The sequence below is a fragment of the Mastacembelus armatus genome, chromosome 21 (genome assembly GCF_900324485.2).
Source record: "Mastacembelus armatus chromosome 21, fMasArm1.2, whole genome shotgun sequence".
NCBI lineage: Eukaryota > Metazoa > Chordata > Actinopteri > Synbranchiformes > Mastacembelidae > Mastacembelus > Mastacembelus armatus.
The window spans coordinates 21,622,952-21,763,536 of NC_046653.1; the positions used below are offsets into that span (position 1 = coordinate 21,622,952).

General features: G+C 40.9%; 12 protein-coding genes across 17 annotated transcripts in view; 4 read left to right on the top strand and 8 right to left on the bottom strand.

The window, feature by feature from the left end:
* Positions 1-899: 899 nt before the first annotated feature.
* On the bottom strand, positions 900-22,966 carry lats2 (large tumor suppressor kinase 2). The gene is made up of 9 exons (XM_026295314.2): positions 22,749-22,966; positions 17,590-18,314; positions 9,640-9,772; positions 7,939-9,542; positions 6,807-7,034; positions 6,274-6,628; positions 5,910-6,092; positions 5,151-5,257; positions 900-4,951 (listed from the first exon to the last, which is right to left on the bottom strand). Exons 2-9 carry the CDS (start codon positions 17,953-17,955, stop codon positions 4,400-4,402), a joined length of 3,528 nt encoding a protein of 1,175 aa, XP_026151099.1. The 5' UTR covers positions 17,956-18,314; positions 22,749-22,966; the 3' UTR covers positions 900-4,399.
* Positions 22,967-24,331: 1,365 nt separating this feature from the next.
* On the bottom strand, positions 24,332-29,410 carry LOC113123952 (uncharacterized). Of its 2 annotated transcripts, none has more exons than XM_026296357.1 (2): positions 29,164-29,410; positions 24,332-27,786 (listed from the first exon to the last, which is right to left on the bottom strand). In XM_026296357.1, the coding sequence occupies exons 1-2, from the start codon at positions 29,339-29,341 to the stop codon at positions 26,474-26,476; spliced, it is 1,491 nt and encodes a 496-aa protein (XP_026152142.1). In that variant the 5' UTR covers positions 29,342-29,410; the 3' UTR covers positions 24,332-26,473. The 2 variants fall into 2 exon arrangements, with proteins under 2 accessions (XP_026152142.1, XP_026152141.1); XM_026296356.1 differs by having other exon boundaries at positions 24,332-27,858.
* A 427-nt stretch (positions 29,411-29,837) lies between these two features.
* ska3 (spindle and kinetochore associated complex subunit 3) lies at positions 29,838-35,072 on the bottom strand. 2 transcript variants are annotated; one of them, XM_026295725.1, is made up of 11 exons: positions 34,841-35,072; positions 34,677-34,738; positions 34,062-34,233; positions 33,371-33,815; positions 33,202-33,263; positions 32,702-32,895; positions 32,409-32,606; positions 32,056-32,244; positions 31,508-31,587; positions 31,122-31,249; positions 29,838-30,728 (listed from the first exon to the last, which is right to left on the bottom strand). In XM_026295725.1, exons 1-11 carry the CDS (start codon positions 34,953-34,955, stop codon positions 30,580-30,582), a joined length of 1,794 nt encoding a protein of 597 aa, XP_026151510.1. In that variant the 5' UTR covers positions 34,956-35,072; the 3' UTR covers positions 29,838-30,579. The 2 variants fall into 2 exon arrangements, with proteins under 2 accessions (XP_026151510.1, XP_026151509.1); XM_026295724.1 differs by having other exon boundaries at positions 32,702-32,898.
* A 1,814-nt stretch (positions 35,073-36,886) lies between these two features.
* LOC113123547 (uncharacterized) lies at positions 36,887-40,730 on the top strand. The gene is made up of 2 exons (XM_026295723.2): positions 36,887-37,396; positions 40,011-40,730. Exons 1-2 carry the CDS (start codon positions 37,295-37,297, stop codon positions 40,728-40,730), a joined length of 822 nt encoding a protein of 273 aa, XP_026151508.1. The 5' UTR covers positions 36,887-37,294.
* Positions 40,336-49,492, bottom strand: hcn5 (hyperpolarization activated cyclic nucleotide-gated potassium channel 5). The gene is made up of 11 exons (XM_026294955.2): positions 49,197-49,492; positions 47,456-47,807; positions 46,274-46,460; positions 45,551-45,655; positions 45,219-45,356; positions 44,450-44,611; positions 44,058-44,151; positions 43,803-43,930; positions 43,281-43,427; positions 42,461-42,698; positions 40,336-41,382 (listed from the first exon to the last, which is right to left on the bottom strand). The coding sequence occupies exons 2-11, from the start codon at positions 47,638-47,640 to the stop codon at positions 41,210-41,212; spliced, it is 1,557 nt and encodes a 518-aa protein (XP_026150740.1). The 5' UTR covers positions 47,641-47,807; positions 49,197-49,492; the 3' UTR covers positions 40,336-41,209.
* Positions 49,493-50,670: 1,178 nt separating this feature from the next.
* cox17 (cytochrome c oxidase copper chaperone COX17) lies at positions 50,671-51,967 on the top strand. Its single transcript, XM_026294632.1, has 4 exons — positions 50,671-50,763; positions 51,137-51,262; positions 51,349-51,464; positions 51,765-51,967. Exons 2-3 carry the CDS (start codon positions 51,144-51,146, stop codon positions 51,431-51,433), a joined length of 204 nt encoding a protein of 67 aa, XP_026150417.1. The 5' UTR covers positions 50,671-50,763; positions 51,137-51,143; the 3' UTR covers positions 51,434-51,464; positions 51,765-51,967.
* A 1,319-nt stretch (positions 51,968-53,286) lies between these two features.
* Positions 53,287-61,124, top strand: popdc2 (popeye domain cAMP effector 2). The gene is made up of 4 exons (XM_026296447.1): positions 53,287-54,180; positions 56,295-56,403; positions 56,690-57,284; positions 59,986-61,124. Exons 1-3 carry the CDS (start codon positions 53,687-53,689, stop codon positions 57,233-57,235), a joined length of 1,149 nt encoding a protein of 382 aa, XP_026152232.1. The 5' UTR covers positions 53,287-53,686; the 3' UTR covers positions 57,236-57,284; positions 59,986-61,124.
* Positions 61,125-61,599: 475 nt separating this feature from the next.
* pla1a (phospholipase A1 member A) lies at positions 61,600-68,562 on the bottom strand. Of its 2 annotated transcripts, none has more exons than XM_026296440.1 (11): positions 68,243-68,562; positions 67,300-67,513; positions 66,546-66,723; positions 66,133-66,241; positions 65,334-65,435; positions 64,918-65,010; positions 64,534-64,716; positions 63,660-63,749; positions 63,111-63,216; positions 62,234-62,389; positions 61,600-62,093 (listed from the first exon to the last, which is right to left on the bottom strand). In XM_026296440.1, exons 1-11 carry the CDS (start codon positions 68,307-68,309, stop codon positions 62,003-62,005), a joined length of 1,389 nt encoding a protein of 462 aa, XP_026152225.1. In that variant the 5' UTR covers positions 68,310-68,562; the 3' UTR covers positions 61,600-62,002. The 2 variants fall into 2 exon arrangements, with proteins under 2 accessions (XP_026152225.1, XP_026152226.1); XM_026296441.1 differs by having other exon boundaries at positions 64,534-64,698; positions 68,243-68,561.
* Positions 68,563-69,036: 474 nt separating this feature from the next.
* Positions 69,037-71,843, bottom strand: hsd3b1 (hydroxy-delta-5-steroid dehydrogenase, 3 beta- and steroid delta-isomerase 1). The gene is made up of 3 exons (XM_026295714.2): positions 71,353-71,843; positions 70,974-71,138; positions 69,037-70,255 (listed from the first exon to the last, which is right to left on the bottom strand). The coding sequence occupies exons 1-3, from the start codon at positions 71,501-71,503 to the stop codon at positions 69,435-69,437; spliced, it is 1,137 nt and encodes a 378-aa protein (XP_026151499.1). The 5' UTR covers positions 71,504-71,843; the 3' UTR covers positions 69,037-69,434.
* Positions 71,844-73,527: 1,684 nt separating this feature from the next.
* On the bottom strand, positions 73,528-84,539 carry LOC113123321 (kelch-like protein 9). Its single transcript, XM_026295259.2, has 11 exons — positions 84,367-84,539; positions 83,018-83,065; positions 82,175-82,308; positions 81,498-81,688; positions 81,082-81,214; positions 80,270-80,466; positions 79,919-79,994; positions 79,177-79,734; positions 78,685-78,864; positions 78,308-78,421; positions 73,528-75,412 (listed from the first exon to the last, which is right to left on the bottom strand). The coding sequence occupies exons 2-11, from the start codon at positions 83,020-83,022 to the stop codon at positions 74,916-74,918; spliced, it is 2,085 nt and encodes a 694-aa protein (XP_026151044.1). The 5' UTR covers positions 83,023-83,065; positions 84,367-84,539; the 3' UTR covers positions 73,528-74,915.
* Positions 84,540-85,093: 554 nt separating this feature from the next.
* Positions 85,094-93,535, bottom strand: hao2 (hydroxyacid oxidase 2 (long chain)). 3 transcript variants are annotated; one of them, XM_026295261.1, is made up of 9 exons: positions 93,449-93,535; positions 91,965-92,020; positions 89,715-89,867; positions 88,163-88,314; positions 87,678-87,961; positions 87,263-87,481; positions 86,327-86,485; positions 85,648-85,717; positions 85,094-85,532 (listed from the first exon to the last, which is right to left on the bottom strand). In XM_026295261.1, exons 2-9 carry the CDS (start codon positions 91,979-91,981, stop codon positions 85,477-85,479), a joined length of 1,110 nt encoding a protein of 369 aa, XP_026151046.1. In that variant the 5' UTR covers positions 91,982-92,020; positions 93,449-93,535; the 3' UTR covers positions 85,094-85,476. The 3 variants fall into 3 exon arrangements, with proteins under 3 accessions (XP_026151046.1, XP_026151045.1, XP_026151047.1); XM_026295260.1 differs by having other exon boundaries at positions 87,263-87,484; XM_026295262.1 differs by lacking the exons at positions 91,965-92,020; positions 93,449-93,535 and adding an exon at positions 90,288-90,390 and having other exon boundaries at positions 87,263-87,484.
* Positions 93,536-122,181: 28,646 nt separating this feature from the next.
* The window catches only part of wars2 (tryptophanyl tRNA synthetase 2, mitochondrial), a 19,839-nt gene continuing 1,435 nt past the window's right edge, over positions 122,182-140,585 (top strand). The window contains exons 1-5 of the mRNA XM_026296516.1: positions 122,182-122,304; positions 133,592-133,852; positions 136,269-136,349; positions 137,200-137,282; positions 138,760-138,878. Of these exons, the coding sequence (XP_026152301.1) occupies positions 122,182-122,304; positions 133,592-133,852; positions 136,269-136,349; positions 137,200-137,282; positions 138,760-138,878 (667 nt within the window). The remainder of the gene's footprint in view (positions 122,305-133,591; positions 133,853-136,268; positions 136,350-137,199; positions 137,283-138,759; positions 138,879-140,585) is intronic.

Below are 140,585 nucleotides of genomic sequence, written 5' to 3' on the forward strand. Positions count from 1 at the left end.
GTTTAAAGGCAGAAGACCACAACGGGATGCAAAGATGCACAAAGATGCACAAACAAACACAAAGAGATGCAAAGATGCACAAAATAACCACAAGGAGATGCAAACATACACAAAACAACCAGAGATGCAAAGATGCACAAAACAACTGCAGCAAGACACAAAACTACAAAGAGACAGATCCTTTTATATGGAGGCTTGTTTACATAATGCATTGGTGTATTGGTAATCCAAAAATGTTGCTTACATGTTAATGATTCTGTAATAATAAATATTTTTTATATTGATGATTGTCTGAAAGTGACCAAAGTGTATTTTTACTGCCAAAAGTACATTTTGCAAATAGCTCTTCAGTACTTTTACTCAAAACTCTTGATTGCAAGACTTAATTTTCCCTTTTTTCTAATTTTGTAATTATTTAAAAGAACAAACTCTGAATGTACCTTTTTCAGATAACTAAGAACAATCAACCCTTAAAGAAGTTATGTTCAGGCTCACAGTTAAAGTTCATAGCCTGACATTCAGTTTTTAAAGTTATATATTCATTTATGTTTAAAAAATAAATACAATAGAATAATAAATCCTTACTCAGATCATTACACATCACAGCATATCACTGCTTATCATTCCCCCTTCCCTGATTATCCATTTTACCTGATTTCGGTTTATTTTTTAAAGGCAGATTAAGATTTTTGGAATAAAAGGGTAAGTAACCTGGACTTAGAGGTCAAGGATGGCAGCCAACAGAAATGTAATTCTTCTTGTATGTTGCTTTTAATTTAAATGCTATACAACTGCTAATACACCCAATGTTTCCAGACTTAATCACCCTCTAATTCACTATCTAACTCTCATGATAAATGTGAAAAGCTCAAACCAAATGTGATGAAATAAAGCAGGAGTCCAAGTTGGTTAATTTAATTTATACAGTACATATATTTTACACACAACTGTGAAAGCATTTGTACAAATTCTCCATTCATACATAAATGTAAAAAAGAGATAGTTGTCCACATTACATAATATAATACTGCGTAGACATGGATGTTTCAAAATTAGCACAAGGGAAATTGAAAAGGGGGGGAAAGATACAAAAAAATATGTATATCTGTATAAATATAAATTTAAGAGTAACAGAAATGTATCATACATTAAGAAGACAAGCACAGGAAATCAGCTCGGAAAATAACAAGTCAGTCAAAGATTGTCAGTCATCACTCTCTAAACTTAAAAACAGAAAAGAAAAACACATCCAAAAAAAACACCTCACACACTCTGCAGAGAGTCGCAGCTCTCGTCATAAAGCTATTTCTCACTGAGCAGTCCTTCCTGGTCGATCACAGTCAACAGGAGGGTTAGTAAAAGCTTGTCTGGTCAGATGTCTGGACTGGCTGAAAGAAAAATTGGACAGGGAATAATGAAAGAGCAAGACCTGTTTAACAACCTCAGCGACAATGCTCTTCAGCAGGGCACTGCATCCGAAATGAATCCAGTGGTCCAGCTCCACAGTGTTTACATGCACGATACTGGCTAAAGACTAGTTTTTTAAAAAACATTCATGATCTCTGTTTTCTGTTTAATTGATTTTTTTTAACAATCTGCCTCCCAAATAAAACCAGAATCTTTAAGTTTCAACATAACCTCAGCTGCAACACCGTACAGTGGTGAAATCCATTTCCTTTTTTAAACAATATGCTGCAACCAGAAACACACCGAGCTAAGGAAAAGTCATTTAAACGATGCGTTTCCATTTTAAGGGAACAAACAAAGAGCTTATATATGTCATCTGGGGTTGTAATTAATTGTTGTGTCTACCTTCCCTCCACCTCTGCTCTAATTCTATAGACTGAGTTACTGACATGATTGTTGGAGCATGTGAACAAAGCCAGTGTGAATTTTCCCCCATATCAAGAGGAATAACAGGCAAAAGACTGAAAGAGAGATGATAGTAAGAAGGGAACCTTCTAATATTGTGCTGCTCACTTTAAAAAACAAGGCACATTTACAGAAAACCAAACTTTCAACACATTATTGAGCAAATAAAACAAAATCTTCAGTAACAAAATCTTCCATCATTCTGCCAGCTCTGTGTCAGAGAATCACCCCTTTAGCATTCCCAGTCATTAAATCCAACTCACAACACTGTTGACAACAGTCTGATATTAATTAAAGAGCTCAGTTTGACACAAAGAGCACAATTACTGTTTTCTGATTGTCTATAAGCAACAACATACTGGATGACAGTGTTGTTTGCAGGGCAGCAGAGCTCCAGCAATGCACAGGTCTATCACAGACGTTCAAAGGTAAAAAAAATAAACAAAAGAGGAAAAAAAACAACAACAAAAAAAACACTCAAAATTGTGTTCATATCAGATAAATAAAAAAAAATGTACCAAACACTCACTTTTTGTTGGAGTTTAACTGTTTGCATTTTGTAAAACAGAAAACTTTTTGATCGTTTTTTTTTCCACCCCCCAATTTAATTTCCTCCAGCCAACCTGCCTCACCTCTCTTCTTCTAATTTGTATCTACTGTGCTCCATCTCTTTCTCTATCACAAACCTTTACTCCCTCCTCCTGCAGGCAGGACCAGCCTGTCTGCAGAGTCTTCCACTGATTTCCTGCAAACACTGATCATCATCATCATCATCATCATCATCATCCTGGTCATCAAACGGCAACACACACTCCAACATTCGAAAAGAAAGGCACAAAGCTCATTACTTTCAAAACCAAGCACATCTGGCAACAAAGCCAATACTTCTTTAAGCCACAACAAAAGAAAACAGGTATTAACAATCAGAATATTCATGTAAATAATATTAACCACAATAAGCAGCATGTTGTAATTGAAAAGAGAAAAATATATATATAAACCAATATATTTGTACATTTCAGTACTAAACGTTCAAAAGGATATTAAGTGTTTAGAAAACTATATATAATGCGTTTTTTATTGCACGTAGTCATACTATTACGTTTGGCTGCTGTAAGAATGTGCTGCTTCGTGTTTTCATGGCTGCCTCCAGAGGAAAGAGGAGGTTGGTTAAGTTACAAAGCAGCTGTGGGACTGTTCTTTGCAAAACTGTTGTAAAACTGTGCATCATGGTGAACATGGGTGGTGTGTGTGTGTGTGTGTGTATACTCAACCCAGTCCCACCTGATCCAACACATTCAGCCCTGTCCAGGTCAGGATTTCATTCCTCCTCACTTTCTTGAATCAGGTTTTGTTTCATTCATTAGTTCCTTTTCTAAAACAAAGCAACGCTAAGAACTTTGACCCCTAATAACAAGAAATATCATTTGAACACAAGAATTTCATCTGATCCAAGTCTGCATGTGGGGCTCACAGGGACACTTCTGGTTTTAATAAGGCTTGGGCTCAACAACAACAACAACAACAGTGGTTAAGCCTTGGATTGAGCTTAAACAGAACTGAAACTGATTTTTAGAGCTGAAACCAAATTCTAAACACACCCTTTGCAGATCTGAAGGTTCAGGATTGTGAGCTTTGAGTTGGTCAACAGAGATTCAGCAACGGGGAGTTTGTTTCTACAAACAAGTATATTTGTATCTAGCAACCTCTGATCAAGCTCCATCTTACTGACAGAACATCTGATGTGATGCAGATACACAGAAGTATTTACATTTTGAAAACTGAACGCTGTCATAAGAGTAACATCTTCTCTGCGGGTGAGTGAGAGGAACCATGGGTGAATTTGTTCAAACATGACTTCTTGAAACATCTGTATAGACATGCACATCTTCCTGCAGAGACGAACACTTTCACCCTCTATTACTGAATAAGTGAGTGTGTGCGTGTGCATGTGCATACATGTGTCTTTGTAGCTTATTTTGCAGCAGCTGTGAAAGAAGCATCTTGCTTATCCAGCCCCCCCCCCTCGAGATCGAGTAAACTGGTGCCACTCTTCACATTGCTGGTGTCCAACATTAGTGTGTCAAGCAGCTCAGGAAGTAGTAGCCCCTCTGTCAGAAAATCACCGTGTTTCAGTCGTCCGTAAGACCGAGGGTGGAAGGAATGGGTCAAGAACACTGCTGGAAGAACCAGAAGCAACACTCGAGTTAGAACCGTTAGATCCAGAAATCCTTACATTCACAAGGATGTTAACTATTTCCTCTCATTGTGGACAGTTTTGAGTCTTGCCCTCCTAACCACTTCACCCTTGATGCATTCAGTCACATACAGAATATTGTTTCTTGGTCCCGAGTCAGGGGAGTTTTGTGTTTGAAGTCAGTGACGCACGGTAAAATCCACAAAGTGAAGATGTTCATCTGTCCTGCTCCTGCAACTCAGCAATCACACTAGCCAGATATGCATGCACACACACACACACACACACACACAAGATGCATAACAGACATGCACCACTCAGTCTGCAGCTCTAGACATACACTGGCTCACACCCCTCCCCCTGCTCTCCCTCCTCTTCATCTTCCTCTCCTTCCTCTTCTTGCTCCTCCTCCTCTTCCTCGGGGCCCAAGCTGGTGGCACCAGTGATGCTTGGCAGCATTTCGCTGGCCTCAAGGGGTTTAGGGTAGCGGAAAGGGCAGCCATTGTCATCAAAGAACCTGCGGAAGGTGAACTCGTAGAAGGCGTGTTCTGGGTGTTTCCCGTGTGGGGAGCAGAGTGTGTCCAAAGCCCGAGTGCTGTCCCCACTGTCACTCCACGCCCCGGGGCCACCCTCCTCCTCTACGGGGTCAAAATTGGATGTGTCCATTGGGTGAGCTATCTTGGGTCGATAGGGAGCTGGCTGCTGACGCAGATTACTGGAGAAGTCTACCTGTGCAAAGAATGGGTGAGCCTTGATCTCACCGGCACCGTTGGCACCCAGCCGGTCTTCTGCGGAGCAGCAGAGACGGCCGATGATATCGACCGCCTCTGGGCTCAGTTTGACCTGAGCAGGCACCTGCAGTGTGCTCTCCCAGTTAATAACCTGTGTGGGGAAGGATGCGACACCCGGTTACAACAGCTGCAGTAATCTCAGATGCAGATATTCTTAATTCAATCTGTTGAGTTCACACATACAATTCTGACCAGGAATCATCAGTTAACTAACACTGTACAACTTCCACTATAAACCCACTGATCAGTTATTCAAAATCAAAGCAGGGTCATTTTTCTTCTTCACTGACCTTAATCTGAGTCTCTGTGGGAGTGGGGGCCAGGAAGGGAGGCTGTCCCACCAGCATCTCAAACAGGATCACTCCAACGCTCCACCAGTCACACAGCTGGGTGTAACCTGCAAACAAGACTCAGATGTCAAAGAAATCTATAAGTGCTCTCACTTCGAATAAAAACGTATAAATCCACAGTATAATTATATTCTGTTGGCTTTATATGTCATCATATTCATCTGAAACCTTTTACAGATCATTTCTCAACAGTAGGACCAGAGGGCTAAAGTTTCTACTGTAATCAGCCAAAATACATTCAAAATCAAAGCACAGTAATTGCACTGATTTCCTGTAGACAGTCAGCACAACCAAAACATGTCCAAATACACACACAAATAAAAGGCTGCACGTCTGAGAACAGCTTTCAGTAACTACCAAGTTTATATTCCTTAGGATGGTAATTTTTGTAACGCAGCAATTAAAATGTATTTTGATACAGGATACTAGAAAAGTAAACCCAGTGCTAAAATATAATCATTTGATTCACAATGAAAGGAAAAAGAATTTAAAATTGTTTTCTATACAGTCAAACTTCAAAATAAGTTAATTCAGCCAGATTAAAGCAATAACTTTGCACATGCAGTTTTGACATATGACATGGAACTACACAATCAGCAGCATCTAAACTTTTATGTCTGCTTTAGTTAAAGTAAGTTCGTGTCAAACACACACCGTCCTGCAGGATCTGCAGAAACTCTCCATCCTACTCTCACCCACCTTTACGCAGCAGCACCTCAGGAGCGATGTAGTTTGGTGTTCCCACCAGGGAGTGAGCTAAGCAGCGCTGGTGCTGCCGGTTGGCGCGTTGCTCCAGTGTCATCAGCCGGTCACCGCAGCGACAGTTAGACACGTCATCCCAGAAGTCACTGGGCTCCATGCTGTCCTGTCTGACGTGGCTTCCTAGAGACAGAAGAAGTGATGTTTTAAAGTGCACACAGCAAACACACAGCAGCAGTATTATACAGTCTATTGCCGAATGTTAGATGCATGTTTACAACAAAAATCCACTGAATCCTCCCAGAGTCTCTGTATAACATGGTGTGTGGATTTTAAGATATTGTGGCCATCATCATAAACTGACCTTTCTGGTAGTACTTAGAGTTGTGCGTCCAGCGGAAGCCTGTGCACAGACCAAAATCTGTCAATTTGATGTGTCCATCCAGATCAATGAGGATGTTGTCGGGCTTGATGTCACGGTGGATGAAGCCCATCTTATGGACGCTCTCAATGGCCAGTGTCAGCTCTGCCACGTAGAAGCGTGCCAGAGGTTCGGGGAAGACGCCCATTCGTATGAGCAGGCTCATCATGTCTCCCCCGGGAATGTAGTCCATAACGAAGTAGAGGCTGTCGCGGTCCTGGAAGGAGTAGTAGAGACGCACTACCCACTCGTTGTCTGCCTCTGCCAGGATGTCACGCTCTGCTTTCACATGAGCCACCTGCACCACAAAAGCTCTCATTTAAACTGATGTTGACAAGGTGTTAAACAGCTTGATCAAATAAGAGCAATAATATGCACAAAGACTCAGACTGACTCTGTCTTGTTGGTCATAGATCAATAAGAGAGTATAGGGTAACACTGCACACTGTTTGTAGAAAAATGTGTAAATAAATCACCTGGTTGCGGTTGAGGACATCTTTCTTACGCAGTGTTTTCATGGCATAAAGTGCACCGGTGTCCACCTTACGTGTTAGACACACTTCACCAAAGGCACCGATGCCCAATGTCTTGATTTTAACAAACATGCACTTGTCCATCTTGGCACGGCGCAGCCTGTTGTAGTTGGACTCTTTCTGGTTCAGCATCTTCCTCATCTGCTCCTGCTCTGCTTCTGACAGACCAGCCTGGAGAAAGATGGTGAGAGAAACAAAGAAACCATCTGAAAAGCAGTTTAAACAACAACTTCCAAACAAGTAAATTTGTTTTATGGTTATTAATGACCTAGGAATGTGGCGTGAGCTAAGAATGTCTTTTAATCCCCTTAAAGTAGGTCAAAAGAACAGAGGCCAAAGTCATGAGTCAAGAGAAACTCATGCTAACAAGTGTGAGCTCAGTGACTCATACCAAGACAAAGGTCTTGTTGTCTAAAACAAAGTCCTGAGGGAGAATTTTCTGAATGACAACGTCTTGAACATCACTGTCCTGTAGAAACATGTTAATCATCTGGTCAGTCAATCACTCTGCTCTTTCTCAGACTCAATGGCTTTTTATGTTTTAGCCCATTAGTTTCAAACTGCCTATAGACTGTGTCTTTCCCAAAGCATGCTAATGAGATTCATTATTGATTTTTAATCTGGAGACAATAATCCCTTTAATTTTCTTTCAATGCTCTATGAAAGCCACCTCCCAACATGAGACAGGACAGGTGTCACAGGAAACAATTTGTTGCTCTTATTTATTTGTTGACATTTTACTCCAGTCCAGGATGTCGGCCTGCTGGAAACTTGGCTGGTTCATTGAAATCAAATATGTTATCGGTTGTGTAATCTGAGTTTGACACAAGAAACTTCATCTTTTCTACTAAAATGGATCTTAAGCACATTATAAGCACCTTGAAGTTTATTTTTACACTTTTCTGACATGTACTAAACCTCACAGCTGCCAGGAATTTATAAAATCTGTCTGAACACTGCTGGTATCCTCTGGAAAACTGCACTAACATAAATTATACACACTGCAGTCAGCTAAATGCTGGAATTTGAAACAGGAAGCAAAGTAAATGAATAGAAAACAGCTGTAAAGTGTTACCTTGGACATCTCTTGCTCCAGCTGAAGCCTGCGGTTAAGTTTCTGCTGGTAGGTCTTCATCACATTCTCTATGTGCTGCTCCATGTAGAACTTGAAGGCAAAAGGTGAGTAGGTTTTGATGCGGGACTCCCTCTTCTCCTCATCCCTTCCATTCTTCCTCACAGGAACTGGTGAGGTCTGGATCTGCTTCTTGTCTTTCACTGTTTTTTCGCCCTTAACCATCTTTGTCTTGTCTTTCACCGGCTGGCTCTCCTCAGCCTTCCCGCTCCCTCCGCTGCCACTGTGTGTGCTCCTGCCTGTGGAGTTGTTGACATCCTGCGCTCCACACATGGCTCCAGCTCCTTCCAGGGTCCCTGGATCGCCAGCGGCCCCAGACATGAGCAGGTTTTTGGGGTAAGGTGGTGGTGGGCAGCGGGGCTCCTGAGCAGGCTCGAGGGAGTAGGTCTCCTCTGGCATGTAGGGCAGAGGCTCTGATGTGTCCTGGGCCTGAGCAGTCATCCAGCCAGGATGACATGGCCCCACAGCTGTCTTGGGCTCTGGCCTCATAACACGGATACTCTTAACCGGCTGCTGAATGGGTGGGGATGTTACAGCTGTGATGGTGTTTGGTGGTCCCAAGGTGGACTCCTGTTTTCCAGCTGTGGGGGGTGCAGCCATCGTAGACCGGACACCACTGGGCCCTGCAGCTCGACTGTTGAAGGAGTTGGTTCTACTGGGGACACGGACCTCCCCCCTAAAAGGGCCCTGGGGCTGGGGTTGTCTTGCTGGGGGAGCTCCTTCAGGGCCTGGAGGCCCTGCCCAGTGGTGCTCATATAGGTCCAGGTTGAGGCTGGCCCTGGATGGTGTTATCAAGCCCTGGGGCAGATCTGAGAAGTCTGGGCCAATGCCTGCCACCCCACCTGGGGAACGGGACATCATATGGACCTGGTGAGAGGTGGGGCTGGCCTGTCGGGGGTGGGAGTGTGGGGGCAGGTACAGGTTAGCAGGGTACCCTCCCCCTCCTCCTCCCCCGGGACCATTCTGACCCATGGCTCCTTTCCCTTGCATGTTGACGTAGTTATCTGGGGGTGCAATGGGTGGTGGTGCCATCTTGTTTTGGAAGGAAGGGGTCCTCTTCACTCCATAGCCTGCAGGCTCCATCATGTGTGGCCTGGCATGGCCGTAGTCATAATGGGGTCCTGGGACAGGGCCCCCTGGTGGCTGTGGCTGGAGTTGGAGAGGCTGGCCAGGGACATTGTAGCTCATTATGGGCCCGTGCTGCTCCATGTTGCCAGGGTAGCCCTTCTGCTGGGCCCCTGGAGGGTACATGGTGTTGGCTGGGTTGCCTTGGGTGGACATCACTGGTGGATAGGTGCCCATACTAGGAGGTCGAGCCATCGGGTTTCCCATAGCAGGGCCCTGTGCTGCACCAGATGGAGGTATCATGTAGGTCATAACAGGTGGGGGGCTCATGTAGGGCATGGGCATGTCACCCTCTGGGCCATATCCTGCTGCCCCCTCATACATGGGAGGCCCCATCTGATGATACGGAGACATGGCAGCTGCCTCACCCGACGCCTCTAACGCAGGCCGGTGGTCCAGTCCATTTGGCATGCCAGCTTTTCCTAAAAGGACAAAGAAAAAAGTAATAACAGAAATTTCATGCGTTGCTGGAAGCTCGAAGAGCACCACATATATTCAGTGAAGAGCATTTGTTTGTACCTGGTGAGGTTTCCTTGATGACACGGACGATGAGCTCATTGCGTGGATCAAGATAACCCATTTTACTGATGTACTCCAGAGCTGCTTCAATGTTCCTGCTCCCTGTCTGCTTCAGCGCTCGCACCGCCATCTCCTGTGAGGCGCACACACAAACAAGAAGAGAAACATTAACTTTCACTCACACTTTTCTATAACCCACTTTTTCCATTTAGCAACAAAAAACAAAGGTTTTGACATATAAAAATTAGTGAGAGTCTAAACTTGTCCTAATTAAGAAATAATCCAGCAACTGTTTAAGAAATTATCAAACAAGATTTTAATTTTAAAACAATCTGCCCGATTATTAGTTTTATTAAGAGAAACACACGGGGACATGTCTGCAACACACATGAACACATAATGAGAATAATCTGCTTTGATGGGGTCCACCCAACACAAAAACACACATGGGCTCAGTAGGTGCTCAAGCACCTGCATCCTCTCTATTTGGGGGTCACATACCAGTGACTTCCTGTGCCTGCCACAACCAAATACCACCAAACCCAGTCAAATCTCTACTGGAAATTCATTTCTAGAAAGAATAGGGGTCGAAGGAGGTAGGGGGTGGAAACTTTTTTTTTTTTTTTTTACAAAGTTTTAATTCATTCCTGCTTTATAGTGACATAGATAATTTGTCATTAAAACACATCTGAAAAAAACATTAACGGACGGAAAACCTGATGAGCAAACATTGCCTTAGTCTGCATTCAAGGAAAAGTCTGAGCCAAGCCAATTATTACTCCATGACATGAGGTTTTGTAATTATTTCATGTGAATGATTCAGTCTTTGTAGCCTGACAGCAGGGTGTGGTTCTGTGTGTACTGGAAATGACCAGCAAATACTCCCTTTAACAGTTTTTGCTCATGTAGCACTAAACTGCCTGAAATTTATATAACTATCCTGCAGTTTCCAAAGTGTGCTGTAAAACCTGACATTTCTGAATGCATACTGTGGATTTCACTATAGTTTAAGAATCAACTACTTGCATAAATGACTAAAAACACAAAAATATGAGAGTGCAAGCTGGAAATTGTATTTGACTGGTGTGGCCAAGTAACTTCCATAACTTTTGAGGAGCTATGAATCACACTGCTAGGATTCTCTCTCCTCTTCATGTAAAATTGCATTTTATAACTTTGCGCCCTCTTTATTCCTGCACAGAGGTGGGGCCTGTGGAGCTCATCCCTGGCCTGGAGACTTGTGCTCCAACAGGTGGGTCACTGTAAAAGCCCAGAGGTATGTAGGTCACCTATGAGAAAAATGTTGGTTAACCTCTTTGGCATTTTCTGTTCATGTGTTGTGTAATTTATGATTGAGACACAGCAGACACAAAAATGTGAAGGAGGAAACATGCAGAGCAATCCTTTATAGTTTCTGGCCTTTGCCAACCATTCCTTTGGTATTTGTGTTAATTTGAAGCAGGACATCTTTTCAGCTCATGAGTCCAATGAGAATTCAAGCAAAGACATTTTTCATCAGCAAAACGCAGTAACATAAACTCAGGCACAATAACCAGATGTGGTTTGAATTTATAGGAACACTGGGATTTATGTAAAGATAATAAAAACAGAAATAAAAGACAAACTGACAGTTTCATAGACTGTTTGTCAGCAGCACCATTATGACAGAACGGTGACTCGAGACTCAAACAGGTCATTGCAGTCAAACAGCCAAGACAGTTACCTACTGTGTTACACTGACCTGTATATGGCACTATACTACATACACCACCCATGATTTCTGTCACTGTACCTCATTAATACCTTATTTTATCTTGGGGTTGGATTTTATGGAATTTACATTTAATAGGAGAAATCCTAATAATAATAACTTTCACTGAACTCCCTTTAGTAAGAGATGAACACAGTCAGTCCTGTAATATACTGGGCAAGCTGCTGTGCCTGCAAATTAAAACTCATGTTGTAGTGATTAGACAACAGCAGAGAGAGACAAACATGACATTAAAACTGTCCCTCTTTCTCTGTCGGAGCGACCCACACCTACATGAGGAAATCCCCCCCAATGGCATATGACCTCAGTGCAAAGACATGTCAACTCGGACCTCGGCCCAACTGGTCTGACAGAGCGCTCATCCAGCCCCCGCTGGACACACACAGTAACAGCAGCCCCAAATCAAAGTCTTTGGTCTTTTACAGATAATTGCAAGTGTATGTCTTAATTCAAACATTGGTATTATTATTAAAGAGTCTCGCTTCAACAACAGGGCAATGATCCACCATAAAGTACTTTAGGAAACACCAGCTGAGGCTTTTGGAGGGACCCTCACCTCTCAAACATGCTGTGTGTGCAGCATAGGCTAGAAAATATATCTGAGAACTTAAAGTGACCTGGACAATGAGTGGGTAAAAATTCCTCTAGCTACTAAAAGTGTTTTTGTTTCTTTTCAACAAAATCTCCTAATTGCTCAGGGATGTCCAAACCTCGTTAGATAAACTATAACCTGAGTGCTTTTCATTTGGTTTTTAAGCATTAGAGTAATTTCGCATTAGGTGAACAGTGTGATTATAGTGAGTAACTGAATGCTCAGTATCTTAAGCATGCGCCACATAATATAAAACACCTGGAGCTCTACCAGTATTAGCTGCACAATTATTGCCTCTCGCAGTGGTCTCTCCATTAAACCTGCACATTCACACTGCGGCTGCCAAATTTCTAACAAGAACCAGGAAAACCAAGCACATCGATCCCACTCTTAAATCCTCACAATGGCTATGAGATCATTTTAGAAGATTTTAAAGTGCGGCTGCTAGTTTATAAATCACTCAGCCGTCAGCGTGAAGTCTCTCACAACACAAGGCAAACAGTAAAGCTGCGTCAAACTGTGCACAAATGGAAGAAACTCCTGAGAGTCTTCAATCTGCAACAACTTAAAATGCTTTTAAACCAAACTGGAAACAATTTTCTGGCTTTAATCAAGTTTCTCTGGTGTACTTTGTTCCTTCAGTGAGTGAGCTGTACCTGCATATTTCATTGTATTACACTGTCATTGTATTTAATGCTATTCTATTTTTATAGCTCTGTCTTTTAATTCGATCTTTTCTCATTCTCATTTAAAAGTGTAGGTATACACTGTTTTTCAAATCTACTTACAAACCGCCTCAGTAAGAACCTAAAGCTTTCTGTTGACGTATAAGAAACCTGGTATAGAGCCATTACAAAAAGCCAAAAGGACAAAAACGTGTGCGAGGGAATTAAAGTACAGTTCAGGAGGTTGGTTGTGTCCCTGTGCGGCCATTTTGTGCCCCTCATTTCTGTGGTTTCTCAGTGGTTGCCTTAATGTGTCTGGGAAGACTAAATGAAACAGAAATGGTTTAAAAGTAAGACCATGCAGGGCACAGTCAGCTCTCAAAGCCAGGAAATGCCAAGGCCACACATTTCCACGCCTTCTGTGTGTGTGTGTGTGTGTCCATCACAGTGTGTCGACATGGGCGTAAATGTATTTCACCCCCTCCCATTGCATCTGCATGTTCATACACAAATAAATACCTACGTCCCTGAGCACAAGACAAACCATCCATATACATACACACACACACACACACCACTGTTTATACTCCGTTTCCTGTGTGTACATGTGTGTGTGTGTCGGCTGCATTCCTGTGTAGCCAGCAGAGAGTGTTTGCTGCCAGAGCCGCCCAGTAATGTCACATTTTGTCCTCTCGCTCAGCCGTTCTACCTCATTTGTTTTCCTCCTACCTCACATATAGACCTCTCTTTCTTTCAACGTCTAGTTTGCTCTATAATTACATACAGGAATACCAAGGGGTACACAGTTTACAACGTGTGACTGTAGCAATTCTGAATATTTTGAGGAAATTCTATTTGCAACCTTTAAAATGTAATACGTGTAAAATGAACATTTCTGGGGTTTGGATAGTTATGATATAAGATGCCTATTGATGTGGCTGTGGCTTCACTTTTAACAGAAAGTCTTGTTATGATGACAGGACAAATGTTACAGTTGTTCCTATCAGCTGCTGGAAAATAGGATCTGGCTTATAATCAGCATTCTCCTATATTCCTGCCAATACGTTAGTAGTGTCATGATACTGTCTGGATATTAAGACTGTTGGTTTCAGAAAGGTACAAAAGAGCGCTCCAAAGTTTCATCACGCCAGCTGTCTCCTGTCGAGCACGCCAACGTACAAGGAGATATGATGCTCATGACCAATAGTCGCAACTGAAATCCTTCATGTGCTTTTACAGCTATAGCTAAAGGCTCCATAAGTAAAACAAATAAACTCTCTTGTATTGTGTGTGTTGCATTTTGTGTGTGTGTGTGTGTGTGTGTGTGTGGAGACGGGCCTGCTGACCCCAGCTGTCATGGCGACAGATGTTTCTTGCTCACATTCCTCGGCCCAGGAAGCAGGAATTCAAGCTATTTGCAATCTGCACAGTCTCTCCCCCATCGTTCTTTCTCTTTCTCCTCTCGGGCAAAAATATCCAGGCCACATTTGCACCCTTGTCATAATGGTTGCAAGCCACAAGCCGCTGGGTTATCCCAAACGCATAATCACCAGCATACAAACACTACACAGGAATACACTGCTTGACAGACTGACATAAGCACAAACACACTGAGTTTTTCACACACACACACACACACACACAATGTTTTTCCTCTTTTGTTTGTTGTGTTGACTGACAACAAAATTCTAATATTAGTTGTCTCAACCCTGGCCCAGTCCTGAAACACATGGCCTGCAGATCAAAGGAGGAGATGAGGAGCAGAGTGCAAATGGACAGGGGGTCGTCCATGCATCCCTTCCACACAGAGCGCCGTCTTCCTCCCTCAAACTCCTCCTCATTGGCAGCACTGTGAAAAAACCTGCTCTGTTTAAAGGAGCTGCATCTTATTTGCAAGTTAGGCTCAGCAAACTGAGGTGAGGAAATCCACAATATAACCCATCAACACTGACACATACACTGCTTCCAAGTCACGGTGGTTTTCGCCTTTACAGAAACCGCAGTGTTTGCTTGTTCACGCATCAGTCTCAGTTTGACATGCTGAGTGTCTAGCGGGTACCTTCCCAGCTGTTTGTCCCATACGTGCAGTAGAAGGCCTATGGGGCTGGCTGAGAAGCTTAGGAAGGAAAACACTAAACGCATCCGCCTTCCCTTTGCTTCCTTTCTTTCCCTGTCATCTCAATGCGTGGCATGCCACCACCCCCACCCTCGTCCCCCCTCCAAAACATTTCCTCCTTTAAAAAAAAGTGATTATGTAACGAGCCACATTGCTCTGTAATTGCAGCTGGAGAAGACTGGAGAGACGAAGAGGAGGAGGAGGAGGAGGCCGCCTGATAAGAATTTGGCTGGGGAAAAAAGGGGGTTGCCTCAAGACGAGCCTGGGAAGAAATTAGGTGATGGGTGTTCAAGGACACGAATGCTGATCTATAGCAGCCATGACAGCTCTGAAAGACGCACGACAACAAAAAAATAGAAAGTCAGAGGTGAAGTGCATCACAGTAGAAGCATCTAGAGCACCAAAGATAATGTGCGAGCAGTCGATCAATCAGACTTTGTTGGTGCTTCTGGTAACACACAAGTAATACTTGGGTTTTCACACACACTGTTACTGGCACGACATTCAGCAGGTGAAATTCAGACCAAAGCAAAAGGCTTTCAAAGATCTAATACATACAATCTCTTCTCAGACTAACTCTCATGCCGTGATGCTGTGTTTTCATCATTTCATTCAAAACAATTAGTGAGAATGTGCATCCAGCACAAATGAAAGCCACAGATCTACAGAGACACAGGGGTAAAGGCTGCAGACAGATCACAGACAGAGGCGGAGGAGGAGCGGCGACATGGGTTGGGTGGAGACTCGACAACTGCAGAAGGAACTGTTCCACCCTGCCGCCATTGAATGTTCACTTCCTGTTTGTATTGACTTGGCCCACACTGCTCTGGATCATTCACAATGGTGGCAGCAAAGGAAGTCAACAAGACGGCACCAAAGCCGAGGAAATGGCTGCCGCTGTCGCCCACAGGCCTTTCACAGTTTCAACCATAATTAACTCAGCAAAGAGTTTTCTTTCTACAACAGATGAAGTATTTTTCCACATTGCAGGAAGGTTTTTATGACAAATGTATCTGCTGTGAAGGAAAGGCAAACACGTTATAAAAGAACGTGTAAACTCCACAGCTTCATCAGGTTTGACTTGGCTGGTGTTTAATGCAACATTTCTAAATATGGGACAGGACACAAGAGCATCAGCTGCTGCTGAACCTGAACTGAAACAGCACTGGTGGTTTGAAGGTACAGACAGAGCCACACTACCAGTATCACAACCATGCACTGAAAAACAGATGAGTGCTTCTGACTTGGCACAAAGACCTTATGAAGATTTGTGTTTCAGTTTGCAGAACATCCCATGAATTCAATGTCTACGTACACCATCCAAGAAGAAAAGAACATGGAGGGAAGCTTGATGACTATTGGCAGCGTATTGTTGAGTTTGATGAAACCAGGACCAGGACCAGGACCAGGACCAGGACCAGGACCAGGACCAGGACCAGGACCAGGACCAGGACCAGGACCAGGACCAGGACAATGACTGTGTAGACCAGAGTGTTAAACACGGACGTCATGGTGCCTACATGATGCTGCATGAGTGTATGAGAAGGCACTATGAATCCACGTTTTATACCAACACGAATGAAGAGATGATCCCAGTCTGTAAAAGGTTGGCAGGAGAGAAATGGTCCCTAAAGAAGAAACATTAAAGATCTGACAAAACTGTCACAGCACAGTTAAACACAAACAGATGAAGTTTCAGGTGAAATGTTGACAATGTTGGCATGTAAGGCAAGAAACCAAGACACAGACCTGCTACCAGCAAACACCCAACAAATAGCAGTTCTAATGGGGCTGTAATTGATTTGGTCTGGCCCCACAGCCTCTCCCTGCAGGGGCAGCCTCATAACTCTACTGTAGCGCGGGTGGATTTCGTCTCAGAGCTGTGTATGGGCTTGAGCGCAACATTCTTCACATGCCGAGCTCCATCTCAGGGCCCGTTAACCACTGATGTACCAAATCTCAACTGGACCAGGTGCATTTGTCATGACATGCTGTTATTTGGACACTTAAAACAATCTTCTAAAAAGACCTCTCATCAGTTTCCACAGAGAAGGAGAGTATGCATGCAGTAACTTGTGCAGTGTTTATCCCAAATACAAAACCAATGTGCAGCATGGGTAATTTCTACAGAACCGCATTGTTTTCATTTGTTTTTAATTTTCAGTGTTTGTTTAACAGCATCCAAATGACTCATGTACTCAGGCCCACACTTCCCTTGGATACACTCCCTTCAGTCTTCTCTGGAGACATCTGACAGTTTGCATTCCTCAAGTGGGACAAACAGAGTTAACACCAAAAGGTCCATTGAGAAATCCACCTGATATTTCAACATTTAACTGCTTGGGCCAGCATTACGTAACCGCAGCACTGTACACTTGGCAGGGAAGGTCAGTATTGTATTGCATCTAAGAGTGTATGACGGCTTTCATTAAAAATTCCCCACTGAAGTAGGCAGAGCGACTGAAAATATCTGAGAAGAGCAACAGTCTCTTCTCAATAATAAATCAGTGACTAAGGTATCTTATTTCCGATTCGGACATGTTAAAAATTTCCGTTTGCATACAAGATGCAGTAAAGGCCATCCATCAACACTGACAACTACATCTTTTCACTACTGACACACTTGTAGCTGTAAAAGATAAAATATCACTCTAGACTGATATGTTTCTTCAAGAACCTTTATAAAACCAAGTTAAGACATAAATATTCTCATTCATTTAAAAGTTTAACCCTTCATAATTAAACGAACTGCACCCACTGAAGCACATGCCCAGGACAAGACCATAGACCAACAACCAAGTCTCACCTGGTCACACCCAGCGTTGACCAGCTCCTGCAGCATCTGCCGGTTCACCTCCCCAGCACCTGCAGGATGCCCTGACCCGGAGGACGGACCTGACTCATTGGCAAAGGGCATGAGCGACTTGCGAATTTCCCGCAGTGCATTCTGGTAGTTGTTGAACTTCTGTGGGGGTCGGAGCTGCTGCTGTCGGCTGGCTGTGTCTTTCCCGCTCTTGCAGTCGGCCCCTCTGCCACCCTCGGTGCGGGAGCTGCCTCCATGCAGGGCCTGGCTCACCAGCTTGGCTGGCTGCTTCAGGCCCTCCTTGATCTCCTGAAGCCTCTGGCGTGTGTTGCCCACATATGGGGCAGCTGGGAAAGTCTTTGGCCTCATGGCCTCAGTGCCCAGGGCAGGCACCGACACTAAAAGGGAAACACACACTTGCACACCAAACTGGTACTCACTCACTCCAAAAGATCCCCTTTAATCTGTCTGACCTAAATAGATAAAGAGTCTCCAGCAGCAGATCGAAGGCACAGATCTGGGAGTCCTCCTCTGTGTCCCCTATTTGTCTGTTTCTCTCTTTGTGTTCCTGATTCCTGTGGATGGTGGTGGGGCGGGTGAAGGTGATGTGGGGATACTACAGGCATTCCATGGTGTCGCATTCAAGGCTCAGGTTCCAGCTTATTCCAGGAAATGCAGTCTGTCACGAGGGCACCGCTGAGCCAAACCATGATGCTGCCAATCTGCGCCTGTGGAGGAAGGGATGAAGTTAGAGAGACTGTGGTCATGCATAGTGTTCATGGTATTTTCTAAAATTAAAGCAAGCACTGAACATCTTACATCATAAGCACAGGAAAGTTGTGCTTTTAATTGAGAAGAGTAAATATGTAGAAGTAGAAGAGAAATGTTAACAGAAAGAAAACAGAATAAATAAGAACATAAATAAGTCATTTGGACTCAATTATTAATTATCAAAACAGCTGCTGATTAATTTTCAGTCGATGGACTAATCGACTAAATTGTTGCGCCTATTTTTACATCAAAAAATTTAAAACAAATTGACGAGATCCCCAGTTATGGTGACCAGCGAAAGCCTGGTATAACCTGAAAGTCAGATTCAGTATCAGTTGTCCACAAGCAGTACTGGTGCATACCAAATGCATAAACCAGGAATTCTAGGGGGCAGAAAACACCACTTGCCCCCCTTTGAACCCCATCAATGCATAGCTGTGGTTGCACAAGTCAGCCCCTGTCACTGCATACTTCTGCTACATGGTCATCTGTAAACACCCCTGTGAGAGCATAAAGCCCCAGTGTGGGGTCAGAACAAGGCGCAGCCCTCCCTGCATCTGCCCCTCTGTGATCAGACATCCAACACCATCTGACTGTCTTATCTGGAGGGACATACTCCACATTCTGCCACAGCAGCGTTACTCCTCCAGATGGGATGACATGTGGAAGAAATGCACGTCCCTGTGTGAAGGTTCACGTGGTGGCTTTTAATCCAGAGTTAAAACACCTACATCTGGGGTGACATGATGAGATGGGGGTGTTTGGGAGGTTTTTGGTGCACTGAGAATGAGGAGATAGCAACAGACAGACTGTGGGCACTGTAGCTTCTGCTGATGGTGCATTGTTCTCACCTCCACAGTTGAACATTTTCACATTTAAAAATGATAATGATGTGACTTTACTCCCGTCTGGACAGGAAGGTCTTTGAAAAAGGCTGCAGACCATTCTGGGACAACGAATCTCCTCTGGTCATAAACCAAAGTATTAGTAACATTTTTAGCTGATTGCAGTTGATAAAAAGCTAATGAATGAGGAAAGTTACTACAGTTGATCTCAAAGGACTTTTGCACCAAATTTCATGACAATCAATCCAAAAACTGTGAAAATGTTTCACCAAATACCAAAAAAAAAAGAAAGTCAGACGGTCACTAGAGTCACGAGCTGGCCTTGGTGACCTGTGTCACAATCGCAGTCTGTACGGCGGCACAGCAATCCATTGAATAAGAAACTACAGCAATGCTGACAGTATGGCTAAACATAAACATGGGGAGATTAAATGTTTCTCTATTAAGTACTTTTTACATTTATTGTTTCTTTTTTCATTTTTGAGGTTGGTTTCTACTTAAAATCTCACTTTTCTTGGCCAAGAGGAGCCTGAAAGTGACAGGCAGGTTGGTTTCCTGTCCAGCTGAGTGACTCACAAGCTTCAAACATCTTTTGAGGTTATTTCCGTTTGGCTGGCGACATGGAAAAACTGCCAGGCATAACCCCATCCTGGCTGGTTTCAACAGGGCTTTAACATCTTGTCTGCTACTCCATCAGCTTTATTATGTAATCAACCTTCAAAACAACGAAATGTTTTAGATTTGCTCTGGTTTCATTGTAGAAATGAGTGAGCTTCACCTTTCCAAAAAAACATGTTTTCTCAGAAACTACAATACTTAACACAGAACAGTGGTATTACATTATCCAGTAGACTCGTGTCCGTGTTGAGGAACACTGAAGATCCCATTAATAAGAACTTTAAACTGGGGAAAAAAACCACTAGAGAATAACCACAATATTTATGTTCTATACATTTACTATGTGGTTATATTTTGTATGCAGATAAACAGTAGGTTCTCATGGATATTATGAAAATAGTTCCAATCACATTGCCCAGAGCTACTTTCCAGTAAAGGGACAGGAAGACTGGGCTCCTGGCATTCACAGCACAGCAGCCAAACATAAGAAGCTGCTGCTCTACAGGCCCACCCACCTCCTCCCGCTGTCTCCATCCCTTTGGGCCATGTCTCAGAAGAACACAGCACTCACTGTTTGTACAGATAAAACTTTGTACAGCCAAAAGCATGTTCTTTTTTAAATATTGGTGGGAGGTAGGGGAAGGGGGAGCCGCATTCATGTTGCCCCATCGCAGGGATCTCTTGCCTCCATTCCTGTGATGCTTTTGGCGCCACGTCTCTGCCATTCCACAAGCACCTACAAGTAAATTCACACCATGGCTGAATGCTGGGTCAGTGTATGCCGACCAAAATAAAAGATCTGACCTCTGTCTGCAAATAGGCTTCAGGAGCGTGTTGAAGCAGGTCCCATCTTTAACACATGTCAGGGGAAAAAAAATATTTCACTGCTGAAAATTCACACAGTGAATCTCACCTTCACTGTCATCAGCTGGTCCGTACACGGACCTCACTCTAAACCTGCCGACCACATTCAACGCGAGAATGAACATAGAGCTCAGTTTGGCCAAAACTACTCACACTGCTGTAAAAAGTGCACCACCCTCCTGTGTCCTTTAGTCTGATACGAACTTCTCAAAACTGGATTCAAATCCTTAACCTGCATTTCCTCTAATGGCCACTGGATGTTGACTCTGAAGTGGAATAAAAAAAAAAATCTCTTTGGAAACAGCTTATTTTCCACAAGATGTTTGGCTCTTAATAGTAAAAACAATCCACAGCACTTTTCATAGTGTGTGTCTTGCTGATGGATTCTTATTTACAGAATTTTTAAAGGGATGCATGTTTAGGTCTTTGCTGACAAGTCTCTGAGTCCGTCACACTGTGCAGGCTTCCTGCCCTTTGCCAAAATGTGCTGTACCTTCTCCAAAACTATCACATTTGTCCCCTCTGACAACATAATGGGGAAGAAATATGTTCTGAGATTTCTTATTTCTCATTCAGCACAGAATATTTGGTAAATTATGCAGTTCACTGACCCGGCTCAGCTGCTGCCAGACTTTATCAGTGCTGCCCAGATAATATCTAAGCTGATAGATTTCAGAGAAGCCAATGTCCGTGCTCTGCTTGGAAAAGTTATGCAGAAGAGAAAGGACAAAGCTCCCTAAATGGTGACTGTAAACTGGTATAGTAGAGGGAAACTCATGGCAGCAGAAAGAGTGCCCACGTCTGTATTGGTCTGTCTGTGAATATCAGAAAGCTGGAGTGGTCTGTACTGCCCCTGGAAAGACGTGGTTGAGTACGTCTGTAACTCTCCAGTGTATACATTTACATTTCTGCTGATCAATAAAACACACATCACTGCGTAAAGGGCCACGGCCAACATCTGCCAGCATCTGTTTACAGTCCAGTTGTGATTTCCCACTTTACTCATCCCTGTGGCTCTTCCCCCAACAGATGCCTCCGCACCGCCTGACAGAACGAAATCCAGCTGTGGTCCGATACCTGACGGCACACTGTCACACCACCACAGCCAACTATAAAAGGCCCATTTGTTTAAGAAAATGTGACTTTTTGCCTTGGGAAACAGACAGAAACATAAAAAAAGCTTGGGTGTTATGATCAGATTTAAGTCAGGCCTGTTGCTCAGTACTGGACTCAGTCTGCTTGACAAAAAACAAAATAACAAAACACCTGCAGTGACCAGGAACTGCAGGCAATTAAACGTAGGGAAGGTGTGTCAACCAGAAAGAGAGGTGTGTGTGTGTGTGTGTACATGTGTGTGTGAGCGTAGTATCAGCACACCTGAATGAAACACATGGTTGCGTCAGTGCCAAAGTATTCGGGCCTTTAGGCTCCTATCATAGAGTGAAAACAGCACATTCAAAGCAAAGGCACATCCTGGACAACAGACTCATAACATTTCTCCCATTGTGTTAAAATATGATGCAATAATTTCAGGGTTAATTTGGAGAAACTTTAACCACATGTCACAGCTGTTACAGAGTTATGCATGCAGTCTTACTCCACTAAAACACTGAAATGACTGCAGGATGTTCCGACACACAATATTTTAGCAGTAAAGCTATATCTGGATGCCTCTGGGCCCCTTTGCTGCAGCTCAGTGGCCCCAAATATAAGTTAAAGCTGCTTAAACTTGGCAATTTCGGAATAAGTGCAGGGAATAAAAGTAGAAAACAGACTATTCTGCTTAGAGGTCCACTCTCCACATTTGTACCAAAGCTTTAATACCGTTACAAAATGGTGTCTGTGTGGTCTTAGCTTTGGGGCCCCTGGATATGAAAGTGTTTGTGTGAGGGCACCGACACCAACAAAGCTCCTGCGCAGAAACAGCTTCAAACATTGAGTTTTCTCATCCCTCACTTTAACACACCCAGAGCAGAACTTTCGTCTTTTCTACCCTCAGCACCGAGTCGTGGAAAGAAGTCACACCACCACTCCCCTCCCCAAAAAAAGTACCTCTCAACTTACCATGTGATAGAAGTAGCGAGAATATCTCAGCCCGGAGAGTAAATCTCACCAAACGGCAACTTTTCAAAGCTGTTTCCAGGCCGTGGGAGTTCGACGGAGGGTCGAGCAGCTCAGTAGAGACGGAGGAGCTGGGGAAAAGTGATGAAATGTGCCTCCATTTTCTCCGCGGACTCCAGCAGGAGCAGAAATGCAGCACAAAGTTGGACAGTCGCTGCATTGTTAACATTCCTCAGGTCACGTGACGGACCGACGCACGTCAGCACGGAGCCGAAGATCTTTTATTACAAACGTGATTCACTCCGCTCGTTTTTTTTTTGTCAGTTTATACACCAAGTCAGTGCTGCAAAACTAAAATTAAACTTAAAATACCACAGTGTAATAATCCTCTTTCATTACATCATTAAATCAGAATTATTGTATTTGATCACTACCTTTATTTTGGAGTATTTCACATGCTGTTAGGTAGATTGTGAAGGTTTGACTCCACTGTATCTGTAAGCAAAGTTATCCGGTAAATGCAGTAGTAAAAAGTACAATATTTGCCTCTAAAATGCAGTGAAGTCAAAGAATGAAGTAACTGAAGTAATTAAAAAGTACAAATACCTAAAAATAGTACTTAAGCACAGTCCTTGAATGCATCTACTCCTCCAAACACTGTACTTAAGTGCCATTTAGAGGTTTTTCTACTTTGAATATTTCCATTTCCATTTCATTTTGATTGTTTTGTGGTAGTTATGTGTATTTGTGTAAAGATTTGATAAGTTGTTTGACTTTCCAAACAGTCACTTCACAGCCATCAACACGGTGTATATCTCTTTTTGTCTCATCTATAAAGTGACAGGTAAAGATGTCAGTCCAAAACAAAACTATTCAGAAAAGCATCAACCATTAGAAACTGGAAATGTGACAAATTAAATAGTTGCAGATTTTTTTCTAATGACTAATTGTTGCAACACTATTATGAATAAACCTCAGAAATACCAGATCTAATCCAGGAGGCCTCAAAAAAATTGATGAGCATTGGTGATCTGGCACATATTTTAAAACCTTACTAAGAGAAAAATCATTAGGTCATGTCATAAGAGTTGGCCTCATAAAGATTTTTAAAAGAATCCCAGAGTAATAACGACAGTATATGTGGCAAATTCAAGGCCATGATGTGTAAATTTGTAAAGCTTTTTTTGTAAAGCTTCTTTAAAATGATTTTTTGTTTGTAGGAAAAAAAAAGACAAGTGAAAATCCTGGTCTTTGCTGAAACTGCCAAATTCCAGTGCTTTTAAAAAGCAGTAGAGTGAGTGGTCGTATTTTTTCCTTCTCTTTGACCGCACATATTCTAGGCAGGGCTTCCTCCAAAGCATTTCTCTGTTTGATAAATAAAAAAAATATCACCACATTACTCAGTCACTCCTCTCTGGCCTTGGATGAAATCTTTACCAATGAGCCAAAAGTCATCAATCAATGTGAAAGCAAAGAAAAGCCTACACTCTACTGTCTTTATCACACCTGTCAAACACATGAACTAGACAGGGGGACAGCACATCACAGACCTTAAATACCTGCACCCAAAACACAGATAAACATCCTCAGTTGCATTTCCCAAGCTTTATTTTTCAGTCACAGAGGCATTAATGCAAAAAAGTCAATAAATCATCTAGAGGCTACACATCAATGGAAGCACATGCAGCCAGAACGATAAAGGCAAACAGAGCCGTAGTGTGAGATAAACACCAACCGTGAAACTCTGTTGATTTTAGAGTAGGAGTTAATGAAAAGTCAACCATCAACCAGTGGCTGCTTTGTGGAAGTGTCGTCATAATGATAAAGGATGTTTTCCACTTCAGTGCTGACTGTTTAAACATGATTAAGTTAGGAACTAAACCAGAAGTAGCTGTAGAAAACTTTTCTAACAGCAGTACCAGCTTTATAAACTAAGGCACCAGCAATGCAGGACAACAGAAGACACATTTAAATAAGCAACACCTTGATTTATGCAGGTAGCTGTGCAAGATATAGTGTCTATCAAAACATACATACACACATATCGTATTAGAAACATCAAAAATGCATTTCGTCGACTGGTAACCCTTCAAAAACAGCTTCCAGGCATGTACTCTAACAGAAAGGTTTCTGTTGTATGTGCTCATGCTTCAAAGCAGCTATAATCAGAACAGAACATACTGAACAAAGCTGATGAGAATGAATCTGTCACAATTTAACAATACATTCTCCAAGTGCTGGAGCTGACATGCTCAGATGAACAAAGCGTGAAACCTCATCAACAACACTTCAGTGTCTGCTTGCCTCTGGGAAAAATCTCCTTTCATAAAGCATTTCTTTAGATCCCTTGAGATGATGCTCGGATTCAGCATGACTGTAAAGAATTGCAGAAGCAAGAGAAAATGGCACAAAATTTCAGGACACATGAGGTGTTTCTTTGTGAGCTGTCAGTGGTTTGTCCCGCTCCCCATCAGCGATGTTAGAACAGAGTGGGAAATGAAAGTAGAAACATGGGAAACACTTATCTTTCCTTCCTCACCAGCACAAAGCACATATTTTAGCAACCACAAACTGTATTAAATATTTCTGGGAAAACACTGTACTTACAAAAACTGTTTTTAAAAACTGTTACCAGCACACTGGTGTGTTAAATATTGACATCATTGTTAATTATACAGCCCTGGCTGAGTACTATATTACAGATAAAAGACCTGGGGAAACAGCATTTTTTTTTTGGTCTATTACAGTTGTTTTACCACCTTAAAATGTAAGTATCTGCTGTAGAAATCATCAACACCAGTGAAGTCCTGTAAAGAGGACATCTGCCACCCATGCACCAGCAGAACATATTGTCTAAAACCTCTGGAAATGAGGTATTGAAGCCAGAGAGCACAGTATATGCTGTTAATTAACACTGGACTCTGGCCATTTGGTTGCAAAGTGGTCTGTGGGTGGTACGAATATCTGTGCCAACAGGTAACTGTCACGTAGTGATTGTACTCTGTTATTGTAAGAGCTAACTGGCAGGCAACAACAAGTGAAAATGCCAAAAACAGGTTACACCCTCATTAACATATGACGCTTCTATCCCTGCATGGTGAGAAGGCAGGAAAAACTCATTTCAAACAGCTGCATTGCTATGCACGCTATTCTTATTTTTTGACCTGTTTAATTGCTCTTTCTATTGTATATACTGTTGATTTATAAGCAGAGAGGCATCAAAATAGCTGGTTTAACCAGCAAACTCTGTTCTGCAACAGAGGGAGGAAGTAAATCAGTGAAGTCATAAACCTCAATAGACTCTCACCCCCCTACTGCCTGCAGCAAACTGCAGGTTATGTACCTCAATATTTACAAATGGCTAATGAAGATGAAAGTAAAGGTAGCTTACTCACACAGTTATCACTCAAAGCCTAAATAAAAAAATAACATCCTTTGCAAGTCTGCAATTCTTTACCAGTTACGTTGCATAACTTCATGACATCAGTTCTTAGCAATGTGGTTTGTGGCTACGGGAGATGTGCTTAAATTCCTAAGTATAAACTAACAAAGATAACAGGCAGTCACATACTCTAAAATAAAGTGAAGACGTGTAAATCAGTCTTTTGTAGTAGTCATGTAGTGCTGACACAGGGATATAGAGGGAGAACATGAAATAAGGTCCAAAGCATTAAAGGGAATTTAAGTGCCTTCCTAACATTAAGGAGCACTAGGCATTTCAGTTCGAATCACTCTAGTGGAGCAGCAGAGATACACAGGTTGTTCAAGGCACAGGCAACTTGCACAATCTTATCAAAGGTTGAGAGGCTCGACGTGCGCTCCGAGGCTGTGGTGAAGGGGCTCTCGACGGGGCCAGTGAGCATGGCGTACCTCTGCTTCACCATGGAGATCACTCTCTCCACGTGCCTCTGCACACTCACTGTCTCAGGGGAAGTATCAGCCAGTGGTGAGCCCTCTGAGCTCCCGTAAGCTTCTCCTTGGTAGCTGCCAGCAATTTTAAACAGGGCTCCGCGGGCCGCCACAGACTCGCCAATGTCGAGATCACGACTCGCCAGTACAACATCGCCTGGGAGAAGCTTGCACAGAAATCCACATCCCTCAGCCAGGCTCTTGTCAGTAACGTTTCCCAGCACGCCTCTGGAGACAAACGTGACAACGCCTTGAGGAGCTACACCAATCAGATACTTTAAGACGTTATAACTTGTCCCCACCCCCTGACAGCTTGGCACCACCCTCTGCTGTTGTTCCTGCTGGTTGCCCCGGGAAACTGGCTCCTCAAAAGGCACCGTGAAACAGTCTATGATGACAGCGCAGTCAGGGTAGGAGGTACGCAGAGCTGCCGGCAGGTTTTTCCGGAGCTCGGCTCTAGAGGGCCAGAAGACGGCTGTCGGCACCAGGGTGGAAGACATGATGTTGACCATCCGGTGCACTGTTCTGGTTACTGTGCCGACTTTCACACCAAAGCGGTAGGCCAGGTCTTGATTTCTGAGGTCCAGACGGAGCCGCATCAGTGACAGCAGCAACTGCTGAAACTTGGAGAGCTTTACGTTCTTCATCCCATCCATGTGAGGTGCCAGAAGCCACATGACTGTCTCTAAGACAAAGTAGTTGGGTAAACCAGTGTAAAACTTTACTTTCTCTGCATCGTTCCTGAGGGAATTCTCAGAGAGGGACATTTTCTCCACAGACTCCCTGAGGGCCTGGTTCTCCTTCTTCAGGGCTTTCAGGATGTTGTCAAAGTTAACTGGCACATCAGACATCTGAGCAAACTTTCCCTTCTTGCTGTCACTCACAGATTCATCATCATCATCATCATCATCATCATCATCGTCGTCGTCGTCAAAGTCTTCGTCTGTGCTGAGGGAAGAAGATGCACTTTCCTCCACAGTGGCCTCCTGCTCTCTCTCCTCAGGATGCTCTTCCTGGCCCAGCTCTCCCACCACAGACCTGCCCTGGCCCTGCAGGAACAGCAAGGCATTGGCTGCCTCGACACGTGCTTCTTGCTTGTCCAGGATCTCTAAGGCACCGGTCTCCTTCATCTCTGGGGATAAGGGAACTGTTGTGAACACAGACGGAACATAATCTGGCGAGCGCGGATTCTTGACCTGCTTACCTGCATGGGGAAAGAGTGGAGGTAGTAACTAATAATGTGATGAAAAATACAAAAAAATGTAGAAAATGGAAGTGTCTCCTTACGGCAGATAAGACTCTACTGTTTAGAGTAGAGTTTGAGGACAAACTGTCGTGGGTAAGCAGTCATGTCTTTCCCTGCCTGAACTGTTGTCTTGCCTCAAACAAAAAACGCAAAGCAAGTAGTTTGAGAAGAGCTGAAAAAGCAATCAATTTTTAGGGTGAGGTTTAGGATCAGTATCTGTCTAATGAGGTTTCTTGTGAGTTTGACGATTGAGGACCTGTTATCAGGGCTGCTGTCATTATGCCTCCTGTTTCAAACAGTCACAATAATTATGTATAATTTTGCAGAGAAAATATGAACAGCATATTTAACTATTAAAGTTACTGTTTCTAGCTTATTTCATTCAAAGCTAATGCATGTTTAAAAGTAAACCATAAAATGTGCAGATACAAGTAAATGAAATTTATTAGGACCTATTTTAATAATCTATTGGGTCTGATCATTTCTGTCATTTTACAAGTTAAAAAAAATGATAGTTTAAGCTTCTCAGATGTGTGGACTTAAGGTTTCCCTTTGTTGTGCATATAACTGACTTATCTGCTCCCCGGGTGTGTGTTCACGGTGTGTGTGTGTGCACTTTGGGTGATAATTGAATTTCCCCATTTGTGGGACTAATAAGGGTAACTTAATTTTAATCTTATCTCTGAGTATTGGACTGTTGGTACAAAACAAAAGTTGCAAATTAGCATTTTAGCTATAATCCGGCATGTTTACATCTGTTTACATACGTCCTATTAAATAAATAAATCAATAAAAGAGAAATTTAAAGGCGTCACAGATTAATCAGGAAAATGAACTGCAGATTACTTCATCGTGGAAATACTGATTAGTTGCTTTGTTTTAACAAAAACACTTCAGGCCTTTGTCCTAATACATTGAACTTGACATGTGAATTACTGATTTAATCATTGAAAAAAATACAGGATGTCTTGGCAATAAATCAAAGTCAATTAGATTATTAATTATGCTTAATGTTTAAAACATCACAAGGGCAAAATGTTTTCTATTAAATATTTAAACTAAATATGGGTTAAGGTTCAGATAACCTCTCCAGGGTTACCTGCTGCCTTAAAAGTAAATGATGTATATCAATCACACTAATGTCTAAACTCAGCATCTCCCAGGGGACCTGACCCTGTGAGGACTTCACAGCCACACCAGGCTGAGCCGGACCAAAACCAACAGCGGTGTACTTCTTGTTTGGGACTTGTACTGCATTCATACCTGAGATGAAGTGAGTACTACACAGCCGACTGCCGTCGTTGGGCACCCAGCCCTCCCTGTTCACAGCAGCTATCCAGCGCTGCTTCCTCTCCGGGTCCCGGGGGAACCGGTAGAAAGATAAGGTGGTGCCCGGGGTCCTTCTGTTCCTACAGCCGGCCACCACACATGTGTGAACCATAGTAAGACCACGGAGACGTGTGGAGCTGCTCGCCGCCGCTGCTGCTGCTTCTGGGCTGTTTTGACTCCCAAAATGGTGGACGACGCGAGGGTGGTGGTGGGGGGGGGGGGGGACGTGATTGCGTCATCAACGGTCGTTTGCACTCGACGATCTCATTGGCCAGTTTCGGAGTGACGTCACGAAAAAAAAACTATCTTACGCACAGAGGTGATGGTAATAAAACAGCAGAGAAATGTTGTTTACAAAAAAACAAACTTATTTAGAGAGAGGACGAGTAAAAACAAGCCTGATGTGTAGTTAGTGGAGACGGGACATCACATTTGACACTTTTTTGTGTGGTTCAATTTCAATATGAAAAAAATAAAGGCTATGACAATAAACAACACAGAGACACACATGGATTATCCTGAGTTTATGCTATAGTCTGTTATTTACATATTTCAGTGATCCCCATCCTGTAGTAGGTAAGAAAAGGCTTTTTATATTAAAGTCCACACTTACAGCAACAAAGTACAGTCTCTAATATTATTATTTTATTATTCACACTGGAGAGCAGAGAAGTGAAACTGGAGAGTACATTCATAAATACAGGACCATCATCTTTTCTACTTTCATTTGTAGAAGTTAATCAGTTTTAATTAACAGAACAGCTGACCTAACCCAAAAAACTAAGCTTTAACATTAGCCATAAAAATAAACAAAATGGGCTTATGCTGCCAAACCTGATTAGTGTCTGATTTGAACATCTTTTAGCATTTTTTGTTTTTTTAACTTTGTTATTCAGGAGGTGAGGGCCACACAGGACCAGAGCGGGCCCTGAAGCAGGTCCACAGAGCCTGCCTTTATTACTTAACCTTCTAACATTATAGAACTGGTTTGGTTTTACTGAATCTGATTTGAATATCCCGTGTGAATATCACATTTATACATTAAAATGCACACAAAAATATATAATATTTACACAGCTTGTCTTCATGTTATGTGCAGAATTTACTTTATTATACATAGTCCATTTATATACAGAATAAATTCACAAATGTAAGTTATTCACTCACTGTTTCTCTGCTAAAGTTAGTTGGGATTTGTCTTACGGTGTATTCTTTTTTCTGAAGTATATTGAAGCAGACGAAGCCAGAGACCAGGGTCTTGGACTTGGACTAAAGATGGTTGTATGAGCAGAGTTTTCTAAGTGTAGATGAGACTAGAGTTGGGCTTCAAATCTGACAACATGCAATGCATCAACCTAGCTTGTACATAGAGATGTTCCCGGCTCCTTCCACAGGCTTCAGTCTCTTGAGTTCAGTTAGACAGAGGACGTATATAGGTGTCTTGGTTCCAACATTGGTAATCTTCTTCAGCTCTTCAATCTGAAGCTCTGTCTTTTCTTCTGCAGAAGTTACCACACAACAACAACAACCAGTTAGTTGCATCAGACAACTGCTAGCTCCAAAATGCTCTTAATCCCATTTATCTGCTACAGTGCAATAGTAACACTGTTTGTTAGTATACCACTAGAACCAGCCCGTCTGATTAATTTTATGCACTATACTATTCAAAGTTTCGGTACTTTAGATGTTTAGATTCTCTAATGCAATAAATGGAGTGAGGCATCTGATCAGTTCAATTATCCCACAGCAAGAAAATAAACCCAAACATACAGCCAGAATCACAAAGAACAATCCTGAGTGACCAGAACAGCAAGTCCTGTAACAGATGGCCTGAGATATTAAGACAGGACTTAATATGTTAACTCTGACTGTATGTGTACTTTACCACTGACCTTGACACTCTGCTGTGAATTTGTTGATGTTGTGGACTGCCTGGTTGAGGCTGTGCAGAGTCATCTGCCTCAGGTAGCGGGGTAAACTCTGGAACTCGCTCTCTGACACCACAGACAGACTCACGACTCTGGAGAGATGACATGTTGTAATTAAAGCATTGATTTTATACCCACAATCCCAACTGGTATCACAACAGAATAAGTCCAACAAGATGGAAGCAAATAAACCTAAACCAGAAACAGGAGAGTGAAAATGAACCACTGCGTACTATCTAAATCCATTGAAAATATACACAGAAAAGTGAACTGCCACCCTGACTCAAAGCATTTCTTCAAACTGGTTCAATCTCAAGTTAAGAGTTGAGTATTTTTCTGTGTTGCTTTACCTGTTTTTGTGTTTTTCTGGTCTGACCTGTGGTTGCTCAACTACCATGGCAGTTTTCTTCACCTGAGCCCGAGACACAAGCTACAAAATAAAGACGAAATAATAGGTAATAAGTGAAAAGGGAACACAAGTGTGGAAGGAAGCAGGAAGGCTGATTTTTACAAATACATTTGGTTTGATATTCAGGATCATATATCAATGTCAAAGTCTGTTCAGGTTGTTTTTTTTAAACATATGGTAAAACCAGAGGTTCCATAAGTTAGCAGTACACAATATCTGTGGTTTATCATCTAAAGCAGGGGTAGCTCCACCAACTCTGGCCCTCAGGAGCCACTGTCTTGTGTGTCAACTATCCCTGCCAATGAAGCTTCTCACTGACTGAACACACCCAATCAGGTGTTTAGCAGCAGGTAGGTCAGGGATAGTTGGAAAATAAGCAGGGCAGTGGCTCTCGAGGAGCAAGGTTGGCTACCCCTTGTCTAAAACAATACTACAAATATGGTCTTTGCAGTTTTAAGATGTGCCTATTAGTGGGGGAAAACATCTCACTTTACAGATGTCCTGTGTCAGACAGCTAAGGTCAGGCATCTCTGGGGTGCTAGGCTCTTGGTACTCCCTTCTAATGTGAGGTGTCCTCAGGCTAAACTCCTGGGTCAGTCCGTCCAGCTCCAGACTGTTGAAAGTGGGCTCTGTAGTCACCTTCTCATGTCCATTAGTCTTCAAGACCTTATTACTTCTCTGCAGGCAAATATGAGGCAGATAACAGGATTTAAAATGTTCTCTTTGGATAAGAACTCCTTATTTTACACAGGAGTCAAAAGCAAATAAGAGAAATCTCAGCTCATTTGTTCTAATAAAATGACACTTGGCAATACTTAAAAACAATTTTCCCTTGGTCTTACACTTCGTAAAGAATTTCCCAAAATGGTCTCCAGGTTTGGCAGGTTTGGCATCTCTGGCATTCCCTTCTCCTCCATACCCATAAAGGATATCTCTGGCACACTGTACTCAAAGGCTGTTCTGTTATGAGGTGGTGTAGTAAGGTCAGAGGTGAAGTCATCATCAGCCTGCATGTTGATAGTCTGAAGCTTCTGTGCACTCTACAAACAAACGTAAAAAGGCACAAACCCTGAGCTGAAAGTTTCAGTGTGCTTAAGAAAATAAGATTCGTTCTTGTCACTCCGCTATCACACACCTTTTTAGCACTGACTAGTCGGTTCAGACATGGCGTTTGAAATACTGGGACCTCAGGGCTGTTAGGCAGGGACGCAGGGCGAGCAGGGGAGTCTGGGTCACCCCCACCTGCTGCAGGTGGAGAACAGTGACCATTTGTCTTTTTGATCTTGAACCCCATGATGCACAACTCAGGCGGCTCTGGGGTTGTCAGGTCTGCTAAAGGCAATAGAACCGAAGTGACATATATAAAACAGCAAAATCTTTTATTTCTGTGCTTTTAAAAAAACTTTTACACAGTATATGTCATTTATGGTTCATTATAAGTGGTCAAACTTGATAAACTAGATCATTGTTAAAACTGAATTTAAGAAAAAGAAATACAGCAGAACAAAACATTGGTAAAAAAAAAAAAGACATGTTTGACATGTTTTCCTTTACACTCTCCACAGACCAAAAAAAAAAAAAAACAGATTTAAAAGATGGTAGTTGGTGCAGCAGAAAGAAACTACAGGTTCATACCTTTTGTCTGCAAACTTTCACTCAGAGAGCTCACTGCTGGTACACCTATGTCATATGCTGGTCTGTTAAAGAAGAGGACACTCATAAAGGAGCAATAAGCAGTGAATTATATAAGAATTCGAATTCGAATTCATGCACTGTATGTTTTATAATGCCCATTGTGCTTTACCTCTGGTGCTTTTCAACTTCCTTCTGTAAGAGATTCATGGTAAAGTCATTGTTCAGACACATGGTGTGCTCTGAGATCCCAAAGTCATTCATCTGGGGCGTCTGTAGCTCATCGTCATTCATCTGCAGGGCGCGTTTGGGAGTTATGGGCATGGGTGGTGGTGAAGGCGTGCTGAGTGAGGGGTGAGGGAGGCTCATCTTGGGCATAGGAGGCACTTCAGACCACCTCTCTGCCCCAGCCAGAGCTCTCTTTAGATGCATGGCAGACAGGCCAAAGTCAGAGAGTTGTGGGGTTCGCAGCACATCTCTGGAGGGAGGTGGTCCAGATTTCAGAGGCAATGAGCAGTAATTACCTTCAGCCTCCTCCTGGCTCCCCTTTTCTTCTCCTGGTGACGTGAATTCATTCTCATCTGCTACTTCATCTTCTGACTCCTGACTTTTGGTCTCTGTGAATAACAAGGTCCCAATAAAAACACATTAGGAGCCTCTTGTTTCAAATGTCATTTATGACAATCATTTGCTGTTTCCAGCTCTGCAAACGTGAGGATTTCTGCTCATTTGTCATAAAGCCAAGCAAATATCGTAAGGTTTTGGAATTATGAACTAATTAAATACATTACCAGATTAATTAGTAATTGGTTGCACAAACATAATTACTTCCACAACCAGGTGAACTCTGGCTGATTACTTACTGGTTGGTGTCTGGGTTTTTCTGGGAGCTTGATAACCATATTTCTCCCAGTGTGTCCTCAGTGTCTGGATGTCCCCAGTGACCCTCTGCTCCATCACCCTGCAGGCCTTAACGAAGCTGCTCACCTCATCCAACTGTGCTTTCTGCTGAACCAACTCATCCTGGACCTGCTCCTGCATGAGGACAGACCAGAGTCACTCAGTACCCCCCTTTCAAAAGTTACCCACAGATTTACACTGTACACGCTAATACTCCTCATAAAGTACTACATTTAACTACAAATTTGAAGTACTTGCACTTAATTATAGATATTTTTTGTAGTTTATGCCTTCCACAAAAACATATACAGAAGACTAGCTACATATTGTTGAAGCTTGAATCAGCGGACTCAAGCCTTATTAAAATGGACTCTAGTTAAACGGTGAACTTCTGCTTGTAATTAAGGGTCTTTGACAAATATACAAATGTAGTGACGTTTTTGCTTTAGTATAGGATCTAAGTACTTCTTCTACCAAGCCTGGAGACAAAACTGCTTAGTAACTTTAAGACATTTCTGCCTTAAAACGTCAGATTAATGAACAGAGTTTGGTTTAAGTCTCAGTTTCATCGCTGGTACCTTGAGGTTTCCGACTTCACAGTACAGTTCGTGGTATGCTCGCATTGCCTTCGCCATGGTTTCTGAAAAGAGAAAACCGTATTGATAAACACAACCTGGCTAAATGAGCCACACATGCTTTGAAGCAGCCGGACACCGGGCTCGGTTCTCGGCGTGTCACTCACCGCCGTCCCCGTCGTTGTGGCGGTTCTCAAAGTCGAGCTGGAGCTTGGCAGTTTCTGACTCGAGAGTCACCGCCAGCTTTTTCAGCTTGCTAAAGAACAGCGACGTCGGGTCCATGTTTAGAAAAGAGTCTAAATTGTTCAGAAACTTTGGATTTCGACAAAGTCTCTGACCCGACAAGCTGTTTGTTGACCTCCTCTCTTCTGGCAGTAAACTTTTCGATTTTGGCGCCTCGGCTTTTTCCGACTTTAATCGGAAGCTTCTTCTTCTTCGTCTTCTTGTCGCCCGAAGTCCAAATTGTTGTAACAGCGCCACCTAGTCGACGTGTTTGTAAATGACCAAAGTGAAAAAACAAAATGTTCTTCAATTTTATATTTTACGTTGCTGTATTTTCTTTTATTTAGCTTTTAAGGGTTTCTACTTTTTCTCGTTTATTTCTTTATTCTTGCCTTAACATTTTATGTGTTTGTTTCCAAAATGCAAGAGTTAGTTAGAAACCAATGAGGCCAGAAGATGGAGCTATTTTTCTGCAGACAATAAAGCTCAGGCTGTTTTGCTCAGACCTGCGACTAATACAACACGTCTGGGACTAAGGTACAGGAAAGTCAAAACACAGAACACAAAGACTGGACCCATTCCACCTTTAACAGAACCGACAATGACATTCAGCATGTGTAACCCATACACCTGGGTTTTTACTAAGTATAATCCAGTTCTTTTTTAATATGCAGTAATTACTCTCAAGAGCTTTAAATTCAAGGTTTTTGAACCTCATATTTCATTAAACTGATATTAAGCCAGTGCTTCCATAGAGCCTTTGTCTCCACAAATACAAATATTTTTTGCATGGACAAACACAGTTCAGAGAGAACTGTGGGTGTTGGGCTCTTATCAGATATAGTGGTAGTAGTGGCAGAGTGTATAAATACTGGAGAAACCTGAAGGTCAGTACTAACAGAACAGAACAGAACAGAACAGAACACACAGGACAAGTGAGGTGAGCTGCAAACAGAACTCACCAGGTTTCAAAATCAGTCTAGTGAATGGGATATCAGAACAGATTTACACCAACCTCAGTCTTTTCTAAATCATGGCAGATGCATCAGGAATGTAACTTTTCCTTTTCTCCATAATTTGTCAGAACGCAGCTGTGGAGCCATGGCGCTGTTTGGAAAGGTTTTGGAGCCAGTAGGCTACATGCAGACAGTGAGGTGAGTTTTTGCTGCTAACATGCCAAACGTAACCTGTTTGGTGACACCTTTTAATCTTCAAACACCTGGTAAGAAACAGTAGCTGGACTATCAAGAACATGTGTCTGGTGTTGCTCAGGGTCCTGGTCCAAGGCATCTGCTCGTATCTGGGTGGAAGTGCCACAGCGGATGAGACTGAGCTGGCCAAGAAGAACCTGGACCACATCGATCAGGAGCTGGGAGCAGCAGGTCATGGTCTGCTGGAAGACCAGGAGGCCCACCAGCTGGAGGACGACCTAGCAGTGGTCTACTACCAGCTGGGCACAGCGGTGAGGGAACTGCCCCAGATGTCATACATGCAATTATGCTTTAATTTAATTATATCAGCTGGATAAGTGAAATAGAAATCTAAAAAAGGAGGATTTGAGTTCCACAGTATTTTATTGTGAAGGTCAGGAGAAGGTGTTCAACATTTGTCCCTGTTTTCTGACATTTTACACACCAATCAATAACTCCATTAATCAAAAGTGTTTCACTGATCAAACAATAATTGAAACAGTCTGAAAATGCCTCCTGTCAGTGTTAATATTATTTTGCTATTTGTTTACACATCAGCTCCAAAAACCAACACTGCAGATGATAAGAACTTAATGCAAAATACTTTATTTCCCTTAACGGGTATTTATATGTGTGTTTAAACACACTGAGATGAAACTGTCCTTGAACAGCCTTGAGATCAATCCCTTATCAAGCTGGAGGAGACGAAGGGCAAACGATTTGGTAGCAGCAGAGTTAAAGCAGAGCTGTTTTCTGGCTGATAGATGAGTGGCTGAGGGAAGGGAACATGTAGAAACAGCTCATTTCACTGCAGCACTAGACTTATTCATAAGCATACAATTTTCCTAAAATGATATGTCTGCGACGGAACACAACACGCTGAGTGCCTTATGTAAATATACCTATGAGGCCTGATGTATGATTGAACCATATTTATGTCTTTCCAGCCTTTTTATTTTCTGTTCAATCATTTCAAAACGTTAGGATCAGGCATTTAAATGTAGAAAAAGCAAGCAAACAAACAAATTGCTGAATCAATTTAGTGAATGGAAATGAGCTCAACCTCTTTATTTTAAGAGGAAAACCTCTTACTTCTACTTGCTTCAGGTGAGGGCCCAGTCAGACTTCACCAAGAAGGAGACTGAGGTGTTCCTGCAGTATGTGCAGGACTACCGGCTGGAGAGGCAGCTGACGGCGCTCTACAACCGCATGATGGGCGTGTCGGCACTGACCAACCAGCCCACGCTGCTGGAGGAGCTCATACTGACCCGCAAGCCCAAACGCTGGGAACTCAAGGAGTTCTGCGTAAAGGTTGGTAAAGGTGGAGGGCATAAAGTGGAGGAGTGGAGGGCTTCTGTCAACTCATCTCATCTCCCTACAGGGGTCATTAAAGTTTCATTCTGTCTTATTTTACAAGTGATTATACAAAGGCACACACCCCCGCTTAATGACAGCAGGAGGTCACACAGCAATCTAACAACTTCTGACAGGAAGGGAGAAAAAACTGTGAGAAAGAAGAAGGACATTCACAAAAAGTTTTTAAACTGCAGAGTGTTTTCGTCATTACATCAGCTATTTCTGAAGGGATTTCATCACAGTACTGCAGATATACTCAATCTCCCAGAGGACAAGCTTACGAGAAAATACAGCACTGAGGAGCACAGCTGGGTGGAATAAAAGATTCAGTTTCCAGACCAAAAAGACAAATGTGACCAAAGAACATAGACGTCCTGTGGGGAAAGAAACATGCTGCATCTTTCTTCCTGGTATGAAAATAAACTGAATATTTAATTTAGCAGAGCTGTGACCTTCTGTCTCTCTTTTGAGCTGAGTTGGCTCATTCCTTTTTGCCTACACTGCTGGCCCAGGAACAAAACGTATTTTTATCCACAATGGCCAAGCAGCTCAAACCTCAAACTCATAAATTAACACAAGAATTAAAAGTCTGAATATTCTTCTTCCTCTGGAAAACATTACATAACTGTGCTGTAATTGAAACGGCACAGGTTTGAGCACCACAGAAGCACATATTTACCTTGTTGCAGAGAATCACATAGTTTTTCTCTATTTCTTACAAAAGAACCAGAAATGATTTTATGGTCCATTTTGTGTGTCTCCATTAGTCCATCTGTGATTTTGTACTGCCCTTGAGCAAACTACATTGTGCCAGGCTGCTACGTAACAGTGTCCACTTGAGATGAAATGGACCTTAGAAATCGCAGCAGTCAAAGGCTTGTTTGCTGGGTGAAAGTAATTATCTTATATGACTGTCAGCAGGACCTGTGGTGGATGAGCAATTACCACTCATTAGACTCAATACAGATGATCATTTTAAGAACTATGGAAAGTATTTGTCTATGTAAAACAGCTGCCGTTGTCACTGCTGGAAAGACAGTTTCACCCGAGGAACTCAAATCACAGTCCAGAGTCTCCTCATTAAAGAGCTTAAGGGTGGAGGAGAGCCAGCTTCAGTGGATTGGGCTTGATACTTAATAAGTTATTTCTGTGTGACATTGGTGTTGAATGAGTGATTTGTGTGTGCACTGCTCTTATGCTAGGATCTGATTTACCTAAATGCATGCAAAAGGCCCAGTGCACTGAGGTGCAAACACCTGCTAATTTTGCCCTCATGCTGCATTTTTAGTGAATCTCAGTGAAATTAAATACAACAAACTGAGCTTTAGTCTGTGTAACGAGCAATGTGCAGCAGTAGGTTTTACCTTGAGATCATTGTAGCAACATGCCGAGCTAACTGGAGAACCTGACCTTGTAAAGAAAAAGAACCACTGTAATGTTTCTTTAACCTTGAAAGCCTTATCATATATAAACATGTTATAGGTGATAAGTTTATCTGTTGTGCTCGTTTTCTTCTGGCACAAGAACACAGTTTGGGAATCACACAAAATCTAAAGCCTGCATCACATAAGATCAGTAACAACAAACTAAAATTGCTCTGCACAGATTCCTATTTATATGTGAAATCTCCTGTAATTGTCACCAAAAGGTCTGCAGGCTTCCTGTGCGCTAACCTCCAATAACCTCTGCTTCTTTACAAAGAGTATGTGACATCTGCAAGGTTTATTTTGAGGCAAAAGTGGAGCTTGGACAGTCTCACAGGGCCAAGTGTTCAGTTTAAGAGAATGAGCCAAAACAGACATAACCACCCTCTGCTCTGCTATTATGCGATCTGGAAACACTTTTAAGGTCACTGTACTGTAGTTGACAAAAATCCCAGATGGGTTTGTGTACTGCTAAACACAATATGGTTTTATAAACAAACTAATTAAAGCTGTGCCAGCAATGATTTTAATATAAACTCCACCTGTTTTATCAACCAAATATGGAAAATATGGTAAGAACAGAGGAGAAGGTCCCATCGCAGCTGAGAGAATTTGTTCTATGTTGCATTCTGCAATCTCACCACTAGATGCCACCAAATATTTCATATTTTACACATTTCACATTTAAGGAAAAGCAGGAATGTGGTTCCAGTTTTGGTTCCTGGGCCAAATTGGCTGCCTCCCAAAACAGGTCCAAACACAGTATCTTGTCAAAACTGAACCTGCAGGTGACTGTGTCAGTGACTGATCAAACACAAGCCTCAATGCTGCTGCTGCAGACAGCATTCATTCAGTCTGCAGGAACCACAGAAATGATCTGATACTTTATTTTACTGTTTCAGTATTAGTGTATTAGTGTTGTTACTGTAGACAAGCCTTTGGTTAATGGTGTTTTCTGCTTTATACATGACATAGTCTCATGACAACATGATGGCTCTATGTATTGTTGCCCACTGCCTGAAGAAATAACAAAGAAACTCACCAGTTTTATGTGGTTAAAAGGCAAACAGCATTTTTCTTAGTTTCTCAGTTTGCTCCCAGGTTCCTCAGACTATTAAAGGATTTTTCTGCTTTTTTCTCAACAGGTAAACTTTGTCCTGGGCACTGGCCTGCTGTGTCTCTTCACACATGCGTCTCTGACAGGCAGAGATCAGGCTCTGCTAATGAAGTCCTGGTCTGACCGCATGGGTGCCCTCTACAGGAAGATGAAGAATACAGGAGGCCGCTGCTTAGGTTACTTTCTAGAGCAGGCAGAGGAGGACATTCGGCAACAACTCTATGAGGCTGTGCAGAACCGTGCACCCCCTGACGAAGCAGCGTCCAGCATCCTGAAGACCCTGGAGAAGAACTATGATTGGCTGCGCTGGGCAGTGATGCTGCACCCTGCAGTGGGACCAATGGAGACGGATGAGGAGTCGCAGGAAGGTGTGCCAGCAGAACAGCAGCCCAACAATTTCCTGTCTGTTGCGTCTGAACCGCCAATCCCCAATGTGGTAGCATGTTACCGTGACGCACCCACCTCACTGGACAAGAGCCGAATCCACCAGCTCATTGTCGACCTGGAGTGGAAGATCCCCAACCCCCCACCTGATGTATACGCTTCCATCGAGGAGGATCCGGACAGGGCACGGCGCTATCTGGCCTCACGCATGCTGAACAAGCTGCAGGAGGGGCTGGGGTCCGGTGTCTCCGTTCATGTGGTGCCAGGCAGGATGGAGATGAAGTGCAACTTCCCTCCAGCCTCTTATTACATGTACGAGTACAAACACCGGCTGGCCTCCGGCACCGTGTGCGTCTTTGGGTGAAAGAGAAATGAAACAACCTCTGTGCTCACACAGATGTTTCATACTCGTATTACAGAGTCTGCAATTTACTTTGTGAGTACAATCCTGTTTCTACTGAGGGAAAAAAGAAAATAAAGCCCAAGTTGGATAAAACCAGAATATCCATTGCCGAATCTATTGTGTTTTGTCATTGAGATATGCTTCACCTTTCTAAATAAAAGGAAGAATATTAAAGAAGCAGAGAGATCAAACATTTGACTCATCTTTGCTCCTGGTAACTGATGAACCAGAAGAGAGATTCACTCCCGCCAGTCAAAATGTTCAAACTGTCCATCTCATCGGTCAGTTTGAACCACTTCACCAAAGTGACCACTTGTATTTACATAATGAATCAGTCACAGTCCTACTTTCCATCACATGCCCACATAAAATGTCCTGGAAATATTAAACTGTACCTTCTCTCCTCTCAGCACAGTAAAATCCAAATTCTACTGTTGGTCTTACACAAGCCCACCATGCGAGTTGAGCTGAACCATTTTTTCAAAGTCCTTCCTGACATCTGGGAAGCCCTCCAGCACTTCCCGAAAGTCATCGCAGGACAGAGAGAAGCACTGGCAGTCGGTCAGCGCCTTCACTGTGGCCAGATGTTTGCCTTTGGTCAGCACACATGTCTCTGTTGTAAGCACAGAGGGAATCACAAGAGCGTAGTTAATGAGCGAGTAAACCCTAATGACGGGGATGAGATCTGACAATTAATCCTAAATGAAATAATCAGACTTTGCTGAGCTGTTTCGGGAATCCTGCTTAGTTTTAAATGCTGCCAAAAAGATTAAGACCTGTTCCCACTTAAAGCCGGAGAATTAAATAAATCCCAAAAATTGGAAAGGAAAATATTTTATTTGATTCACTTTGGTAACTTTTAAAATATGTTTGTTCACCTATGCAAACAAACTAAAGCCTGGGAAATTCCACAAAGTGAATCCATGTGTGACAAACAATGAAAAGTTCAATTGGAAACTGGAAAATCACATGAAACCTGCCTAAAATCGAAATCCAAACCCACCAGAATGGTTCAGTTGCTTATATTCCACAGCAGTGATATTATTAGTAGATGAAAAGGTGAAAAAAAAAAAAAACACTACCACACAGATCTTTTTCCAATCCAGTGGAGCAAGGATGGATACTTGTTTTTGCAGCTCACAGCACTGAACACTGACAACAGCAGCAGTTTTTCCTAGAAACTGAAGATAATCAACAGCTGTCCGTGTTTTGTGGAGGGACTGCTCCTATGGTGCTAAGGAGTTCACGGTGTGGATCATGCAACTTTTGTAGTGAGTAATAGACTTTTAAATGAAGTGTGGCATGATAAGGTAGTGACACAGTGTCCTCCAGTTCACTGGCCCTGCAAAATAAAACCTCGCTGACACAGTTTCATCGACAATGAATTTGGATAACTAATTTATTTTGCAGTTATTCTGCAAGGCTTTGAATGAATCTGCTTTCTATCAAAAATAAACCACAATTTCTGTGGGATTATAAAAGACACTGTGTCTAGAAAGAGATGCCACAGACCTGCAGTGTCCATCACGCAAACTCTCATTAAATTCATAGAGACAAGCATTTGTCAGTCAATAAGGCTTTATGATGTGTAACAACTTTTTCAATACTCCCATTACCAAAACTGAAATTCTATTTGCATTCGGTGGAAATCAATGAATGATGTTTTTACATGGCAGTAACATCTAACCCACCTCCAAAAAAGTCTCCGTCACACAGTTCCCTCTCGTAGGAATCCATCTCCATGAGGACCTGGCCGTGATCAATGAAGAACATGCGGTTGCCTGGGACATTCTGTCGGACAATGTCGTCTCCCTCCTGAAAAACCTCGTACTGCAGTTTGGGGAGGATGGAGCTGATGAAGTTTTCATCTCTGTTCTGAAACATCGGCACCTTCTGTAGCAGCCGGCCGCACGTCACCGTCAGGATTTGCTGAGATAAGAAGAAAAAATATTATAAAACATGTTTACCACGTGAGAAAGAAAAATATAGATGAATAAAGATCCTGGTGGCCAAACAATAGGTACTAAAAGAACAACAAAGCACAATAAGGTCTAAAGAATAACACATTAATATACAGAACATGAATGTGAAAATGAGTCAGGATTAGGCGGTAACAGAATCTGTGTAGTTTATATCACTGATAAATAAAGAAGAGAAACTACAAGAGGTTTCATTTAATTCACAATAAAACTTAAACTAAGACTTACAATAAAAATAATAATAACATTTACAAATTCATGCTGAGTGTCCCAATCATCCTAATCATGTTTTTTATGTCTTCTGATCAGTGTGAAAAATAAAATACTTGAATTTTATAAAATAAAATAGCTTCTCCACTTTTGCTCCCATAATTCAATATGAACTCTGCAGTAGTGTGAGTTTGACATCAGTAGTGGTAGCAGTAGCTTAAAAATGTCAGTATTTGCTGTTCTGTTTTTAAAATTGTCAGTAGATTATAACTGGGTTGTGGAGAAAAAGTCTATCCATCTATAAAAATGACTTAAGTTGCACCTCTTTGAGTGATGAGGACACTGTGTTAATCACGTCCTTCTCATCAAACCACTTCCCCCCGTAGCGAGCCTGGTAGTAGTTACTGATACGAAGCTGCATCTCTGGTGGGAGCTTCATGAAGGCCATGTAGTGCTCCAAACGGCTCATCTGTGGAGAGCCACATTGCTGTCAGGCAGTAATCCTGTACCTGACACACACACTGAGTCTATTCAGAGGGGCCACTGGAAGATATTTAAACCGTGCATGAGTGAAATAATGTCATGTCTTCTGCATGCCATCATGTTATTTGATTTTAAACGCCTCCCTCTGTACTGGCATTTGAAATGTCTTTCAGTGGTGTCATATTGTTCATTCTCTTCTTTGTTAATTACTTGATATCTGTCCAAGGCTTTAGGTGTAAACAGACTTGCCACGAATGTTATTTATTACAGTTTGACTTGCAGCAAATATTTATTTGTTTAGCACTGAGCTGTGTTTCCTGTACGTGTAAGGACAGGGGCTGTAAGTGTCACCCATGATGACCTTGGTCTTGTATTCCTTGGCCGCTGGATCTACGTTGGCGATCATGGCTGTAGCGTTGGCCACGAGGACGGTGTACATCAGACAGCCAGACACCATGCTGACCATGACGATCCACATTTCAACATAATCTGGGGAACAAGACAAACACCATATCGCATTCTCTCTCTTATATAAATACCCACCAAAAATGGTGGGTATTTATATAAGAGAGAGAATGCGATACATCTGTTCTTTAAAAAAATCTATAGTTCTCACTTGTGGGTGCGTCCATGGAGCCGTAGGAGAGGGCAATCATCTGTGAGAGAGCTCGAAATACTCCCCAGGAATACTTCACAATCACTGTGGCATTCTGGAAAAAAACTTTAGTGATATTTTTTGTAGCTGTGGGACCAACACAACAACAACAACAACAACAACAACAAATATTCATACAAGATTAAATGACAGCGTGTAGGACAGACTTCTAAAGCACCACTAATCTTTTGTGGAAAGCAATTTGATAAAGTGGTGGAGGAACCTTTTACATAAAGTTAGAGGTTATTTTACCCTGGAAATTCCTTCGGCCCTATGGTGGAAGATGGAGCCAGGGAATGTTTGGTATTTTCACATGACAAATAACATACAATTCTTTGTAAAATGTGTTTTACCATTAGGTTTTCTTTGCGGACCCAGCAGTCAGTGGGGAACTCCTCCAGCATCGGGACAAAGTACTGGATGCAGCCGTTCCAGTGACACAGCAGGAAAATCATCATGAACAGAGACAAGATGCGGAAGAACAGACGGACTACCTCTAAGTTTGCATTTGACACCTGTCACACAGAGATGAGTGATGGTCATGGATGTATATAAACTGTATATATTCACTCATGAACAGGCATGCTACTGCATCAACAAAATAAAATACAGCAAGTTCTAACAGCAAGTTCATTGAACTCCACCAGGAATAGAGAACAACCTTAAGAGCTTGGATTACATTATATTTATTGTATTTTAGTAAACAGATTCATTTGTATGAACTTAGTAACTCAGTGATGATGCAAAACCTTAACTTCAATTTCTCTATTTCTAAAGAGAGAGGGTGGTGCAACTACCACTACCAAAAACATATACCAGAAACCACCTGTGACAGCCACTGGCAGCTAATTACAGGCTTGGAGTGACACACAACTTCCAAACAACATGTATTATGCAATGTCAGAGCCAAGGTATATTGTTTTACATTAACATGAACATTAACAAAGTAAACTTGAGATGTCCTATTCTATTACTTTTCCTCAGGCCTGTTATTTGAGCCTAATATTGCAGTTAGGAAAAGGGAAACTCTGCCAAAAATAAATTAAAAAATAATAATGAGTAAGTTGTTTGCCAGCATTAAAACTACACTGTAAGGGGTCAAAGTCAGATTTCAGAACTCACTTTCTCTACTTCGTTGAAGAACCTGACCAGTCTGGACACTCGTGCCAGTCGGATCAAGCTGAGGATCCGCACAAACATCAGTATCCTCATCATCTTGTTGGCCTTGGAAGGGTTGTCATCGTTCTGGTAATGTAAACCCTGCCAGCAAAATTAAAATTACCTTTTCCAGCTCATCTATGTGTTGATTTTATTACCATTCTTAATTAGTTATTGCCTGTAAAGCAGATTCTTACTGCTCTGAATGGTACCTATGTGTTTAATAAACTGTGAACTGACAAATGCTGCAGCTCACTGTTGCCTTTTTGCTGCTGCAACAGTTTGTTCATTATTACCGCAAACAGCAGAATGTAGCCGATTGGGAAAGCTGCTATAACGTCTGGTATGAACCATGTCCTCAGGTAACTGACTCGGATCCGCTTGATATCCAGAATCGCTTCCTGTGAAAAAGAACAGAGCAGCAGACTGAGCAGATGGGTGAAGATGCTGTGCGGCACATACCACAATCAGATGTATAATTTACCACTTGAGCTGAACTAATATTTAGCAAGTTTATCCAAAATTAAGGAGGACAGTGATGTCAGATGAGACTGGTAGTGTGCTCAGAGAAAATCAGCATTAACCTGATGTTGAATTGGTGCTGTAGCACATGAATGAATATTTCAACTAGTGAGAAATAATCTGGCAAAACCAGATGCTTGAGAGGTTCAGAATAAACACTGCACACAGGGAAACACCACAGATGGGTAATTTGTAACTGGCAAAATAGAAGGAGGAAAGCAGAGCAAATGAAAACAAACAGGATATAGTTTGCGTAATGCTTAATTGGAAAGGTTATATGGCTCATTCATCCAATACATTATAATCCTTGTTACAAAATCAAACAGCAGGTGTCAGTTTTGCCCCTATCCAGGAGCTGCGGGGGAGAGGTTTGTTAATCTAGCCTTTCGTGTATTGAGTAGATTACAGATGGGGCAGAGATGGATTGTATGTGCTTGTCTGTGCAGGGATTATAGTCTTCCAGATTGTGTCTGAAAATAGAGTGCTGCTGCCCTCACCTCGCTGTCCTCTGCTATGATGCCCATTCGGAAATTCAGAGCCACATCTATGAGGAACAGTGTGTCTGAAAACACGTTAAAACCTTCCCATGCCAGTCCGCTGTTTCCGTCCAGGAACGCTATCTCCATGGGAATCCCAATTAGGTTCAGAAATGTGATGGCCATCATGCACATGATGTAGTAACTCCTTTAGGAAAACCATCAGAAAGACATATGTGAGCATGTGTGACTTCAGAGAAAACCCTCAGATCCTGGTTTCTATGTAGGCTTATAGTGGAAAGTCTCAGTTCTTTTGCTGCAGGGACTCATTAGGTAGTCACGCTGAAGTCGGTAAGACAAGCTGATTTATGCACACTAAATACTCTGATACTGTAACTGCACATCTCCTCAGCTAGGATTCGATTGCCAGGATCAAATAACTCTGCTCACTGATCCTGGTTATTTCGTTCCCTCTCTGTTTTCATGCCATCTGATCACATTACGGACTAACAATAAAAACACTACTGGATTTTGCGGAACCAGCTGTCTGTGAAAGGATGTTCCTTAAAAAAAACATTCAATCTGTTTCTATTCCCTTCTAATCCTCCGGCATCAGCTCAAAATCACTTCACTAAACTAGAGCTTAAAGACCAATAATAATTTAAATTCTCCTTTACTGCTTGTCATCCTTCAATTTTTAAGTTGTTTTAACGTTTACTTGCTCTTTATATTTTACATTAATGTATCTCATTTTCTGTTTTTGTTTTCACATTTGGAAACATGGCTAACATGCTTTCTGAAATTCCACACAAATCATTATCATAAAGACTCATAACGACTCAATTATTACATTAATGCTTCATGCTAATTACCAATACAACATGCAAGTAACATGCAGGGGGGCAGCCACTTAGAATTATTTTCATTATTGATTACTTTAATGATTATTTTCTCCTAAGTGATGAATCCTCATTCAATAAAATGTCAATGAATTTTGAAAAATGCCAAATGCAAAGTGACTCCATCAACTTGCTGGTTTTCCCTAAACACTCTAATATGGAAAAAAAGTATTTAAAATGCCTATGGCAATACAAAGCAAATAATTACCTACAAAAACTTTGCAAAACTTCGCTTTCAAAGGCTAACAGCTGAGGTAGAAACTCTGTACAGGATTGGCCTGAATCTATCAGATGTGTTCAATACCTCATGAGGCTGAATGGGTGAATGACAAAGACTCCGCTCTCCAGCTGTCGGATGCACTCCTTCTCCACAGCCACCTCGCTGCCGTACAAGTACAATGACTGTCTGTTCAGCTGTGGGAGAAGCAGAGCTCTCCATCCACAGGTGGCCATGGTGCATCCCACGGTGGGTCCTTTTAGTTTCTCCATTGCCCAGTCTTGGTCCCGTCTGATAAGCTGAACACTCAGGCCATCATCACTCTGCTGCTCCTGCTGCTTCTCAGGGCAAGTGGAGTCTGTCTCTACCAGTCCTGACCTTCCCTCTTGGTCACAAGGTAATTTTCCATCAAGTCTCCCAACCTCAGGGCTTGATGAAGCTGTGTGGAGCGAGGCGAGTGGATACCCGTCTTTCTGCTCACTCCCTCCCTCCCTCCCTGTGAGTCTCTCTCTATTTCTGCCCCTGCCCCACCCCTCCACTTCTTTTCTTTTTGTCCCAGCTCATCAACTATTCAGTATCTGTGTCTCATCCCAGTATGAATCAAGCCATGTCAGGAGGGTAAGGTCCAGCTCATATTAATACCGAAGACAATGATGTGTGTGTGGCGAGGATCACAGTTATTGTCATGTGAACTAGGCATCTGGCAGCGAGTGCAGGGACAAGTTCAGTCTGGGCCGTTTCTACCAGGGACGTAATTAAACGCTGTCCTGTGTTACCTGATAGTGTACATGCGCTCGCAGCTTTGAGTAAGAGTCCGTGTTGTTTGTTTGCATATTTGACTTTAACAGCAAAACAATTTTGAGGATTACAGTGTAGAAGACTGGAATTTAGCCAACTAAATCTTTTTACTGAGGGCTCATCTCTGTGGATAAGGTGAATTACTGGCAGCTTATTCTGTGATGTGTCTAAGAATGTGTGGGGCATTTTGTGAGATTATTGTTTTTCTTAAAATATCTTTGGACAGTTTTCCAGTGTCTGTTTGTTTGCGAGACAGGGCTATAGGAAACACAAGTAGAGGTTTCATAGAAGAAAAAAAACAACTTTGTCTCACTTATTAATCTGCAGAGTGATGTCTGATGGGGATATGAATGTTACTGGAAAACACACTATGATGTGTTATTCTGTCTCCCTGTGATAGACTGCCCACCTGTCCATGTGCAAGCTGTCTCTCAGTCAGTATAAAGAAAATAAAATGTTATATCTATTGTCAATTTCTTTAAGTAACTTCTAACAAGCATCAAAGACAAACTACATTTTTCTAAAAACATAATAATCTTGCTCTTGCTGTGTGGGCCTACCTGAGCACAAATTAACTTTGCCACAACCTAGTCTTCAAATCTGGTTGATAAAAATGGTAAGATATATTGTTTTTTTTAATTGCCTTCCAACAATCCATACGGGAAAAAACACTTGTGCAAATGTTTCCTGAGCCACCACCACTATTGTCAAGGCCTTATTATTTATTAGAAACAAGAAGTGTCTGGTTAAAGTTAAAGAAAGGAATCCACTCCTTCTTCAGAGGGTTTGTGGCAATAAAACATGTTACTTCCATTTTTCATTCTGTCACTACACGCAAAACAGCTTTTAGATGTAAATTGGCTAAATAACAGATGGGCTTGTGTTGTTATGAACTCATCTTTGTCTATGTGATAAGTTCTCTTTTCCAACAAAGGATATGGTTTATTGGAAAACATACTATATGGTAGAATATTTGTTCACAGTACAAAAAATACCAAGCAGAAAAATAAAATAAACACAAAGTGCTTACACTTCTACTTCTCTAGATGCTGCTGGAGGTTTTCTTCACACAGGAACAAGAGGCAGCAGATGGTTAGGACCTTGCCTGTGGTCCTATATGTCTCCTCCTTTAGTGGGCAGATTTCTACAACAGCAGCAACATAAAGACAGACTTCAGATAAAACCAGATTCAGTGTATTTCACTAGAAGTTATATATTTTGCATTTGTTGCCACACTGTACAGATTCTTTATTTTGTGGGAAGTACAGCAAAGAGTGCTGCAGTGTGTGTTTAAAATGGAGATACATATCCATCACACAGTACAGAGCAAACGAACAGTATGCTCACTTGCTCATTTATCTAGCACACAGCTGGCCCTCAAACTATTATAAGTGACTCAGTGCTTCTGCTTACGCACTCCTTTACTGTGCTGACGCACTGTAGACCCAGCAGTCATATGAAAACACACATACCTTCAGCACTGTAGAACAGAAAATGAAAATGGTTCAGTCCCAGGCAACTGCGGTGCATATAATATCTGTTAAGATTAAATGGCAGTATTAACAAATATTGGAAATAATACATATTTAATTTTGATTAGGCTACAGTGCTATGACATCAATCTTTTTATCATAGTAAAATGATTTGTGTAGAGGTTATTTTGTAATTTTGCTTCCCACATGACTCAGAGACTGTTTATATATATCTATATATCTATATATCTATCTATATATATATCTATATATATATATATATATATAGTGATATGTGATATGATTTGTATTACATTGCAGCACCTTTTGAAATAATTAGGCTAATACAAACAGTAAACAAGAGAATTATAATGCAACCAACAATGACTTTCACCATAAACAGCTCTGACACTTATTTTCTTTAGTGTTATTTACTGTTTAGTCCACAAAACATGACCAAACAGTGAAATATGTCCATTAACAATCACTGAAGCTGACGTTAACATATTCAAATTGCTTTGTTTTGTCTGACCAACACTCAACGAGTCATGTTCTGTCCTAAAAATGTATTTAAAAGCATTTAACAAGAAAACTGTGAATTAAAAATTGATAAAGGCATCAAAACAAAGACAAGGAAGGATATATGGAGTCTTAATTATTCAGAAAACGCTGCAGGTTAGTTGTCTTTTAGAGAAACAAGTGGTTAACTTAATCTCTGTGGATATGCTAATAACATGAGTATAAATATGGGATAACTGCCTTTATCAATTAAAAATTGATAAAGGCATCAAAACAAAGACAAGGAAGGATATATGGAGTCTTAATTATTCAGAAAACGCTGCAGGTTAGTTGTCTTTTAGAGAAACAAGTGGTTAACTTAATCTCTGTGGATATGCTAATAACATGAGTATAAATATGGGATAACTATATATTGTGCTGTCTTTATTTATCACGCTAATTTGTTACCTTTCTTACTATGTGGCCTGTTCCCTTTTTCTTCCCGCCGACGTGGCAACGTACTACATATCCCAGAAGCCCCCGTTGACGCCTTTAATCACGTGAGCTCGTTACCATCGTGGTGCTTTCACATTGAAGGTGAACTTTCGCTAGTTGCCCTAAATACAAGTAAGTTATAACTTGGTTAGTTGCTGTCATAGTCAGTAGATTGAATAAATACCTTTAACCGTGACTTTTGTCAACTTGGACACGGTTAACGCGCTAATGTGAAGGTTTTGAGGGTGACGTTATTACGCGGTTAGCTAACTATGCTAGCAGGCTATGCTAGCCTCGTTCATGTGACTGTAACGCATTAAAACAGCCCTGCAGCAAACCGATTATTTAATCCCTCAACCTCTGCATAGTTAGTCGCTCGTTGCTGATTGTATGAAACATCGTGTGTTTCTCCTACTGTGACATGTCTTTTGGTTGGCAAAAATACACTTGATGTGCAAATCTATATTCCAAGCCTGGTAACTAGGTGAATGTTTTTCTTTTTCAGCGGGGAAATGTCGACACTGTCTGCAGCCAGCTTGGAGTCTTCTGCTGGGACTGGGAGCACAGAGCAGAAGAAGCCACTAAAACCTTGCTGTGCTTGTCCAGAAACGAAAAAAGTCAGGGATGCTTGGTACGTGTGTGACATGTTACTCTGAAATTCTCTGTCTTTTGCCATTGAAAATGTGGATTCATGCCTTATTTCTGTTTGTAACCTAGCATCATTGAGAAGGGAGAGGAGAAGTGCACAGATCTAATCGAGGCACATAAAGAGTGCATGAGAGCACTTGGATTCAAAATATAATCACTCCATTTTGTGCGTGTGTGTGCGTGGGGTAAGTATCACATTCAGCCATTACAAACATGACTACACTTGCACCTGACTAGTTTGTAGTGTCCTATCAGCTCGTCTGCAGCTTTTTTTTATTTTTATGTTTGGTCCTTTATTTGGTCCTGGTGTGTAAATGGGCATCTGCCTTTTCTGAGAACTGTGAAATGCCCAACTTTGTGTAATTCAGATTGGGCTGTAACAAAAAGGCTGTAAAAAAAAAAAAGGTTTTAAGTATAATGGTTTAATGGTTCTAATGTACTATGAGACACTGTAATGCTCACTGTGTGTATTTGATCTCCTGCAGTGTATTGCTGTGAGTGGAAGACGACCCTGGGTGTTCTTTCTTCTTCTTTGCCTTTTATTTATATCTTGATTGGACGGGTAATAAAAGGATGTGCTTGAGTGGATGTCTTCCTGTGTAAAGGTTTTTATGTCTGGGGAATTTGTGAAATGTGTGTATGAACAAAATGTTGTTTTAAAATTTAATAAAAGTACTATGCAGTAAGATTTTGTCATTCCTGTGCGTTTATATTTAAATATTATCGTCTTAAGGTTGCATATGGAAGGTCTGTTCGCACAGTGAAAATGGCTGCTAGCCCCAGTTGCTGTCCCTGGTATGCACTTGGGCTTAAAAATAGCTCCTACCCCTGCAAAGTCAATACTTGGCATATCAGCATTCTTTCTCTGTAGTGTAACACTGTGACTGAAGTGTGCCTGGCAGTGGACAACTGTTTTCACACATTCACAAAACCTGCTGGAAATGCTAAGCTATAGCAGTTATGCAGTGATAGTAATTCTATTCTATTCATAAATTATTCTTCCAAATCTGTATACCTGTGTGTGTGTGTGTGTATATAGAGATTTATTTCAGGGGACTTTGTATTTTAATGTCTATGAAGTCGTTTTTGTTGGGTTTGTTTGTGAACACTGGTCAAAGTCCTTAAAGTTGTGTGAGACCTTCACACCTGACTCACACAGCACACTTTCTTTTGGAGACTACAGTATAAATGAAATTGGTCTGTATGCACTGCTATTAACTTTGTGTAAAACCAATATGTTTAATAGTGCCCTTAAATAAAAAATGTTTGCACTTTAAACTGTGGATTTTTTTAATTTCATATCTTAAATTAGTACTGTGTTTAATGTTTTACCCAAACATACAGGACACTGTATTTTTAAATCTGCCCACTTGTTATAGGTCAAATACTAGTTACTATTTGTGCAAGGTTTTCCAGATAAAATGGCTTATCATATATTTTCACGTGATTTTTGACTTTTTGACAGCTTGTTCTGTCATATTGTCTGATTACTGCCTTGCACTAATAAAAAAGGGAAAAATAAAGCTAAAGATTTCTTTCTAAATCATTGAGATGGGCTCATCCCTGTGAGTTCTGTCTGAACAGACAGCAGGGTATGTGAAGCTGCAGGGGTAGTGTTGGTGGGTGTTTGTAGGCCCTACCTGAAATCTGACCTGTGCTGCTATCCCACTTATTTCAGTGTCTTTAAATATGCACCAGCAAGCCCACTCTCCTGGGAGCAGAGTGGACTCATAAGTTTGAGTGAAGGAGGAAATGTGTTGTAGCTGCAGGGAAGCCTGTATTTATTTTGTGTGTGACACAGTGAGCTTCTCAGAGACCCAGTATTTGTTATAGTCCCTCTCCTGCCTCTTGTTTCCTGCCTCTCTCTCTCTGTTATGTTAAGTAGCAGGCCTGCTTTCTGTCCACCACTCTTTCCTCCTTGGGTTTCAATTCCAAACATGGTTATCCTTCTGGGGTTCTATCAACGCCCCCCTCCCTTATCCCTTCTCTTCCAGCTGTTGGCTCTGCAGTGCAGGCCGGTGAGTGAAATAGACAAGCAAAGCAACAGAGACTTCAGGAAGACACATAAGAGAAAGACAGGTTGAGAAGCCAGAGGAGAGAGAAAGGGACACATAATGAGAGGAGAAGAAGAAAAATCCCATTCCAGCTGTGTTTCAAACAGAGCCGTGAGAACTTCTTCATATTGAAGAATTTTCCACTGCATGCCAGGGGAACAAACATTTATATCTGACATTTTCGGTCAGTGTCGTGTTTATTTTTGATCAAGCTATAATTCCACCAAAGACGGTTGGTTTGAAGTGTAAATACGACAGATATAGCACCAGTTTTCATTAGTAAGAATTGTTTTTGGATCAGTTTGTTTTGTGCATCAGTGATTCTTGAGCTTGTCATTTGAAGAGTTTCAAACATGAGTGCAGACGGTACGACTCTGCTGGACACCTTGATCTTTGCCCCTCTCTGTGATGGCTGGAGCAACAACACCGAAGGAGCCATCTACCATCTGGGTAACACAATCCTGTTCCTGGGCTACATGGGAGGAAGCGGGGCCTATGGGTGTCTTTTCATCTTCGGCTTTATGGTTCCTGCCTTCCTGTGCCTGTCCCTGTGGGGCTGGCTGACGATCTGCGGCCTGGACGTCTTCACCTGGAACCTGCTTATGTTGCTCGCCTGCCTTGGTCAAATCTGCCACCTTTTTTATCGGCTGCATCAGGAGGGCATACGGAGTGAGGAGCTGACCTCCCTCTACCAGGCAGTCTACCTGCCACTGGGTGTGCCTGTCCAGGTGTTCAAGGCGATAGCAAATGCTTTTGAGAATAAGGTGGTGGAGCTGAAAGCAGGAGAGTGTTATGCTGTGGAGGGCAAGACACCCATCGACCAGCTCTCCTTTCTGCTGTCTGGAAGGTGGGGAGTATGTGTATGTGTGTTTGGACCTGTGTCCACATTTTCACAACTGTACAACATAATGCAAACCACCACCACTGTCTCCATAAATGTGTTAAGCCTGCAATACACTCACATCGTCCTACATAGAATACTGTCACATTTTAAGTTAATGTGGCCAATGTGTTGGAAAATAGCTGCTTATTTACACATGCAGCAGTTTCAGAGCAACAGCAGCATCAACTCATAGCCATGTTTATGGCTACTAGATGAATACAAGTCCAGTGATTCTTTAAACTCTACTACATTCAGTAGCTCATCTCTAACCCTGTCTGTCTGCTGTTTGGAGGTAAGCAGGTAGTGTGGTGTTGGGTATTGGTGTTGGCTATTTTTTCAGCCCGTGTCTGGAAATGATGCATGAGTGAAACACAAGAGGCCACTGAGCTTCAAATGCTGAAATGATGCATTGACCTAAGATTCTTCTTCAGTATCACAAGTACTAGTTTTACAGAGGGGCCCTTTAAGAGTGTTATTATAACACTGAATTATTATTAACATCCAAACTTATCAAGATACAGCTAATCTGACCTACTCTACATACCACTGGATAGTTTACACTTTAAAATGCATCATACTAAAATGCTGATCAGATATTTTCTATAATAAACACTAATCTACAAAGTAAGTAACTAATAACCTGTCAGATAAATGTAGGTAAGTAAACATTTCCCTCTGAAAAGTGGTGGAATATAGAGTAGCAATGAGGAGCTCATGTACTTAATTACCTTCTGTCACTGACCAACACTTGACATGATGTTAACTGGATATTTCAGGACTGGTTTTCTATTTTTGACTCTTTGGGCAGTTGGCAGCATGTAGCCGTCACAGGAAATGTATCCTCTTCTTCCAAACATCCTCAAAGCAGAGCTGCATTAGCACTCACTGTGCTGGAGCCTACACAAGAGAAATGTTGTAAACAAAGTATTTTTGTCTGTGACTCATTGGTGCGTCGTCCCTGTGCATGCTGCCAACTGGGTAAACAATATCTTTTTACGTAGGACAGTAAAGTGGACCCCCCCTCTTAGCTTACGGTAAATGTTGGCCATAGTGTCGACAGCTTTCAGTATTTGAGCTAAATTTGGAACGATGAATGAACAAAAAGCTGATAATAATTTTATGTTTATGTGGCAGATTTTATATACATTTTACAAATATAAAGATTAGCATGAGTGTTTCATAATCAGCATCTGTTTTTAGATGTTTAGACATTAGATCTTCACAGTCTGGGCCTTTGCCATATGCAATATAGTGCAGCAGTACAGTGGCATTCTTAGCATGGGATTCCCCAGTGTTAATGCCTTATGGCTTAATCAATACCACAATACACAGAAGAACAGCTGTTAATGAAACTGCTATGAAGATACTCTCCTTATGGTGACCAAGTGCTGTGAGTGCACCAGAACATCAGTATCATTTAGATTTGACACCTGTTTATAACTGTCTACATTATATTTCTGATTTCCTCTTTCAGTTTATAGTGACAGATAATTAGATTTCTTTTTCAAATTTCATTGTCTTATCCTGTCCTTAAAATTGCTGTCACACAAGGACTGGGCTGTGGAAAAGGTTTGGAAGGTTTTTATAGAACTGTTTACCCGAGGAGACCTAAATATCTTGTCTGTGTATGTCAGGTGATTGAAACAAAGCAGGTCATTTGCAGGGCAGATATGACAAAATGAAACTCACATTGAAAAAAGGTTAAAGCAAATGTTTTAGACTGAACTGCTTGATGTAATCCAGTGACATCCGAAAGGTAAGTGTGCTGGGTTTTCTCACTGTGTGGAAGTTATTCTTTTTAAAATAAAGCTTTCTGGAGGAAGAATGTCCTGGAGTCCTAAATTATGATTTATGTGTGCTGAAAGGCAGGAGAACTGTGGTCTTATCAGTTTATCTGAAAATAAGGAGCTCCTTACTGCCCAGTCCAGCCACAGCCGCCCTGACAGATATTTATACTAATATTGAACCCCAGTGTCTGAGAGTGGCCCTGAAAAGTGGTTTGCAGCTCTCTCTGCTCTCATCACCACTTTGTGTTCCTCGTCTGTCATTTTAACCTTGCATTTCTCTTGGTCTTTTAGGATCAGCGTATCTTTGGAGGGCCAGTTCCTACATTACATCCATCGCCACCAGTTCCTCGACTCTCCAGAGTGGGAGTCTCTCAGACCAAACGAGGAAGGAAAGTTCCAGGTATGGGGCCAGATGTGCAGTTCATTTCAGGAGACGCTGATGTAGTTTGAGAGTTTTAACAGACCTAAATCAAAGGGAATATTGGACTTTTCTTCATCATGGAGGCCTAGATAAATTGCATACATCTGTAACAAAGGTGCTATATAAATAAAGCTGTCACTATTTTAAATAAAGTTGCACCATAGCTATTTGCAGAATCAACGTGGATGTTGTGTTTAAAGCTTTTTTCTGCTGCATCCAAGAGCCCAACACATCCTTATTCAGCTGTTTCATTCTTACTCCCCAGGTGACCCTGACAGCAGAGGAAGACTCCCGCTACATCTCATGGCGTCGCCGCCGCCTCTACATGCTGATATCAAAGGAACGCTACATTGCCCGCATCTTCGCTGTCATGCTGGGCTACGACATTGCAGAGAAGCTCTACAATCTCAACAACAAGCTCTACATTAAGAGCGGGGTGCTGTTGGACATCCGTCTGCCGAGCCTCTACCACGTCCTGGCCCCTTCCTCACAGGGCAGCGAAGGCGGCAGTGGCAGTGATGGCGGTGTGGTCAAGGAGCAACAAACTGAACAGCAGGACGAAGACTCAGCACCAACCTATGAGAAATCCAATCCAGCACAGTCTCAGCCCCTCCAGCCACATCTGCCTGGACCAAGGAAGACCCAACTGGATGAGCCCCAGGCCACCCAGCATGACCACTATCAGCACCCCTGGGGGTTAGACCCGGAGCTGCCCTCTGGTGAGGACTCCACCAGCCTGGTCCTGGAGGACTTCGCTGATGTGGCGGGCTCCCTAATGGATTATGGCAATGAGAGGGATTATTTGAGGTAGAGGGGCAGGGCACTGGAGCTAACACACTGGGTCACCACTTAAGCTACATGTAAGTACCTCACCTGGGGTCGGTGTGTGCATGGATGGCCTGCAGTGCACAGTTCTTACTAACCTAACTCTGGGCGGGAAGGCTGAGATCAGTATAGCATTCACGTTAATATTGTTCAGATAATTTTACTGTAGATACATGTTTCTGACTTCTACTTAAGTGATATAAGTGATTTTGAAGGCAGGGCTTTTACTTTTAGTGGGGTATTTATTCATTGTTGTATTACTACATTTACTAGTACTATATGAGTACATACATCCTAACGTACAAAATAATCACATTGATAAGGTTTGTAGTTTATTCTTGACCTTGGCAGAAATTGAAATCGGAACATTACAACTGGGAAAAGTTCACATGCTGATGGGATTTCTGTTATTACGCAACAGCTATTAAATGTGACTTTGTGATGAGACTGCGTTACGTCAAATTAATATCTGATGATATCTGTCTGTGAAATAAACACTCATTCTGGTAGGTTTGCAGGATATGATATACATATATAAATATATATATATATATATATATATATATATACATATATATATAATAATCTAGTCCAGCCAAGCTGTGTTTTTTATTACTTAAAATATGCTTCGTTTTCTGGCCACCAGACATATTGTTTATGTGTAAATTTAGTACTGAGTTTGATTTTTTGCTATAGACTATAGCTATAGACTAAGACTTTCACTGGTGGCAAAGCAATGGTGAGGTCACTCAGGTAGCAGCTGTGTCCTTATCTGACTGAGATTTGATCTTGGAAATTTAGGGGATGCCCAAAAAATTTGCCATTAATCCAGTGTGCCCACCCCCGCCTGTCCTCCCACCATCACAAAACCAGCCGTCACCCAGTCACAGGTGGGGAATCACATTTCATAGCTGGGTAGTGGAGCCAGGGTAGAGTTTGGTTTGCAGAGTCATATGAAGCAGTAGATCAGAACTCTCATATAAAATAAAACTGCAGCAGCAAATAGGACAGTCTGAATGAACTGTGAAGATTAATTTACATTTGGCAAATAGGTTGATACTGAATGTATCAGTAAAATGTAGGGGTGGGAATCTTTAGGCATGCCATGGTTCGATTCAATTTCGATTTGGAGGCCCACGATTTAATTAAAAAACATGAATCATTTCTATACTTGCAACACCACCGCCCGTATTCGGGCCAGAATCTGTATTTCCGAAGATTGTTGGGCTAATTTGAATAAAGCCCGACAAACTATATATCAATTGAAAGTGGAAAACCTGATGATTCAAATGGTAGAAACCAATTTAGGATTGAATCATCACAGAGACAACAGTTCCTTAATGTTTAACAAGAGTACAAACACAGTAAGATGGTAATTCATGGTAATTCTTACCTTTGCTGACTCACACATGTAGTGAAACAACAGTTGTGCTGTATATCAGTTTTTTCCCCAGTGAACAAAATGCCTCCAGGTTTTTAGTCCAAAAGACTAATTTTCCTTAAGAAAAAGCCAAAACTGTCCTTCACTGTTAAGTCCTCATTAAAAAGTTTTAGTTCTGTTTGTTCTCCGGTTGTTTTCGCCATTTATTTACCACAAACATACAAAGAGACAGTAAATTTACAGCATGGCCGTCAAGTTTTGGCTCTTCAATAAGTCGGGACTCACAGACAAAACCCACCCAGGGGCTAGAACAACTTCTAATGTCAGTGAAATCAGCCAGTCGCATTGTTTGTCAGTGATGATTGACATATGCTGTAGCCAATGAAATAACGTTTCCAACGATGTGACGCACTGTAGACGTTGCTAAGGGACAAGGAGTTTAAACCCCCCGCGTTCTGACAGGACCGCACGTAAGCGTGCGCATGCGCTATAAGCACGCATGCATGTAGGATGTTTGTAGTCCGGTAATGGTACAACGTTTCTGACTGGCGGACTTTATTCAATCAAATATTAACATCGATTATTAACTTTTCCGTATCGATGCAGAAACGTTTTAAAGTGAACATGTGAACAAAAAAAGTGAACAAAAAAGATCATGTTATGATCATGTGTTATTAGCCAAAATATCAGGTGTTGCAGTAGGCTAGCTACAATATTCACGGCATTAATTTTAAAAAAAATATTTTTAGGTTCTCACAGGACTTTCAGTAAATGACTGTGGTCTGGTGTGATGCAGAAAAAGCATACAGTAATATCAGATGTGTTATTTTATCCTAAATAAAAGCAAACTGTGACTTTTTGACCAGTTCAGTGAGCAGGTTTACTATTCAGTGGCTTCAGAAAGTATCCACACCTTCTTTAATTTTTGCACATTATACTGTGTTGTCCTGACAAACAGTATGAATAGTGGGACCCTATATGCACAGGTGTGTGGCTTCTTAAATGCTGTCCAATCACTTCAATTTGCCACAGGTGAACTCCAGCCCAGTTCCACACATTTCAATGACAATCTGTGGTGGCAGCAAAGGCTCTGAATGCTTCTGTACATGAGAAGCTTTTCATTTTTTATTTAAGATTAGTTTTCATTAGGTATTATTTAATCATTCTGCATAATAAGTACTTTAATTTTAATTTTAGTACTTTAATTATATGTTGATGCTCATATGTTTGGTGTTTCCTCAACAAAGTTTTGAGTTTTACATGTAGTATTTCTACACAGAGGACTGTTGTTTAAGTAACAGATCTGAGTACTTCTTCAGTCTTTCCTAACTGAAACTTCGATGTTGACTCTGCAGGAGGTGATAGTGAAGTGAATCTACCGCCTCGATTCCACAGGGGCAGAGCGCCGCTGGCTCCCACAGACACTCCTAAACTGTGAGGACAGTCTCTCCTGGACATACTACAGTATTTTGAGTACAGCAGCAATAATGTGTCTCCTCCCACTGCTTAGTATCTTCAGTCCTTTTACAATACTTGTTTGTTCTTCTCTACACTTAACTTACAGTTTGAGTGATATTGGTATCTTTTAACAATCAATAATTGGGGCTGATGTTTTTGTTTATGTTGTGGACCCACCCCATCTACTCATTTAGTAAAAAACCATAAAACAATTTAACATCTAATGAAACAATACAGTGTTCAAAGAGCAGCCATTAGTTTACCCTGGTTGTGTATCTACTGATGTCAACACATTTATTTATATCATATTTACACCATCATCTTTACTGGCACTGAGCAAACTGACCCTTCACACCCTTTACCAGCACATTATGTCTGGAAATATTGTTGTATGTTATAAAAATGTTTTTTTTGCTAAAAAGAATTAGGTTTTGATTGATGTTGAACTGTGATTGTTTAGGTTGGACTTAACATGATTTACTGTTAAATTTGACTTTTGATGTTTGCTTCACAAATCACTTAAACTCTGCAGACTACACACATTTCACTACACATTTTCTAGAGCTGACTAATTTTTCATCAGAAATCAACTTTTAAAAATCACATTGTATGAACTGATAAAACCCTTTAGTTTTGCATCCTTCCTGAGGACTTTCCACTTCAGTGCAGGAAGGTTTGTGGTAGAAAACCTGCACATTAGCAGCAGAGTTTGTCCTCGTGTGTCACTGTCATGATTTGTTGGGCATGTTTATGTACCTGAATGCACCATGAGCTGGTTCTGTGTCAGAAATGTAATGATTTTCTGAGCATGATGCCAGGACAACATCTTCTTTGGCAATATATTGGATGACTATAGACCATGTTTTTTAATTTTTGTAACAGAGTATTTGATACATGTGTACTGTCAACTGTCTTATTTGCTTGTTATGAACTTCCAAAATAGAGAGATGGGACTAAACTGAAGAAATCAGTGTTTTTAAAAAGTATTTTCATGGGGCCAATTGTTCTCCATAAAGTTCTTTGTGTGCAGTGAAAATGTCTCCAGTACTTCCTTAAATATGAGCTTGTGGGTTAAAACTACTAAGTTAATACCAAAAACACTTAAAGCACACCGTGTCATTGAGGAATAAAAGTTAAAAAGGTTTTACTACAGTGGATAAGTGATAAAAATAAGACCACCCCATCGTGACACATGTTGGAATAAAAGCTTTTTAAATTCTGTATCTGAACAAATCAGTCTGATTCGACTGCTGTGCAAGTTTGTTCCCATTTTTGTGGACACTGATTCCCTACCAACACAACATCAATGTGTGTGTCACATTGTTGTCCAATCCAAAATGCCTTTGTATTTTTAATGATTTATGTGATAGTTACTAAAGGAACTCACCAACTCAGAGCTTTGATTACGGCACAATATCTCAATGGATTCATTTGTTTCCACCGTTTTCAACTTACTTTTGCTCCATTTGGTTTTAAAGTCTCGAACATCCAAACACCAAAGAAGACCAGGCACCAGTTTCTCTGTTTATTTGTAAAATCCCCCCAAAATACAGAGTCTGGTTTCCTGGAACAGTTTTCATAAGTTAGCCCATGGGATTAAAACCGGATCTCTGGAAAAGTTTCAAAATCTACAAAAGAGGCAAACCTGAATAACAAAACACAAGAATTATTTATTTTTTCACCATCACAAACAGCCAGGATGTTGGAAAAATGAGCGGATTAGCTAAATAACAGTATGACTAAACAGCATATTAGTTGGTATCAGAGTGAATCAGTAACAAAATGGGGTTTTTGGCTCTGATCACTGAGATTTAACACTTTTTTCATGATCTTGACCCGTTAACTCATGGGTGACCTCACTATCGATGCATGGGGTGTGTTTTTATTCACCTTCTTTCTGAGCAAATCTTTCTCTCAGAAGGAGTCACACACCTGCACAAAGTCATGTGACCACGGAGCGCCTCGTCTGATATTGATGTTGTTCACACACAGCGGCTCCTCTCGCCTGAAACAGAAACACACACACACAGTAAATTTCTGTTTGTAAAGATCTGTTTCTGATGTGTTGCTTCTAGATTTCATCCCATGTGGCGACTGCAGCAGGTGGGTGCATGTCATGTTCAGATAATCCTACAGGTGCTATACCTGAGAGCGGGGAACTCAGACAGACACACAGACTTGACGTGGATGTCTCCCTGTCTGTAGAACCAAGCTCCAGTGTTCTTCAGCTGTATGGAGTAGATCTTGCACAGAGCCACAGGGTGAGCCAACACCGTCCTGTACACTGTCATAGCTGTTTGACTGAAACACACACACATTTACTCACAGCACGTAACTAATGTTGCCCCAGTGGAGCAAGACAAGATAAATGCACAGTTTAAGATAATCAACATTCATCACGGCAGACAGTTATTGGCTTCTGTGTTTATTACCTGGAGTTAAAATAACAGACTTTTGGTCTCAGTCTACATGAATCAACAAGCTGGAACATGAATTTAGAGTTGCTTACATCTCTCAGACATGTTTGCCCTATTTTTCTTTTCTTAATGCAAAAACAGAAATATAACTCTGTATATAATGAAGGCAACTAGAAAAATCTTTACTCCCTGCCACATAAAATAAAAAGCACATAAAGAGAAAGAGTAAAAGGGACTCAAGTGAAGCTGCATGCAGCACCTTTTCTCCCACAGTATTGTGGTATTGTGCACCTGGCTGGGCCTCTACAGTGAAACATACTGTACCTGTCCTCTCAAAATAGAAACTACCCATTCTCTTTTTCTGGAAAAAAGATGACAGTAGCAGCTCTGAAGTCAGAGTCATGAGAGCACTGCATTACAGTCTACTGAACAACGGCTGTAAGAGAAACCTCTGGTTTGGTGTGTTAACAGGACACGCTGATTAATTGTTGAATTGTTGTTTACTGATGAGTTTGAATAATTTGCACCTTAACAAAAACTTGTCTGAGAGATCCTTTTTTTAAAACCACCCACAGATGTGATACACCATGACCGTGAGTACCTACAGCCTGAGCCTCTTGTTTGTCCCCAGGTTCTCAGTCCTCAGCGTCACTTCCACCTCAGCACTTTTACTCAGGGGAGAAACCTCCAGCTCCAGCAGGATGTGATGAGCTGAGCACAGTGGGAAGATTAACTCAGCTTAAAATTTTTGTCTGCATTAGAGAGACAAGGCCTCAAAATATCTAAATGTCCAGCACAAGAACAAATTCATATTGAAATTTGCAGAACACATGGGAGTGAATTCCAAATTAATGAATGAAATCACTGATGACTTCAGGTTTTTTAGCACTGAACAGTATCTATGAAAAGGAACATAAATATAATGTCATGCTTTTATTTATGGCATAGCTGTGAATGGTGGAGACAAATTAATTCAATGTGCTCGTTAACACACTGAGCCCCTAAAAAAATAAGTGTGGACCAGCATCTATAGCTAAAAAACCTTGACACTGAAGCCAAGTTGTGAAGACTGGCCAAAATGTCCCCACAATGATGGTTTTAAGCTAGAATTTGTTCCTACAACCATAGAAAGACATGTAGACACACACACTCACCACAGAATGGTGGCGAAGACGTAGTGAGGAGGAAAAGCTTCTGCTCTTTGGGGACTGGAGATGCAGTTATCCCACAGTTTTCTGATAAACCTGAAACAAACAAGCACAACTCACTGCATGTATGTGTGTGTGTGTGTGTTGGTGTATCAGTGGTTAAAATGATAAGAAGCTGCCAGAACAGACCAGACCCACAGCCTGAGTGCAGCCTGATGCTGTATCTGCTGGTGATGCTGAGCGTTTCTTCTTTGTCTCTGATTTCTATTTATGAAGGACATTAATTATTAAATTATATGGATTTTGTTGCTTAATTTAATTCAGCGAATCCATATTTTAATCTAAAATCTGATCAGTGTGGTGTTCAGCAGAATCACAGCAGTGTTATTAAAACCATTCTCCTTACATTACAGGCAGTTGTGGCCTAATGGATAGAGAGTCAGCCTTGTTACCTGAAAGTTGTGGGTTTGAGTCTTACCAGGACTTGTCGGTGGGGCGGAGTGAATAGCCAGCACTCCCTCCACCTTTAATACCAAACCCCCAGCTGCTCCCTGGGCACCACAGTAATGGCTGCTCCGGGTGTGTGTGCACACTTTGGGTGGGTAATGCAATTTCCCCATTGTGGGACTAATAAGGGTGAATAAATTAACATTACACCATGTCTTCTGTGCCTTCCTAAGTGGAACCTAAAGTTTGCCAGATTGTTACTGAATTCAGGTGTGGTTTCAACAACAAAAGAAAAGAAATCACCAAAACAAATTATCATAAAAAAAGTCAAATAAAACAACATAAAATTAAATCAGACTGAGCAGCTGATAAGTTGTTTCCCTTCTTCCTCTGCACCAACAGAAGTAAAAGCTAAAATGTGGTGTTTCCCCACCTATAGTTGGACATGTGCCCCTGAAGATGTCACAGTTCACACAGTTTCCCTTCAGGAAGTCCTCATAGGTGAAGCATGGTATCCCCTGCAACGGGCACGAGCCATTCAGCGCGCTCATGTAGACGTGCACCGCCCTCATGTGGTCACATATCACATAGCCATACACTGGAAAGTAGACAAGAACTGACAACACACAGAAACACTAAGGCAGCCAGATGTCTGGAGACTGTCATTTTCAAAATTATTGTTATTTACAAAAGGATCACTGGGCTAAATCTATTCATGTGTAATTTACATTTGATTTATAACGTTGTGGTTAAAAAGAAAGTAGTCTGGGCTCTACTTCAGAGGCTGTTTTGGGGTTTTAGTGAGTGCTGAACTTACTTGAGGCAAACCTGGAGTGAGCACATCCAGTCTGGTCCTTCCCTCCATTTAGAAAGAAGTCCACATGACCGACGGGGATGGAGATGCCAAAATCTGATGCATGACAAATATACCTAATAAATACTGTTAACAGGCTGCAGCAGCAGAAGGATTTGTCCAGTTACGAGTTGTTTATTATTTATTACCCTGGGAGCTCTCCTTATTAAACCAATGATTAGGTCTATTGTGGATTGATTTGCTGATTGTTTTTCTTGATTAATCCATTGTTTGGACGGTCACACTGCTCATTTTGTCCAACCAAAAGTCCCAAATTCAAAATGATTCAAATTCCTACATGTGAACCCAGTGAACATGGTTTCTAGCGGCAGTGTGGCAATGAAAAGACATTAGCATCATATGAAAGAAAGTTGTCTCACAGTCTGAGTCTGTGTGGATGGCATCGACAAACTGTGCATCTGAGGGGTCCAGCCGGTCAAAGGTGTCGGCTCCTTTGAACATGGGTCCAGCAGGGTCGAGACCTGGATCACAAGGTTATGAAGGTAAAAAGTCAGAAACCAGAGAAATCCAAAGTGCTAACATCACTTTCTTATGTGTTTGATAATTCTCAGATTCTGGGGTTCCTGAATTTTCTAGTTGTGAAAAGGGAAATGGTTCAAGTCTTGAAACCTCCTAGCGTGGCCAAGTGATAGTTTTCTGACTGATCTCATATTTGTTTTATTTTATAAATTTGCTCTGTTTGTGACAAAGGTCCTTTCAGCAGCTGCGTCTCCTCTGAATTGCTCTCACATTGAAAGTCACACCAGCCTCCCCACTCAGACAAAAAGACCCGATATAAACAACAGAACAGTGGTGTATTGTATTGAGTGATGTGCCTCTTCACACAGCTTCAGTGTGGTTCTCATCAAAGTGTTGTTGTCCTGCTGATAGTCCAGGGTCACACCAACACACACTCACAGGCGAGAGACTCTGTGAGCTGGAGACCTTCACTGTCCGACACAGCAGCAGAATAACAGCAGCTGGCACCATTTTAGTTTCCATACGACTGTAGAGCTTCTCCTCCATGGTTTTATTTATCGAATAAGATGATGTTTAATCTGAAGTGTAATTATGGCATCTTAACTCTTATTTTCTTCACATACTTTACAAATGGAATAAGATGAAAAAAATATATAACAGACCGGACTGACATGTCACGTAGAGGCGGCCCAGACTCACCTGTGATTCTTCCGATCTTCCCTGCAAAAAGAGTCCCCACAAAACCAGCGACATGCGCCCCAAGACTGACTCCGATGAAGTGGAACGACTCAAGTTTGCAGCCATGTTTCTGTTGGACAAGACAGTGGCAGTCTCAGTCATGTTTGTCTTCGCCTCAGGCTGTTTCTGTGGAGCTATGAGCTCACTGTTAAAAGAGCAACACGTCTCAACAATGAGATGAAATGGACTTGGGGCCCAGGAATGTTGCCCATTTTGGCTCGAAGTAGCTGTAAATGTCTTTCAAACAGTATATTTTTCAACTTACTCAGTGTGCAAAACCATCTACATTCCACTGAAGCAGCAGAATAAACAGGGAGATATTTAGAGTCACTTCTGAAAATATAAATAAACTGTACATATTGTGACAAACCCACCTGCAGCTGGTTGATGAGGACTGAGATCTGCACAGACACTTCCTTGTAATTCTCCACCACCAGGTTGTAGGCGAAGGAGGTGCCATAGACCCAGTCCACGACCAGCACGTTCACATCCTGCGCCCTGAGGAGGGCCAAGGCCAGCTCCTTCAACCAGGACGGCTTATTGCCCAGGACTCTGGGGGACAGGTGAGGTCAGGTCAGATCAGGTATTAAAGCAAGAGATGGAGGAGAGTGATGGGTGAGAAGTGGTCTGAAATGGCAAATAGAAGCAGCTTCTGATCGACTGCACACACCTGATCCAGGTATCAGTGGTGGGTGGGGCAGGGGAATTTCAAAAACAAGCAGGGCAGTGCCCTCAAGGAAGACTGGTTACTCACCCCTGACTTAGAGTTTTCTTTTTTCCTCAATGAATGGTCCCTCTTACATTTTTAAAGCTACAGTAAAAACTGTAATTAGAAAACTAGTACTTTCATTTTGTAGGGACTTTCCAAAAATGACTCATGGACTGGTTTTGTGGGAGTTGTAGAACCTGTGTTTAGGACTCTGTGTAAGCTAATCTGAGTTTGACAGGGTCCGGTATGGTGTAAAATTTTAAACAGTCTTTGGTTTCAGTGGGTCCAATCTGGTCCAGACTTGACACGGCTCTGCATAGTGGTTTGATGTGTTTGGTGTGGACATGGTGGGATGTGGTCTAGAAAGGCAAAAAGCAGTGAAATCACCCTTTGACTGATGAAAAGGTTTTTGTCCTCACCTGTATCCATGGATGATGACCTTGATTGGGAGGGAGTTGTTGAAGTAGGAGGGCTGTTTGGTGAGCGACTCCTGGCTGAACCTTTGTGCACAGTCCATGTTTCTCCTGGTCAGCAGCAGGTACTGGACCTGCAGTTTGACGTTCCGCTGCCGGTACCCCGTCCATGTGGTGTTTTTTACGTCAGCACATTCATTTCTCTGTTTTTCCTCCACACCTGCCCCATTAAAGTGGGATTATTCATTATGACTGGGCCTGAATGTAAACCACCTAACACAGTGTTACAGGTACAATATGCTCCAGCTTCAGCTAAAACTTATCCCAGTCTAACAAAGTTAAATAATCATTTGTATGATTTTATATGTATTTTTAATTTTACTGCACAACATTATAACATTGCTTGTGTGTAACAAACCATATAAATGTTTATTTCAATCCCTGAACTGTGCAAAAACCAAATGGCTAACATGCAACACATGTAAACGTCTTATTTGTTCAATATTTTGTAGCTGCAGGTTATAAAACCAAACTCAAACACATTGATCTGATATGGTGGAGGACAGGGTCAGTCACAGGAAACATTTTTCTACAGAGTATTTTTAGTTTTGATATCTTCATGAAGTACTTTTACACTGTTCTACTGCTTCCATAAGCAGCTGTAATCAGAGTTTTAGTAACAGTTTTCTCTTTCTAGTCTAAAATAACGTCAGATGTCTAAATGTACTTGCTGTTAAATTGATTCTACAACTGTGCTACACTCAGTAAGCAGTGTGCAGTGTTAAGTAGCTGTATTATTGTGCTCTGCCAGGAGTTTTACAAAGGTCCATAACAATCCCTCTTTTTGTTGCTCTAAGCATCTTTGAGTGCATGTTAGAAACTATTGCATGACAAATACCAAAAAAACCGACACACAAGAAAAAATCTCCTTCACGAGCAGAGCACTTACCCACCACCTGTGACGTGACGTATGCCGTCAAAACACAGAAGAAGAGAGTTTTGACTTCACAAAGCATGTTTGTATCCACGAGAAGCGACGGGGAGAGTAGCTGCCTGGGAGCTGTAGTCTGTGCTCAGCTGCTTTGTTTAGCCTCTGCACAGAGAACTGAGATCTGCTTGAGAAAATCCCAGCTGTGTGTTCAGAACTGTGAACTGCATTAGCATGAGGCAGAGCCACAGGACCAATGTTTCTCAGTGATCTAAGTTTCACTTTGAGAAAACCTTTCCCCGCTGTTTTCACTCAGTCATCACACCCGTGAGTGGGAGATATCTTTTTTTCCCAGACTGGGTTTGTACTGGGCCGACAACTGCTTGAGGTTTTTCAGCCTGGCAGCAGATCTGTGACCTCATTGGTTTCAATGGCTGTTTGTTGAAAATGCTGGACTCTGGCCTGGCTGCCCATTAGTTTATGTGTGGGTGAGCTTCAGTGTGTGTGTGTGTGTGTGTGTGTGTGTGCTGAAAGTGAGGAGAGGTCACCCTGTTATGTGATTGAAATCAATAATCAGCCAATTGATTGTTCCACTATCAATGCTCTTTGTAAGTAAGCTGAAAAATACTCACTGGAGCTTTGATTTATTCCTCAGCTTTAACCAGTTAAACCATCTCAGTTTCTGCTGTTTTCCACTTCAATATTTTTTAATGGTTGTGCAGTTTGCTACAGTTTGTGACTTTTAATGTAAAGTAGTAATTACACACACAATACAGCCCTTAACAAGGAAAATGCATCACAGGGAGTTCTTCCAGTTGGAACGATGTACATTTTTATTTTGTTGTTGCTGAGATAAGATACTCAAAGAACACAACAAAACACAACAGACCAGTAGAGGACGGACAGCAAATATGATGATATATTCATAGTTAACATTGGAACGAATGGGGAAAAAAGGGTGTTTATTATTGTAGCAGGAATCTAACTGTGACCTGACATGACCTAATTGCTGGATGGAAGCACCCAAACATAACCACAATACCAAATAACGGTGTGTTTAATAATGCTGTAGTCACTAATGCTTTAGATGTTAAAAAGATAATCTGCCTGTAATTTTGGTTTTTCCAAGAAATAAATGTTATTGCAAATTAGTTGTATATAAACTTAATTTCTAGGCGACAGGGTTGATGTGGTCCCAGCATCTTATTCTATTCTATTCTATTATGTTATTTAGTTGGATTCGCTGCCTCTCTTTTGGCAGCTCGGAGGCGAGCCATTCAATGGTGCGTTTGCGTGCGTCCTCCCAGGTGTATCTGGGGCTGTAGCCCAGATCCCTCGTAGCCCGCTGATAGGAGAAGCTGAACGGCGTGTTCAACATGGTGAGGAGCTGCCGGTTCAGCGGTGGGACGATGTGTATGAAAGGCCGAAGCATCGTGCACAGAATTTCCAGAAGGAAGCAGATGACATAGAGGAGACGCAGCGGCAGCATGAGTTTGTCTTGAATGTGGAAGCCCAGAGGTGCCATCATGACATGGTTGAAATCTGAGTAACTCACAGCTGGTGTGTCATCAGAAATGAAGTAAAACCTTCCTCCAATTGTGTTTCTTTTTTGTGGATCTTTGAGGCCACGAGCTGCTTGGAGATGAGCGACAGCCACGTTGCCCACATAGACGGGATTCACACGGGCCTCTGGCAGAGACATACGAAACAAAACATCCTTGTTTCGTATCCCATCGCCCATATGGCCCAGCAGGAAGCGGCAGCCCTCCCCATAGATGTACATGGGCCTGAGGGCGCAGGTGGCCAGTAGACCCCCGTTTTGAAGCACCTCTCCATGGGCCTGCAGGGTTCTCTGCTCAGCCTCCTTCTTGGTCTTGCTGTAGGTAAACTTCAGGGTGCAGTCGTAAATCGTGTCCTCACTGCCGTTAATTATGGGCTCACCCCTGGAGTTTGGCCCCATCACTTCGATGGTGCTGGTGTAGATGAAGGACACCACGTTCTCTTGAATACATGCCTCCAGAAGCAGCTGCGTCCCTGCAAAGTAAAGGTTGTACTTGAAGCTCTACAAAAACTCAAACTGAAAGAGGTTAAAGTAGCAGTGACAGTGACAGTGTTGATCAAGGGTAAACATCCCAAAATGGAAGTTAGGGTGTCAGGAGATGAAATGTCATCTGAAGCATTAATGAGAACATGGAGTCATTTAAAAAGTGAACTGAACGCAGCTAAAAGTCAGAGTGTCAAGTGACATAAGCATGAAAACAGTTTTAAATGTCAGTGAGTGGAGCTGGTGTCAGTGGAAAGAAGAAAATAATTGGTTTTGATTGAGGTCAACAGTGAAAACAGTATAAATGTCAATTGACGTGTTTCCTCCATTGCTGCCTTTTATAGTATTTTATGTTGCTTTATGTTGTTTGAAATCATTTTTTAAAAATTTATTATTATAACTTATCATCTCCCAATACTTTGGTCCTGTGTTTTCTAACTGGTTGAGTTTTGTCTGTTAGAGAACATCATTGTTTTCCTCAGGAGCTGGAGGAAATAGTTGATGAAATGTTGAAATGTGTGTTGAAATGTAAGTCCTGAAGTGTTTAGTACCAAATGAAGCTGAAATCTCAGCTGAAGTCCAAGCAGGTTTTGTACATAAAATGTCTGTGACTCTATAATGATTAATGATATCTCAATAACTGAGCCAAGAAAGTTAAAAAAAAAAAAACTCAAGAAGTTTAAAGCTTGAAGTGAAAAAGTGATTTACCTTTGACATTAATCCCATACACCTCACTGTACTCCACCGAGTCAGTAACGTCAATGATGGATGCGATGTGGAAGACGATCGATGCACCTCGACAAGCTTTTTTCACAAAATCAGCGTCCCTGATGTCCCCCTCGAAAACACTCAGCTCAGTGTCGCTTCTGCAGTCTACAACAATGCAAAGTTGTCAATTAACATCATATAAGGCTTAGTTATGTCAAATAAACATTTAAATAACATTTAAATAAAACCAATGAAAAGTACAGCTGTGTGGATTTATGAGACAAACCTTTTCATGCACATTGAATCTTTATTTTTTATTTCTTAACAGTAAACTTCACCTGGGCTGAGAAATGTGAAGATGTAGAGAAACAGATTTTACCCAGCAGTGTCTGAAGTAAATGTGGCTGAATATGTTTGTCCACCAGTCGAATTTCAGCCATTTTTTCCTCTTCCAGCAGCAACTTCACCAGCCTCCATCCCAGGAATCCAAAGGCTCCGGTCACCACACACACATCACCTCTCAGAGACATCGCTGGCTAATTCTCTGTTGGTTTCAGGTCAGAAAAAATCCTGCAGTCCTTTTTTTTTTACAACGCTCCTCTTTCAGTGACTTTTCAAAAGAAAAATCTCAAAGTGAAGAAAAAGAATTGGACTTTTGTGTTTTGTGGTCAGTGTGTGGGAAGATGACAGCTCCTTCTTCCCCTCCAACCTCAGCCCGTCACTTTTTGTATGCCCATAAAAGTTATTTAAAAAAAACAAAAAAAACAAAACAAATGATTGCTTCAAGGCTGTGTGACAAAACGGGGGAGGGCTCGGCTCCTTCAGGGTGGAATGTGGTGCTTTCTGGAGCAAGACAAAATGCAGGGCTGGGACGTTTTATATGCCAAGGAGGAAGATAAAAGCTTGTTTTTTAATTGGGACTGGATTAAAAGGAGTGAACAGACTCAGCATGTGACAGGAGGGCGAGACATGAGTTGAAGATTAGTTGTTCTTAAAGACATCTTCCAATTTAATGAAATGATTGTGCTCAAACAAGTGAAACAGTGGCAGCAGTAGGTCAAACGAGATATTCAGTAAGAGTAATTATCCTGCATTCTGAGGTTTTATTAGCAAAATGATCATAAAGAGAAAAACTAATCATGCTGAATGGCTCCATTCACAGGGCTCCATGTCCATACTGTATTTAGAGTATTTTATTTCATTCTTTCATTGACCTACTGTAGTAATCAGTATATTGTTGACTTTTTGTGATATTGCACTTGTAGATATGAAGTAGAAACTGTTTTTGTGTAACAGCTTAATTGTTTAAACGTTCAGACTTTGCCTTGTTTCTTCCCTCTGGGCAAAAATCAAGCATCTTTGTCTTCAAAGTGCAGTGAAAGAAGAGAAGACAAAATAACTGCATTTAACTGCAGCATTGCGATCTGACTTTTTAATGGTTTATTTATTTTACAGGATTCCTTTAAAAGGAAAACAGAGTAGATTATCTCTGTACTCCAGTGCATTAAGGACTTTAAATACTTTCCGCTCACGAGGAAGGTACGAGGTTAAATGAGCCAAACAAAACAAGATTTGACATTTCAAAGTGACGGGTCTACCAGCTAGGCAAATACGACTCTGTGTGTCACAGTGATGAACCACATTTGGCCATGGTTTACTCAGTAACTGGGACACTGGGTCATCTGGTCGAGCGGTGGAAACTCTAGGCGCTGCAGGGATTTTACCTGTTAGTGATCTTTGGGCATCCTCTCTAACCAGTGTTTCTGCATATGTGCCTCTTTTTGACACAGCCTATAAACATTCAGCGTGTTGACGTTGAGCCACCCACGTTTCTTCTGAAGTTCTCTATGTTGCTGATTTGCTTTTTCTTAGCGAAGCATAAAACAGAATAAAAAGTACTGACACAGTGGATTCTACAGTAGATAGCTTTGAGTACAAATACCACAAACATGTGACGTTTGCAGTGATTTGCTTCACACGCTCACGTGTAGTAACTGTCTGTGTTTGGAGTCCTTGGCATAGCCCTCGGTATCACAGCTGTCTTATCTGAAGGCGAAGGGTGACGTTTCAAGGGTAACTTCATTGTCACTCACTTTAGATGTACGTATGTAAGCGTCTGTGTGTGCGTTATTGTGGTCGTAGCTCGAAGGACTTGCAGTGTGATTCTTCATGCAGCATAAATCAGGACGAATCTTCACCGCAGGCCCATATAAGTATACAAAACATATCACACGTTTGTTTGGAAGAAACTGAGCTTGTGTTACAGCCACATGGCAAAGCAATGAGATCCAGATGATTCTCAGTGTCTGCCCTTGTTAACCTTTAAATGAATCAGTGACAGACCTTTGCCCTTAACCATAAAAGCTGACACAGATTCACATGGGAACATGGAAAACTGAATCCCAGCACAGTCCACGTTAATCGACTGGGACACTTTGATGGACGGTTTGATAGAAGGAACTAAAGGCTGAAACACAAAATTAAAAAAAGCAGGTTTTTCTTATATCATGTAATAATTGTAGACTGTGCAAAGCTTGAGTCCAAAACTGAAGAGTGACTTTTTAATTGTTTTATTGGTATTGTTTTATTCTACAGCCTGAGAAATAATAAATTCATATAGAGTCTGTATACATTGGCTATAGTAAAGACAAACAGACATGGCATTAACAAACCGTTGGTGTGATTAAAGACTAAAAAGACGAGCACAGCCACATTACATTACACAGCACTTTCTTCTTACTGTGTAATCAATATTCAAATAGATTATTATGACCAGAGCATGTTTTCAATAGTAGAATCCCATTTACAAATTATACAGTGAAGTAGAAAATATTATGTTTTTGCTGTAAATACCTTGTTATTTTTTTCTATTTTATTCCTATTTTTATATTGTTCTTTACCCTTTACTGCTGCGACAATGTGAACTGCCTCATTAAGGTACTTCTTCATATCTCAATCTCCTCCTTATACTGTATTTTCTCCTATACATCACAGCCTTTTTATTAATGATGAAAATGAAAAGATGCATTTTACATTTCAGAGTAGGAATAAAATATATGGTTGTAATATAACACTGGCTTTCCTTCCAGAAGAAGTTTTGTTTCGCAGGACTGTACCATGTAAGTACAAAATACTTTTTGCTAAAATGTCTACTTGTTACTTCTTTTCTTCCATTGTGTTGTCACCTGTCAGACAGAAACTGTGACCAATTTGACTGAGAACATTGGACTTTCTGGTTTAATTAATAAAAGAACAACAAGTTCCAATTCAAGGTCCAAATTTAAAGACATAAAGACATGAAACCACAATTACGTCTCTGCCACGGTACTTGAAAAGATAAAAAAGCACATTCTGTCTTTTGGATGGCAAGTTCCTTCGTCCTACTGATAGTTTTGCTTCAGTTCAGTTTACTCCTCTGTGGTATGATAAAGATTAAAGTCTTGCCATGAGATTAATGTAGCACAATACAAAGACAGAACAAAAAGAATTTTAGTCTTTAACCTCAGTATGAAATTTAAAGCTATAAAGATGTGTAATCACCTCTTGTCAAACGGATCTTGACTTGTTCTGTCTGATGTTTGACCTGCAACAACCAGTGTCTAATTTGAGAGCGAGGGTGGGTTTGAACTGATGCATGATGACTTTTTGTTTTTGTGTCTGTGGCTGCAGAGTGAACATGGACAGCAAACCACAGCTGACAGGAACTGCAAGGACAGGAAATGGCACTAAAGACAGTGTTTGGCTAAAAGGTGTCAATTGTCAAACTGTTAAATGCTAATGTTAGCTCCCGTAGCTCGCCATGCTTGCACCTGCAGCTTGTGTTTGCAACCCACACTATTTCCTGTTTTGTCCCTGTTTCAGAAGCAATGCAGGTAAACTTTGGCTTTCCAGTTCTGATCTGACAGGGGCGCAGGTTGGAAACCCCCTGTCTGTGTTGTGCTTTCAGCTCTTAGCTGTTGGCAGTGGGCAATCCTGTATCTGAGCCTCATCCACTGACCCCTCTGGCAGATGTACCGTCATCGTACAGGCACGGATCCCCCCCAGAGGCTCTAGCACATTGAAAACTCTGTCCCACACGTCCCTCTCTGGATCATACCTCTGCACAATATCAACCATGCATCTGCTGTTCCAGGAGTACCCTCCCACCACATAGATCTGCCCTTTAAACACCGTCACACCAACATCACTCTGGCCCCGAGGCATTGGGGCCACCACAGTCCACTGGTCTGTCTCTGGGCTGTAGTACTCGCAGCTCAGGACGTCGTCATAGTCGCTGCTGCCTCGGAAGTGGTTCCCCCCCATGACATAGAGTCTGTCTCCTACTGTGCACATGCAGTGGAGCCCGCGCAGCTCCATCATGTCGGCCCGCGGGCTCCACGTGTCTGCACCCGGATCGTAACACCAAAGCTCCTTCTGGAAGGTGTCACGGGTGATACCACCTGTGTGACAAAGGACAAGCCAATCAATATTGTTTAATTGTTAAAAATATTCATCTATACAAAGTATGTAAACACGTCTAATGTCTCATAGGTGGGCTCCTCTTAGCCTCCCACATACTGGTAAGTGTAAACATTTGTAAAGGAAAAAAGAATTTATTCACTTTAGTAAAAATATAACCCTAACCCTAACTAATAATAAACAAAGTATTTTAGCTCTAAGCGGAAATGTCTCTGTAAATGTGTTATTATATGTTGATGATTTCTCAGTCCTGTGGTTCTGGGTGAAGCACTGCGTATGAGTTTACCCAGTATGAAGTCAGCTGTAATAATTAAAATAATGATGCACCAAAAAACAAACAAATAAACAAAAAAAGCAAACTTTACTGTAAATGAATGAATGTGGGTGTCTGTGGATGTGTTTGAGGTCTTGGGCAGGTACTTTCCTCTCACCAGAATTAAAGTGAGATGTGGCCACCACAGAACTTCCTGAATTCAAAAACTTTAGAGTGTCTGAGGGTGATGTGAATGTTATGTTTCGTTTATCTGTGATTCTTTGCACTCATCCCCTCATTGAAACTGTGTTTCTACACCCTCCAGCTTCGAAAATGCCATTCAAACCGGAAATGGTTTATTCATTCTTTTTTTTCTGTATAGAGTTTGAATGATCAGTTAGTTAATATTAAGAAAATTAATAAGCAGCTTCTCAATACTGACTGTGTGTCTCTCTGTGTCTCTTTGGGTCAGTCGGGTCAAACAGGAAATACTCAAAATGTGGATTAGCATTTTTTTAAAAATACTGTGATGGTCATTTTTTCTAATATTTTTTAAAACCAAATGACAGACTGAGATAATCTTGTGCAGATTATTGGTTGTCACAGTCCTATTGTCGCCACAAACATGCCTGCAATCTAAAAAACCATTTAAAAAAGTGCTCGGGTTGGTGAATATCATTGCAATGTTTCTTCAATGTATTTGCGCAGGAAGTGGAAACCACTTCTTGTTTTAGGTGTGAAAAGATAAAGACTCAATCTGTTATGTGCAGATGTCCATTTGAGGTAAGAGTGTTTCCTTTGTAAACACTGCAAGTTTCAAATGGTGCAGAAAATTCAATAATAATAAAGTGATAATCAATGAAATGTTAATAGACTAAAGCTAATGCAGCCTAAGACACCAGTCCATAAAACCAGTGGTGGTAACGTTCAGTAAATATGAAAAATTGTTAAATATACTGCATTAAATGCAGTGCAGTAAAACTGTATTACAAATATACGATTTTGTGTAAGCACTGAATCAAACATCTGATCTCAAAAACAGCTTTCCCTTGTATCTGCTCTGTTATGTTCTGGCATTAAAAGGCAGCTTTCCACCACATTAACTGTACAGTCATACTGCAGGTGAAAAAACTGCTGCTTGTCAACTACAGCATCTCTGCTGCTTCCTCTTTTTCGGCTCTGAGCAATTTTTAGCCACTTTTAGCTGACTTGTTTGTTCATTCAGGCTGACAAAACTAAAACTTGGCATATAAAATAGTAGCCAGCTGCTTCCAGAGAACAGGAGTTAAGATAGCCAGTTCCCTGAAGGCTTTTACGTAGTACATGACCTTGTATTGTTTTGTTTCGATTACACACTGAGCCAGTTTTGCAACTCAAAGACTCTCTGGTGCAATAAAATGAATTCTGCATGTGTACTGTATGCAGTATGTGCAGTATAGATAGTATAAGTCCCCAACAAATGTAGAGCGGTAGGCTTGTATTGTGTTGCTCATAGTGTGGCACACTTCAACCACAGGTCTTTGTGCTTCTCAGGCCGACGTGTGAAACTCATGTTTCTGCTCTAACATGAGAAGCTGGTTTCCTGTCCAAGGTTGCTAAGAAACAGGAGCGAGATCGGGTGAAGAGCAGCTCGTGGGAGTGAGCACCTAAACGGGAAGTGGTTTGAAATGGGTCAGCCAAGCATGGAGTCATAGATCTTGTCAACGAGGAGCCTGTTGTCACCTTTACACAGCCTTTCTCAAACTCCGCCATAACAGGTTTAGATGTAGTTTAATAAATATTAGGTTCAAGGATCCCAAACGCAGCAATCATCAAAGCTACCTAGCAGTATGTACCTCCAATTATATGTATTTGAGGTAGTTGATGTTAGCTCCACCTTTACCAGCTGCAATATTAAAGTGATTTACTGGAAACATTAGTTTTTCTACTTCAGTAAAAGATCTGAGTAGCTCTTTGTTGTAAAGGCCTTGTGACAGTTTAAAAGTAGTCCAGCAAGTCAATAAAATCAATTTGAGTGTTCGAGACATAAACAGCCAAAGCTTATAAAGAAGTTTATCTCCAGCTGCCTGTTATTTATACAGTAAATGAAGAGCTGTGGTTTCTATTTCTGTTCAAATTCCCTCTTTGAAGTGCAGAGTTTGCTATTTCCTCCTGGTTCTTCTTCACTGGGCTCACTTCTGCTGCTGCTGAATTTACTTCTGTTTTCATTGATCATGGGTTTGATTGCTTTGATGTGGTAGGTCTTTTTCTAAGGAGATGGTATCCACCCATATAGGAGCCCACACAACTAGCTTATGTTAAAATGGCTATTTTTCCTTGATTAGCAGCGTTTTCAGCGTAAAACAAACAGGACATTTGTTGAAAATGACATTTGTGTATGTTTTTTTTTTTTCAAAAAGTAAATGGAGAAGTGTGATAAAACTGTTGATCTGGTTAGTGCAAGTGCTAACCATTAATAGAACTATTAATTATAATGTTTTTAAATGGTGAACATGATGCCCGAATCTGAACTAGAGTTTGAGTTGTCACAAAAACACACACAGGGTCAGTACTTCGACTGTTTGGGGCAAATAAATTCAGACTTATATGACTTTAATGACTTCCCCATTATTAGTTTGTTTACCTGAGATGTACATGAGGTCCCCATGAACTGTTCCAGCATGTCCATAATGAGGCTCCACCATGCAGGTCACAAATGTCCATTCATTTTTCTTCAGGTCGTAGCACTCCACCGTGTCTGATGGGTGTGACAAACAGATGCTTGGGGCTGAGTGTTATACGCTAAATACAATGTTTGCTCTTATGGCTAGTAGACAAGTCTCCATTAGTCATTACTACAGCTGTGTTTGTAAGGAACAGGGAGTAGAAGATCTACAATATGCAAATTTTAAGAAATCTGAACTTCGGCTCTTAACGAACAGCATCAATAAATGAAATTAAGATGAAAATGAACCAGTCGAACTGACAGTAGAAGAAGAACAGGAGGCAGCAACAGCTCACCGATTTCTCCTGAGGCGTTTCGTCCTCCGACTGCGAAAAGTTTCCCCTTCAGAGCGCTGAGATGGAAGAAGGTCCTCTTCTCGTTGAGTGAAGCAATCTGAAGCCACTTGTCAAAGCGCGGGTCGTAGCGGTAGGCGCTGTCTATGGCTGTCTTCCCCTTGGTGTCGTACGTGCTTTGGCCTGAAAGGTCATTGGGAACCATGAGTTCGAAAATAAATTCAGTTTTTGCCCCTTTTTTTCACTTTTTACTTCATTTAGTGACACATTGAGACTTGGTAATGTACAGTATGATGTATGTCATACTACACACATACATGTGTAGCTTGACCCCCAGTAGAAGTTTAGGAACATTATGTTGTTGTGTTATTCTCCTTTTCCTGTCATTTGCATTTCCAGTATCTCAGTCAAAGCTTTTGGTACAAATACAGTATGAACACAATGCACCTTAATGTGAACTCACAGGACAATACAGTACAGAGCTGGTGCACTGACCTCCAACAATAAAGAGGAAGCCACCTAGAAGAGCCACACCGTGCTGGTAGCGTGGCACCTCCATGGGCTTCAGGGCCCTCCAATGGCCGGTCCCTTCATCATACACCCTGAGCTCTCGGCTCACCACCAGCTGCTGCCGCATCACTCCGCCCAGAGCCAGGATGTGTGTGGAGTTTGAGCGGATTTGTGTGCGCTCAGTTTGCAGGGCTGGCTGCATGAAAGGCATCATCTGATAGTTGCTGGCCTCCAGCAAGAGGTTCACACAGGCCGTTTCAGAGCGCATCAAGGAGTTGCCTTCATTTTCATCATCATGAGAGATCTGTATCAGCTCACTGGGGCTCATCAGTGGGAAACGAATATGACGCATCAAGGCATAGACAGATGAGCGGCGTTTGGCTGACTCATAGTCCAGCCAATCCCTGGCAATGTGGTAAAGCTCCAGTTCAGAGAAACCTTCGAGTGAGTTGCTGGCCAGCGCGTTGGCCATGCTGGTCTCAGAGAGGTGGAGATAACGACCACACTGCACCAGCTCTGCGAGGTTCTGGCTCACAAACTCACCTGAGTGTGACAGAACACAGAGAATCAACAATAATAACCATATTCTGCCCGAAAATCACTAACATGTAGTGATCTTGCTTCACTTAATGATGAATATGCTGCCACATGTACTGGACAGATGAGTGGATGGACTGCTGAGGACCACACAGGACTGAATGGGCGCTCTTTCAGGTAGATCTCTCACCTATGTTCAGTTGAACATCCTCTAGAAGCAAGTCTGTGGCAATGCGTTCAACTTCCACACAGTTATCAGTGGTGATCTACATCAAAAGACAATACAGAAAACAAATAAATTCAATTCACGTAAATTTAAAATAAATGACATTCTGCACTTTGCTGCTGCATCTGAATCATACACACGTGGCTCGGTCACACTGTAATGTCTTATGCTGCACTGTATAACTGAGTCTGGAGACAGTGAAGGTGACAGATAAGCCCTCAGAGAGATTTAGCAGATTAGGCCTCCAAAGTACCTGAATAAATTATGCAACACTGCAGTGCGTGTGGCATTAAACTGAAAGAAAACGTCTCTCACCTCACTGCTCAGAAGCTGATTGCAAAACTTCAACACAGGCATGACCTGAAGGAAATTTGCAGCCTCCAGTGTGTCCTGGAGATTACCCATGTCGAGGGTGACTTTGGATGTGTAAATGAAGTCTATAATGCTCCTTAAACCCAATTTAGTGACCCCATGCAGCTTTATCTCTCTCATCTCCTGCTCCTTCATGCCTCCTGGATGAATCCAAAGAGACAAAGACAAGGTCAAAGAATGACTGCGCACAGTTTTTTAAGATTTTGTGCCTTGTGCAGGCACAGTGCCAAAGTGCACAACAGGCAAAATGTACAGACACAGTTGACGTGGGAAATAAATATACAATGTGAAGCTCATAGTGCTGTAGCATATTCTGTGGAACTGCAAACCAGAGGCTGTGTAATGCAGTAGTGGCTCAGGATGCCAAGATGTACTTCCTCTTAGGTGTCTCATTGAATCTTATATTAAAAGTCTTCTTGTCATCTTTTCTATGTGAAAACTACAAATACTAAAATAAATACTTTGCCCCAGTTGTGGTCAGTCAGTTTTTCATTCTTCACCATCTTTGTTGTCTGCAGTATAATAAAGTTACAAGCATGACTTTGGACTTGTTATAAAACATTATGTTATGCTTGTGTTATTTTGAAGCCAAACTGTTGTTAATGCACCTGATTAATTCTGTTCTCTAAGCCTCCGATTTAACCCGTGAAACCTTCTGATTCTTGTCCAGTGTTTTATGTGTAGTGAAATGTGTTTTTTGTACAGTACATATGTTTTTTCTGTTCTGCCTTTAATCATGTGACAGGAACACTCACCCGTGAACATGGCCTTGAAATAGTCACTGCATGAAGCCATGATGACTCTGTGGACTGGAAAATTTTCCTTACTGTCCCCAGGAATTAAGACGACATCACAGAGAGTCTCATCTGCCCGAAAAGTGTTAAAACCCTTTGGGAAAAACAATATTTATCATGAACATCTCAATATGTGGCATTTAAAGATGAGTAAATTACTATCAATAATGTTGAGAAGCTGCAGAGAGGAATGGTACTGTAGCTTCTCTGACACTTTATTGTGGTGATGGTGATAGATTTGGTGGCTAATATGCCATGGGGGTTGATGATGATTTTAATGAAAGTGCAGAGAGGTAAGATAAATTCTTTTTAATAAAAATCCCATTCAGGACATATAATGTTAAGTCTAACACAAATGCTCCTTCACAGAAATGTACCTGCAACACAGCAGCTCCATGTTCAGTGCTACTGAACACCTTGGACAGTGGCCGCGGGGGAAGTTTGGGCTTTGTGGCTTTGTCTGGGCGTTTAGGTGGCATATCCATGGGTGGGGGGACAGGAGCGGAAGCCGCTGCTGGAGCTGGAGCAGGAGTTGGAGGTGGAGCAGCGGCTGGTGGAAGCCTCTCCTCTACAGGTATAAACCCAAATGGTGAAAAGTTAATGATGAGATCCATGATTGACTCTTTATTATATGATATTTGACTTCAATCATCTATAGAAAAGCATAAAAACTAAAAGCATTTATTCAGAAGAATGGCCCCTGCTGGTGTTATATTACATTATAGATATTATATCATATTATGAATATGATTTGTAAGCAGTATTTTAATGGTTGAGCCTGAGCTAATTTTAACTACATATACATAGGGCATAATAAAATATATCATATTTTATAAACTAATAATTTCATCCAAAAAATCTACTAGGTGTTTTCAAAGTACAGCATTTCTGCTTGAAATGATTTAGAATAAAAGTATAATGTAGTATAAAATGACAATAGAACTTCAAAACTGTATTTAAGCTCAATATTTGAGTAAATGTATTTAGTTACTTTCCACCAATTTTTTCGTCTTTTCTGTCTTTAATAATTTCTATAAATCTGCTGAGCGCACACCTTGTTGAACCGGTGGGGCAGGAGGTCTTTCTGGCTGAACCGGAGGTCTTGGGGGATCCCTGGACTGATGCCTGCTGCCCAGACGAGAGAGTCTGCGGCTGAGCCTTCCTGGCCCGCTGTCGTCGCCGCTTCCCCTGCAGAGTCATGGTGCAAGAAAAGGTGACCAAAGTGTTGTTTGAGCACTCAAGTCTGCATCCTTTTTAGCCCGCTATGTACAGTTAATGTAAGACAAATGATGATATACCTAATTCACCAACAGTAACAGTAAGCTTATACCAAATATGAGTCAAGGCCTATTTGGAAAGTTTCATTGGTTTGTCTGGTTCACAGAGTTTTATTGTCAGGAATAATTCTCAGAGATCACTGAACTGAACTATTAAACATACTTTCAATCAAAGATCTGCTGTCACTTTCAAATTCACAGTCATTTGTAATCTACAGAGCATCACAGAAGAATAACCAGATCTCACTATTTTTTATGTTTTTTATGCTTTTTTAAGTGAGTTCAGAAACTTGTTGCTTTACTTGTTGTACATGTTTAACATTATGTTTATGCAGAGTTTCATATACTGAAATATTTAGGTAAAACTGTTTTTAAGTAGTTAAATAATACAAGCTCTAAAGAAACAGCACAGATTCTGGTTAAAGTATTAAACTTGAAACATATTTAAGTGAAGAAAAGCTCAAAATAAAGTGATGAAAAAGGGAACTCAAACATTTTTATCTTCTGTGACTGTTTCTTAAACTCAGGTCCAGAAAAATTCAGCAAAACCGGTTTGTTACAAATTGATACTAATAAAAATAATGAATCAAGAAATGAGATGTTGTCCATCAACACCTTACCCCATGTCATTGGCCTCTTGAGGACTATTGTTCCGCTGGTGAGACTTCCTGTGTGAAGACGAAAGACAGCTGTTTAATTTTAAATGATCATTTTCGGATTAGACGAGTGTTTGAAGTATTTTCTACAGCTGACAGTCGCTTTGGTGAAAGTTTCTCCATATTAATGCAAAATAATAAATTCTCCTGATTAAGTTCATCTTTGCCCTTGTTTTTGTGCCTCGATCAACAGTTTAGTCCAAATTGTTTTTGCATTTTTTGTTTTCTTTTGTACAGCATGCCAAACTCTGATTGTTGACAGATGATGCAAATTTCACTAAATATGACATTAAATCTTTTTAGAAAATGTTTTTCACTGTTTGCTGGCATTAAATGCGTCAACATCTTCCTTTGTATCCTCCATTCTGTTCTCTGAAACAGTCTGGCTGCTCAGGATGTTTATTAAAAATGTTTTTTGTAAGCAGACGCAGCAACAGATGGTATCACTTGTACTGTTGAATGTTGAATTAATATGTTTAGTAAAAACCTTCACACAACCTGATCTTTTCTATACAGAACAATTACCATTAACTCATGTTTTTAATGAACATATGTATCCTGTTTTGTTATGCTTCATGAAAGTTATTTGTTATTTGACTGTAAACACATTTCACTCAACAAAAAAAATCATCTGTCTGCTTGTAAATGTATGTTTTTTTTGTACTGTACATAAAATATCAGTGTACTGGAGTCTCCTTCCTGAAACAGTGAGTTCCTATACTCTTGGTAAAAGGTTTCTAGAAACATGTTCTATTATTGAGCTACTGAATGCAGAACTGGGCTGAAATGGAGACTTTATCGTTGTAAAACTGAAAGTACAACACAATAAACTGTGCAAAGTGAAGGGGTGTGAATACTTTATAAAGCCACTGTGATAAACTCACACCTGAATTTCCCCTAAGGGATTAATAAAGTGTATCTTATGTTATACTTGTTCAAATTACTCCAAGGCACATCATTTCAAACCACTTTACTTTGTGTCATAGCATCAAACTTGCCAGGTCACTGGGTTGATGTTAGGCCATTAGTTTTGAGTCCACCTCAAATCATCTCTTACTCGAAACAGTGACAGTTACAACCCTGTTTCTCAACAGACTGGTGTAGTAATGTAGTCCAGTGTCTTAAAAGACAGAAGCGATTAAAGTGAAATGCAGCCTTCTAATGCTAAAACCTCCCGTGCTGTGCAGATGAAACCATCATATGAATGCACACATGATTTTATGGTAATTTATTGCCATGCACTGTGCCTGCAGGTGGCTGAACTGGAGCTGGATCTGAAACATGAACAAACTGGATGTGTTGGTGTGGCCTACCTGGAAGAAATCCTCCTCAGCAGACTGGACCCCAGGCCTCCCTCCAGCCTGTCCGTCTAACCAAGCAGAACTCTGAGAACACTGAGCAGAAAATGTCTGCTGCGCTGTGCCCGCTGGTTAGAGAGCCAAAGCGTCTGAACCAGCATCACAGTTTCTTCAGCTTAACCGACACCTCAGTCACTTCCTGTGCTACTTCTCTTTCTCACTGTTTGCATCTTTCCGCATCATGATGCTCCCCACACAGATGTCACATTTGTAATATGGTTAGTGAAATAAACTTCACGAGCTGTTTTGACAGTTCTGAGTGTGTAGGCTCAGTAGTAGGCCTTTGTTTACCTAAACAAGACAAACATCATAACCCAAATAAAGGAATTATCTAAACTTATTATCATTCACTCTTACATTTTTATGTCCTAAATGAAATACTGTGCAGACATAAACTGGTCTTCAGACCTTTTGAAGTGGTAGTTTATAGTTTACTGTGTTTTCTGGATGAGAACTTTATCTGGGATAGAGATTCAGTTTTTTAATATCAGTTTTAAATACAACTTTATAGTATGTGTTGTGTCCTGACACATTTGGCCAGATGACTGCACAGATGCTCCTCTGCATTTGTAGACAACGAGAATGTAAAAATATAAATTCCCCTGAGGGAAACAAGCAACAACAAAGACTTAGTTCAGCTACATCTGTTATCATCTGCAAATAGACAAAAAAAACCAACAAATCCTCAGAACCAGGTGTTTATTAAACCACAAGCACTGGCAGCATTTCAAACCGGTGTGTGTGTGTCATTATCTGCTGAACTCATTACAATAAAACCAAAGTTTGTGGTTCCATTTCTTGTGCCTCTGTTCCCCGAAACCAAAATGTTATTGTCACTGTCATTATTCACTGACTGATTCTGCCACCAACCCTCAGCTTTCCCAGGATTCTCTCATTCTTAATACATGTTAGGTCTCAGACACAAGTCATTTCCAAAACATGGAAGCAGCTTGCATGAGGCAAACACCTTTCAGTTTGACATGATTGAGTCTCTGGTCCAGCACTTTCAGTGTGATTCAGAAGCCAGTCCTGTTACTCTTCCCAGTGCTGCCCTCTGCTGGCACGCTAGAGTTTGGAAAACTGAATAAGGTTTCTGTTGATTTCAGCCACGTTCCTGCAACCTGAATGAGAGAAATGCTGTTGTTTAAGCCTATACAGAATATTGCTGTATGCTTTGGCACAGAATATAAATGGCTTCCTTGATCACTTTCCATTTTAGTGACATCTTAAACTCACCCGACAAAGCCATGGACAGACGGAACTCGTCATTTAGGATCTGCAGCACCTCCCTCACTCCTTCCTCACCCTAAAAGGATAAAATGATGAGAAAAGACAAAACTGTAATTCTACACTCCAGCTGTAAAATACAATAAATGTAAAATGCCTAGAAAATCAAGATAAATACAGCATTTTGTTTTTAAAGAAATAGTTTTTTCCTTGTTATTTATTGATTTTAGACTCATTAATGTCTGTAAACATCCCACATACAAAGAGTTTTGACTAATTTAGGTTCTGTTAAATAGAGACAAAATCTTTATGGAGTTCAATGAGCTTTGCATAACAGCTCTACAAGTTGTATCTCTACAAACTCTAAAGCATATAAACCATATGAACGTTACACCAAGGCTGTAGCTACAGTATCAGTGAAGGCTAAACTTTAGCCGTCAAGGACAATGGTTATATATGGAGCTCATACATGTGGGAGAGAAACTAAGTCAAGACAGCCAGACAGCTCGCAGTAACAATAAAAATGCTAATGTGGCTATAATCAATCTCAAAACACACACACACACACACACACACACACACACACACACACACACACACACACACACACACACACACACACACACACACACACACACACACACACACACACAGGCTGTCACACACTGCCGTATCAGGGCTGCAGTACCTTGTATGCAAGGCCCCACACTGCTGGGCGGCCAATGAAAACACACTTGGCTCCCAAGGCCAGCGCTTTCAGTACATCACTTCCTGTCCTGATTCCTCCATCCAGATAGACCTCGATCCTGCCCTGCACCGTGTCCACGATCTCTGACAGTGCGTCAATCTGTTAGCAGCAGAGGTCAAGATGTAACAAGGCCGACACACTTTACAGCAACTGTGCACAGCTTGGTAAGTATGTGTGTTACCACTGGTTAGGTAAAACATAAATCCTGTATTTTTAAAGAGAATAACCGAAGCACTGAAGGTAACAAACAGCCTGTGGGATTTTCCACTGGTACTACTACCAACATTAAAGAAATAGGTTGGCATTGATATCAATCCCATAGCTGTGTAGTTTATGAAGATAAATATGAAGCCAGAACAAGCTTAGCAATAAGTTTAGCAATAAGACTGTAAACAACTAGCATGGATCTGTCCAGAGGTAACAAAATCCACCAACCAGCTCCTACAAGTCTAGTTAATGTTATGTAATCATTGTTTAATCTATGAAAAAGAACTTTTTTAACAAAGACCAGCGTACCAGGTTATTTCACAGGTTATTTTGTTGTTCCCAGTACTTCTATCATCTATGCTCTTCTTCTTGTTCCTCTTGTTCTTCTTCTCTGGTGTTTATACAGTGATTGGCCTCCCTAGCATTGCATTACTGCCATCTTCTGTCTGTAGTCCACTTCACCTCCCCATCACTTTATATTCAGCCTGTTAGAAACCTCCTCCCCTTGTTCCCCACTGACGTATTCAAAAATAACATCCAATCTACATTCTGACATCCCTACCTTATGTAAATGTGTGATTAGTTCTGGTCTTTCTTCTTCATACTTCCTACGTGACCTACAGTCAGGTTGTTAAATGTAATGTAAGAAGTGATATGGTTAGTAAGTACCGACGCTGGGCCTCCATCCAGCTGTCTCCCCCCATGGTTTGACACAATGATGCCCTGGACGCCATGCTCCACAGCCAGCTCAGCGTCCTCTTTGGTCAGGATACCCTTGATGATGACAGGCAGGCGGGTGATGGATTGCAGCCAGTACACGTCCTTCCAGCTGATGGAGGGGTCTAAGCTGTTGGCTGGGACCCCGTACTCTTCTGGGACTGCAGTCTCCTGCTTATAGTGTTTGTGGTACAAACACAGCTGCTGTGAGAGTCTACTTCAGATACAACTATACTAGTATACTATTACTGTTGAGCAAATTACCAATTACCAGTACTATTTTTGGCTCTCTTGTGTTTAGTTTTACATAAAACATAGCAGAAAGGACAACATTTGTTAAGTATATTGAAAATAAATGTACTGTTACCTGGAAGACTCCATCAAAGTTCTTGACCTTGAGGTGCGGTGGCAGCCTGAACTGGTTGCGGATGTCATTACGCCGCTTTCCGGTGTAGGGGACGTCGACAGTGAGGACCAGGGCCTTGTAGCCGAGCGCCTCTACGCGGTGCACAATCTGTTCTGACAGCTTCCGGTCCCGGTACACATAAAGCTGGAACCAGCGGTAACCGTTTGGTGCCGCTGCCACAATCTCCTCCACTGAGCAGGTGGAGTAGGTGCTGGTGATGTAGCAGGTGTTGAGTGCCTCGGTGGCTGTGTGGTGCAAGACGAAAAATTATTACTATGTGCCTCAACTCTCAGAAATGTAGTAATTGTTTTCTTAACCAGTGCAGGAGCCAATAACCAGCCAAATTAAGTTTAAACGTTAAATCAGCAATAAATATTAAACCGTTTTCTTCTATACTTCACTTACAGCAGTTATTATTTCAGGAAACACACAATTACAGTGCTCACCCCGGGCTGTGGCCACCTCTCCTTCATGCCAGGCCAGGCAGTGAAAGGCAGTAGGTGCGATACCAACTGGAAAGCTGATTTCTGTTCCCTGCACTGTGGTCCGAGTGTCGCTAACTGAGACGTCCCGCAGGATACGAGGCCTCAGTCGGATCCTGAGTGTGACGTACAGATGAACATTTCGATAATAAAGCTAAACGTAACAGGGATGCTGGCTTTCAAGTAGATAATGGAGACTGTCCAGTTGATTTCTGATCTGTATATTCTTTTTCTCATTAACTGATCAGTCATTTTGTCTGTAAGACATTAAAACATGACCATTATATCTCCTGATGATCAAGGTACAGCCCACAAACCGACTATATATGTTTCTCTATGATATTAAGTAATAATAATAATAAAAAAGCAGGTTGTATTATTAACTGAGATGCTGTTTATAGATACAATAAACAGGCAGGGACATCTGTTTTTGTTTCATCCAGAAAATTAATTATCTGACAAAGCAAGTTCTTCCTAACATCAATCAAAAAATCCTATAAAAAATCCAAACCAGTAACATCAGAAAGTCACACACACTGATTAGAAACACTGTTCCTAATGTCCTGATATGCTACATGACCAAGATATTAAAGTGGAAGATACAATCTCATGAAAAGAATAAAAAAATTTCTCAAACATTTTAATTTAAATTTATTGTTAAAATGGTTAAACGGCACATTTATCATCTTCGGAGCACTCTGTCACAAATCCCATGACAGCACGTTAGATTTCATCCTATTGGAAATACTTTTGAGATGATAATATGCTGTTTATGCTTGACATGCCATATTTCTTTGAGTAAAAATAAAAAACACAACACTCTGGGATTCTGATTTCCCAAAGCTTTGACTTACTGTCATCTTTCCAATCCCAGCCTTTATTCCTTTTGGGAAAACTTTCTAACCTTACCCCAAATGCACCAGCAAACAAATCCCTGGTAACAGGCTTGTTGTAGCAAATACATGTATGTGCAGATTCATCACCCCGAGAAAATCTATCAGTCTTTATAGAGACATTAGGAAATCTGAGTGGAATGCGTGAGGAGACACGCAAAGAAAACGTTCTGGCAAGATGGAAAAAAAAACCCTGACCCTTTATCACTGTCCCATTGGTAATGTATCTTTCAAAAAACACTTAATTTGTCATTACAGGAGGCAGGAAGAACAATGCAGCATGAACACAGCCTGTTAATGGTTACAGGACATCACAACCACACATAACGCAATCTACTTACAGAAATCAGTTACAGCAGTCCAAAGTCCAAAAAAGCACTTAAACTGCTGTGTCCTCATGTGATTTGCAGTTTAACATTGAACCTGTTCAGACCTAATCTCTGTCAGTTACCAAATGCCACTTTTTATTTTGTTCAGCATATAAGAATAGGGGTTTAAACCTAATTGTTTACTCTCTCTCTGCTGTCTGTGAACAATAAATGCAGTATTTTTATGCATTGCAGCACAGAAATTTTAAATTTGACCTTGCATTCCTGGTTATACTTTATTTTTCCCACTCCTACCTTTTGTAAGCCAGTAGGTTGTCATCCCTGGTGCAGCATTCATCTGCTCCAGCTGCATAATAATCCCAGGTTGCCTTTGAGAGATGCTCCTTAGCATACTCCTCAAAATCAGTCAGGCATACCATTGCCATCTCCGCACAGCGACCTCCGTCTCTGTGGGGGTAACAGACATCATAAGTTTGCAATTTCATACTTTTTAATATTGGCACATAAATTAAAAGAGCAGAAGAGGAAGGAGATCATGGCCCATCAGTACAGATTCTTACTCCTACATTTCATTAATCAGTTCAGGATTAAGCATTTCAACATATTCACAAACCATTTTAAAAAAAAACTGAAAATATAAATGTTAATTTTCCAAAAAAAACTCTACCTACTCTGGTGATGTTGCTAAACACAATTACTGATTTATTTTCTGCCTACCACAACCATTCAGATCTGAAATTTACATCCATCTAGTGTCATCTGGAAACAGGATCTATTGCTTTTCATGTGAGAGAAATATCGGCAGGCAGCAACAGCAAACCAGAACTAAAAAAAACTAGTGTATGTGCAAGATGTTACAGGATTTACCGCAGATGACTGAGCTGTCATAAACAAAACCCCACACTCTGACATGACAAAGCCTCTATGGAGTATTGGAGTCGCAACACCACTGTTCAAACTCACCAAGAGCAGCAAATGCAGTAAAGTCACGTAACGAACAACTCACCGTTCAGACCTTTGCACTTTGACATCTGAACACCTCAAATGAAACGGTTTAAACAGGTTTAGCTTCTTGCGTCTGTGTCGGTCTTTATGTCCAGTGTTGCTTTTGTGTCAGTCTAAATCAAACTTTTGAAGCCCCTGACAGTGCATGTGACCCGAGTGGGACCCCAGCTTTTGTGTTTACACAAACTGGAAATGTGCTGATGGAGACTCCAACTATAGTGAGGACAACAGGCGTCTGTCACAGTACTCTGCAGTCCAGATGTACATACAGTAGAGTGTTGTGTACAAGCAATCCTACGCACTAATACATGCTATACAATACGGAGGATGCTGCTCTAGTCATGTAACTCCTGTTAGTTATTGTCATATTGGAGCTGTTATAGCTGTTTTAATTGTTACAGTTTTAATAAACAAACAACAAAAAACAAGAAGTTCCTGTCACTGTTGTGCCAACTGTTTACAGATGTTTCATTCATCCATTATCTTCCCTTGTCCAGGGTCAAGGACAAGGGGCTGGAGCCAGTTCCAGCTGTTGAGGCATCTATTGTGTGACTTGAATTTGTGATTGCAGGCTTCATGCTGGACAGATCACAAGTGTGTCACAGGGCTGACACATACGCACTAATGAACCTAACCCGTTGCAGAACATGCAAACTCCACATTAAGACGCGGGTCAAGTGGGATTCGAACTCAAAACCTTTTTTGCTCCATCTATGGATGGATAAATGGACAATTGTTTCATGGTGCTAATGTGTCATATTCTACCCTACGCTTGAATTGAAACATCAACTTATCTACACAAGCAGAACTTGTATGTCCCCAGAAAACAAATTTAAGAGAAAGACACAGATGTATCTATGAGCTAACTACTTAGCCTTATGCTAACGCGCTACGGAAAGAGAGAGGGACATTTTGCGTCACCTCACATTTTAGCGTTTTTGTTTTTGTTATGGCAGTTTTTGAAGATTAAGGTGAGTAAGTGAACTAAAGAGGCATCATTTGCTGAGGAAGCACCTTACTGTTGTTGAACACGAGTGACTACAAAAATAACAAAGTAGTTGGGCCTCTGTAACAGTAAGACAGAGAATTCAGCTTATTTGGATTGACAACCAGTAACTGAGGTTCAAACTTCACCTCCTCTTGATGTGTAATTATTTAGTAAAATCTGAGTCAACAGTGTGACATGAAGTTTGTTCACTGAGAGCTTCAGGTTTTAATTTAAAGTTTAGTAGAACTTAGTTTAGTCAACGCCAAGAACTGATCCCCACCGTACCATGTAACAAACAAATAAAGAATAGTGAAAAACAAGTTTACTGCTGCTAGTGATGATAATAAACGGTGATTTAGTCTTTGCTCATTTGTACCATTTAATCATTAATTTATACAAAGTGTAACAAATCAATAACCAATAATGAGTAATCTAAGAAATATGTGTACTTATGAATTTCCATTTCCATAACCATGTATTAATTATTATATCTTTATAACCCTATGTGTTTATAGAGGTTCTGTGTGCACAGACAGAGATGCTTTACTCACCGATTACAAATGTTCATTCTCTCTCAACAGATCTTCTCTTCTGACAGACTCATAACCTGTCAACAGTCCACCACCAAAACAGATAGCACCAGGGATTACTGTTACTGGTACTGACAGTACGGACACTACTACTACTACTACTACTACTACTACTGCTACTGCTACCATTACTGGTACCACTGCACTAACCATACTGCGTAACTAAATAGTGAATAGTGTGCTACATAGACTGACACCACAATACTAGTCTACAACATTACAGCCTTAATTACTACACCAAAACTACTAATTGACTTCATACAATACTACAACTGCAGTGCTCCTGCTAGCACACTTACACTTATTGATGCTACTGTTATTACAGGTATTGAAAATGGCAGTATGACAAATATTGACGTTGCTACTAACATGTCCTACTGTGGTGCTTCATCCAGTTAATATATAACATAAATGAACCAGCTGCTTCTACAGTTAAATTAAACATGATGCAAATAATGACCAGCAGTTATTTCAGTAATTTATTATATGTGGTTGCAAACCTGAAACAAAATCAAAGCCTATAATTAATACTAATTAATAGGTTTTGTGTTTTCAATGAAACACCTTACGCAGAAGTGCATACAGCTTTACAGTCACCTAGAAAAATCCTTCCAGTGCAAATTCTGTTGTATAAGCTGTCACCCATGAACACTTGAGGGCAGTGCAATACTGGATGAGTGAAAATATATTCATGAAGCTCCAGTCAACTTCTGTAAAGCAGGTTAACACAAGCAGACTTTCCTTATATTATATTTGTGCCACTACACACTGATCCTGCTTTTTTGTGGACTTTCTGGGTTAAACTTAAAAAAAACCTTAGTTTCATTTTTTTTTTGCTTTTGCTTTTTTTTTTTTTTAATGTTTTGAGTCTTAAAAATTATGTTAATGTAGCTTAAATTGTTGGGTCTGGTTAAAAAAAGTCAAAAAACCTTCTTGCTGTCTCTGAATTTGTAAAAAATAAAACATACAAATTCTTCTGTTATACATTCTACCACTTGGTACTACAGCTACGATTAACTCTTATTACTGGGATATTACTTTCAGTGTTTATTTCTGTGTGACTGGATGTGTGTTAAAAATACGAGCCCGTCCTGCGTAGGTCATTTAGATCAACTGAATGGTTGCTCAGAGCACATTGTCCAGGTGAATTTCTAGAATACCTGGTAGTAGGTATTTAGTTTTCAGTGCCAAACAACTGAAAGATTTAACCTGTTTCTTTCATAACTTGTTTATTTCTCACAGGTCTGCTTACTTGTCACTGGCTAGGAGTGTGCTCATCGCCAGCAGATGAACACATCTGGACATTACGTTGCCATTATTAATTTCTCTAGTCGAATAGTGCCAGGTGTCTCTACATTTAGGTAAAAGGTAAGCAACTTAAAAACGTAGAATCCATTGAACTGTAAAAAATACAGTTACTGAAGTGGATAAAATCAGTGACTTACCTTAACCTGAGCTGTTTGGCCAGTCTACAGTGTGTGTTGGCTTCCTTCTCATGTGACAGGATTGTGTCAGAGGGCAGTTCAGCCCCCCCCTCACCCCGTATCCTACCACCCCATCCCCCACATCCTACCCCTCTCCCCCCCACAGTGTGAAGCTCCTCCCACAGTGGTTCAACACCAGCTAAGCCCATCGTCAGCACTCTGGGCCCTGGCCTCTCTTTGTGCCAAAAACACCCAAAGCTCATACAGGTCAGTTGTTTTTAGGAGCAACAAAAACCTCCTGTTCTACTTATGTCCTTGCATCTTTTCTCCTTCCAGTTTTTAAAAATCCTTCTTCATTCCCACTCTTGCTTCATCTTTCATTTTTTCTCCTTCATCTGCCCCTCACTTGCTCCCGTAGAGCTTTTACTCTGAATGTCTACATCTTAGTCACACAGAGTGTCACTCTCAAATCACTATAGAGAAGAAGTATGGAAGTAATAGAGTTGATCAAACTCTGATCACATATGTATAAAGAAACAAAGGATAAAAAAAAAAAACAAAACAAACAAACTATGCAAGGCTGTTTCTGGAAATGTCAAACTTGTCAAGCAGAGTGTGGACTTTGACAGGTGTTTTGAGGGTCCTTGCATATAAAACACAGATGTCCCAACCTTTGATATCATGAGCTTGTTATGCTTAGGTCCCCACTGGTAAGTGATGGATCGGTGGCAGGATGTGAGAGAAAATGGTAGGAATGCCACAGTGTGTCAGCTCACCGTGGACGAAACAAAATGCCTCTAGAAGTTGTTCAAGCATTTTCAAACAGCAGTGGGGTACAGTGATGTTAAATTAGATTCTCTTGCTCTTATTTCATTACAGCTTTTGAATTGAATTTACTCTTTGTAAATGTAATATCTTCTGTAACAAAACCTGGCTTTTTGGATGATGTATGTGTCTTTGGATTTATGTGTTTTATTTTGGTTTTAACACAAAAGCCTGTGAAGGTGGAGCCAAGGGCTAAATCTGATGAGTTGGACCTCCGTGGGGAGGTGTGAGTGTTATCTGCACTGAGAGGAGGTGCAAATTGTGTTAATCCACAGCTGGCCTCGATGCCTAATACCACAGAGTTAGATCTGGCTCCGGGGCCGCCATATTGGAGGCAGTGGTACTTCAGCAGAGTGGAAAACCTCTTCCACATGCTGGTTGAGGCTCTGCCCTGAGGCTGTGGCCCAGCACGCCGCGGCACATGTGTGTTGAATTGTCAAGGTGTTATTGTGCCCTGGCGAGACTCCGAGCCCTTCAACTTCTGTCTCTCCCAGGTTTATTATCAGACTAAATACAGCCAAGTCCACAGACATGGGTCGCAAGTCTGTGCAGCCATTTCATTTGGCTCTACAGCAAGGTCTAAGCTGATGGCTGTCTATCATGGTTTGAACGTTTCGCAGAACTGCCAGAAAGGAAGGCGCCGATTTTATACTGCATTCATTTATATTTTAGTAGTAAAAAACACCTGGATTACTTGTTGTGGGCCTGAGTTAATTTAACGCTTAAAGTTTTTAAGTATGTTTGCTGCTTTCCCTCTCAGTTTAGGATGAAGAAGTAATGAAAAAGCACAGTGATTAAACAGGACTAACATCTAATTAGGGGAGACAATAATAATACCTTATCATACTTAGGCCCTTGATGATAAATAAGACATGCTCAACAAAATGTATTATTTTTTGTGTTTAATAAAATACAAACAAATCTAATAATTTGTTAAAAATGAGAAACTATTCACAGGGTTTCATGGGATTTAGTTGTTGGTATGATCACAGTTTTTTGATTTCAAATTAGAAAATGTAAAATCATTGTTGATTGTTTTTAAAAGTTTAAATTTTGCTTCCTATATGCAGACTAATTTACACAGCACAGCACAGTTTGTAGCACAAGAGCAAGTTTTGATGTTAAATATAGTTTTACAGGAGCCACCATCCTAAAAATGTGCAGTATAAAATATAAACAGTATGTAATCTAATATTTTTCATGATTAAAAATTGGAGTCTTAGCTCTTTTGGATAAAAGAGAAATCTAAAATGTTACATTTCCTGTCATTTTGTCTTTTTAGAGCTGGCTCTGTAGTTTTCGGGAGTTTGGAGCTGCAGTATCTGTGTGTGTATCGATGGAAAGCATCGTCCAGGGTACCAAAGGAAAAGGAAAGGAGTAGACACAGTGGCTGTAAATGTCTTGTAGCAGTTGAGTCATGGATGTTCAGAGAATTTGACGTCTCAGAGGGATCCGAGCATAACTCACAGTCCATAGTCGCACAATTTGAGGCACTCATGATTCAGTCACACAGGCAGCAAACTATTCTAGCAAGTGGCTGTGGTGTTGTATGAAAGTATTATTTATGCTCAGTTCCCCTCTGCTAAATTAAGAAGGTGCATATTATAATTTTTGTGAATACACACTCCTCGTTAAAGCCTGCTGTAAGATCTCTAAACATGATTGTGATGACTGTGATATCTTCTTTGGTTGCATTAAGACATTAGCTTTCACTTAGTTTTTCCGTGTTGCACACAAATGCAGTTTTCACTGTTTCTCTTTATTTTGTCTGTTTGTTTAAGATTTGTTTATTTGTGGTAAATCTCAGTGTTTTCTTTATTGAAATTTAAATTATTGAACCTGGTGTCCACAAATGCAAATATACGCTCGATGGACAAATGTACAAGTACTCAAGAGTATAAGTCGTTGTTTTTCAGGCAACGGTTAGTTGGACATGACAAGAACTGAGTTAACTTGCTGAAATCTAAGAGTCAGGGAGTCGGTGTGACGAGAGGAGATGTTTAATTTATTTCAGTCAGCTTTTATTGTAGTTTTCATCCCTCAACAACAGGTTTTCTAAGTTGTTCTTTTTTAACCATGACTCAAGCCTGATGAAAGCTGCTTTATTTGCTGCTCTCTTAAAATAAACTAGTGAACAGGGTACATCCACGTTCACAGGGTTTGTATCCAAATCACATTTGTCATCAAGTCTTGACAGTATGTTTGTGGATTTAACACCGTCTCTGATTTTGATTTGAAATTTGGATTTAGGTTAGCATTTTTAATAATAGTAAGGACTCGATTTCAATATATCTGCCTTACCTAAAAGACCTTTTTGACAATTGTTTGCACTTGTTTGCATGTGTTGGTATTCATATGAATATGTGGCTGCCTGCTTGTACATGTACTTTGTAGTAGAATAGTTAGTTTTGTTTTATCCTTGATGTATGAAGGGCGACCAGGCTTTAACGTGGTTAAAGAATCAAGTACAGCATCAGGACAATTACCAGTTAAACATTTTGTGGAAAATCCTAAAATGCTATTCAGAATATTTAGATATACTAGATATACACCACCAACTGGGTCAGTTGTATAGTTTTAGTTTTGAGAGGGGCAGATTTTTTTACGGACTTGACATCTTTTTGGAAATCTGGCGACAGATGGCAGAAAGTCAAGACAGTTGGCAGATCTTTGTGTTGTTGCAGCCGACATCTGTGTTCTAACAGTTTACTGTCATCTCTTATTAACAATGAATATTATCTAGTTTGTCATCTATTCCTAATCTGAATGGAGCATCAGGACATACAAAAATGGCCTGAAGGAAAGTGTGTGTGTGTGTGTGTGTGTGTGTGTATGTGTGTGTACTTGTACTTCTATCTAGGACCATTTTGAGCATAATTCTAACGTGGTGAGGACGCTGTAGCCGGTACTCCTTTTTTTCCAGACTCCGGTTTTTGGGTTAAGGGTTTTAAGGTTACAGTTGGAATTGGGGTTAGGTTAGGGCTAGGGTAAGGATTGAGGTCAGGCATTTAGTTGTGATGGATAATGTTACTGTAATGTGCTAGGGAATGTATTAGAATGAATGCATTCAGTGACAGTCCTCACAAAGACAGTACAAGAATGCACGTATGTGTCCACCACAGCCACAGCTGGTTGTATTGAGCAACTCCGCCTCTTCAGAGCTTTGCTTGAGTGACAGCAATTATGGAAAAAGGGAAAATCTTCTTGTTCACCTCCTGGAAAGACATTTTCTCAGCACCAGAAGACAGATGTATTGTTCTTGATTTTTATCTCTAACTGTAATACATACTGTTTAAAAAAATCCTCATAGAGGAAAAGAAAGAGGTAGGTAATAGCAATTTGAAGTAATTAAAAGGAACAAATCCAGCAAACATATCAAAAGTTATTTAAACAAAGCGCCAAATTATTATTTTTTATTATATCTGGATTTTTCAAATACTATGCAACAGTAGAGATGTGTTAGTAGTAAAATCACCATCCAAAAATATAAATGTAGAACTGCCAGACATCTCATTTGAAAGTACTTAGTCCTGATGAGGACCAGATGTGGTTGCTACATGTTGGTCACAGTTTTAATGATCGAGCCAATTTATGCCTTTAAAAAAAATAATAAAAAATCTTTTCAGTTATTTAAGCAAGGAACTTCTATGGCTGCTACCCACAACAGTTTGCACTTCATTCTGTGATAAAAGTAGAGAAATTGCAACCAAAGCTGAGTTTAAACCACATTTTTGATGCTATCTTTTATTCAGACAATTGTCAATCTAACTTGTCAGGCTGATATAAATGTTATCAGTACATTTTTCTGAGCCGCCGATAGTGAAAGAGGGGGTGTGAGCATAGATTTAGGTATCTGTAATGTTATTACCTTTTTCCACCACCATATATATATATAAAACTTACCCTGGTAATACTGTGCAGATCAAAAGATTTCCTATTTTCCATTAGTGTTGTGGAGAGACAGATAATGTATTAAAGAACTGTTGAAAATCAGGTGACTGAAAACTTGATTTTGAGGTGCTTGTAGTGTGGGGGGCACAAATAAGGAAAGTGCCTATCAATTTCTGAGACTTAGTGTAATTTGTTTTTCAGCAACACACCAAAAAAATCATTTTAATTTTCTCCCAGTGGAAATGATGTTTTGGAATAATAAAAAGACGCCCTTTGAAGTGCTAGGGGCAAAACTCCACTTGTCTAATAACCCCCTTCAAACTTTGTGTCCTCATGCCTGGCTGTGTGAACCCTTTTACTAGGGGGGAATACTTGAACTTGCCTTGGGGGACACAAAGATGCTATGAAAATAAAAAAAGACACATAAAAAACACATAAAACTCATGGTGTGCAGCTCTACTACTTCATAATATGTAATAAATACCCTGGAATAGTTCTTTCTGATCACTGAAAATGCATCAAGCTTTGATTTACTGCCTGTATGACATAAGAACGGGATAACAATGCTTTCCAGCTTGTCCTCTTCACCGCTCTTTCCCCCCTTCCATGGTTTCTCTTCTTTCCTGCTCATCATTTAAAGACTTTTCATGTGTCCTCGAGGCTCATTTGGAAAACTTCAGGTCCAATCAGATGCTGCTGAAACGTGAATCCACTGTGACATTTTCTCTAATCAGCTTCTCTGACTCCCCATCTTGTACTTACAAATTATGCAAATTGCAGTGCAATAACCTGGCCAATTAGAATCAGACTTATTTCTTTCTGTTGCTTTTATCATTTGCCTTTTGATGAGAGACAGAGGACACAATCAGTGTACTGTACAGGAGTGAGTGATGCATAATGCTGCATTGCCCCTATTCAATTGTTTGTTCTCGCCTGTATCTGCCTACTGTGTGGAGCCTCTGACCTTGGCTGAAGACTGGACAGTATTGAGCAGACAAGCAGGTATGCGCTTGACCCTGGGCGCAGATGTGCATACACACATGGCAACGTGCCTACGCAATAAATAATACCTATACACTCGCACTTGGCTGGATAAGTGGGTTGTTCTGGCACAGTTCTTTGTTTTTCAGATGAAGCGTTTTACTGTCTACCTCATTTTTACTGTCTTCCTCAGAGAACAAAGTCATCTGGGATTTAACAGACAAAACCACCGTTTCATTTTTATTTCTTAATCTAAAGCAAAGGTCAGTGAACTGTCTATCATTCAAGGTCTGGTTTGTTTCAGGAGTATTAGAGTGCTGTTTCTGATTTTGGGCTTTATATCTAAGGTTCAGAGGTACTGGATGTGACAGGAATAATGTCTTGATGGAAAACTGAACCTATGACGCTTTGGAAAATACAGTATTAGATCAAAAATCCAGTTGTTAAAAATAAAATTGAAATTAGTTTGTTATAGTTCTTAAAAAATATTTAATTTCCCAGAGAACTCAAAACATGTTTTATAGCACATTTAACAGAACAGATTTTGTTTTTACAGAACAGTTCCTGAAGGGCAACACTAACTCCAAATCCAGAATCAATACCAAACTAAATATAAATAAAGTCTAAACATTTTGCTAATGCTCAGTACCTTTTTTAGTTCAGGCCAGTGCTTGACCCTGGTGAAAATGACATTTTTAGGAGAATACAAGTTAACAATAAAACAAATCAGTGATCTTGTAAGTTAGTGAAGAACCTCCATTATATTGTGGCTGAATATTAGCTGAATATTTTAACAATTAATATATTGTTTCAACCTAAGTAGGCGGTTGGAATTGTGTTAGACTGTCTGTATTTGTACTTTAACTGTGTTTGTGCTATTAGTAATACACTTATCTCCCCAATTACTTTAGGAGTGTTATTTTCATCAAAGTGCTATACACGTCTGTTAAAAGTCCACACTCGAGTACTTTAATGCTGTAGCTAATTATCTGTTGATGTAAAAGGAAAAAATCAAATAAATATTGAAGCTGTGATGTGTAATCCATTCTTTGTGGGATCACACAGAACATTAGGCTACTTTGGAAACACTATAACACTATACTGAGCTAATTCAGTGGAAAGAGAAAAACATTTTGGTCAAATGTATTTTCTCCATTAGTGAAGTAACATGCCTCATTTAAAAGAATCATTTGAGGGTTTGGAGGAATGAGTCACATAGTGAAAGCCACAACACAAAGCATTACTTTTTGAGGAAAGGGTAACATGAACAGCAATATCAGTGTCAGGCAGGAAGAAAGGGATAGAGCTGAGGCAGCATGTGCTGTGTTAAAATGGGCTACGATGGTTAAGAGTTTGACTGTTATACACTCAAGTCTGTGTGACCTTCTGGGAGTAAATGGCAGGAGGCATGAATCTATATTCTGGTCCGTGCTCTTGACAAACTGCTGTGCAACACTAATTTGTCACAGGATGGACACAACGGATGAAAATCAGACACCTGATTTGTGACAGCTGCACATAAAGAAAGACTCACTCTTTCTCAGAGCCCAATCAATCCAAAGACAACTGGAAAAATATATTTAGCTCAAAGAGCTGAGCGGGAAGTAAATATTTTTACTGGATTTTTCCATTTAATGATATGCAGCAGATGTGGATCGAGGCAAAGGCGAGAGGCATGAGAATCACTTTACTGACTGACTGTCACAGCCAATATGAAAGCAATAAGAGACAATAGCAGACTTTAAACTTAGCATTAAAGAGGTTAAAGGTTAAATATGTTTTACTGGAGTTCTCGTATGTACAAACCCAAGATCCTTCATCCCAAAATGTCTGGGATTTTACAACAAAAAGACTACAGTTGTTTTTGTCAAATCTGGGCCTTTGATTTTTTGGTTTGGCATTGGGAACTAAGGATTTGTTATGCATTACAGACAGTATGCTAAACTCTCATTTTCCTGCTCTGATGAAAACTGGACAAATTGTGGGCTTTTCTAAGGACCAGTTGGTTTGGGAAGGGTGTGCATGCGCATGCATGTGTTTCTTTGTTTATGCATGTGTATGTGTGAAGTAAAAATAAGGTCTGATTCTCTCCTCCGGGCATCACAAAAAGTTGTCAGTCACCTTCTCTTGTAATTTTAAAAAGATGAGGCTTTAATGCTAAAAAATACCCCCACCTTCCCACAGGCTTTGGCATTGCCTCTGAAGCCTGTTGGTCTCCCCCTAGAAAGAGGGTGATGTCCACAAAATGCATATTTACCAAATGAAAAGTGGCGCCACATTAGTTTTACACATTTTCTGTTTGATTCAACAAAGCATTAAATCCAGAAAAATAGGCCATCTCAGATAGCAAATGGAAAGCATAAACGATAGTGTATTTTGACATTGTGTGTGTGTGTGCGTGTGTGTGTGTGTGTGTGTGTGTGTGTGCGTGTGTGTGTGTGTGTGTGTGTTGGTACCCCTTAAATGTTGTGAGTTGTGTTGTATAGTAGTTGTTTCAGCTTTCATTTCATGTGCTGTGGCTACATTGCAAAAAATCATGAAGTATCCATTTTAAGATGTCATTTAATCTAATACAGAGACCTGCAGTTTTACTTTACTGAAGACTAAAATTCTATTTCTAATGCAAAACAGCTTTCTGCAAGAATTGTCTTATGGACTGATCTGATCATATCATCCTGTTTTTCTTTTTTTTAAATAAATTTCCTGTGACAGGTAAAGCTATGCTGAAATGCAGTGGACTTTCATCCCATTGTTTTAATGAGATAAAGATAAAAAACAGTATAGGGCTAAAATGTTTATTAATATGATTTTCTATTATCCTTTGTAGTGTGTGGAAAACATCCAAAGCAGGAATTCAGTCTCAGTCTTGGCTGTAATTAGGCAGTGACTGATTTAGAATATAAAGTTTCATTTTTACTCTCCTTCTTTTGCATTTTCCTTCATACTTGTCTTCAAACTGAAAAAAGTCTGAGAACGATCTGAAAAAGGAACATCTTTTTGACCAGACACGCTCAGATCTCAGCTTGTGAAAAACTCCTCAGGAGGAGATAAAAAGCGAGAACAGGATGGTGTTGACAGATTTATATGAACAGGAGAGAAGTCTTATACTCCTCTCCTGCGTTACATTTTGTTATTGTTCCTGCAACGTGGCCCTTGGTTTCCACCTGCCATCTAGAGCAGGACGTCCCTACTTGGCCACCTGGTGTCACATGGCAAGAGGTTTAACAAGCTGTCACCAAACTTTAGGGGGGGGATGAAGAAAATGATGAAGAACTTAAATCTGCGTGTGAATGTACTATACACTCAAGCATATGTACATGTGTGTGCATACGAGTATGTGGGACACAGCAGAAACACAAGAGGCGTCTGGACCTGTTTCCAGTTAAAAGCAGAAGCCCCCACAACAAAGGTTCTGGCCGGGGGAGTCGTAACGAGGAGAATATCATTTTTCTTTGGCCTCTGTGATCTGCCATTCTTACGTTTCACTTTCAAAGCTCTGCTCGCTGGCAGAAGTCCTCAGCTCCGTATCTCTGATGGAAAGAAGGAACGCTGCCCACTGCCTCTCTGCACCTCCCTTCCCTTCTTTCCCCACCCAAAAGACGAGAAAAAAAGAACGGGAAAAATGCCCAGATGCCCATCTTACTTGCCATAGCTGATAAAAGAGGCATGAATGTGTTGGAAGCCATATTTCTCTGTCAGACTGGCTCTGTGGAGATCCTACAGTAATCCTCCGACAGGCTATTTAGGACTTGAAGCTTCCTGGTAAAGCGCTCTTCATGTATCTCCTTCACCCTGCCCCAGAGGGGAAATTGCAGAATTTTTCATCTTCCATCCTCCTTCAGAAATGACTCTCAAGATACCATCCTGGTTGAATAAAGAATAAAAGAAGCCCTGAGGTACACAAATCTATATTTACACAGAACATCTGTGCATACATACATATAAATCATATTATAAATGATTTCACACTTAAATTAGCTCCAATGAAAAGACATGATGTAATCCAAAAGAAGAATCTTTTGGGCACCCTTGCATGAGTTCTGTCAGACCACATAGTCCAGCTTTAAGCACAGGATTTTATCATTTTCACATTTCTTTTCCCCAGATCCACAGTTTGCTACTTGGCAGTTTTAAAAAAACTGACAAATCATCACAACTTTACCACAGTAAAAGCTCTAATCAATGTGCTTGTCAACAAACACATCATACTAATTTGACCCACAAGTTTTGTCAAATATTTTATTTTGCCACCAACATAAAAATCAGAGAAGAGTATCTTGTAGTAATTTAGGAAGTGTGCCTCTGAGAACATTTTCCCCTGACCTGCCATTGACATGGCAGTTATCGCTGAGAGTGTGAGAATAACTGAATAAATAGCCCCGGTGTGACATATTCATTCAAAAGTTGCCGTTAAATCTTTTCAATTCCTTAGAAAAAGTCTTATCCATGTGAAACAAGTGATTATCTCTAAAATCTGCTTTAGCTTATTTACATCACCACCTTATAATCACAGAAGAAATAAACACAAATAGCACAGCAGTAAATTCAATAACTGTCTCTAAATGGTCGATATATATCGTACCTTTGGGATCAGAAGGTTTTTAAAGCTGCAGCAGTTTTTATATTAACAGTCCCAACAACAGGCTGTTGTGGTTATTTTTTACCACTTTTATCAACCTTGTTTCTGGCTGCAGCATGTAGCTGGTTTGAAAATGAACTATACTAAAAATGATATGGTTAACCCACTGAATTCATTCTGGTTTGACTGAAGTTTTTAAAACAGCACGTTTTGGCAGAGATTTTGAGTTTTATCTAAACTAGTGGGCCACCTTACTGCAGTAAAACGCACTGTAACTACAGTTGTATGATACATATAGTGTGGAGTGTTGAGTTTTCCTTGAAGTGATGACCATGTCTCTCATATGTTAACCAGATCTATGATTTTGATTTGATGCCTGCAGTTTGGCAGGGGGGATTTTATTCATCGAGTTGGTATTTATAGGCGGAAGGAAAGCAGCTTTGATAGAGCGTCTCTTGAGAATTCTTCAAGATGAGATGTACTTATGTCCACGACCTCTCACATCTTCCCCTCTTCATCTCTGTATTTATTTCCCAACAAACAATACGGGACATCTCTGAAGCTTTATTTATGCATGTGTGTCTAAAGGAGAAAAAAGAAAACTATCTGCTCTATTAAAATGCTTGAGCTGCCTTGTAAAATTCTTACTGTGCAGTCACTCAGATACCCAAGAGGTGCAAAGTGGATATACAGAAAAGGGTATTGCCAGTTCAGTTTTAATTTTCTGTCATGTATACTTCTTGTATTTCATTGTCATGTTCTGGACAACATTTTAATGCGGAGTCAGAGCTTTGAAAAAGATTTAACCATGTGTTGCTGTAACATATGCGTCTCACATATGTATGCCACATACGTAAGAGCCAGACAAAGAGCCAGCACTGTCTGTGTGCCAGTTGTTTTTAGAGTTATGGAGCTGAAGCTCCAGGGTTCCTCCTTGCTGGGAGCCTTGGTGCAGCCTTGGAGGCTTCAGGGGGAAGTACTGAGGCTTTCACGCTGTTTTAAGTACAGATGTAGCCATCGGACAAGTTCCACATTTTACTGCTCAAGCAATATGGAGCAAGAAATAAACACCAAACTGTTGTACTGCCCCCAGGAGGAAATGTTTAGTAAAAGTGTTTCTGTCCTCACAGAAAAACATGGGCAACCATGAGTAACTGACTAAGTGGCCCAGTGTTTAACTGTTTACTTATTTATGTATTTTTATTAGACAGTCTCAACAGGATCCAGTAGACAATAGATTTTTCATGGCAGGGATTTTAACTTGTCATAGCGGGAAAGCACGGGGGAAACAAATGTAGCTCGGTTCCATTACCAACCCTAGTGACCTCACTGTGATGACAAGACTTTGAGAAGCCGGCTGTTGCATGCACAAATTAATCAGACAAGACATACTAGTTAATGAGGAGTTTTAGAGGTGTCTGTAGGCATTTTTTCAGTTATTAATATCATCTCTCTCACAGAGACAACAGAATATTTCCCAAAACGTTGAACTTTTACTTATCATCTATGAATATTGAGGGATTGTCTTATTTGAACACTTTCCAGAATAGTTTGTGTGATACAGTTGGTTTTACGGTCGTCCATGTAGTGCAGGTAGTTGCATGTATGACTATAATTTGTATGGTATAATGATTCTATACAGGATCGCACCCGAGTGTATAAGTAAGGTTTCTGTTATCCCAGAGCTTTTCTACTATATTCCTTTTAACTGTTATTGTCTCACAGTTTGGGGGGTTTTGTTGCAAATCTGTCAGATACTGCAGCACAGCCAAAAAAATCTCTGTTCTGAAATGCTGCTCCTGTTGCTCAGTCCCTCTGTTTCTGACTCACCCATATTTTAGCTGCTCAGACATCCCAGCATACATACATCTGTAGAGCAGGTTGCGAATCAGAGCACTCTGCTCTATGTGGAACATCAATCTGCCTTAGAAGTCTGCGCCACATGTGCATGAGATGTATCGGGTGGTATTAATGTGTGTGTATGTGTTTGAATAATATGAGGTGTGTTGGAATGTGAAAGAAATAGAGAACAGGGATTGTATAAATGTGATATGATGCAAATTGTAATCAGAAACAGAAAACTGTGCTGTCATTATGCAAATTAGTGTAAAAAGTTCCAGCAACTGTTAATACGTTATTGACTGAATGATGTCATCTTTGCCAGTGTTTTTACCATAGACTATACAAATAATTTTCTATTTATTTATCTTTGTATAAGAAAACCTAGCAGTGCCTCTTTATGCAGGAAAAAAATAATTGAACAGCAGCCTAGAATTGATGCTAATGTTCAACAGTACAACAGTCTCTGTTAAAAACAAATCACAAGGATCTTGGATAATCAGTTAGGCTCATAAAGTAACAAACATTACCCAGACCCAGCTCTTAAATGTCTACACCAAGACACTTACTTAGACACATGAATGACCCTTCTCCGTGCTCCATTCATAATTCATTATAACTCCTCCCAGTAGATTATTAAGAGCGTAATTAATTCCAGCTTCCAATGATTACATGTCAGCAGTGAATGATTTGCTACTTTTTTATAGTGAAAATTACCATACTACAGTGTGTACTGTTTTTTATTAGATTAGATTTTATTGATTAGATTAATTCCATCCATCCATCCATCCATCCATCCATCAGAATATTAATATTTGATATTTCCATCTAATTAGTGAATTCCTAGTCTCAAATACTGGCAATAAACACTCTCTTTTAGCGATGTCACACTGTCTGTTGGCACAAAGGTGCCAAATTAACAGGCTAGAGTATGATAATGATAACTGAGAGAATTCTGGTTCCCTCTGTAATAAAAAAAAATCTCACTCTTGTCTTGGTGCCTTTGAAATTCCAGAGAGTGAAGCTGTCACCCCGGGGAGGGGCTTCCCCAAGGCGGCCTGCTGCCAGCCAAGGTGAGGAATTGTGGGGGAAAGAAGACATGGCAGCTCCACTTCCTCTTGGCTCGGGAGTGGAAGCCAAATTAGAGTGAAAGAAAGAGCGCAGAGCCTTGCCTCATCATTCATAATGCTCTCATGTCTCACTCCCTTGACTTCTGTATCTCTCTATGTCTTTAACCTCTCAGTCTCAGTCCTCCTTCTTACTGCTCTCCTTCCATTGGAATACAGTGCAGAAATATAATCCAGATGCTGGCTAACCACAGATCATTGGAGAGTACAACCAGAAATCACCAGGGCTGATAATCAGTGTGTCTGTTGATTACGCTGGTCTCCACAGTTTGGGTTGATGTTCATGGAGGAGCTCTGACTTGTGCAGCTGTTTTGTCTTTGGCTCACTGGCGGATCGAACCGCTGCAGTCTGGTTCAGGAGATATTGACAGTTTTGGGGATTTTGTTTTCTCCCTTCCTGTCTTTTAATTCCTTCTTATCAGTTGATTTCTTTTCTCTTTTGTTTTTAATTTCACCCTGTTGGAATTCTTCCTCCATCTTGTCTCTTCTGATGGTACCATTTCCACTTAGTTTATTATTGTTTTATTTATTTATTACTTTTTATTTGTTGTTATATGTTGTATAGATTTTCAGCTTCTTAAAGATTTTGCCAGGGGCCTTTTTCTATCTAAACATCAAATGGTTGTAGTTTAGCTACAGACTGAGGTCATCTTATTAAAACAAGACCAAAAAGCTGCTCAGTAGCTGGACTTACAGCACCTTATTTCATTTCACCTGAAACATTAGCCTTATGGAAGATTATTCTGGATGGGATAACTTTCAAACCAATGTGTAAGAGCAAGAGACATTGCATTCATTATAGCACCGTTTTTCTTTCGCTCTCAACAGTCTGTTTCCTTTGTTCTCTTTGTCTTGCTCTCGATCATTCATCTACAACTTCACACAGTATTTCACTTCTTATCGCTTTTCTTCTGTCTTCACTTTGACAGTACGTGGATGCATATGCACCTCTCTCCTCCATCTCTTAATGGTTTTTCCTGGTGTTGACATACACGTGGAGATGACAGCTTTCAGGTCTGCAGCACTGATCAGAAATCAGCAGCGGCCATCAAGTCACATTAGACTTTAGTTGTTTAATCCAGGAAAACCTGGCGAGACCTGGGTGAGTTTTCCGACTGATGGCGCTGAATGTGTCGCTCAACACGGACCTGATCAACTTGTGTCCACTTCTCACCAGTGTCATGTGTCATAGATATAATATGTATGATGCACATGCAGAAACACAATAGATGGTTTTCTAAACGAGTACATGAAGAACATTGGTTTTGAAATAGAAAAAAAAAACTGAAATCAAAATCAAAGATGAAATATTTTACACTTGTCAACATACGTGTGTGTGTGCAACAACAGGGAGTAAATCCACTAGATGGCAATAATCCCTAGGCCTGTACTAACCTAGCACATGCAACAGGGTGAAGGAGTGCATGTTTTTGATAGAGGCCACAGGCCACTAAAATTGTGGTTGTTGGCAATTTAAATTCACTGAAGTAACAAACATAGAAGCCTAAACTATCATGGTAAACATGTTTTTTTAAAGATGACAAAGAGAGGGACGCCATAAAGATATCTAACAACACCACAGCTAGCACGATGGAAGAAAATGTGGTGAGCCAACAGAATGAAGTGTTTTACTTTAATAAAGCCGCTGTGGTCAGTCAGCTGTGAACAAAGAGAGACACAGGCCTGACTGCTGACAGGTTTTGTTCAACATGGAATGCTAATTTGTACGTAAAATAACCTTTTCACCCAAAATGACAAGTAGATTTGTTTTTTGCAAATTGGATCAAACTGAAAGAGATTTGCACAAAGCAAAATGAAATCAGTGGAAATAGCAGCTGCATTTTCTTTGTCCTGTCTGATTTTCAGCTGGTATTTTGATCTTCTGTGTACTGTATAGTCAATGTGAACGTGGCACTGACCTTGTTTGTCTGCTGAAAAGTGAAGGGGAAAAACATGAGGGAGTCTTTTACATTGGCTTCTGCCGTACATGATATAGAAAGGTAAGCATGGTGATGACAGCGATGAGGGGATTAGAACGAGTGAGAGACCCTGGGCTCTAAGGCACTGGACTCAGGCTACAGTACAGTTCACAGCAGGACTTTAGTCATGTCTGAAATGGAGAAAACATACATTCCTACTGCATCTCTGTCTTTTTCTAACACACACAAAAGTAGAGAAAGTACATTAATTATTTTGGGCCTGCATGACAGGAAATAAGGGGTGAGAGAGAACAGGTATGGCTTGCAATCAGACCAGATTAATGTGCACTACTAAAGCAAATTTATTTCTAGCATCGTTATTATTAAAACTTAAAAATCTTTATTATTCTTGTAATCATAATCTAATATGCATTATGCAGGTGTTGCTCTGTACTTGCATCAAAGACCCTCAGCTGGATTAAAACCAGCGACATGAGTCACAGTTTAAGGACTAACATAATCTTAGGCTTTGATAAAAACACATGTCCCTATCTTTCTTCTTCTTTTCTCTCTCTCTGTTTGTTTAAGAACTATCAAATAGTGAACAGTGCATGCTTTCGCTCCCTGTTGCTTTATTCCTCTTCCACTGTCACTGTAATATCTGAGTGTTTTAAAGCTATGATAAATACCGATCTGGCCAGCTTCCTCTCATTCTCACTGCACACATTGCAGCATAGCCATGCTCCTCTGTGCGGACCTGGTTTCAATTTCTGGAAAATGAAGAGGTAGTGAGAAAAGGAGAGGAAAAACCTCCTGCCTTGTAAATCCATTATTGTTCAGGATATATCAGAAATCCAGCTTTAATAGCACTGTTTGTGTAGGATCTACTCTCAATCCCCCACTACATAATCCTATTCACCGACCAAGGCTTAGCTCCACAAATAAACATGGTAATGGATCCCCTCACATATAGCAAAGAGAAGAGGCAAAGAGTGAGGCACCCTTCGGCCCAATCTTTTCCAGATGGCACCAATAGATCACATTATTTACATCGGCTGTGTTCGGGTTCCCAAGGCAACGCCATTCTATTTTGCAATCGTTGGTTCAATGACCTGAATCCTTTCTGTTTTTTCTTTCCCAGTTCTTGATTAGCACAGAATCCGTAGATGATGGATCTCTTTCGCTGAAGAGCCTGCTACTGATGCACACATGTGGTGTCACTCCTACGCACCTTCTTGAGAGGATAAACCTCCCATCTCCCACCTCACCCCATATGGGTTTCCTTATGATATTCAATCCTCAAGCTCGGCTCGCATTATGTACTGATCAGTGTGCATCGTTTCCATTAGCGTAGATCGCTCCCCTTCATTCACCCGTGAACTGTGGTATAGTCTTTGGGACTCATTACCCCTCAGCTTTCTCAGTGCGGTTATGGGTGGTTAGCTTTGTTCATGACCCTTAATTGTTTCTCGTCTTTCTGCTCAGAGATGAGGAGCTGGGTGGGTGAGGATGTTTGCTGCGAGACTGACGTAAAAAAATTAACTGTTGCTCACACCAGTCGCCTGGATGCCTGTGCCATTTTAGTCACACTAGTCTGTTTCAAGAAGTCAGGGACTTATTGCCAACGTATAGTGACACAGAAACACACTGACACAGCAGGATCTCACATTGAGTAAAAGAGGTCAAAGGTCATACAGCAGACAGATAAGTTTTCGTTGCTGGTAAAGGGAGGGGATTCCCAGGAGGATTTACCCTGCCAGAAGTATATCTTGCTTGTTTATCAAAGCTTAGTCAGCTGCAGAGTCTGACCACAGCGGCTCTGAAATCTTAAAAAACAGCATGAAGGTCGTTTGGCCCCATGGGAATGGTTCAAAGCTGTCTTATTTTCTCTTCTTTCTGAACTGGAAAGGTACAGAACCGTAGCAGTGGATGCAGGTTGCTGCAGGTCTGGAGAGCTTTCTGCTGCTGCCAAATCTCACTGTCTTCTTCCTCTTCTTCTTTCTGGCTGGGAGTCAACCTTTCAGGCTGTTTGCCTCATGCGTCTTTCCATTTCTAGCAGTGAAGGAGACAGGCTGGCGTTGGTTTCTGATGTGAAGGAGGAGATGAGAAAAAACACAGAGAGGTCAGAGGATGTTAAGATCTACTCATTCTCCAGAAAGTCTGTGTTTTCTGAGTCCACTTTGTTGATGTTGCCAGATACAGTGTGTGCATGTGTGTGTGAATGGGCATAAACAATTTAGGTATGAAGTAGGATTTGACTGATACAAGTTTGTGTAGGCCAACATTTAAATACTTCATTCTCCAGTTTTTTTTTTTAGCAATGTGCAGTATTTTGAAATTTGATTACTGGCTGAATAAAGTTTTACACAGAACATAAAGGACACCAAATATTGGACTTGCATTTGCCACAGGATCAGACACCTGACTCCAATTAAATGCTAATTTTTTTCCTGGATGCGTGTAAATAGTCAATTTTTTGCCAGCAGGTTCAGCACAGCATCCTAAAATGTAATGATATATCAGTGTTGTATTTAGTGCCTCAAGGTAGTGAAAGCAAAATTAAAATGAAAATCTACAGAATATATTTCAGGTTTGAGTCTTAAAAGACATACACTAATGAAATCCTATTAATAAGTGGACAGAAGGAAGCCACAAAAGTAGAGACTCAACAAAGTGTAAACATCAGAGCGAGGTAATGACTAAACTTGAGCATAATGAGCATAAGTTGAAATAATCATTATTTATCCCTGAAGGAACGTTTGTCTTCATCATGTAAACACAGAGCTCCCGTGGGCACGGACCAGTCTTGACTATTGACAGATTTACAGAAGAACATGTGTTTGCACTTTTCAGATAAACAAGTTTACTGCCCAGTGCACAAGCAAATATGCATCACTGGTGACCTTGCAGCTGGTATTATTCAGCGTTTGACAGAACACATTGACGAGCCAGTTAGTTAGCATGAGTGATGCTCAGTCACTCAGTTGAAACCTGAAGTCCTTCCCCCTGCTGTTGCCTGGAAAAATGTACTTGGACTGCATGTGTCCGATTCGTGGCCCCACCTGTGCTGTCATACTTGTCTCACTCCACATGTTCCTGTCTGTGTGGTGATAAAAAAATAGTTAACACTGCCTAGAAGTGGCTGGCCACCCTCCCCCCACCCAAAAACCTTGTTTAACAAAACAACGAGCAGTTATTGTACATTTTTCATACTGGAGGTCCCTGACAAAAACAAATCACTCTCTTTAATGACAGACATGCATGTTTCAGGCAAAATAAATGAAGTGACAGTGAGCTGTTTCGAATAGATGTAAGCTGAATGAGAAACGGAGGAGGAAGCTGGAAATGTAATTATAATTAATGTGGGTGGAAGTTTGGTGAGTTCGGACAGTAAGCAGAGACTCATGACTCTCCTGCTGGATGGTTGCGGGTGCTTGTGGATCTCTTATTGCTGAGGCCGATGAAAGCAGCTGAATAAACCAAGGAGAGATGTTTAATAACTAAACGCAGGCAGCAAGTCGTTAGAAAAGATAATCATGCATTATTACACCATGTATTAGTGTAGTCCTGTATATGAAAAATATACATATTTTACACAATATTGATGCATAGTTGAAAAATGTATGCAAATGTGTAGTTATATATGCATAATATGTTTGTAAACAAATTCAGTAATAAGCTACGTTAATCAAGTTTATGGCATAAATATACTGCATATCAATAATCATATCAAAAATAAAATGAAATTACATTTTTATTTAATCTTTACAATAATTTGTTCCAAATAAAAAGAAATTCTATCATCCTTCCACAATAAAATACAAATATGATCCTAACCATAAACCTAAACTTAAGAAGAATCAAGCAGCGTAGTTATATTTGTATTCTGTGTTGAGTGAAAATTGCATAATATTTCAAATTCTGGACTTACAGAACAAAAATACACAACAATAGGAGGAATAGGCCTCATGTTTGCCTGTTTGTTGCTGCACATATACGGAGATATTATCACTGTTTTTTGGTCAGATCCAGGAATAGTATAGCCATATGAGTTGTTCAGGGAAAATATATACAGCACCAACTTTTGAGTTTAGCATCAGGGTCTGTAGTGGGAATGGTGCTTGAGATGGAAGAGCAACACAAATGAGAGGAAGTTCTTGGTGGATGATCTATAATTTCACAGATGAGGAGCATCTTTATGTCACACCATCTCTTCTTGATCATGTTTCTGCTCATAAACATATCTGCTGGGAAACACTTGTCTCCTCTCATGGCAGTGAGGCATTACTCAGGTCTTTTCATGTCTTCGGATGTTGTTTCCAGATGGAACCACGAGGAAAATGCCACACTCTTGAACTTGGATATTTTTACATCTGTGAGAGCAAGTTGGGCCTTCTGATCTACATATTGAATACTACCCGTGTCCACATCTTAAGGCTTCATATGTATATGAATAAGACAAATTGTGTGTATGTCAAAAGAAAAGCTAGTGATTTAGAAATGTGATTATATTCAAACACACGTTCTGAATAACAGAAGGGAGCTGTTTGATGACTTCCACTGTGATTGTACTTTGGAAATGCTCAGAACAGGATTTTTTTTGTTGACCAGGCTGGTTGAAATGAATATTTGTCATATAGTCTACAGTATCTCTCAAGACAAAGCCCTGTTAAGCCTGTTAAAGTTATTAGGAGTTTTGAGGTGACCATTTTTTGCATATGTCCATTGAAATGTGCTCAGAAGCTTTGACCACAAGTAGTGAAGGACTGACAGCTGTGTGGCACTGTGTGTTTTAAATCAGGTCACTTTTCAATTACCTAAAAAAAAATCATAGTGTTTTGGTGCATGTATTTTTTCCTTCTTCAGCTGCAGCCTAACAATTTATGTCATATTGCACCTCACCACAAGAAGCGTCCATATTATATGTGTAAACAGCGGCTGCTGTGCTCTGTCTTCGTGTGTGTGTGTGTGTGTGTGTGTGTGTGTGTGAGCGTGTGTGGTGTAGTGTTCAGTGAACCTGATCCCGACTATGGCTCTTCATGCTCGTTAGTGTGTTTGCTGCTCCAGCAGGACTTGACTCCATCTGGGTCAAATCCCCTCAGCCTGGGCTGCAGCTGGGGAACACACACACACCCCATCACAGGCTCACACTTCACAAATGTTGTACATACACACACGTACAACTTCGAAAGGTGAGGCATAGACACTGGTGTCACATGATACAAACCAAATACATGCAAACACACACAAATCACATATTGGAGTTTATATGTCAGTTTACCGGTATTTTTCTGTCCTCATCAGCTGTTTCATTAATAGTTATAGCTCCAATAGCTTAATCTCCAGAAATGCTGGCTCCTAAAGCAACTTATTAGCAACTTTGATCAGAACCTAAATGCCCACATCTTTCAAACTCCCCGTAGGCTTTAGTTTAGCTTTAAAAACTGCTGTGTCCAGGACCAAACTGACTTTAACTTTTAACCCCAGTTTCAGAAACCTCTCTACTCGACCTTCTTTGCCTATGGACTACTGACCTGGCTTAAAAACAAAGCATTTGTAACTTATTTCCTAAGCTGTATTGACTCACTAGCACCTTTCAATGTGTGCTATGCACAAAACTATAAGATCTGGCTTCCCTGACCCCGATCCAAAAACCTATTTAATTGTTGTCCAGTCACACAGGAGCGCTTTAGATTTACACTGTCAGTGCCATATACACACTTAAATACTGTATTTTTCCACTCATTGACACACACACACAAACTTCAGCAAAAAATCAGATGTGGATTCCTTCTCACATGTGAACACACTGTTTTCCCCAGTGAAGGCCTGGGTGGTTAGGCTGAGATGCAAATGAAAATGAGCGGGTTTGGTGGAGAGATGGGGACTGGTTCCAGCTGTATGACTTCAGTAAAACAATCCCCGTCACGCACGATGAAGATCTGATGTGATGACGGCAGTGATGAGGCCTTGGAGCATATATTACACATCTATTACACATGTGAGCAGACCCGTACATGTGCACCTAGATGTGTGCTAACACTGTGCCTGTTTCTTCCTCACATTGGCATGGGAAAAGTGAGGAAGAGTAAATGGTTTACACACAGAGGTGGCCGAGGTATGGGGTTAAATGGAAATTGGTTCACTGTACATATAGTCAGAATAAATGTATCTGATTAAAGGACTTTCAAGTTCCCTGCAGCCTTGCAGAAAAAAAAAAAAAACACATGAGATATAGTAGCAACAGCATTTATACATGAAATGCAGGTCAGGCTGTGTGGGAGTAACTGCAGGTAAGCTGTGTTTTGTGTATGCTTTGCGTATATGACCTCTAAGATACCAATGTGACCTTTGTACAGTCTCTGGAAAATCCAGAATACCTAAGGTTCAGAGATTAACTACATTAATAAGTATTTGGAACAGTGCTCTCAGTATTTTTCCATCAGTAAATTCTTCTGACTTGTTCCCATTTGACTTACTGTTGTTGCTGTTTACTGTTAGTGCAAACTAAACACTCCCCTGATGTTCGGCTGTTGTCTTGATGAATTTTGTGGTAATACTCGGTTCCACATCATTAATTCTCATCAGTACAGCTTCATAAAATAGTCCTCACTCTGCTATTTTTTTTTTTCTCAGGAATATTGTTTGCACTCATTAATTGATTGTAATGTGCAGATTTTTCAAATACAGAGATCTGAGACTCACTCACTTCCTGCACAGTTATTTCACATTAAAAGTCTTTCAGTGGCTTGACTGATATAATTCTTTGTTTTTCAGGAAGCCTTTCGGTGTGAAACATCTGAACAAAGTGTCTTATTATCCTAACACCAATCAGAAATTTGGGCCCCAAAATCTTTCTGCACTATGATGTAGTTTATTAGGTTTATTATTTTCTGTTGCAACAAAATGGCTTTTCTGATTCATGGGAGCTTTATCCGTTAGACGGCAGCTAAGTTCTATGACAGGCTATAGCAGACTGGCCACACAGACAGCATGATAAATTAATAGTTGGTTTCAGTGTCTTCAGGGAAAAAGATAAAATAAGATTTATTCTGTTATTTGTTATTGGCGTATGTTTACTAAATTAATCATGTAAACCCTAACCCCCAAGCTACAGGCTGCTGTCAATTAAAATACACCTGTCAAAAATATTAGATGTCACCTCCAAAGAGTCATGGAATTACAGCCAGTTTTGGAAGCGGCAATCACCCAGGTATCACTTTCACAGATGTGGCCCTAAGCAAATTCCTGAAAGTGAAGTGTTTTTTACATTTGCATGAAGAACAAATACACCCTCTCCTTCACACGTCTCTGCCTTTAAATGAGAGTAAATTAGGTGTTAGAATTCCATGGCTGTTTTAATGGCTGCTGAGAACACACAGGTTTGTATGCACCCATTAGACTGCTGATATTTGGGCAGACAAGTTAGGCAAAATATGGAAACGCACATAACACATACACAACCTGAATGGATGAGAAGGTCACATTTGGAGTTCAGGATTTACTTTGGCCTGTGGAGCTGGTTTATTCCATTAGCAGAATAAAATGCTTAATGCGTACGGCATTTCCACATATTTTATTAATACAGTTCCTACTTAAAATCAGAGAAACACAATAAAAGTACATAGAAACAAGGACTTAAGAAACAGATGAATCAAAAACATTCAGTGGAGTCTTGAGGAATTACACTACAGGGACAACAAGGAAAACTGGTTCAAGTCTGACTGCGTGGCTTCTAGGCTGCTGGGAGGAGGAGTGTGGGACATGGGGGAGAGAGAGGGTTCATATCCAAAGAGACAGTCATTATTTTTCACTTCACAGGGAATAAACGAGCGCTGTCAGGCTGACTAATGACTGGGTCTGCGCTGCGGTGGAATCAGGAGAAAGTCTCCATCTACTGATGCCAGTCATCTTCTGATGGACCCCGGCGCTGATGGATTGGAGGATCTGGCTCTGATTACATGCTACACTGGCATCCACTCATCCCCCGATCCCTTTGTTATTTTGGAAACGGGTAATAAACACACACAGAGAAGACATACATGCATCCACACACACACATTCATGCAGATACACACACTTGCTCATGCTCTGCAGTCTTCATCAGTTTTGACACTTTCCTCAGACCTCAGCTCAGTCGGACGCTGCATGACGGAAACCTCCAGAACACACATCAAGTCTGGTTCCCAGAAAACTAAACACAGAGCTCAGTTACACTTTCTTCACTGTGCTAAATGACTAATAATGGCTTTGAAGTCCACTCTAATGACATGAATTATGTACGTCTGCTACCTCCAAAAATATTCACATTACAGCATTCAGACCGAGGAGATGCTTTTGGTGTGACTTTCATTTTGTGCTGCTTAGCTGTGATCAGTCCAGGAGGAGGGACATCTTAGACATCTTAGTCATGACAGGAAGCAACATGCATATGGGAAATGTGGCTATAATTTGGAGAAACATTCACGACAGCGCTGGTGTGAGATAGAAAGAACTAGTTGACTGTACATCAGTTAATGTGGAGCATTTCCTCATCAGAAATACAAAGAACAGATTATCTCACCTGTAGTGTCTACTGTAACCATGCAGGTTTTAAGATGCTGCGGCACTAAATCGTTTTTCCTCGTGCTGTACAAAACAATCAACAGCAGGGTGAGTTTTCAGAGAATGACCCTGTTATAATGAATATTGAACAGTTTTCTTAGGGACTATTTCTAATATTCGGATTAGTTGCATTGGAAACGTGTGTTCTTTTGACTATTATCTGAAAAGGCACATTGCTGTTTTATACTGCAAATGTTTAACATTTTATATATCATAACGTTTCACAATTTATTTTCACTGCTTCTGACATAGTAAATAAATCATGTTAAATTATTACTAACTTTTCAGCAAAGGATTATGTTTAGCTCAGGGATACAAGGGATACAGGTGTAATAAAATGTCTCTTGTCTATTTATCTCTGACACCTCCAGCTCTGTTTTATTGGCATAACCTACTGGGAAACCTTATTGTAGTATAAACAGTGGTCATTCATTTACCAGTACCTTCACATGTGCTATGAAAGGTCTGTGTTGACACACCTGTATTTAAAACGTGAATCACCAACTTTATATACTTCACATGTATTTAAAACTTAATGAAATAAAATAATAAATATATTTAAAAATAATACTGACATTATTCATAGTGAAGCTGAGGACGTGTCCTCTTGATCTGCTGTAATTCTAAGTTTCACCCTGTCTGCCCCCCCACTCATATCCTGTCAGCACTACAACAAGCAATGAGACAAGGTGCTGAAACAGACTGCCTCCCTCAGGGACCCACAGCCCCCATTATAAGCCCCCAGTTTCTGCCTCTCTTTCACACACACTCATATGTGCACAGCTATCTTAGTGAGGACACTCATTGACATAACGCGCTCCCTAGCTCTTACCCTAACCTTACCCATTGCAGGTAAATGGTAAAGACTTATCCTGACCTTAAACCTGATTCTGATGTGTGAATCCTAAACCTGAGCCTTAACCCTCAAACAGCCCCCTGAAGGTGAGGACCAGCCCAAAATGTCCTCGCCTTCCTAAAATATCCTCACTGACATAGTACAAAATTCAAACTAGTCCTCTCAATGTGTGGCCATACCATCATAACCACCACATGACTAACTTTGACCTACGCCTAATCTTACCCTAATCTTAAACATAAAATGTAATGACTTACATTATGGGGACTTACCTCCAGATGCTTCATGAAAAGAGCCAGTGGTTGGAAGCAGCGTTTGAAAAGCAATGGAAAGTTCATGTTCCATGAAAGACTCAGGCCAGACAGTGAGAACTAATGACAAAAAGAAGCCACAGATTTCTGGTAATCATGTGTGATTTACTGTGTAAAACGTCTCCTGCCTGACAGGCCTAAACAGACAGTCAGGGGCCACCTGGTGGAAAAACAACATCATTGTTGACACTTTTAGTTTTGAAATGCTTGTGTACGATGTAGGAATCTATACTTTTCAAAAGAAAACCTACTTTTGAACAGATTAATCTGTAATTCAGTCTGTCAAATTCAGAACCACTGAATCATGTTAGTTTCTTAATATCGAAAACAAAAATAAAACTATATAATGGATAATATAATTTACAGAAACAATGCACTTGTTCCTTCCCACAGCATAGGTAAATGTCTCCTGGTGTATATGTCCCTATCACCAGACATATATGCAGGCAATCGTTCACACATGTATAGCCACACAGATAATAATGAAATCCAGACTGTCCTTGGGGAAGTAAACATCGCTTTACACAAAATACTTTGTCCCGAATGTTTATTATGATTGCTGAGGCTTCCCACTTTGAGAGCAGCGGGCCAGTGAGGGAGTGACTCTGCAGGCTGTGTGCGGTCGGACCGACAATTCAATCAGTGACGCATTCTTCGCACTGCACAGCATCACACGTTGTTATTTTCTATCTCTTCAGCCAAAGTCTATCCACTCATCTGTCTGGTTGTTTCTCGGTCCACCTAGCGTCATACTGTTTTTCTCTCTCTACTTCAGTCCATCTGATTTAATCATCATTCAGTTATCTGACCATCGATCTGTCCGTCCACTTGGGTGGTGGACGTCCTGTGGATTTCGAATGCCTGTCGTGTCAGAGGGGAGAGCCTGTCTTTCAGCATCAGGGTCCAGAGTCCAGAAGACACATTCACATATCTGGCCCCTCACTCAGCAGACGCCCACCCTCCCATCATGCTTTGCCTGGTTGTATTATGACAGGTGGAGTGTCGGTTGCCACCAGCCGGACTTTCATACCAGCACTTCTACTCAGCTGCAACAGAGAGATAATATGTGTGTGGTATTTCGACAATAGACTCATAATGCATGATTATATTTCCATGTTCTGTGTTCTGTATATACTCATACAGAAAGTCTGTGTGTGTAAAAATGTGTAAAAATGTATTATCTTTATTTATTTTTATTCTTTTTGTAAGGGGAGACGTGCACAGTAAGAATTTCATTGTATGGTCTAAATCGTTGTGTTGTCACTGTGCATATGACAATAAAGCTCTTGAATGTTGAATCTTGAATAAAGTGTGCATGTCTTAAATGTAAGCAGACATTCATAGTCTTGGAAGACATGGCAGAGTATGAAGGGAGAGAAAATGTTGGAAATGGAAAAGGGTGAGGAAATGAGAGGGCAGAGTGAAGAAGACGAGAAAGACGACAGGATTGGAAACACGAATAATGTGAACAACAAAGACGGGAAAGAAGAGTAGGACAAGGCAGACTAAGAGGAAGAAGACGATGACAATCATCAATACGAAGGTGGGAAAAGGATTTAGAATGAAAAAAGGGATGAGGATGAAAAATGAATAACCTGATTGTGAAAGAAGAGAGGATTTGTGATGAAAGCACAGTCTTCACTCATCACCTGGATGGCCTCTGGAGGTCCAACTGCTGAGTTTCAATTTCTTCTTCTCTGCTCCAAACTGAGTGATGGACAGTTTTAACATTTTAATTCCCAGCGAAACAAAGAAAACATATCAGGACATTTCCTTCCTAAAAAGGAAGTAAAATAAAAAAGGCTATCACTATATTAAAGTTACATCATGCTGCACTTTTGTAGAAGGAGTTATGTAAAAACCAGTGCAGTGTTTTATGGGGTTGTGACATTTGTTTAAACGATGTATTATGGATTAAAAAGGTATTTCTTATAAATGGCAAAATGACTTTTATTAAAGGTTATTAAAATACCCTCAGGCATCATTATACAGCAGTGACTTTGTGCCACAAACAGCTAGAAAACAAAGTTTCAGTTTCCAAAGGGAAATAAAGTGACAAGTTTAAAGTAAAAAAAAAAGTTAAAAGTTTCAGACTTACTGTGTCCCCACTCATTTGTCTTAATAAGAATTTTGAAGAAGTATTTGTGAATGTGCACCACGAAGGCACAGAATCAACTGGCATGATATCTCACAGGCCTGGAGGCCCCGTTGCCGCATCAGAATTCGTTTTAAGATTTGTATTACCTCAGTTTTGTGCTTACATGGTGCGTATTCTAGAAACATTGTGTATAATCACATTACCACTCAGCAAACACCAGTCCAGGAAACTCATGTTTTATTGTTGGTGACCTCTGCAGGCAGTTTTATGACTTCACTGAGCTCCAGCATCACATGCTGTGTTACCCAGATCATTTATCACGAGTACGAGAAACAAAAAGCAGAAGGATCTAACATGTCCTGATTCAAGGAAAGTAATTTCCCTTAAGGAGGACAGAGGACACAAAACACAGGAGGACCAACCTCTACTGGGTGGCCAGGAAACAGGAACTGAAGGCTAGCACACACACACACACACACACACACACACGCACACAAACCCATCTCCCATCAGTCCCTCTCTGCTCCACCAACCAGCTCTCCCATCACCCAGCCGTGAGAGAACATAACGGCTCAGGTCTCTGAATCTGACGCACCAAAGAGCTCAGCCTCAGCGCCTCGGGAAATAATAATGAATATGGAATGATAGTCTGTATTCTGCAAATGCAACCAGATGCAAAAGGTGGAGTGGAAAAAATCAGGAGCAGATGTTTAAGGAACATGAGGTCTCAGGGACTGTGAGGAACCAGTGTGCCCTGCAAACATATTGTAACCTTAGCCAGCGTGTAGTATAATCACTTATAGTATCTATATCACCACTTTGTAATGAGGGAAGGTCTGGAATAGGGCAGATCTGCAGCTGCTCCTTGAGAAAGCTCAGTTGTTAAGGAAGCAGCCAGGCCAGACACAACAGCACCCAATCAACATAGAGATCTCAGACAATGAGGAAACATTTCTTAAGCTCACTGTACACACAGTGGTGTGTAATCGCAAATCTTCCACAGGTTCAGGAAAACATGCAGAACAGGGCAGGCAGCCGGTGTGCAGTTCAGCAAGGAGAAAACATGAGATCCCGTCTAGTTTTCAGCTGGAAGACCAATTTCTGACATTATCTCATTTTTCAAATTCTTTGTCTGTTTTATTGCCTTGAGACTCACTTCACAAAATCACCAGACAAAGCGAAAAAGCAAATCAGGGGTGTTAGGATTTCAGGCCTAACTGTTAAATCAATCAGTGATCCAAAGTGTGGCCCGTATTTGTCCAGTGAAACTGACAGTGATTCTTACAGCTAAGATCTGTAACGTCCTGTATGTGCACAGAAATATAATAACGATAATTCAATAATAAAAACATAATAACGTATGTTTCTTTAGGCCTAAAGCCTCTTCAGCTGTGGAGGGTGATCCTTGAGAAAGGAAGGAAAGAAGAGCTTCAGAGAGAGTAATACTCTGGAATTTGTTTTAATACTAAGACCCAAAATGTTTAACACTAAATCAATACAAGATAAATTCAACTTTGTTGTTGACTTGGCCGATTGGCTCATTCCTTCACAGATTACGTTTAGTCACATAACTGCGTCAAACCCTGATAAATGACGGATAAACACCTGATGATGAAAAGCGTCTTCATGCAAACACTTTTGGAAACTTTGGCCCAAAGTGAGAGAAGCCAAATCTGTCTTATTCGCTGTTTTTCACCCTTTTGTCCTTTCAAGGCCACCGTAGTATGAAGTCACAGTCCAAGATGGCGCTCCCCGTGCGGACTAACATGCGACATGTCTTGGTTTTCATTCAGAAGTTTAATTCTCCTAAAAGATTGTTGTGCGCTGGAGCACGTCTGGAGAACAAGGTACGTGCTGCGGTGGAAATGTTTTGTTTCTCAGCTCGGAGAAGAGACTCCAGTCCGACTGCATGTGGGTTTAATACGCGTTTCTGCGACGTGTGTCAGCGATGAGCTTTTCTCAAACGCAGCTCGGCTGTTGTGTTGACATTTATACGTCCCGTCGGTAAAGCAGACGGGAGGTCACCTAGTTTCTCGGTCTTTTCGTCAACGACGTGTTGAGATTAGCGGTCGGTCCTTTGAGCAGGTGTAACAAGGCTGCGGATGAGATGTGGCCTTTATTTGTGGCATGTGGAAGTTAGGGCAACATCTGGAAGACCAATAAAGTGTGCACATAAAATTATAATCTGCTGAGGCAACCCTGTAAAGAGCTGCAGCTGACACAGGAGTTACATCGTCTCTTTGTGCACCAACAGGAGAATAAGCAGAAAGAAACTTTAGATTAGAGTAATTTTAGAAAGAATTATCTGTGGCCATGGAAAACAAAAGGAGCAGTGTTCGATAAAACGTAACACCTTGTCATCTGTTAAATATCAAGGTAGAAATCTTCTTTAGGGGCCAGGTGGCAAATATTGATTTCTGCAATAGAGCAATAATCCAAAGCAGACTTCAAAATCCACCGTCTACTATGTGCTGAGATCTGAGACACAGCCTAAAATATCTCCAGACATGAAACGATCTGCAAGAAAATTCAGAGATTTCTAAACCAGAATAAGAAATCAACAGTAAAAACAATCCAAGGCTGTGATTTCAATCCAGTTTAAACCATGTGCTACCGTTCCCTAGTTATTTCAGCAGAACACTCTGCCTAATTTTATTTATCTATCAGTTAAGTATAAGTGTTTAAGGGATCACTATAAAAAAATGCTGTGTTTTGGTTTCCTATATATTAAAATGCATCATTTCAACCGATACATTAGACTTTTTCATTGTTCATATTAGTGTTTATCTCAGTTAGTCTCATAGATTATTTCTGCTTCATCCCAGCTCATTGTTTATTAAGCTTTTTAGAGACTAGCTCAGAACCCAGCAGAACCCACACATCACTGGTTTGTTCCTTTTCATGCTTCTATTACTAAAACATGTGCCTTCATTAAACTACAGTGCACTGTTGTCCATTGCATTGCACCAAGTATCAAAACCTGGCACTGACTGCTCAGTCTGATTCTTGTTAATTTATTCTTTGATCATATATTTGCTGATAAAAAGGCAAGAGTTCTTGCACAGCTGCTTTTGTTAAAAGAAAATTAAACACTTATGCACTGAGACCTTTGGTATATTTTATTACATGACATGAAATGGGTTTATAGGTTTTTATTTTGCATTCCTCAAAATAAAATGCTGAAAAAAGTATTGTTTGTATTGTTATGCTTATGGTATTTATAGAAGAATTTTTAAGTGGTCTAATAAAAGAGGACAATTATGATGGTCATATAAGGACAAATCTGCAGTGTCTTGCAGATGTAGTATGTAGCTGTGCTTTGGATGAAAGTTAAGCGGTGTATGACTAACTGCTGGTGATCTGGTTAAAAAGCTGGGAGTGTTGTGTACCCAGAAAACTTAATTAGTGCTTTATGGTGGTGGAGCAAGTTCAAGAATTCAATCTTGCAGAGTTTTTCCTATGTACAAAGAGATGTGCAGCTCTTCTTTGGCAAATCTGCACTTATAAAAAGTAGTGCTTTCAGGTTTAGTCCATTTCTTGTGTAACAATCAAACTTTTGTTGAACCGTTACTGTCAATTGATGTGGAGAATACTTGTGGAACTGCAGCAGGAAGTTTTGGTATTTACAGCAGCTGCACTGAGTTTGACAGCAGAGACTTTAAGCCTCAGCAGTAACTGTCAGCCTTGGTGTCAGTTTCTCAGGCTCAAAGAGTTTTTTCCTTCAGTTTAGATGAAAGCAAACGAGACTACTCCCAATCCCTGGTGGAAAGGTAGTCTGGGAAATACAAGAAACTAAACCAAGTATGCTGAAGCAGAATGTGCTTCTTCATTTAAAAGGAAAAGTAAAGTCAATATATAGTGATTATGTTCGACTTCATTATTCGATATCAATTAAGGCTTTCTGGTTCCCGTATGAATTTAAAAGGCATCTTTTTAGCAGTTCATCTTATGACTGTAGCAGCTTTTCATTTATGACTAAAACCTTGTCTGTCTTGAGTTTATTCTGTGTAGTTTCCTTTCGTGGTCTGGCATGTGACATGATATCCTCAGCAGCACTCCTTGAGTTTAATATTTTACTTCAGTGGGTTCAAGAAATGCACCTACTATAAGTCAACTTAGGGTTTCCTACTATTGCACAGCGGCCTTGGAGAAGCAAATGGGGTGTTAAGGCAAACAACGAGTCTGCTGGGACACATAAGAATAACTGGTGTGTTTCCGCATAACAACGATGCTAATTATTGCATTACGGCTCGGTTCAACCTCACCCATCTGCCCAAAGCCCTGTTGCTGGTTGATGTACGAGCTGTAATACTGTAAGCATGTTCGCTGCCGTCCTGTCTGTATTTTGTTAAGCCAAAGTCAAACACCAGCCTGCTCACAATGCTCGAGGGTGTGATGTGCGTCAAACAAGATGCTTTTCTGGAGGTTGTTCTGCCCTGGAAAATGTTTCACAAGTCACTGAACCTGAACCGACCGATGCAAAGATGAGGGTGACCTCTCGTCAGATGCTTTGAATTTTGAGAAGTGATGTTTGTGAGACACCCGTGGTTTGCTTTTTAAAATCTTGTCACTTGTAGTTAAAGATCACTGTTAATATTTACTCATAATAGCAAATGTGAGTGTAATTACCGATGTACAGGGGCTGATGAGTGAAATTGTCATGATTGATTAATGTATCAGATTTTTAAAAATATCTGAAGGACACTAATCTTGATATTTTACATGTAGTTCTACACGTGTTTCGGTTAAATTAACACCCAGGGCCTCATGTTTTCTGTCAACCCAGATAAAACAGAGGTGTCCTTGTTTGTCATGGATCTGGGTTAATTCTCAACACAAAGCTTATGTTACAGACTGAGTATGTAGATTTTAAAGGACACAGGTGTTACCCAGGCTGGAGAACTCTTAAGAAAAGACACTATAGATTTGCTTTATGGGAAATGTCCAGTATTTCTGTTTTTCACTTGTCTGTACAGCTTTATGGAAGAATAAGGCTGCTTTGGTAAGTTAACCCTTCAAATGTATGTCAGTCTAAAAATAATACCTTCAAGCCACCTGACACTTCAAATACCCAACAAAAATATGTATAATTAATTTCAGTTTTTCACTTTAATGAGTAAAATGTACCATAAACTGTTTTCTGTCTAAATTCAATTATCTGCCATGAGTGCCTGGACTGGTCTGAAAGCCATTTTGTTGTGAGAAATCAACATATAAAGTCCTGGAGATGTAGTGATGTTTATTCTTATGCTAAGGCAAGAAAATTATTTCTAGTTTTGTTTTTCTACTGAATTTCTTCTCCAGTGTCACTGACATGAAGTCGCCTCAGAAAGTTTTCAGTCGAAATTCGTGCTTGAAGGCAAGTTTTAAAACAAGTGTTTGGTATTTTGACTGACTTTAAAAAAAGTAATTTATCTAATTATTGTCTGGAATTCAGCCTGTCTAGTATTTGGGTAGAACTGAAACGTGTATGCAACCCTGCTGCCTTTAAGTTGACCTCCAACCTCATGTCGGAGGTAAATACGGCGCTCCTAGTCTGGCTGTCCCTCGGTCCCTCACTTGTGGTCCGGTTATTGGCTGATATCAGTCATGTCAGCCCTGAGCTCCAGGAAAGAGGAACTGACTTCTAATTTGCCTCTCTGTTCCTTTCTGCTCCAAATTCACTTACTCGGGTGTCAGCTAAAACCATTAGAGCAGCTCCTGCACCACATGGGAGAGTCCTGCGAGAGAGAGGAAACATGCCCTCCCCTTTGAGGGTGTTCATTAACTGCCCTATTTATTTTCAACTGTCAGAAAAGCCCGCTAATTCTGAGCAGTCTCCTCTGTGTAATTAGGTCTGTCGTACTCATTCTCCGGCCAGGGCCCTCACTCATACATTGTGCACATGACCTATTTTTTTAAAACTATCCCATATGTAAACATATTCCTCTTCTAAAATTTCATCTATAGCTATAGCACAGTGATGCTTGGGGAATCATAGTAATTTTCCCATATTTTAGTCTGTGCTTTATCCACTGCCATTTGCCGAGTGTCTGACACTTTTAATTAAAATGTACATAGTTTCTGGTGTCATGCCTTTGCATTGCACAGAACCAACAGGCTCTGGCTTTGCAGGAATAAATGGCTGGACTCTTCAGAGAGGCTGCTGGTGGAGGTTTGCCCGGAGTGTTACCATAATTACATATTGATAAATTTATGAAGTGTGTGCTGGTTATTTTTTGCCCTGTTTTTCAGATATTATTAGCTCTCCTGTCAGTCATTTATTCCACACTAGTGAAATTATACCTGTTTGTTGTTTACACAGAAAGAAGTGGTTGACTGTAGTCAGACCTAAAAAAAAAAAAGATTAGTTCTTTGTGAGAAAGTTAGTAAAACTGCTGCAGAAACTAGGACTGTTCTGATTTGTTGATGTTGATGATGATCAATACCGGTGGATAGGCATGGAAATTAATACCCAACTGCAGCAAATACTTGGGTTGTACTTGTTCGTTTTTAGTGCTGCATCAAGAAAACCGTCTCTATGTGTTTCAGTTGGTAAAGTGGGTGTGTATGTCGAGGACTTGTACAAAGAAAGCACAGAGTCGTCGGCATAAAAGCTGATCCAGATCCAATTTTGCTGCAGCTCAGCGTCCACAACTGGGTTGCAGGGCAAGGGTCAGTCTGAATGAGTCTGAATAAGAGATTTTGATACAGTACCCTGTGCTGCACAAGTTAGTAACATTCTCATATCTGTTTGCAATAGTTATAGTGAGATTTTAAGCAAAATCTTATAGAAGCCTTAGAAGCAATATTTGACAAGCAACTCCAGTTTTGAATGTAGCACAAATTTTTCCTCAGCAAATACTGACATCTTGCACATTCTTAATCTTGTTACATCAGCCCGTACTATCATACTGTTATTAAAACAGTATCGGGTGTTACCTCTCATAAACTAGAAAAGTCATTAAATGTTTAGTTTCTAATGAGCCAAATTACTGTTTCCTGTCTTGAGTGGGCACTGCTTCTTCTGGTTATCCACCCCCCCAAGGCCATATTGAAGTCTGGATCTTACAGAAGCTGCAGCCTGTTAGTCAGAGGCTGGGGCTGCCTCCCTTGCCTGGTTATTTTTGGAGCACTGTTGGGCCCTGTCTGCGGGGAGTGCTGTTTTTGAAGGGCCTCCAGTCCCATTAATCAGCCAAGGGACCCCACGGCGTGAGCAGGCCCTGAGCCCTGGCCCGCCACACTGCCGCGTTCTGTTCCTGTACCCCTGCTCTCCGCACAGTGTGAAGCTCAGAGGAACCTCATCAATCTCACCTGTCCCACACGTCAACCACAGATTTAATCAAACGCTCCTTATGGGCCTTCCCCTTTGCTCCCCTCAGGCACCCTCTCTTGGAGGAGAAAAAGAAAAAAACTACCCAAGTCTTGACTGGACTGTAGTCACACTTTCATTCTTATTTTATTTTTATTTTCTTTACCACATTGCCTCCTTGATCACGTTCTTTTTTTTTTTTTTTTTTTTTGCTTCTGCTTTTTCCACCACTCTTTTTTTCCCCCCTCCCCATCTGTGTTCGTATGCATTCATGTGTGTGCATGTTTTTTCTGTGGTCATTTACACTTTGTTTCAAGCTGTGGTGTGTTCCCACATTGCCCAAACACACATGCACACACTTTTAGGGATAAAGGGGGGTAACACGGTAAACCCCATTTCCTATTTGACACCTCACTGAAGTGCAGCTCTGTTGGTCGCCAGCGTTAACAGGTCCCAAAGTGAGAGAAAGACAGATGAAGGAGGATACAGAGGAACTTTGGGGGTGGGGGGTTTCAAGGTGCATTTCAGCAGTGTTAATGGGTTGCATGGCGCATTCAGCACTGAAGAAGAACACTGGATCCAGTGTGTCAGACACCCAGCGGGAGGGCCAAGAAAATTCTGTAAAAGTAGGGCCATCTTGATGCTCTATAGCCATGGTCAGACCTGGTGCTCTTCCCCGGCCCACACAGAGCTGATGGTAATTTTGAGCAGGGAAAGCACCGAATCACACAGAGGCAGTTTTTGGACTGAATGTTGAAATTGGCGCAGTAAAATGGGGGTGACCGTTGGCCCAGCTCCTCTCAGAGAGGGATGTCAGTGTGCCACTCCAGTATTCCCTGCTTTGATATGATGTATGAGCTCTGAAATGCAGCCCAGACCCGATCTGAGAAGAGAAATTTACTGTTTTGTATATTTGAGCTCAACCAAAACCAAGGCTATGATTAATAACGTTGAGCAGAGCGATGCTGTGGGCCTGCAACTGCTCAGTCGTGATGAATCTCAGGTTTAACACTCTAACCTCAAGTAGTGTGCTTTAGCAACAGCTTGAGTGCAGCTTCTTATTGCACTGACAACAATTGGAAGAATAAGGTTCAATAAGAACAAACAACTAATTATTAAAGTAAGTGGAAAACACTATGAGCATGATAGGGCCAGACAGGGCCAGACAGGGCCACATGGTTTATTTGATGGGATTCTCTTTTTTTGCAAATTAGGTAATGCTGGATTTTTGAGACAGTGTGGACACCTCAGTGCAATTTCAGGCCAGATGCATGCATTTTTTTTATAGCAAATAAATTGTGATATTGTTAATTGGAAATAGAAAAAATTATGAGATGTGTATGATTTGCAGTTACCTAGTCATTTAGCTATGGTTCTTGAATGTGCATTGTCCCCATTTTTCCGGCACAAAATAGACTTGCAGGTCTATTTTGTGCCGTTTAGTATAAACATAGAAACATTTTGTCCTGGACAGAAATGGGAAAAATTTTAAAAAGTTAATTCTGCATACAATTATAATTCCTGGTTGTCTGAACGCACAGCTTTATAACCCTGGCAAAAAAAAAATGTATGCATGTTTCAGTCTTTGTGTAAATTGGCCACTACACTTTGTGTACGCACAGTTATGCATTCCAGGCTCAGGACTATTTTTTATCCATATACATTCTTCTGTAAAGATGTAATTTCATTGTCTCTTGCGCTGGCTGAAAAGATAAATTCAACATTTGTCTTTTATTTCCCACAATGCAGTGGTTCCAGGGCATTGGAAAGGCTCTGGAGACAAAGGGAAATGTTTCCTGGAATTATATTTTCTCTGGAATTGTAGGAAACCTAGTGTTGATTCCCTTTTTGTCTTCAACTTGGGTAAATCAGCTCCAGTTGTCTGTTGCTTTCCATTTAATATTGCAGCTTGTATGCAGGATCTTGTCATTTTTTTCACTTTTTATGGACTTTCTGACAGTATTTGTTCCATCAGTGTTGATCCTTGATGTGAGCTGTCAAGTTCAAATGGACAGACTCCTTCACAGCTTCAGTGATGCTGATCTAGTCAGAATCTCTGACACGTGTGGACGTTCTATGTTTGCCTATGACCTGTATCCCTGTGGACTTACCACACACGTAGGTGCACTGGCAAATGAACACATATTCCCGGAAAGGTACTGCAAGTGTGTAAACATGGCCTTTTTAGTGTATGTAACCTTTTAGCTGTTGGCGTTAATGTCACACACACGTGGTGCGTAATGCATTCAGCATATGGCAGACGTGGATGAAGAAAAGCTTTCGTCACTTTAGTGACGATCTAGTACGACAGTGTTGTGCCTGTCAGTGTAAAATATGAGGAGAGAACAACCAGCTCTTCCGACGTCTGCTGCGTGTCATCAACAGGCGTCCAACAACCGTGAGACACAGACAGTAGGAATAGGCAGATGACACTACTTACCAGAGCTTAATACTGAGATTCAACAGGGCGAAACAGTAGCTTTTTATCTGTTACCTGCTTGGCTCTTGGGATGGTAATCTTAATCTGTCAGTTGTTGGTTGGCCAGAGGTCCAGCACTCGGATACAGATACAGTTTTTACTTGTATAATAAACATCTAGCAGATTTGGCTCATTTTTTATAGGCATTCATGCTTCCCAGATGATCAGTCCTAACGATCTTGTTCAACCACTGAGATTATTATTGGATTTGTGTGAACATAAAGGTCATGGTGAACATAGGACGAGTTCCTCTCCTCGGCCGACACGTGATTTGTTCCTCCAGCCACAACCTAATTGGTGAAGTTGCAGCAAATTTTTGTCAAAACACCTGTGGTGACATCACTGAGAGAGGTGTGGCAAAAAGCTCGACATGCTTGGAACAGTTTAACCTATAGAAAATACCCTAAAAAAACAAAACCTGTTGATAGAGCAAATGACTGCTGAAGTAACGGAAGGAAAATGAAAATATATAGTGTTTTTGATGCAAAACAGGCAATTTTCCACCATTTGTTTCCACAGTAGTGTTAGGTCTTTATTAATGTTTTTAAATCTGGTTGTATATTTTGCTTGCAGTGTGTGTGTTTTTTTTTTTTTTTTTTTTTTACAAGCCACAAGGTGTCATCTCCCCCAAGATATGAGGTCAAGCACTCCACAAATATTCACTTGCCCTAGGTTTATTATAGTCCATGGTAAGCTAGATGATTCTATTTTATTACTGTTGACTTTGCAGTGCAGTATTCATTACAAACATTAATTGCTTTACAACATTTGCTGTCTCCTCTGTCATCATGCGATCAGTGATTTACATTCCTTGTATAGCTTTCAGGAACAGCTACAGAGGCACACGTGTTTGAGGGAACGCTCCTCTGACCAAAAGTAACACAGAGGTGTTTGGCGAAGCAATGTGATGCATGATGGCCCACAATTGCCCAGTGGCTAGTTAGCTGTAGCGTTGACTCTCATTTGACACTCGATTGGCTCAAATGACATCATTACCATGTCTGCATAGCTAATGGCTTCCCCTGGGGGTTGGAGTAGAGGGGGAACATGCGTTTGGCGTGTCAGCTCGAGGTGAGAAAATACATGAGCCAGACTCGGGGCCCCGTCCGCACCCCAATCAATCCTGACACCTCTTAAGAGGTTCTCAGCATCAATGGCGCTCCAGTGCAATTACCCTGTCGGTAATGACATAAGCACCCAGTTCCTTCCTGAATCTTGCTGGGTATCGACCAGCTCCCTCAGGGTAGCAGACAGAGACTTTGTGGACTGTGCTGACCTCAGAGCAGTTGTTACTTGATTCCTGAGGGCTGAGGGATGGAGAAACTCTGGGCCATGCTGGTGAGGGAGCAGCTGTTATCTGATCTCAGACGCTGTGTTGAACCCCTTCCCTTAGTCAGATTGAATGTGATGTAGCTCAGCAAGCTGTCAAGATAACCAATTTCTCAGCAGTGACCAAAGAGGATATCCTCTGAAAGCTTCAGGTTTTAATGATTAGTTATGATAACCTTGAAGAGTGCAGCTGGGGAACATATGATCGCCAGTAAGATTTAAGGTGATAACACAGAGATCTCTTGGGCTTTGTGGGGGTGAGTCGAAAAATGGTCTTTTCTGTTAAAATATCCAGGTGCTGGTGTCTACAGCCCGTCAACACACACTCATGTCGAACGAAAACAAACTTAACCTCATTTGTGGGTTCTTTTCATTGACAATGATTACAAGATCTTTACAGGATCAGCCTTGCGGATGTTTAAATCTGGACAGTTTGAATCAGAGTAGTTTAGTTTCGCTGGCAGATGGGTGCGACTTTGAACACAGTCCTTTACTGACAAATAGGGGCAAGTCTGCTGAAGAAGCTCATATAATACAGTAGAAATCTTCTGAATCACTCTTAATGAATGAGTTTTCAGTTACTGAAAATAGACGTTCAATAAACAATGTGTCCTTATTTCTTTTGAGGACACTGTTTTTGACTATCCAGGGCCCCATTGATTGGGAACTCAGACAGTAAAAAAGTTCACTATGCTCAACTTTTGCTGCTGTGCAATGTGACATTACCCAATAACATACTGTGCTAGTCAATCACATGCAAGTACGCATTCTTTAAAAATGACTTTTTAGCAAGAATGGGAAGTCATAGTTTTTATTAACCATTATGCACTGGGACACTTTATTACCCAGGACTGGACCTCCTGTTTTGTACTTTATCTTCTCATTATTGTTGCAGTTTTTCAATCAGGTACTTTCAGGCCCTCTGTTATTCTGGAGTTTGGAGGTCTCCTGGGAAGCGCTAACCTTAGTACACATGGAAGTTTATGTTATCTCTACCACATATTCCATCTCCTCAGCCCAACAGAACATAATCCCTCACCACCTTCTCACCTGTGAGTTGGAACATCCTTCCAAGCCACAACACAGTACCTCTGCCGGGAACTCAATCCTGGCCTCCGCTGTGGGTGCTCGCTCCATTTGTATCACCCCGGCGCCAAACACTTTGTCTTTCTAACCGCCCAACACAAACACAAGTCTGCGTCTATGTGTTTTTCTGCTCCGCTGAAGACCTAATCTACTGTGTAACAGCTCTGGTGAAGAAGCCCTAGAGTTTGGATTGCAGTGTGGTTTTATGTCTCATAACAGGTGCCACTCTGCTTGCCCTCTAATTGTATCATGTGGTGCTTTGTGTCACAAGCGGCGGTTATGACTGTGTTCCAGCAGGGCAAACAGAAAGCCAAGGTTCAGTGGTCCAGGTCGATGCCAGAAGAAATGAGGCGGTCTGGCCCAACCACGCTCAGCAGAAAGTGGAACAGAGCGATCTCCGTCTTTCTTTTAGAGGGAGTTAAGAAATTGCTGCTGTTCCAACTCCAGCTCTGTGTAATAAAAATTGTTTAAATTTGGCGATATTGTGGGCAGCATGCTGTGTGGTATTTTTGATTTATTTCCATGGGTCCGCATGTCCCATGTTGTAACGCAGGCCTTGAAGTTGGTTGGATAGATGTTACTGTAAGTGTTGTTGTTGGCTGGTGAGGTGATGCATTCTTTGTGCTGGATGTGTCTAGGAGAGAACAGAGGTGCTAGCCATGGAGTTAGCATCTCACTAACACAAGCGTAACTGCTGATGGCTTCCAACCTGACACATCAGCCACTGCAGGCTTCTTTCTACTCGTGACTTTCTCACCTTTCCACTTTCTTCCTCTTTCTCCAAACACTAATCTCGTCTCTTAACTACCCTGTTTTTTTTGTCCATCCTTTATCTTAAATATATTATGATGCCAAGTGATAAACAAATAGTAAAAATATCCTCACACAGCATCTTTAACTTACAAAGTGCAAATAAAGTTACCCTGAGCTTATTCCTCTGCTTCTGCAGGAGACTCCAAGAGGTGGGCGTGTCTTCTCTGGGATCCAGCCAACTGGGGTGCCCCACTTGGGCAACTACCTGGGTGCTCTGGAAAACTGGGTGACCGTGCAGAACCAGTATCCTTCAGTGCTCTACAGCATTGTGGACCTGCACTCCATCACTCAGCCTCAGGACCCGGAACAACTCCGAAGTAACATACTGGACATGGCAGCCAGCCTGCTGGCCTGTGGCATCGACCCAGAGAGAGCGATACTCTTCCAGCAGTCTCAGGTGGGCTGGAGAGCAGGGGTGGGTGATGGATAGGGTCCAGTCCCAGTTAGCTAGTATTATGTTGGCACTTACAGTCTCCATAAATTTTAATATGTTCAGTTTTTAGTTGCAGCGCTGAAATAACATATGTTCAGTATCATTAATCTGATTTTAAAATTTTGATGATTAATCATCAGAAATTGAGAAAAATATATAATTTCTGTGAGTCTAAATTAAGTTCTTGATGTGTCTAACCAACATCCCTCGACCCGAAGACATTTTATTTACAGCGACAGAATATAGACCAGGCCCATATCCTCACATTGGAGGAGCTGTAACCATAGTATATTTGGCATTTTTGCTGAAACATGGGTAGGTTCAGTCCATCTGTGTTTGTCTGCCCCCTGCCCACACAAACGTTCAGTCCTATTTTTATTCCTGTTTAGCTTCATGCCACATAGCTTGGCAGCGAGATGGACCTCCTGTTCAACACGCCTGCTCCACATGTAAAAATAAGACAACTGCCCAAAGAAAATACTGAATTTCATTGAAAAAAAGAACAGAACTGGTGATGAGCTCAAGTCAGTGGTATCAAAAGGGAAATGAATGAATCGGCAGATCTGCAAAGCCTTTGGGGTTTTATATGAGTATTGTGGAGAAAAGTTGATTTACTGTGTAAAGCCAACTGTTAGCTGTTCTCTAAAATCCCTTCTTTACTGTCTGAACCAGTCGTTTCCATGGCTGTATAGGTCACAATCAGTGTAATGCCTGTGATCTGTAAGTGTATCTCTGGTTGCGGTGCATTCCTGCCATGGAACATGAATGGAGGCCTTATTCTTCCCAAGCCTTTTAAATATCATAGTTTTATTGCACTTTAAGCCATATCCACCCCTTTGTGTGCTGTAATCAGCATCTGTCCAATCTCTTGTCTGTTTGTGCCGTGTAATGAATCCGACCCCCCTACACCTGAGCCTAAAATCCTGGTTTATGTCTGGTGTTGATGTCATGGAGCCCAGAATGCTTTTCAAGCAACAAGAGAAAGAGAGGATAGCAATAGAGCCGGCATCCATAAACTTTAATTTGCTGAAGCAGAAGATTTTTTTTTTTTGCATCTTGCTACACACACACACACACACACACACACACACTTTCTTACACGCAAGCATTTTTTTCACAGTAAGGATGGCCTTCGTGAAAGCAGATGTGTTGGCGCTAATTTGCCACTGCTGCAGAACACTAGAAGAAAACATCTTCATTGCTTGACACTGTGTCATTATTTATTTGACCACATGCAGAACAGTTTTTGAATCAAACCAAGTCAATAAACAGATCTGTCACCATAACCCAAAAAAGAACACCACTTAAATCCAGACACAGCGTAAGAAGATGCACAAACATATGCAGTGACAGTGCTTGAATGCTGTGAGAAAGGCTGAATTGTTTGCTGCTTGGAGATGTTACTTGGAGCTGTCTGTTGCTACAAAGACACATTCCCACATACACACTTCTTTATGATGACTTTGGTAAAATAAAGGTTAAATAATAATCTATTAATACCTGAACTTTTGGGATAGATCGATTTGCCATTCATGTCCGTGAAACCTTTAATGTAAAGAAAGACAAAAGGATCAGGTTTCCTATTTTTCTGTTGCAAGTTCTTATTTAGATCGATTTTACTTTTGTTCTATTATTGCAAAAAAAACTAAACAATTCCATCAAACTCTATCTTAACCTGCTTACCAATCTAGAAAAACTGACTGAGCACAGGTGTGATCGATTCACCTGTCTTTGTAAATAGTGAGAGGTTTGGATTGGCAGTACTCTTCTCTGCCACTTGGAGGCGGTAGGGAGTTACCCTCCTCTCTCTCCACCACAGCTGCCCCATATCAGGCCCCACATCTATTCATGTGTTTGTTTAATCTGTCAGTTTCATTTATTTCTTCTGTTTGTTTCTCCAGTGCTTCTCTCTGTGTCTGTTAAACAGGACTACACAGAGGATCTCATGTATGTGTACAGTATGTTGATATACATAAATTAGTTGTCCATTAGCTGTGTAAATGTATATTATTGTATTATTGCCTTATGGTTTTAACGTATATTTGCACCAACAGAAATAAAAATACACAGCAAATTACAAATTGCATTAGCAACAATGCAGAGTTTAGGCCTCAGCAATAATTGATTGATTGATTTATTTATTTTAGAGGCTTAATTACACTGAGATCTAGAAGTACTTTTCCAAATGTGGCACATTGTAGATTAGGAAAGATGGACTACTTGCATCAGACAGGAAACCGAACTAAAACCATATGACCCAGTGATGTTATGACATGTCAGACCAAGTATTCAGTTGAGGATATACTGCCTGTGTGTGTGTGTGTGTGTGCTTAGCAGATTTTAACGGTGCCCTCAACCCTCAACCCTGTCACCTCTGTAGGTGTCCGAACACACAGAGCTCTCCTGGATCCTTGGCTGTCTGACCAGCATGCCCCGCCTACGACACCTGCCGCAGTGGAAGGTTAGACCTAAAGGTTTCCTGCAGCAGACATGCACATGTGCACACAAAAAAAAAAGATCAGTAAGAAATGTCAAGTAACAGTTTAAATCAACTGATGTAAAATCAAGTTGAGCCCAGACAACATATCCAGTGTCAGATCTTTATTTTTTTTTTTTTAAAACCGCAACAGGAAAAATCTTTATTTCATAGCTGAGCACAATCAAACACAGCTTATCCTTAAAATCCAGCTTGTTTTCCAGAGTCAAAACTTTCCTCAAATAAACTGCACGATGAAGATTGGTCCTTTCATAGTACAGTACACATCTGGGTATTATGATGGATGTTATATATGTATCAAAGGTTGGGCCTACATCTGTGCTTAACTTCAACTAGTTGTAAATTAGGATCATTCCTTTTTCCACTTCCTCTGATTTTTCCAGCATCCCTATCCTTGGTTTTATTGTTTTTATTTCTCTGTTCCACCTGCCAGTTTTTGAAGAAGTCTTGTAATTACAGTGATTTTCTCCTGCCACATGCAGTTTTAGTGCATAATGACGGGGAGAGAGAGAGAGTCAGCAGTTCCCTGCTATTGGTCACTACATAGAAAACACCTTTTGTTTACCCAACAGATGAGTTGATCTCAAACATGGTGGAAAATGTCACGTGAACTCATCCGTGCCCTGTTTGTCTGAGAACCCATGAGTCGTAAAAGTGAAAATGGCTCTTTCTGGGGGAAAAGAGACCCTCAACTTGAGTCAGTCTTCCCCCTGTCCGCTTTTATTTTTCATCTTCTTATGTTTTCTTTTCTTACTGTTTTTGTAACTCCTGGCTTTATGTGCTGCTTTTTCCTCTCTTCCATCTTTTACTTTAGATGAAAAGCAAACTTAAGAATGAAGGCAGCGTTGGTCTCTACATGTATCCCATCCTCCAGGCTGCAGACATTCTCCTGTACAAGTGAGAGAAAACTCCATGCAAGTAGGATGTGTGTGTGTCTCTGTGTGTGTTTCTCTGTGTGTTTCTGTGTGTGTGTCTGTGTGTGTGTCTGTGTGTGTGTTGGACACATTTTGCAGTTGCATCTCTTAATGCAAGATTGAACATCAGCTCGTTTCTGTCTACAAAGAACATTTTTTGGCTGTTGTTGCCTTGTTTAAGTTTTTATTATATTCCACATTATACATTTATGTCTGTTAAATAATTGGTTTATTCAGTCTGGTCTTATTAACTAAAATGTTGTTTTATTTACACATGTTCTCTCTGGTCACACTGTGCTTTCTGTGGGGTTTAATTTGTTTTATTTGTTTAATTGTGGTTTGTGCAGTTAAAAGTCAGAAAGTCTCTGTGCGCGCTTCTAATGCTGCAGTTTTTTTTGTCTGACCAGCTAAACTTTATTGTATTAGTTTGATTTTCCAAACATTAATTACGGGCATCGTTTCCTGCAGTGTTACCACATGTGAGACGGACCAGTGCGACTATATCACAAGAAATTAAACCAGTTACTGTACATGAAATACAACATTACATTAAAGATAAAAGAGACTATTCACAGGTTGTCATCTACTGACAAAACTTATCACAGGCTAAAATTGATTAGCTAAACTATTGTTGCTTGAGGATGAGGCTGGTCAAACGTATCAAATCTGGAGTCACCAGAGAAGTACAATATTATAATCTATTTTAATGGCTCTGTGCATGCAACAAAGCAACATTATGTATTTTCCATTAACCTCTAATCACATCTGGCCATGCAGATGTTTTAACAGGATTAAGTGCTGTGAGCAACAGTATTAAATTACATTCATTATCATTGTATTGAGGTGGAAACAGAAACCTAACATACATATCTCAGAAACCCAAATGTGGTTTTGGATACTACTAAGTAAAAAAGTATGTTTTTATATTATTTGTGTGAGTCAGCCCTCTTCTTCATGTGTTTAAAATACAGTAAGCCAAGATGGCTGAAACCTTAGTGTCAGGTTTTAGTGCTGGAAAATGATCTGGTGCATCATGTTAGTATGAATTTAAAATGTGTTGGTAGAGCATCTGTCAAGTTACTGATCACGTCACTCGGTGGTTGGATTATTGTCTCTGTGTTTCCTCAGTGAGAATGAATACGTAACTCACATATTTCTGAAATTAGAAGTTCTCACTTCAGCTGTTTCTGTTTGAGCCATCTAAACAAATCGAAGCTAATTTCCTGTGAATAGAGGGAGATGGAGCAGAGAAAACCTCATCTGTAATCTGCTGCGGGTTTTATTAAACAGGAAATTAATGGATTGTTTCCTCCTGAGTGACATTTGCAGAGTTGCTAAACCAGTCCTGTGGAGATCTCCACTAGTGTCTCCAAGCCTCTTCAGTTTCTGTTCGCATTTCTGAGGAGTTTAAGTCCTGTTTTCTAAAGAAGCTCATGTTTTGCTCTGGGATCGTTTCTCAGGTCTACTCTCGTCCCCGTCGGAGAGGACCAGGTCCAGCATTTAGAGCTGGCTCAGGATCTCGCTCGCATTTTCAACAACCGCTACGGAGACCTGTTCCCTGAGCCCCGTGCCCTGCTGAGTAAGAACACACACACATGCCCGTATTTATGGGTTTCATCACATAACTGGAATCAGTTCTCCATCTTTGAGGTTAGGACACACAGTATTTTGTCAATTTTTTTGCATTTTGTCGTATTTTCTGCTGCTCTGCATGTATAAATCTGCTTCTGTCCTCACACTGCGGATTGTTAAACAAAACAACAGCTTCGGAAAAGAAACAAGCTGTTGTGTTTTGATTCAGAGGGACTCCCCATTATTTATTTTTATAATTGGTTGAGCGTGATGTTCTTTATCTTTACTTTTGTGTCTGTTCACTAAAATGATTTCTATTATCAAACCCTGTTTTATTTGCTGGAAAAGTACAGCAAACAACAAAGTGACCCGTTCCAGCAGTTGTGTGTTTTTTATTTTGTTTTTGTTTTTTCCAGAGGTGTCCAAGGTGCATTTTGAAAGCTGCTCTTGCCAAGCTTCTGTTTCTTCTTTTGTCTTGTCTTTTGTATTAGTTGGTGTAAGGAGTAACGAGAGGTCAGGAAAGTGAGATGGGGAATTTGTAGCTTTGTAGTCAACTTCTTAGCACCAAAACCCCCTTAGCAAACTTATATTACATTCATTTTACATTAATTACCTCAGGAAATTGAGAAACTCTGTGGTACATTTTCAGTTGTAATTGGCTCTTTTTATATTTTTTTTTAGCCATTTAAGTGTCATTTTTAATGTTTTCTCTGATAGTTTTGCTTGTAGCTTCCTATGCTGCAACTTTCCTGAGGAAATAAAGGTTAAATAAATATTAGGTCTTTCAACAAAGAGTACTTTCATGATAAAATATCATCCTATTTTGAAATAATTACCCTGCTCTGTCCAAGATGTGCTCAGCTTTTGTCCACACACATGTCCAACATGCTCAGAGATCCAACCCACGCCCCGCTTTCATTGTTCCTGATTAACAGTATGATAAAAACCCAAGCTGGACTCAGTCATGTGTGCAGAACAGCTTTGATTAAAGAAATATTTTCTTCCTCTTGTATCAGAATAACAGGGTAATAATAGGTTTGTGTGTATTTGTGTGTGTGAGTGTGTGTTGGGTGGGTTGTGTGATTGGATCCCGGCCTCATTTCTCATCTTTGGCAAAGTGCAGCTGCCAGTCAGCACCTCTTCTTTTAAGAATGAGGGAGTGATACACAGGACGTGGTGCGTGGGGTGGACGTGGATGTGGACGTGGATGTGGACGTGGATGTGGACGTGGATGTGGACGCTTGTATGACAGAGAAAGAGTTGGAACTTGCAAGATGGCGGAAGGATGTGGCTGATGAATATGAAAGATAAATCCCAGCTCCAGCAGAGTCTGTTCGTCACTGAGATACATCTGTTCCACACTGGGACGTTTTTCTCACACACACACACACACACACACACACCATACAACACTAATGCAAATATAATTCTTAATTCATTTGTCATTTAACATCCTGATGTGTTCATCATATTAAATCTATAAGTAAACGTTTGAAATGCGGTAGATTAAATTTGTAACGATGTTGCTGTGATCATCGAGGCCGTGAATGTCTTATGGACACATTTCTGTCGGTCCGACTAAATACAGGCTCCTCCCCTCTGACTGCAGGAGGCTGTTTACGTCGCATTGATGTGGGTCTACTTTTCTGTTTGATTTGATGCTCCAAGTGTTCCCTGACCAAAGATAAAGTGGTGTATGTGCTGTGAGAAACGT

What these genes read in the sequence shown, in the direction of transcription:
- lats2 (XM_026295314.2), bottom strand. Translation starts at nt 17,955, where the DNA reads ATGAGGCCAAAGACTTTCCCAGCTGCCCCATATGTGGGCAACACACGC. An exon ending in CTCTAAGTACTACCAGAAAG is followed by an intron (nt 6,093 to 6,273) that starts GTCAGTTTATGA and finishes TTCTGTCTCTAG; the next exon opens with GAAGCCACGTCAGACAGGAC. An exon ending in TGAGGTGCTGCTGCGTAAAG is followed by an intron (nt 5,258 to 5,909) that starts GTGGGTGAGAGT and finishes TCTTGTTTGCAG; the next exon opens with GTTACACCCAGCTGTGTGAC.
- LOC113123952 (XM_026296356.1), bottom strand. Translation starts at nt 29,341, where the DNA reads ATGGTTCACACATGTGTGGTGGCCGGCTGTAGGAACAGAAGGACCCCG. An exon ending in TAGTACTCACTTCATCTCAG is followed by an intron (nt 27,859 to 29,163) that starts GTATGAATGCAG and finishes TTCCCCATGCAG; the next exon opens with GTAAGCAGGTCAAGAATCCG.
- ska3 (XM_026295724.1), bottom strand. Translation starts at nt 34,955, where the DNA reads ATGGACCCGACGTCGCTGTTCTTTAGCAAGCTGAAAAAGCTGGCGGTG. An exon ending in GTGAAGTCGGAAACCTCAAG is followed by an intron (nt 34,234 to 34,676) that starts GTACCAGCGATG and finishes GTCCTCATGCAG; the next exon opens with GAGCAGGTCCAGGATGAGTT. An exon ending in AAAAACCCAGACACCAACCA is followed by an intron (nt 33,816 to 34,061) that starts GTAAGTAATCAG and finishes TGTTATTCACAG; the next exon opens with AGACCAAAAGTCAGGAGTCA.
- LOC113123547 (XM_026295723.2), top strand. Translation starts at nt 37,295, where the DNA reads ATGATGGGCGTGTCGGCACTGACCAACCAGCCCACGCTGCTGGAGGAG. An exon ending in TCAAGGAGTTCTGCGTAAAG is followed by an intron (nt 37,397 to 40,010) that starts GTTGGTAAAGGT and finishes TTTTCTCAACAG; the next exon opens with GTAAACTTTGTCCTGGGCAC.
- hcn5 (XM_026294955.2), bottom strand. Translation starts at nt 47,640, where the DNA reads ATGGAGAAACTAAAAGGACCCACCGTGGGATGCACCATGGCCACCTGT. An exon ending in TCATAGCAGAGGACAGCGAG is followed by an intron (nt 45,656 to 46,273) that starts GTGAGGGCAGCA and finishes TCTTTTTCACAG; the next exon opens with GAAGCGATTCTGGATATCAA. An exon ending in GCTACATTCTGCTGTTTGCG is followed by an intron (nt 45,357 to 45,550) that starts GTAATAATGAAC and finishes TTTTGCTGGCAG; the next exon opens with GGTTTACATTACCAGAACGA.
- cox17 (XM_026294632.1), top strand. Translation starts at nt 51,144, where the DNA reads ATGTCGACACTGTCTGCAGCCAGCTTGGAGTCTTCTGCTGGGACTGGG. An exon ending in AAAAAAGTCAGGGATGCTTG is followed by an intron (nt 51,263 to 51,348) that starts GTACGTGTGTGA and finishes TTTGTAACCTAG; the next exon opens with CATCATTGAGAAGGGAGAGG.
- popdc2 (XM_026296447.1), top strand. Translation starts at nt 53,687, where the DNA reads ATGAGTGCAGACGGTACGACTCTGCTGGACACCTTGATCTTTGCCCCT. An exon ending in TCCTTTCTGCTGTCTGGAAG is followed by an intron (nt 54,181 to 56,294) that starts GTGGGGAGTATG and finishes TTGGTCTTTTAG; the next exon opens with GATCAGCGTATCTTTGGAGG. An exon ending in ACGAGGAAGGAAAGTTCCAG is followed by an intron (nt 56,404 to 56,689) that starts GTATGGGGCCAG and finishes CTTACTCCCCAG; the next exon opens with GTGACCCTGACAGCAGAGGA.
- pla1a (XM_026296440.1), bottom strand. Translation starts at nt 68,309, where the DNA reads ATGCTTTGTGAAGTCAAAACTCTCTTCTTCTGTGTTTTGACGGCATAC. An exon ending in CATCCACACAGACTCAGACT is followed by an intron (nt 65,011 to 65,333) that starts GTGAGACAACTT and finishes GTCATGCATCAG; the next exon opens with ATTTTGGCATCTCCATCCCC. An exon ending in TCACTCCAGGTTTGCCTCAA is followed by an intron (nt 64,717 to 64,917) that starts GTAAGTTCAGCA and finishes GTGTGTTGTCAG; the next exon opens with TTCTTGTCTACTTTCCAGTG.
- hsd3b1 (XM_026295714.2), bottom strand. Translation starts at nt 71,503, where the DNA reads ATGTCTCTGAGAGGTGATGTGTGTGTGGTGACCGGAGCCTTTGGATTC. An exon ending in TTTACTTCAGACACTGCTGG is followed by an intron (nt 71,139 to 71,352) that starts GTAAAATCTGTT and finishes GCATTGTTGTAG; the next exon opens with ACTGCAGAAGCGACACTGAG. An exon ending in GTATGGGATTAATGTCAAAG is followed by an intron (nt 70,256 to 70,973) that starts GTAAATCACTTT and finishes TTTACTTTGCAG; the next exon opens with GGACGCAGCTGCTTCTGGAG.
- LOC113123321 (XM_026295259.2), bottom strand. An exon ending in AAACGCCTCAGGAGAAATCG is followed by an intron (nt 78,422 to 78,684) that starts GTGAGCTGTTGC and finishes CACACCCATCAG; the next exon opens with ACACGGTGGAGTGCTACGAC. An exon ending in GGACCTCATGTACATCTCAG is followed by an intron (nt 75,413 to 78,307) that starts GTAAACAAACTA and finishes TTTGTCACACAG; the next exon opens with GTGGTATCACCCGTGACACC.
- hao2 (XM_026295260.1), bottom strand. An exon ending in TGTGGGGCCTTGCATACAAG is followed by an intron (nt 85,718 to 86,326) that starts GTACTGCAGCCC and finishes TTATCCTTTTAG; the next exon opens with GGTGAGGAAGGAGTGAGGGA. An exon ending in TCTGTCCATGGCTTTGTCGG is followed by an intron (nt 85,533 to 85,647) that starts GTGAGTTTAAGA and finishes TCTCTCATTCAG; the next exon opens with GTTGCAGGAACGTGGCTGAA.